General features: G+C 32.6%; 3 protein-coding genes across 5 annotated transcripts in view; all 3 read left to right on the top strand.

The window, feature by feature from the left end:
* Positions 1 to 33,609, top strand: part of LOC145304332 (protein tipE-like) — a 47,486-nt gene extending 13,877 nt beyond the window's left edge. The window contains exons 2-12 of one of the 2 annotated variants that reach the window (XM_080146197.1): positions 21,151 to 21,255; positions 21,659 to 21,713; positions 22,474 to 22,624; positions 23,802 to 23,899; positions 24,698 to 24,794; positions 25,338 to 25,418; positions 26,659 to 26,724; positions 27,590 to 27,657; positions 28,471 to 28,554; positions 30,128 to 30,199; positions 31,914 to 33,609. In XM_080146197.1, coding sequence (XP_080002323.1) covers positions 21,246 to 21,255; positions 21,659 to 21,713; positions 22,474 to 22,624; positions 23,802 to 23,899; positions 24,698 to 24,794; positions 25,338 to 25,418; positions 26,659 to 26,724; positions 27,590 to 27,657; positions 28,471 to 28,554; positions 30,128 to 30,199; positions 31,914 to 31,956 — 825 coding nt within the window. In that variant the 5' untranslated portion in view covers positions 21,151 to 21,245 and the 3' untranslated portion in view covers positions 31,957 to 33,609. The remainder of the gene's footprint in view (positions 1 to 21,150; positions 21,256 to 21,658; positions 21,714 to 22,473; positions 22,625 to 23,801; positions 23,900 to 24,697; positions 24,795 to 25,337; positions 25,419 to 26,658; positions 26,725 to 27,589; positions 27,658 to 28,470; positions 28,555 to 30,127; positions 30,200 to 31,913) is intronic. The other variant, XM_080146198.1, reaches the window with a different exon arrangement.
* Positions 5,896 to 19,832, top strand: LOC145304330 (uncharacterized). Its single transcript, XM_080146196.1, has 16 exons — positions 5,896 to 6,190; positions 6,560 to 6,625; positions 9,506 to 9,586; positions 10,242 to 10,349; positions 11,411 to 11,551; positions 12,774 to 12,889; positions 13,239 to 13,290; positions 13,668 to 13,738; positions 14,900 to 14,988; positions 15,521 to 15,618; positions 16,894 to 16,997; positions 17,688 to 17,769; positions 18,347 to 18,398; positions 18,667 to 18,713; positions 19,077 to 19,171; positions 19,703 to 19,832. The coding sequence occupies exons 1-16, from the start codon at positions 6,080 to 6,082 to the stop codon at positions 19,812 to 19,814; spliced, it is 1,425 nt and encodes a 474-aa protein (XP_080002322.1). The 5' UTR covers positions 5,896 to 6,079; the 3' UTR covers positions 19,815 to 19,832.
* Positions 33,610 to 50,641: 17,032 nt separating the features above from the next.
* LOC145335524 (uncharacterized) lies at positions 50,642 to 143,739 on the top strand. Of its 2 annotated transcripts, XM_080181311.1 has the most exons (20): positions 50,642 to 50,674; positions 51,295 to 51,360; positions 92,674 to 92,718; positions 100,827 to 100,924; positions 104,670 to 104,726; positions 107,239 to 107,294; positions 108,097 to 108,208; positions 111,619 to 111,695; positions 112,172 to 112,225; positions 113,420 to 113,447; positions 116,059 to 116,139; positions 116,445 to 116,551; positions 117,095 to 117,196; positions 125,698 to 125,841; positions 127,856 to 127,942; positions 134,462 to 134,541; positions 135,394 to 135,498; positions 139,889 to 140,083; positions 141,030 to 141,090; positions 143,417 to 143,736. In XM_080181311.1, the coding sequence occupies exons 2-20, from the start codon at positions 51,309 to 51,311 to the stop codon at positions 143,484 to 143,486; spliced, it is 1,611 nt and encodes a 536-aa protein (XP_080037437.1). In that variant the 5' UTR covers positions 50,642 to 50,674; positions 51,295 to 51,308; the 3' UTR covers positions 143,487 to 143,736. The 2 variants fall into 2 exon arrangements, with proteins under 2 accessions (XP_080037437.1, XP_080037436.1); XM_080181310.1 differs by lacking the exons at positions 50,642 to 50,674; positions 51,295 to 51,360 and adding an exon at positions 72,978 to 73,074 and having other exon boundaries at positions 143,417 to 143,739.
* Positions 143,740 to 144,179: the final 440 nt, after the last annotated feature.

Raw genomic sequence — 144,179 nt, 5'->3', positions numbered from 1 at the left:
AACGTCAAAGGATAAGCCAATAAGGATAAATTGATATACATCCCCAATGGATTAAAATTAATGGTTGACAAGTTTGGACTTCAAAATTAAATAGAAGTACTCAAAGATTTGCAATAATAACTTTTTTTTATAAAACTTTAGGTACCAGTCTAATTTACAGTTCAATGTCCCCTCCCTTTCAGGTTTTTATAAATGATTTTTTCTTTCTTTAAACTTATAACATTAAAATTTTCTTGGTAGTTTTTCCTTTTTTAAAGAATCTTAACTTCACCCCTAGCCTCAAGCTTAATATCCTCCTGTTTTCGGGATCTTAATGGACACACGTTACATAAACACACACACTCATAGACGTCCAAGGGGGGGGGTAATAGGGCGATTACCCCCCCCAAACGATTTTTTTTCATTTTACCCCCCCATTTAAAATTTACCCCTACTCTGGGGGTGCCGTAGGCACCCCCAACCATTTAGGAGGGGGTATTTACCCCCCCCAAACAATTTTGGGGGGGTAAATACCCCCCCCAAAAATAAAAAATCTCTAATAAAAAAAATTTTGCGCCCTTCGCGCGCAATTTTTAATACTATTTATTTGATAAAATTTAAATTACCCCCCCCAAAAATTTTACCCCGGGGGTAAATTTTGGGGTGGGGGGGTAAACTAAATTTACCCCTGTTAACAGATTTCAGGGAGGGTAATTACCCCCCCCCCCCAAGCAAATTTTACCCCCGGGGTAAAAATTTTAGAGGGGGTAAAAAAAATTTCCATTTTACCCCCCCAAAAGCGATTTACCCCCCCCTTCAAAAATTTTTACCCCCCCCAAAATAAAAAGCTTGGACGCCCCTGCACACACTCATACACACACACATACACACTTCCTGCTACTTAAGTGAATATTACATGATACATAGTATATATTGTGTTGAAAGTTTATGTAAAGTTTTGACTTCACCCCCACTTGACAATTTCTTGTCGTCAGGGAGATTTAGGGATAAGACAATGGGCGATTAATTAATAAATATTTCCAATAAAATTGCTCATTACGTAGTTTTTAATTATTGGTTGAAACGTTTGGACACTTAATTAATGAACCAAGTAATCAAGATCCCAAGTTGAAGTGAAAATGCCGAAAATACTTTTAAATCGGGGAAGGTGGGGCGATTGGACTGTAAATTATACTGGTACCCAAAGTTTCATAAACACATTCTCTTAATCGTTGACTTATTACATTAGGGTACTTTTATCAAACCTTGTTAGATGGTTTAAACTAGCAGTGTCCAAACTTTTCAACTTATAAATTTAATCTTCAGAGGGGAAATTTTGTTTAGCATAAAAGGGATTTACATCTATTTATCGTTTATTGTCTTATCCCTTAAGATCCCTGATCTAAGGTGTCCCCATTATTCCAGCAAAATGTTTGGCAAGCAATATTGCTGTATTGTAGTAACATCACTTTGCTTTTGTTGTATTGCAAATGACACGTTAATAATACCTTCAATATCAGTCATCTAAGGGGATAAGACAATGGCCGATAAATTGATGTACATACCTAATGATTATGCACAAAATTTCCCTTTCTGTAGTTTACATTTAGTGTGGTTGAAACGTCAGGACACTTAACTTAATGAACCAACCTATTAAAATTTAAAAGTCATCAAAAGTTGTTAAGCTAATGAATAAGAAAAGGTAATGATAAAACTTTGGGGACTATTGTAATTACCAGCCCAATGTCCCCTCCCTCCCTGCCATCAATATACCAGAATACAAATACAATAACAATGGATTTATGATTACTTGGATCTTACACCAGATTTTTATGTTCTTTAATAAAGTAAGACTTGCAGCGGGCCGAAATAACTATTCCCCTCCCCTTCCACCTTAAGTGCCACATCTCATTCCCTTCTACTGGAAGAACGAGCTGACCATAAAGCGAGTTCCATATTGACGACAATTTTTCTCCTGTCATAATATCCACGTATATTGTACATTGAATATAATGCCAAACTTGCATCATATCATTATGTGTATGATACAAAGTTTTCTTACAATTAAGAAAGGTCTGTACGTCCAATTGGGCATAACATACAGGTGTTGTCGTAAATTTAGGGATGTTAGAGTTGTTCTATTTAGGGTTGGGCCGGATACTTTTTTGGCCGGATATCGGATACCGGATATCCGGCTGATTTATAATGCCGGATATCTGGTTCTGGCCGGATATCTGGCCAACGTTCGATATCCGGCAAATTACCGGATATCCGGCCGGATAACCGGCGTCAAAAATCAGCCGGATATCCAGTAACCGGATAGTTTTAATATCCGGTAACCGGCCGGATATTGAAAATGGCCGGATATCCGGCCCAACCCTAGTTCTATTGATTTCAAACTTATTATGATGGTTCATGTAACAACAACTGTATAATTATCCGAATCACTTGATTTTTGCAAAACTGATTCCTAGGACCAACAGGCACAATGTTATAAGTGAAACCTCTCTAAAATCAAGTCTTTAAATTTTATTCGCGTTTTCATTCAGCACTTTGCTTCTCAAGCATTATTAGATATTTGCTATTTTTTGTGTGCCTAGCTTGTAGGTAAACGTTTCATGAAAGACCTTACTTCATATTTTAAAATTGGTCTGAAAAATTTTTTTTTTAATATTTTGATTTATAAACTTGATAAAAAAAGACAATTAGCGAAGCAAGAAAGAATTAGGATAAAATTAGAACAATTTTGGCAGTTATTGCATTATAAACCATAATTAAGAAAAAATAATATTTATTGTAATTATAGGATTAAAATGTTTAACAAACAAAAATGAAGTCAATTACATAAGCCAGACGGACGGACGAACAGACGATTGAAAGTTAGTACAGACAGTAAAAGTTATTTACAGCGTAGCTTTGCTAAACCAGCTGAATTTCAATATTTTGAAATACTCAATATACTTTAATAATTATCATTCTGTATGTACTTATTTGTGGAAGTTATAGAAAAATAACAAACAGACAGACAAACATAAAAAGTGTCCATATGTTTATAATATATATATATATATTTAAGCTTTGTTTTCTGTAATAAATTCATGATTGTTAGACAGTTTTGTCTTTCTTCTAATCTCTTTTATACATACACACATAATAATATATCAATAATATCCCATTGAGATTGAATGAGTCAAATTGTCCCCCCTCCCTCAATTCAATTCTTTATGGTCACTGTCATCCTTTTAAAAACAACAATAAAAATTAAAGCAAAGGTCACGCAAAATTTATTAAAATATGCAAAAATATTAAGTATTATTCTTGTGTTAAAGGACTTTTCTTTCATAATATAGGGTTAAAAATAGATTCTCAAGGGATAAGACACTGAACGAAAAAAAATACTTATATCCCTGATGATGATAAACTAAATTACCTTTTTTTGTAGACTATTGGTTGAATGGTTTAGACACTACTGGTTTTGAGCCAACGAATTAGGAAGTTGCAAAACTTTGGGTACTAGTGTAAAATACATCAAAAAACTTTTGCAACCCTATTTAAAAATTTTTTTTCCAAATTTAACCGAAGTTTTTTTTTCAAGTATTATTATGAAATAATAAATACACAAAAAAGTGGAAGTTTGGAGGAGAAGGATTACATAAATGTCCCTATTTAACCCTCCTAGTAAATTACTGATATATCTGCAGTGGTGATAGATTAGGATGTTTTAGCCTCCCTCCCATCTAGAGTGTTCATACGAAATAACACAAAAACTAAAATGGAATAAATGGGCTTTTTATTGCATGTTTAGTTAAACTAAAATCATGATCTTTCATCTTAAATAATCTACATCTCTCTTATCGCCTATTATGTTATGATAGAATTGACAATTATTTGTAAGGAATTGATTTTCTTGGATGATATTTAAGATAATTGTATAATTCTCTTGTAAAGATTTCTAAGATTCGTTTACTACTTTTTCCTCCTTTTCTACTCGTATAACTATAGAGCAGTTTATACAATACAGAGCTTCGCTACATTATGGATGTTGTCATCCTTGTTGTAAAAAGATTATGATTTTTACGTTATTGTTGCCACACCCCATAGAATCCAGTATATAACTCTCTCTCTTTGTCTTTTCTTTCATAGTCATACATTACAATATAGATTAAATAATAGTCATTTATATATACAATATACATACAATAGCGGCTACGCCCCCTACAGGCCTCATGGGGCATTTAAGGGATAGGGTGGAGAAGTGGAAGTCGACTCTTCACTTTCAGTTTTAGCATTGTAACAGAATATTTTTTCCAGATTTCTCTTGGGAAGGTAAAGTTACTCTCTCTTAAAATAGTTATAAACTTTCCATGGACCTATTAAGAATATTTACTATAAAAGAGAACCATTTCAGTCCGCGGCGTAAAGCGAGATCTTAAGGGACAGACATGAGGATAAACACAAGGATAATTTTGTCCATAAGTAGCGCAGCATCAGCAAATCTGACAAAGAAAAGTAAACTGTAATTCAGTAAATAAAATGAAAATCTTGTAACCAAACACTTATAAAACAATATGAATAATGTAATAAGCAATTCTTTCAAAATAAGATATCAAATATTTTTAAGAACCAAAAAACTGATGTTTATTATTGTTTGATATTGAGACCTCACGTTGAAAAATTTAACATACTCGTCACAAGTAGAGTTTAATATGAAAAATGATTTAAATTTCTGAATGAATCCCTATAACCCTGAAAGTAAGCCCCTTTCCATGAATATATTCCATTCTCTAAACTTTATCCATTTTACCCCTTAAACCCCCTTTTATTTATTTCCCCCCCTATTCTTTAATGTCCCCCCCATTTTGAGCTCCGGGGCCCTCCATGTACATATACTATTTTGGCCTCGAAAAGGTATTTTCACAATTTAGTTAAAAAGTTTTTTTAAGTTTTATAATTGTAGTATTTGTCATAAGTGTAAATCTATTACTAACAAAAGCTTCGGAAATTTAGTAAATTTGAATGAAGTTTAGAAAAACAAAACAAATATATACTTTAATTTTTTCAAAAAATCGTATTAAGGTTACAAGTTTTACTTTACACATACAAGTCTTACAGCATAATAGTAAAAATTTTATTACATTAAAAGAGGAAATTTTCTATTCAGGTAAATTTTTGGATCATGAGAAATAAAAACGAAGTTGTATTTTCACAGTAGCTCTTGATAGTTTTTTTTAGGTTAAATAAATATTAATAATTGCCCCGCAGGGGCTAGAAATATGAGAAGAACTACGGTAAAAATACGGCGAAACTTGCTACTTCGTTTTCTTTCCGAAAACCTAACTATTTCCTTTTACTAACTAAAATACTTTTTGGTGTGTAAGAACTGAACACCTATGCCAAAAAGAGATGTATATAAATCCGAGGCCCGTTGTGCTTCCTAGTATTGTTAAATCCACCAAAATTACAGTAGAATTAATCGCATAATTTTGCTGCTAACGTGATGTTATTTTAACAAAAATATGTCCAAAGTAACCAACTTTTGTCTTCAATGAGTATACAGCTGTTTTATGTAAAGTTTTTGTAAAAAAGCCAACAATTTTATAAAAAAAACTTTAGTTGAATTTTAGTAAACTTAATTATGATTAAACCAATAAAATTAATCTTTTAAAATAATGTATGTTATTTTTATACTAGAGTCATATATATTTGTAAATTCTTTTAAATGAATTTAATATTTTAAAATATAATTTTTATAAATGGGGATGGACGGTGGTATTTAAATTAATTCTAACCCCTTTTTTACATAAATTATAATTAGGGGAAGATTAATTTAATACCAATTGTCCTATCCCTAACCTTTTGGATGTGTGTAATATTTTTGTAAAATTTTTTGTTGTTTTATAGACCAACTTTTTTTGGACCATATACACGAAACTCTTAGTGTATATATGACACACACACAAATACATATTAATACCAGTAGTTCTTTACATGCCTCTGTACCAACTACAAATCTTTATTTGCAAGAAATAAATAAAAAGAAGAAAAAAACGCGGCAAGAATGAAATGATTTAATGTGAATTTGACTGCAGCAAAGTGTTTGATGTGGAGAAATAACACTGGTGATAATAACAAAATGGAGAAAGAAAGACCATTGGACAAAAAGTTGTGGCGGGGGGATAAGGCGATCTGTGGCACTCTTTGTATTTGCCAGGTATACCATTATTTTATAATAGTAGCGCAGCTACTTTGTCACTTACTTTTATATAAGTTTGTCTTTCGGTTTCAAAGTAAGAGAAAAGTATTAATCTTTAAACTCAAAGAAAATTGGAATAACTCTTAAATGACCTCTAAACTAAACCCGGCGATCCTCAATTTTCAATATCTTTAAAATTCTAAAACTTAGATTTATTTTAACATATATGATTTAAACTTTTTAAAATATTTTTTTTTGCTACAAAAAATCTTGTGTCTTTTGAATTCTTTAAATAAACAGATCTTCTATGAATAGTTTGAAAGTTTAAATATTTAAAAAGTCTTATAAATAATTATAATATTACAATTAATTATTATTTTAATTAAGGGTTTAGCAGTTTTAAGTGCTGTGTCAATCATCTACCTATCAGTTATCATATATCTTCCCTCAAAGGTGAGAATATTATCTATCTATATATATATTTGACATCTTAAGTGCTAAGTCTAAAATCAATCTGATATAATACATCTTTCTTGAAATAGTCTACATCTTAATGGGCATTCTTTTTTATATGGTCATTTCATATATTATATGCCTAATAAATTTTATTGATATATTTATTCCTGTCATTAATAGAATATGAGGTATTATAAACCTTTTTCTTATAAATCTGTAAAAAGATATGTTTCTCACATAAAACAAGGATGACAACATCCATAAGTAGAGAGCACCTAAACAATTCATCGTTGGACAAACGGACAAGTAAGTCAAAGAGTAGATATTGAGTGGTCATAAAAAAAGTAAAAAGAGATAAATAACTAGAAACTTACGAAACCTTTAGATTAGATGGATCAAAAAACTTATTTACTGTATACTCATTGCTATAAAGAATTGCTCATAAAAGTTTAGCCTCAATCTTATTTATTGGTTGAGAAAATCACCTTCCTCCAAATGTTTAAGGCAAACGGGCGGACAAACAGATGTAAAGACGGACATTTCGAATTAGAGAGTAGCTTCGCCACTAACCAAATAAGTGTGTATATATGTATATAATGTCCATATTGTTTATTGGACAAATGCCAATATAAAGTGCCAATGTAAATACCTATATAAAAGTGTATAGAGTACTTTGATATCTTAAAAATTATGATTTAGTCCACGAGTAAGGGAGCTTTGTGACGAATAAATTACCAAACATAAGAAGTTTAATGATTTATTGATAATACCAACTAAAAAATGGTTTGATTGTTTTTTACTGCGCTTCTAAAATAATTTTTTTAGAGCAATCTCATTTTTAATCTTCATATAATCTTATTATGATTTATTTCATATAACATACAAATTACATAAATAATAACCATCTATCTATCTATCCATCCATCTATATCTATCTATCTATCTAGAGAGAGCTAGAAAGTGGAATAGAAGAGTATCCAGTGATGTGTACTATCTATCTATCTATCTATCTATATATATCTAGAGAGAGCTAGAAAGTGGAATAGAAGAGTATCCAATGATGTGTACAATCTATCTATCTATCTATCTATATCTATCTAGAGAGAGCTAGAAAGTGGAATAGGAGAGTATCCAGTGATGTGTACTATCTATATATCTATCTATCTAGAGAGAGCTAGAAAGTGGAATAGGAGAGTATCCAGTGATGTGTATTATCTATCTATCTAACTATCTATCTATATCTATCTAGAGAGAGCTAGAAAGTGGAAAAGGAAAGTATCCAGTGACGTGTACTATCTATATATCTATCTATCTATCTAGAGAGAGCTAGAAAGTGGAATAGGAGAGTATCCAGTGATGTGTAATATCTATCTATCTAACTATCTATCTATATCTATCTAGAGAGAGCTAGAAAGTGGAAAAGGAGAGTATCCAGTGATGTGTACTATCTATCTATCTATATCTATCTAGAGAGAACTAGAAAGTGGAATAGGAGAGTATCCAGTGATGTGTATTATCTATCTATATCTATCTAGGGGAGCTAGAAAGTGGAATAGGAGAGTATCCAGTGATGTGTACTATCTATCTATCTATCTAGAGAGAGCTAGAAAGTGGAATAGGAGAGTATCCAGTGATGTGTACTATCTATCTATCTAACTATATATCTATCTATCTAGAGAGAGCTAGAAAGTTGAATAGGAGAGTATCCAGTGATGTGTACTATCTATCTAACTATCTATCTATCTATCTATCTATCTAGAGAGAGCTAGAAAGTGGAATAGGAGAGTATCCAGTGATGTGTACTATCTATCTATCTAACTATCTATCTAGAGAGAGCTAGAAAGTGGAATAGGAGAGTATCCAGTGATGTGTACTATCTATCTATCTATCTAGAGAGAGCTAGAAAGTGGAATAGGAGAGTATCCAGTGATGTGTACTATCTATCTATCTAACTATATATCTATCTATCTAGAGAGAGCTAGAAAGTTGAATAGGAGAGTATCCAGTGATGTGTACTATCTATCTATCTATATCTATCTAGAGAGAGCTAGAAAGTGGAATAGGAGTGTATCCAGTGATGTGTACTATCTATATATCTATTTATCTATCTAGAGAGAGCTAGAAAGTGGAATAGGAGAGTATCCAGTGATGTGTACTATCTATCTATCTAACTATCTATCTATATCTATCTAGAGAGAGCTAGAAAGTGGAATAGGAGTGTATCCAGTGATGTGTACTATCTATATATCTATTTATCTATCTAGAGAGAGCTAGAAAGTGGAAAAGGAGAGTATCCAGTGATGTGTACTATCTATCTATCTAGAGAGATCTAGAAAGTGGAATAGGAGAGTATCCAGTGATGTGTACTATCTATCTATCTAACTATCTATCTAGAGAGAGCTAGAAAGTGGAATAGGAGAGTATCCAGTGATGTGTACTATCTATCTATCTCTATCTATCTAGAGAGAGCTAGAAAGTGAAATAGGAGAGTATCCAGTGATGTGTACTATCTATCTATCTATATCTATCTAGAGAGAGCTAGAAAGTGGAATAGGAGAGTATCCAGTGATGTGTACTATCTATCTATCTCTATCTATCTAGAGAGAGCTAGAAAGTGAAATAGGAGAGTATCCAGTGATGTGTACTATCTATCTATCTATATCTATCTAGAGAGAGCTAGAAAGTGGAATAGGAGAGTATCCAGTGATGTGTACTATCTATCTATCTATATCTATCTAGAGAGAGCTAGAAAGTGGAATAGGAGAGTATCCAGTGATGTGTACTATCTATCTATCTATATCTATCTAGAGAGAGCTAGAAAGTGAAATAGGAGAGTATCCAGTGATGTGTACTATCTATCTATCTATATCTATCTAGAGAGAGCTAGAAAGTGGAATAGGAGAGTATCCAGTGATGTGTACTGCCATAGAGAGAAGAAAGATGGAGCAACATACAGAGGTGAAAATTATAGAGTAGATTTACTTCATCTGAAAAAAATTAGAAATTTTTCAACAGGTTTTATAATTCCTTTTTTTCATGGTTTTATATGACAATTATAACGAAACGAAATAATTGCGGTTTTCCTCTAAGTGCTTAGCCGAACACAGAAAGCCCTCCTACTTATTTTGATATGATTTGAAAGTAAGAAGGGGCAAAAAAGATCAAGCTAGAATGTATGGGATTGGGTATTCCCGCAGGGTTAAGGTCTTTGGAGGGGTTAGGTAAAGGAATAAAAAATTATATTTATTTTTAAAATAAAGGGCTTTGGGGGGCTTCAATATTCTATAGGTATTTTAGAGAAAGTATTAAAAAACATTAATGATTATGATAAAAGTTTCAGGATTATGTTGTGTCTTTAATCAAGAATCTAAAGAGATAAGACAATGGCCGATAAATTGATGATACACAAATTAACTCTTCTGTAGATCAAACTTATACTGTTGAAACGTTCAAAGACTCAGCTTATGAACTAACCAATCAAAATTCACTAATATCCCCAAAGTTGTTAGGCCTACAAAAAAGAAAACGTTATTGTAAAACTTTGGGGACTAGTGTAATAAACCGCCGATTGTCTCCTTTCTCTCTGGTCTTAAATTTAAATTGTATATTTTAGAATTGTCGAGTATCCAGCTGTACAGAATGGTGCCTGGGTAAAGGCGGAGGTCCCTGTGATCAGATTTATGTACAGGTCCGACAGAATGGGACTAACGCAGTTTTCCAGGTATTATACAGATTGATAGAATAGTCCTATGATACATATACAATCTTATTGTATAAACTATTAGAGTATTTTTATCTGTAGTTTAAGATTACAATAACTACTAAACTGATTGAGTCCTCTTTTTTTTTATTTTTAGACAATATTGTTTATAAAATCCTTATGAAAGAGTTGTAGAGTGTCTGTCTGACTGCTTTCCTGTAGCTTAAGATCTTAATAACCACTGAACCGAATTGGTTCACCTTTACGGTGAAGCTTTTTTAGGACCAGGAAAGGCAATATTTTTACTTTTTTATTTAAGAAAATCTTAATTGTATATTAAGATATATAAGTTGGAAAGAATTTTAATGTTAGAGGTAGATTTGAAATCTGCATCAAATTTTAAGCATTTTTTAAATAAAATTAATTTTTTCATTTTTGTATAATTCTTTATCTGAAAATATTTGTGCTTTTAAATAAAGAATTATACAAAAAAACGAATTTTATAAAAAAAAAAATTCTTAAAATTTAATGCACATTTCAAATCTACCTCTAACATTAAAATTCTTTATAAAAACTTAAAAACTTATATATATTATTGTATATCCTCCTTTTGTTATTAGCTTTTATATTCAATAGTAGATAGATATTTGTTGAACAAAAGTGTCATAAGATAATAGCAGTAAGGCATATTCCCAATGGCATAATTTATAGGAATAACAAAAAATAGGTATATTAGTATGGTAAGCATTAATATCGACTTTATCGCATGGTTTATAATCGTTTGATCTGAAATTAATCACCCGACCACAATATTTTTAAATCTTAGAATTTAGTGTTTTCATCTTTAAATTGATACAATTATCAATCTGATTCTATTCCAGTTGATGAAAGCTGTTTCTAAACCATATTTTAAAACATATATAGTATACATTTGAAGAATATATTCACAAAGAAGTGACCATCAAAACAGGAATAAGTCCGATACGATAAATTTATTAACAATAATTTAAATATGTGTATTTTAAAGAATTAATCCATATAGGTTCGATAAATAAATATTTTTAGATGATAATTTTTTTTAGGGTTGTAGTAGTTTATCAACGAAAGAGTGTCCCGTCATGGAGGAAGATGTCCAGCTGAAGAACTGTAAGAAGGATAACCAATGTACTCAGCTAAATGGGCTGTTTATCTGTTCGGAAGGAATTTGTACAGATATTTCAGAGGTGGGTATATACAGACAGACAGATAGACAGACAAACAGACAGACAGAAAGAAAGACAGACAGACAGACAGACAGAAAGACAGAAAGACAGACAGAAAGACAGACAGAAAGACAGACAGAAAGACAGACAGAAAGACAGACAGAAAGACAGACAGAAAGACAGACAGAAAGACAGACATAAAGACAGACAGAAAGACATACAGAAAGACAGACAGAAAGACAGACAGAAAGACAGACATAAAGACAGACAGAAAGACAGACAATTTGGGTTTATAAATGTAATTGTCAAGAGGGTATTGAAAAACCCGCTCTTAATTATTACTACAAGAGAAACTGCGTTACAGATAGATAGAAAGACAGATGGACAGACAGATAGACATATATACGGACAGACAGACAGACAGCTAGATAGATAAATAAAATTTACTAAACATTTAGGTATATGAATGTAATTGGCCGGAGGGGAGCGAAGAACCCGCCTTCAAATGTTATAATAAAAGACTGCGTTACAGACAGATAGAATGACAGATGGACAGACAGACAGACAGAAAGGAAAGAAAGATAGACTGATAAATAAAGTTAAACTAATATTTAGGTATATGAATGTAATTGGCCGGAGGGGAACTAAGAACCCGCCCTAAATTGTTATTACAAAAGAAACTGCGTTACAGACAGATAGAAAGAGAGATGGACAGACAGACAGACAGACAGAAAGGAAAGAAAGATAGACAGATAAATAAAGTTTACTAAATATTTAGGTATATGAATGTAATTGGCCTGAGGGGAGCGAAGAACCCGCCCTAAATTGTTATTACAAAAGAAACTTTGTTACAGACAGATAGAAAGAGAGATGGACAGACAGACAGACAGACCGATAATTAGTTAGACAGATAAATACTGTTTACCAAATATTTAGGTATATGAATGTAATTGGCCGGAGGGGAGTGAAGAACCCGCCCTAAATTGTTATTACAAAAAAACTTCGTTACAGACAGACAGAAAGACAGATGGACAGACAGACAGACAGATAATTAGTTAGACAGATAAATACAGTTAACCAAATATTTAGGTTTATGAATGTAATTGGCCGGAGGGGAGCGAAGAACACGCCCTCAATTGTTATTATAAACTTAGTTACAGACAGATAGAAAGACAGATGGACAGACAGACAGACAGAAAGGAAAGAAAGATAGCTAGATAAATAAAATTTACCAAAAATTTAGGTATATGAATGTAATTGGCCTGAGGGTAGTGAAGAACCCGCCCTAAATTGTTATTACAAAAGAAACTGTGTTACTTTGGACGGGGAGTATATTTGTAGAGACGCCCAGTGTTCTAGGTAATTTTGTTTAAATTTGGCAGCTATTGTCTATAAATCACTAATATTAAATTGCTCATATTAGATAATTATAATGAAAAAGAATTTTAACTTTCAAAAAACTTTATTAGAAAAAGATATTAGTTCCGATAAGTAGCGCATTAATAGTAAAATGGTATTTTCTCGAGTGATGATGTTTATAAATCACTGTAAATGACATTTCTTAAAATTCATACTAGTTTTTTACCACAGGCCTTCGGTCCCTCGGGGGAAAACAAAACTGGTTTTCATTTCAATATCCGCGGACAGCTGCCTATCATAAAATAAGACAAATAACTATTATTGGTTAATATTTTATCATATTGTTTAGATTAAAAGAAGGCTGGACTTGTAAACGAAAATGCGAAGACATTCAAGTGAAGGTAAAAATTATATTTACATTTATTAAAAGTCTTTTGTATACAGCAAAATGATAGGATGACTGTCTGTCTGTCTGCTAGGAAATCGCAAATAGCTGGACAGATCGTCCCGCAATTTAAATGGAAGTATTGGTCAAGGGCATGTTTCAAGCTATTCTACGGAGGTTAGGGGGAGGGGGATTGTACCCTCCTAAAATTCTTGATAGCTTTTTTGCTGGACCAGTTATTGACAAAATTGTCCTTTTCGCCAATAGCTTAAAGCTCCAAAAAATAAAACATGTTCTAAACATCTTCCCTTCCCTCATTCTGCATGTCAGAAATTATATTTCAATTATCAAAAGCAATTACAATTGCAATACTGATCCGTTTTCTATTTATAGGATGCTAATGTGCTGATAATGGCGGGAGATTATATTGTTAGCGGTTATTGTTCCAATGTTATCGACGCACAGTAAGTTATCTTCTTTCCAGTATGGCTTGGAAACCGATTGGTATCCACTGGATTAGTTCTGGTTCTCAGCCGTACTGAAATTTCATTTTTAGCATCGTATTACAGAGAATTTTCAACGAATATTAAAATAAAAACCAGTTTTGTTTGTCCAGGCCTACTGCCCATCGGGGCTAACAAAAATCGTTTTATTCTTACTAGCGGAACGCCCCTAGAAGCCTCTAGGGGCACTTAAGATGAGGGGAAAAGGTCGACCATTTCCATTTTCAATTTAAGTTTTAAAATAAAAAAAATATTTTTTTTGTGAGGAGGGGGTTCCTTTTTCATGCACATATAAGAAGCTTCACTGTGAAGGAGATCCATATCGGTTTAGCGGTTAGCGAGATCCTTCGCTACAGACAAAAAAAGCTTACTACTTTATATAATATAGAGTGATCAACACAGTTTAATTAAACATGTTATTTTTATTTGATAAGTCCAATACACAGTGTTTCATGTTAAAAAACAATCTTCAGTTGGTTATAAATAAAAAGACATGATGCTTTAATGAGCATAAGTTTTATACTGTTTATTAAAAAACAAAAGATGATTGTTTTCCTCAAGTGGAGGTAAGGAATATAATAGGATGATTATTCATAAGTGATTTGCTAAGTTGCAATATAAGATAAGCTTTTTAAATTTCTTGTCTTGACAAAATATATTTACGAATCTTGGCTAATTTTCTTCGAATCTATTTTTTTTGGGGTTGAAAGGGATAGAAATAATTTTCACTTGCTAATTTGATGTCTATCTGGTAAAGAAGTGGGTTAAATGTGTGTCTTTCCATATAAAGTTTTGGATCATGGAAAGAAAACGAAGTAGCAGGTTCCGTTGTATTTTCATAGGAGCTTTTCTCCAATTTCTAGCACCTATCTCTAACTCTGCATGGCAATCATTTACCTGACCTAAAATAATCAAAAGCTACTGTAAAAAAACGACGAAACCCGCTACTTCGTTTTCTCTCCATACTTCAAAGTTTTTAGTACTTTGGTAATGTTTTAGTATCAGAAAACAATTTTCAGACTTTCTAAGGGGTTTTTATGGCTGTACAACGAAAGGATATAATTTTTTCCATTAATAAAAGTCATAAGTTTTCATTTAAACTAATATTGTTTTTTTTTAAAGGACCCAAGCTGTAATATGGAGAAGTGATGCGTATAACAATTCAGTTCTATTTTCTTCATGTACAAAAGTACATCTACATCAGGACGAGGGTAATTTTAATATTGATCAAGGAGTGTAGCTACTCTATATGTTCGTTAGTCAATCTGTCACTTTTTATAGTAAACACAGCTACTCTATAATACTGGTTTACGTCTATAACTGTTTTTAAATGCTGTAATTGCCTTACCTTCCTTGAATATAAACTTTAATATAGTTGAGACACAAGAAATAACCTGAAATTTTCAGTGATAATTTTTTTTAAAAATACAAATCTATTCCATCTTTTTTTCTGCCAATTTATTTCATTTGATTATGTTGATTGCTTGTTAATTCTGTCCCTATTATTTAAATTTTCGATTATAATTCGCTTTTGCGTGCAATAAACGCATGTTATATTGTGTAGCTTGACAAAGTGTCTAAAAAATCAGCCATGTGACGTCATAAAAATGAGGGATAATAAATCTCTTTTTAGAGGTTTTTCTTTTCCACTTCTCATCTCATTTTGTGACGTCACATGGCTGATCTTTGAGACACTTTGTCGAGCTACAATATTGTTATATTTTAATTTTTGTTGTTGTTTAGATTCGTTCCTAGCGAGTGATTGTATAAATGGAACCCTGATGCCGAATACTGTGTATGGAGAAATCACAAATCTAACAACTCTAAAAGGCATACAAAAGGTGGGTTAAGTTGGATAATATTATCATTAAAAGTGTATATCCTATAATATAAAGTAGTAAGGTTTTTTTGTCTGTAGCTTAAGATTTCAGTAACTAATAACTAATCGATTGGGTTTTCTATTTTAGGGAAGCTTCACATAGGTCCTGGGACAGTTTTAGGCTGATTGTATTTCAGATTTAAGTCTTGGCATTGGTTTTAGGCTATTTTATTTAACCTTTCCATCTAAATGCTAGAGGCGAGTCTGTATATCTGTCTGTAGCTTAAGATTTCGATAACTTCTGAACAGATATGTTTCTCCTTTACAGTAAAGCTTTTTATAGGTTCAGTGAAAGTTTAATATATAATTTGTAGGAGTGTATATCCAAAAAATGACCCCCTTAAATTTTTTTACTTTTTGCTTTTCAAAACTGAAATGAAGTGGAGGTTTGACTTACCCTAGACTCTACCTTCCAACCCTCAAGTTCCTTTGGATGCCCCCAGGGGCGTAGACGCTAATATATTTTATATATTATTATCTTAATTATATTTAGGAGTATGGTTCAACAACAAGATATGATCATAATAATGAGAAAGAGGGGGTGTGGCTATATATATATTTATATATTATCTTAATTATATTTAGGAGTATGGTTCATCAACAAGATATGATCATAATAATGAGAAGGAGTGGGTGTGGCTATATATATATTTATATCATAATCTTAATTATATTTAGGAGTATGGTTCAACAACAAGATATGATCATAATAATGAGAAGGAGTGGGTGTGGCTATATATATATTTATATTATAATCTTAATTATATTTAGGAGTATGGTTCAACAACAAGATATGATCATAATAATGAGAAGGAGGGGGTGTGGCTATATATATATTTATATATATTATCTTAATTATATTTAGGAGTATGGTTCAACAACAAGATATGATCTTAAAAATGAGAAGGAGGGGGTGTGGCTATATATATATTTATATTATTATCTTAATTATATTTAGGAGTATGGTTCAACAACAAGATATGATCATAATAATGAGTAAGAGGGGGTGTGGCTATATATATATTTATATATTATCTTAATTATATTTAGGAGTATGGTTCAACAACAAGATATGATCATAATAATGAGAAGGAGGGGGTGTGGCTATATATATATTTATATATATTATCTTAATTATATTTAGGAGTATGGTTCAACAACAAGATATGATCATAATAATGAGAAGGAGGGGGTGTGGCTATATATATATTCATATTATCATCTTAATTATATCTAGGAGTATGGTTCAACAACAAGATATGATCATAATAATGAGAAGGAGGGAGGCGTTGCTAGGAAAACATATTTTCCATTCGACCATGATATCACTATTTATGACAGGTATATGTATATTTTTAATCGATACCTCACCCACTGTCCAGGGACATCCAAGCTTATTTTTGAGGGGAGTAAAATAAGGGGTTTTAAAGTTTTAAGGGGGGGTAAAAACCCTTTCCACCTACTTTTATATGTCTAAGTCGCTGTCCAACCGTTAATACAATTTTGTTTCTTATTATTTGGTTCAGTTTAGAATTTGACACCCCCAACCTCTATTGAAACTTTTTTCTCCTCAAAAATTAAGACAAGGATGATAACATCCACAATGAGCGATGCACTAAATATTCAATTATATAAAAAAGAGATATTATACATCCGAGCCTTGACTTGTAATACAACCTAAGGCTCGATAGTGAAAATCACAAAATCTTTTATTGGACTTTTGTACCATGATCGACAGATGAACGGACCAAGTAAATTATAAACTGGATGCTCATCATTATATAGAATCTTTTCAGTCGTCTATCTTGAATAGCAGCGGAGATAATTAGTACCCCTCTACGGTTTCCTACATACAGACGGATAGACAGATGGGCCAAAAGGCGAGAATACAGGTGGATAGATCGATGAACAGACGGACAGCCAGACGTTAATTTCATAGATTATGACTATTTGGGTAATTTGTGTAGTCTTGACATTACCAAAGCATTTAATTCAAATATTAATTAAATCAAAATTTTATTTTCATTTTAGGTCGTTATTGTATATAAATCACGAAGGCTGTGTTAATACTCTGAGCTATGAATGTTCATCATTCTATAGAGACATGGGAAAGGTAAGTAATTATATTAAACAAGTTTGAATATGTTCATAAGTGGCGCAGCAATAATAAGTTAACAAAATTATACCAACACGACATTTAATGGATAAATAGTAATCCAGTAATTTTTCTAACTAAACTAAACTAAAAATCTTACTAACCGCTGAATCGATATGGTTGTTTATTACAGTGAAGCTTCTTATATGTCCAGGGAAAGTTTTAACTACGTTTTAACCCTCCCCCCCCCAAAAAAAAAATGCTCCTAGAGTTTTTTAAGGGCGTAACTGCTAGTAATGTATAAACAAGGATGCTAACATCTATAGGTAGTTTGATAAAAGTATTGACAAACGGACAAAGTTTTTTATATTGAGATGTTCAGTTTTTATAAAAAGAGAGGGAGACAAAAAGAGAAAGATACTAAATACAAAGAAAAAAAACGAAACCTTTATTTCTTTCGTCGCAAATTATATTTGAAAAACAGACTGGCAGACAAACGGATATTTTGAATTAACGAGTAGCTCTACTACTAGTCCATGTAAAAAAATATGTAATTTTTTAGTTTTTTTTCATTAATATTAATTTTGTGATTAAGGATGGAAGAAATATGACAAGTCCATCTAGATTTCCTTGCTATTATGCAGCACGTAAGTAGTTTAATTCTTTAATGGTTTATATAATACAATTTAAAATTCAAAAAAGCCTTTTGGGAGGGTCCTGGTACCATTCCCCAAAAATAGTTACAATCCTTCCCTGGACCTATAAAAAACTACACTGTAAAGGAGAACCCTATCGGTTCAGTGGTTAGCGGGATCTTTCAGTACAAACACACACAGACAGACACAGATCATCTTACTTTTATATAAGGATGATTTAATTCTTCAAAAGGTTTATTTAACATTTTTTAATTTTTAGATAATTCTGAGTTTGTTGTGAGTAGATATGATCTGCTAAAAACAAAGGAAATTATTTTTAATGGATTCTGCTAAATCAACATTCAGAGTGATATATTCTTTGAATTTAAATTTCTTCTTTATTTATTGAAAAATTCAAGACATTAAAATAGATTTTTTTTTCTAAAATATAAGTATCAAAATAAATTATCCAGCTTCAAAATAAACTTTAACACAATTTTAATGTAAAAAGAATCTGTGTACAAGATTTGAAAAATGTAGAGCGATTTTTACATGCTTAGATATATGAGCTATACGTCTTAGACGAACAAACGTACAAACTTCTGGAAATGCTTAGTTTAGTCTTTAAAACGTGATTAAATTGGTCATCTTTTGTTGAGATCCATTAAAAACATGAAATGAAATGTGTAGTGGGTTTTTCTGATGTTCTTCACAGTTCCCTCAGTGGTGTTTCTTGTCTCGTGCTCCATCCTGTTCTTGTGCTCCAGGGTGGTTAAAGTTACAAGGTATATATAGATAGATTACTCCGACTCGAGGATCTAAAGGGATAAGACAATGACCGAAAAATTGATGTCTTTCCCAAATGATGATACTAAAAAATACCCCTTCTGTAAACTTTAATTAGCGTTTTAAACGTTTGGACACTCAACTTAATGATACAACCAAAATTCAATAAAAGTCCCCAATGTTGTTAAGCCACCCTACGGAAGCTCAAACCATGCGGAGCTCTTCTAAAGTTCTATCTCTTACTTAACCTAACCAAATCTAAAACAAATATTTGAAATTCGAAAAAAATTGAAACATTTACATAAACAGGCTGCTTGTAATACAAACAGACATTTACAGAGAGACTAATAGAAAAACAATTGGATTAACTAATCTTTTTTGGATATACGGACGTCATAAAAATACGCCTAGATCCATCTCTTTTATTTAGGGGTTTCCTTTCCTATTTCCCCTCTCATTCTTCCTTTTTAGACGTATTTTTATAACGTCACACATGACACTTTCCGTATCTCCATTTCATTTTATTTTAGTGAGGGAGCTATGGCCATAATAACCCGTTGTTGTTCAACAGCTACAAGAAAGTCCAAACCTGACGTCACAGAGTTACCACTCAATACTTTTAATGCAGAAGACGACGACTAATTTTGGAACACCTGCCATTAATAAACAGGCGGTTTTACCTCAAAATGCATAGTCGAGCACAAAACCCCATCCCATTTCTAAAACGACCAAGCTAATATTGCTTGATTCACTTCTACAAGAGACAAAATGAATTGAAAATGATTGCTAAAATCGAAATATATCTTCATGTCTTAGAATAGTGTATTTTTTTTAAAAATAGGTTGAAAAACATACTAACTTTAAAATAATTTATTTTGTATTACATTGAAAATAAGGGGCGTGGTACATTACTTTAGGTCTAATTAGGTTAGGTTATAATGGGTAATGGGTAAACCCTAGCAAGAGTTTGCGTAGGAAAAAAATACCCTCGCTTATTTTCAATTTATTTCAAACATAATTGGAGGGGGTGGTGTCATTGCTCGATATGCACTTTAAAGAAAAGCGCCAACAAACAAATTATTACAGTATGCATCCAAACATAAGAATTTCAAACAAAACAGAAGAAACTAAAAGATTCTTTAAGGGGTATTTGAAAATGACCTACAGAAAACAAAAATATACAAAATTGACAAAAAATACTTAAGGATTTTTAAAAAGTTATAAACAGTGTTCTTTAGAAACAATGAAAACAGATATTTAAATATTTTGTGCTTATTTTTTGTGGATTTAGGACAAAATCTTTTTTTTATAATATTGTACCTGAAATATTAATTAAAATTACTTTTATTCGCGGATTTCTTTTTTAATTTATTTTGTTTAAAATGTAAGACTATGCATAATTATCCATCCAGCTTATTTATAGTTTGTAATGATAAATATTATTTAATTTGTATTATAATTGTAGAAAAATATAGATTTATTTAATAAAATATTAATAATATTATCATATAACTTATAATGTACGTATAAATAACAATTTTATATAATTTTTGTGTGAGGTTGCGTGAATATAAGTTTTCAATTTTATAGAGTGTGACATAATCAAAGCGTTTGATCGAATGGTTTGTTAAAAAATATGTTTTTTGAATTTATTTTTTAAACAGTTTGACTTTATCAATGCGATTGATCGTTGATAAAATTATAGGTACGAAAATTCACTCATATATGTTTTTGTTTTTGAATAAAACATATAATTAGAAAGCCTTTACTTAACCTAACCTAACCTAAAATAGACATTGGTGACAAAAAATTTAATTTTTTCTATTTATTTTTAAATTTGAGATTATCTATTTGATTTGAATTTTCATATTTTTGAAAATTTAAATCTTTCCTTTCTTTTGTTTATGGATTATTCTATTATCTAATTTTGATTTTATTAATAACCTTTATTTTTATTTTATTTTTGTTATTACTGCAGGAAATCTCGCGTGTCACTTGGTGTGGCCAAACCCCCTGAAAATAATTAGGACTAGTGGCCAAACTCTCTGATAATAAGACTACCCAGTGCAAAGAATGGGTTTAGGTAACAAACTTTTGCCTATTTAGGTGAAAACAAAGAAAATATAAATAATTATTAAAACAGATTTTTACTTTGGGTAAAATTCCAAAATGTGGCGTAAGAAATGAGGATTAGGATAGATGTCACCACTTTTGGCCTACCTATTCTAATGAAATCATAGTAGAGGGAAAGAGGAAGGGAAGGGTGAAAGAAAACCCCTAGAAAAGAGATGGGATGGGGTATAGTATATTTCCTGACGCCAATGGAATAGGTAGGCCAAAAGTAGTGACATCTATCCCCATTTAGACAGCTTCCTCCCACCCCCCCCCAAAAAAAAACCCGAACAAATTTTCAAATTTTCTCCAATTAACTTTGAACAGTAGCACCCCCTGATTTACGGCATGAGATAATGAATTATTTGTTGCAGGTATGGCGGAGGTTGACCCCACCCTCGGGGTGGATCAGAAAGAGTCCAAGAGCAGGAAAGGATACTCAACTTAACCTAACCTAACTCAAACAAAAATGAATTTAATATTCCATAACAAGTCGTAATTTAAAGCACGTTAAAAAAGTCTTATCGTTTTCAAACTTTGCATAAGGATTTCTGTAACAATGACAGATAAAAACAAGTATGATATAAAAGCAAAGCTAAACAAAACATTCAGACAAACACACAAACAGAAAATATTCTTCTGAAATAGCTCAAATAATTTATATTGACATGCCAACTTGTATATAGAGGTGCTTTGCTTATTACCATGTGCCTCATGATAATTTTTTAAAATCTGGATCTAGGACATCAACATCAAGTATAAGATTAATTTGACTAATTCAAAAAAGTTCAACATGTTAAAAATGAACATACAAATGTTATGATAGAGTTTAAAATTGAACCTTACATTTACAAAGAATCATTATGAAAAGTTTGAAGTAAACATGACAATTCTAACATGCCTAAAGTTACAGTCAGAGCTACCCGTTATGGACCTATCTTAATTATAAAAAAGTTAAGATAAATAGATAGGATAATTATGTCACAATTTTTAAATGGACGCAATGACTTTTTAGGTAACTAATATAAAGTTGCTATGCTTTCTAAATAATACCTTTTTGAACTAGAAATCATTATAAAAAGTTTTAAGTAAATTTAACAATTCTAACATGCCTAAATTAACGATTAAAGCCAAAAAGCTACGCTGTAAAAAAATTGATAGCTGAGTATCTTTGTTGTGTGTATGACAGATTGGACGATATAAAGTACTACACAAGTCTCTTCCTTGGTACCCTGTGTATTGTTTGTGTGTTCGGCTTCCTATTCTTGGTTCCCTTCGTTCTTGATCCAGCCATCTCCACGCTCATGCATGATTTTGTCGAGAGCCCCGTCCACTGTCGGGTCAGTGACGTTTCATGAAGCGCTCGAAAGTAACATGTGTGACGTCATAAAAATATGTTTAAAATAAGAAAAATATAGGCGTATGTTCATTACGTCACACATGACACTTTCCAGCGCTTCAAGTTTCATTTTAGTTGTAAAACTTCTCTATGACGTATTATGTTCATCCGTTTGTATGCCGATTGAAAGGGATAAGACAATATGGACGATAAATTGATGTACATCCCCAATGATGTTACACACAATTACCATTTCTGTAGATTACAATGTGAAACGTTTGGATCCTCAACTTAATGAACCAACCAATCAAAATTCACTGAAGTCCCCAGAGTTGTTAACCCAACGAATAAGAAAACTTTATTTTAGAACTTTGGGGACTAGTGTAATAAACAGCTCAATGACCCCCTTCCCTCCATGTGTAAACTAATCTATAATGTGTTATGTTCATCCGTTTGTATGTCAGTACTTGGGAAATGAGAGGACAGCTGTATGGTTCTAACCATGCGGGGCTACCAGTACCTAATATAAACAAACCTAACTTAGCCTGAAGTAATGAAAAACTAAAAACTTCCCCTTACTTTTGACTTTATCAAAAAACAAAGGGTGGAGGGTTTTCAGTGCTTAAAGTGAAAATGTATAAAAAGCACCCGAAATTACTCTATGACTTGTTCTGTTTGTAAGTCAGTAACGCTATGGATAAATTGGGATTAACTCGGATGTTGTTGAAAATAGATGGCTTAGGTTTTTGCAAATGTAACTTGAAGAAAATAGGAAGGTAGTTTTTTAAGCCCCACCTCTATGGGACAGCCCTGAAGCCAATATAACCTAACCTAACCTGACCTTAAGAAATAAACAAACAAAAAACCACCTCCCTTTTTTTCTTATTTAAATCAGAATTAAGGGTACGGGGTTTGTATGCTCGACCAGTCACTGTTAGGTAAAACTCTCGAAATTATTGACCAATTTCCATCTACTACATAATTTTTTTTTGTAAGTCTGTCACTGATGCTAAGAAAAAATGTAATTTTCTCGGCTGTTACTTAAGATAGATTGTTTAAATTTGTTCAAATATCTAATCTTTTCTAATTAAAAATAGAAACAAAATCTTTTATTTTCCATCCACAGGAAACACTCTATCAAACCATAAAATAAATTTTATATTAAATAACATTTTAAGGTAACAAATTACGAGTTGAGATATGGCAAAAGTAATTGCAGCTGGGCAAGCTGTAGGGAGGGATGTACTGCAAGCATCTACAAGTGTCATCAAATCAGGTACAGCGCGTTACAGAGTGACAGACAGAGGGGCAGAGGGAGAAAATAGACAGATAGGCATAAGCCCCTTGCCCTTGCACGGCCCAAAAACTTTAAGTACCCCAACCACTTCTTATGGCTAATCTAACTAACTATGCTAAACCCCAAATGACCCAACTAAACCTAACCCATCAAAGACTCAAATAAAAATTTCTAAAAGATAGATAGATAATATAACTATATATTTAATTCAGGGTTGTATATACCCCAGAAATAGGGTATAAAGAGTATATAAATATGGAAAGATAGATAATATAACTATATATTTAATTCAGGGTTGTATATATTCCAAAAGTAGGGTATATAGAGAATATAAATATAGATAGAAAGATAATATACCTATATGTTTAATTCAGGGTTGTATATACCCCCGAAATAGGGTATAAAGAGAATATCAATATAGATAGAAAGATAATATAACTATATGTTTAATTCAGGGTTGTATATACCCCCGAAATAGGGTATAAAGAGGATATAAATATAGAGAGATAGATAATATAACTATATATTTAATTCAGGGTTGTATATACCCCAGAAATAGGGTATAAAGAGAATATAAATATAGATAGATAGATAATATAACTATATATTTAATTCAGGGTTGTATATATCCCAGAAATAGGGTATAAAGAGAATATTAATATAGATAGATAGATAATAAAGCTGTATATATTTCAGGGTTGTATATACCCCAGAAATAGGGTATATAGAGAATGTAAATATAGATAGATAGATAATATAACTATATATTCAATTCAGGGTTGTATATACCCCAGAAATAGGGTATAAAGAGGATATGAATGCGAATATGTTTGATCAAAACAAATGGGCAGATCTTTCAAGAATAGAAAGACCAGTAAGTTTATTTTTAAAAGCAAAGTATTTTTACATTTTGGGTCGGACCGTATGCCCGTCCGTTTTCAATAGCTCTTGTCGGCAATTTTGGCACATTCTGTTTTTTATAACTCAAAAACTGGATTAAGTCCGTACGTTCTATTGACCGACTGCGTTACGATATTTAAAAAAAAGTTTTCTTTATAATTTACTATTTCATGAACATTTACAAATGGCTTCTCCTTTAGCCTCTAGGAGAGAATGTCAAATTACCAGACAGACATATGGAATAGCGTATAGTGTCCAATAAATGACGTCATACAATACAAATGACCAATGATAGGCCTGTAGTCATTTAAAATGTATATTGGCCTAACATTGTTCAATTGTATTGTATTACGTCATTTTGTATTGGACATTATACGCTGATTCCAGACCTATATCTACTTTTGAATATCATTGTCTTAGCTTTCATTAGATATAAAAACCAGATATAATTGTCTGTTTATTTTTAAACTTTGTACGAGTCCTAACATAATAATTCTAACATAAATCTAAATTGTAGAAAGACCCCGAGACTGGTGAAACCTGTCATACTTGTCCAGAGTATATTGTAGAGGATACGCCGCTCCTTATCAATATCAAGGTAACTTACTGTCATACTTGTCCAGAGTATATTGTAGAGGATACGCCGCTCCTTATCAATATCAAGGTAACTTACTGTCATACTTGTCCAGAGTATATTGTAGAGGATACGCCGCTCCTTATCAATATCAAGGTAACTTACTGTCATACTTGTCCAGAGTATATTGTAGAGGATACGCCACTCCTTATCAATAGCAAGGTAACTTACTGTCCTACTTGTCCAGAGTATATTGTAGGGGATACGCCGCTCCTTATCAATATTAAGGTAACTTACTGTCATACTTGTTCAGAGTATATTGTAGAGAATACGCCGCTCCTTATCAATATCAAGGTAACTTAATGTCATACTTGTCCAGAGTATATTGTAGAGGATACGCCGCTCCTTATCAATATCAAGGTAATTATGTCATACTTGTCCAGAGTATATTGCAGAGGATACGCCGCTCCTTATCAATATCAAGGTAACTTACTGTCATACTTGTCCAGAGTATATTGTAGAGGATACGCCACTCCTTATCAATATCAAGGTAACTTACTGTCATACTTGTCCAGAGTATATTGTAGAGGATACGCCACTCCTTATCAATATCAAGGTAACTTACTGTCATACTTGTCCAGAGTATATTGTAGAGTTTACGCCGCTCCTTATCAATAGCAAGGTAACTTACTATCATACTTGTCCAGAGTATATTGTAGAGGATACGCCACTCCTTATCAATATCAAGGTAACTTACTGTCATACTTGTCCAGAGTATATTGTAGAGTTTACGCCGCTCCTTATCAATATCAAGGTAACTTACTGTCATACTTGTCCAGAGTATATTGTAGAGGATACGCCACTCCTTATCAATATCAAGGTAACTTACTGTCATACTTGTCCAGAGTATATTGTAGAGGATACGCCGCTCCTTATCAATATCAAGGTAACTTACTGTCATACTTGTCCAGAGTATATTGTAGAGTTTACGCCGCTCCTTATCAATATCAAGGTAACTTACTGTCATACTTGTCCAGAGTATATTGTAGAGGATACGCCGCTACTTATTAATATCAAGGTAACTTACTGGTCCCAAAAGTCTTTAAGTTCCCTCATTCGTTAGCTTAAAAACTTTTGGGACTTAAAATTTTATTAGATAAAATACATTAGATTCTCCCCTTAAACCATTGAAGCCTTCATTTTACCACCCTTAAAAAAGCTTGGACGTCATGGCTAGCGTCTTTATTGATTTTTACTTTTCTAGGGATGTGGTTACCCCCCAGAGGTGGACTGTGACAAATATGCTGACACTTACTATGAATTTGAAAATGTAAGTAGATAGATAGATAGATAGATAGATAGATGAGTAGACAGACAGACAGACAGACAGACAGACTGACAGATAGACATCTAGATGAACAACAGATAGACAGACAGACGGATGGATGGATAAATGAATAGATAGACAGATAGATAGAAAGACTGAAAGACAGTCATACAGACTGACAGACAGACAGACACAAAGACATATAATATAATGGCAACTATCCATAAAGACAAACAGACAGACAGAAAGACAGAAATACTGATGGATGAATGAATGGATGGATGCATATTTAGACATATAAATAAACAGATAGATAGCTAGAAAGACTGGAAGTCATGCAGACAGACAGACAAACAGACAGGCAGACAAACAGACAGATGGATGAATGGATGCATAGTTAGATAGATTAATAGACAGATAGATAACTGAAAGTCATGCAGACAAACAGACAGACAGACAGTCAAACAGACAGGCAGACAGACGGATAGACAAATCAATGGATGGATACATATTTAGACATATGAATAGACAGATAGATAGCTAGAAAGACTGGAAGTCATGCAGACAGACAGACAAACAGACAGGCAGACAAACAGACAGATTGATGAATGGATGCATATTTAGACATATGAATAGACAGATAGATAGCTAGAAAGACTGAAAGTCATGCAGACAGACAGGCAAACAGACAGGCAGACAAACAAACAGATGGATGAATGGTTGCATAGTTAGATTGAGAATATACAGATAGATAGCTATAAAGACTGAAAGACAGGCAGACGGACACAACGATGGATAAATGAATGGATGCATTTTTGTATACCATAGATGGATAGATAGATAGATGTAATTAATTTAATTATTTTAGTCTCAAGATACTTTCCCATGTTACTACTCAAGAGTAAACCCCTGGATTGTAATATCAGAATTCAAAAAGTAAGTTAAAATAACTCTATGATTTACATTGTCCGTATGTACAACAAATATTTCTATTGATTTTAGTTACTTCCTACAATATAACTCTGTTTGTTGACTAAGTTGAAATAAAATGAATATTGAACATTCAGGGAGGAAGGGTACATTGTAGGGTTGGGCCGGATATCCGGCCATTTTTAATATCCGGTCCGATACCAGATATTGAAACTATCCGGATATCGGATATCCGACTGATTTCTAATTAAAGATATTTGATTATCCGGTTGGATATCCGGTAATTTGCCGGATATCGAACATTGGCCAGATATCCGGCCGGCTTTTGGATATCCGGAATTAAAAATCAGTCGGATATCAAGTATCCGGCCCAACCCTAGTACATTGGACTATAAATTATACTGATATTCAAAGTTTTTTTTATTAATTAAATCGGTTGCACGAAAAGAAATAATCTTGGGTAATATAATGATTTTTGTTTAAAAGAGTACATATTTTATTTGAATGCCAATTTTTAAATGATAAAATTAAATGAAATGGTTAAAAATCGCAAGAATTAGATACATGATTATTAAAAGCTATTATAAAATTACGAGATCTATAAATTACGTTGATTACGAGATCTATACCACCGTCCCCCCCCCCCCCCCCTTAATAAAAATAATAACAAATAACATTTTCTAATTTTCAACATCATGTTTCAGAGAAGAGGAGATGAGCAATATAATTTTTTCAATTCTTGTTCCAAATATAATCTTCGTCCTCTCACTTATCGTCCTTGTTTATTGGTAAGCTTTTAAAATTTTTTAAAATTTGCAGGGATGAAGAGATGAGCAACGTCATCTTTTCAATTCTGGTTCCCAATCTAATCTTCATTCTATCCCTGATTGTACTTGTGTATTGGTGAGTTAGGATAGATACAGTATGACCCTAACAAAATTGGATTCTTGCTTTTAAAGTTGCTTTCAAGTACTGAACCCCATCCCCCCCCCACACTTTATGTTTTAAAGAAATGGGTTTATGGAAAGAAGACAAAGTTTTGGGTTTCGTCGTAATTTCACAGTAGATTTTGATAAGTTATTTTAGGTTAGGTAATATAATTGATTGCCCCGCAAGGTTAGAAATAGGAGAAAAGCTACTGTGTAAATACGATGAAACCTGCAACTTCGTTTTCTTTCCATGATCCAAAAATGTAATATAACGAGGAATTGTTTTTCCCCTATGGCTACCCCCTGCAGGGGGGGTGAGGGGTTAACCCTGTGAGACTACCAAGTACCCAATAAACCTAATCTAATCTGTCCTGAAATAAATTAATAAAAATCTAACGAAAACCACCCATGCTCCCTTATTTGCAAATTCTTCTAATTTATTCATTCAATTTGTTGAGGGTCTGTAGTGAAGAAGGCACAAATGCAGAAAGTTGTATATTCATAACAACAAAATTATTATATAAACTATAATTGAAAAAAAATCTCATAAATTTTTTTTCCTTTTTGAAAAAAAAATATGAAGCTCTTTATAGTGCCTAGAAAAAAGAGGTTAGATTTAAAAACTTTTGGCCAAACTATCCCGAATGACGTCATACAAGAGTGAATGATTATTCTAATATAACGTCATTTGGGAGATTTCAGCCAAAAGTTTGCAAAATTATCCCCTTTTTTTAAGGCAGCACTATAAATAGCTTTAAAAATTATTTCCTTCTGTTGGTACCAAATTTGTTTTTAATTTCTGGGCCATTTATATTTACTTTTAATATTTTATCTTAGACCTTGGTTGGGTTTCCTCAAAAATAAATTAAAAATGAGACAAAATACAAAATTACTTTCCTTTTTCTTTTTGTTAGGGTCATACTGTAGATAGTTAGTTAGACAGGTAATTAGTTAGGAATTTTTTTTTGTAAATTGTTTCTTTTTATTTCTTTATTTTGAACAAAATTAGATAATATTTGAGGTAATTTTAGAATCCTAATTTATCCTAGTTAAAACTGTATTTGTAGCTGTTATGTTGACAGCCATTTTTTCTTATTGCATCATGAAAAATAGAATATGTCCTTGTTCTCTGAACAATATTACACCATAAAAAGAAAAAAAACGGAGATTTTTAAGGCCAACGCCCTTAAGAAAAAGATTTGTCTTTGTTTTTGGAGTTTTTGGAGCCTTCAGCTTAAAAAAATATTTCATCCAAACTTTTTTTTGCTGTAATTGTTTTTAACACTAGGAAACAGGAGCTGTAAACCCTAAAAAAATACTTTTTTATTGGTCATGCTGTATGATCTATTCTATTGACGTCATAGTAGAGGAATAGAGGATAGAAAGGGGGGAAAGAAACCCTCTAGAAAAGAGACGGGGTAAAGGGTATTTTCTGACGTCAATAGAATAGGTAGGCCAAAAGCAGTGACATCTATCCCAATTTTGCTATGGCACTATAGAAAGCTATATTGACCAAAGATAAAGACCGCCATGTTGTTTTTGTGTAGGTATTGTCCGTACTGTCAGGCCAGGTGCCGCAAATATGAAGAACACACAGATCTTGGAGATCCCGAGGACGAGTAAGTATACACTTAGGCAGCGATGTGGAGCTGCCTTATTATTTTTAGTGGGGTTAATTTAAAATTTTCCCTTGGATCAATGATTAATTTACTAAAGAAAAATGCTGTCTTTTTTCAAAATTTTTTGAGTTATTTTCTATTTTTAGGGGTCCAGATTAGGTTATATTGGCAACTGGAAAGCCCCACAGATTTAGGGACCCCACAGGGATTAGGCATCAAATTTAATAAAAACATTGACCAAGAATGTCAAATTATACGTACATTTCTATTTTCATAAAATTTACACATAGTAAGAAACGTACAGAGATTGTTACTTTTGATAGGCTTTGCCATCGGCTTTATATATGTCACGAAACAGTATATTAAAGTTCCAATTCTTGAACAATATTATCTTTAATAGAGTTGCAAATGTATTAGAATGTCGTCGTACTTTGAAAAGAAATGTAAATTTGTTTATTGAATATATTTCTTAGAAAGTATTTTTTTTGTAATTTTCTGTCCAACTTGTATCAAATACTTACAGAGAGTGACTGCTTGTTGACGTGAAAGTCATGGGTTCGAGTCCCGGCAAAAAACGTCGCAATTGAAAATGGTTTCAGCTGATGTTATAAAATGTGCGACAGTGCTAGTAGAAGGGAATACCATAGCATAGGCGTCCAAGGGGGGGGGGGGGGGGGTAATGGGGCGATTACCTCCCCCATTTAAAATTTACCCCTACCCTGGGGGTGCCATAGGCACCCCCAACCATTTAGGAGGGGGTATTTAACCCCTCCAAACAATTTTGGGGGGGTAAATACCCCCCCCCCAAAATAAAAAATATCTAATAAAAAAAAATTTTGCGCGCTTCGCGCGCATTTTCAATACTATGTATTTAAATTTTAATTGGGGGGGGGGGGGTAAACTAAATTTACCCCTGCCAACAGATTTCAGGGGGGGGTAATTACCCCCCCCCCCCAAGCAAATTTTACCCCCGGGGTAAAAATTTTGGGGGGGGTAAAAAAAATTTGCGGCGCGCTTCGCGCGCCATTTTACCCCCCCAAAACCGAATTACCCCCCCCCCCCTAAAAAAATTTTACCCCCCCCCTAAAAATAAAAAGCTTGGACGCCCCTGTACCATAGGGCCGTTACATTTACATTGTAACAGTTGCAAGTGAAGTACATTATTAGGTGGGCCAACGTCCAACGCCTTGTTTTGGGCCAGAGCAATACCCCAAAATTTATATATTGATTTGGCGCATCTGAAATACTTTTTAAACATTCCCCTTTTCTGACGCGGTGTTAGGCCAAGATTCAAACCCATTACCTCACTGACAATACTGACAATAAGCGGGTCAATGATAATCATATATTACTCTGTAAAGTCTAAAGTAAATAGAGAAACTGAAAGTGTCATGTGTGACGTAATAAAAATACGTCTAAATCCATCTCTTTCTTAGGGGTTTCCTTTCCCACTTCTCCTCTCAATCTTTCTTTTTAGACGCATTTTTATAACGTCACACATGACTCTTTCCATTTTTCCAAGCAAAAGATTATCCGAAGATTCTATAGTTTTTTGTATATGTCTTTTGCATAGACGTCCAAGGGGGGGGGGGGGGTAATGGGGCGAAATTAAAAAAAAATTAAAGCTTGGACGTCTATGGTCTTTTGGTCGGTAAGTCCGTAATGTCCAGTTTCCAATTTTCATCGCAGATAATTCACTTTCCTTTAATTTTAGATCTGAAGCAGAAGATTACCCGAATGAAAATCCTCACCAGTAATTTCACAATCACAAGCAAATGACGTCGAAATCATAAAGAATACCTATTTATCTCATCGTATTATAGTTAGTTTCCCGCGGATATTAAAATAAAAAATATAAGATAGAACCAGTTTAATTAGCTCCAAGGAGCTAAAGGCACGGTCTAACAAAACTGGTATTAATTTTATTATTCTTTTTAAATATTCGTGGAAAATTGTCTGTAATACAATGCTAAACTAACATTAAATTATTTATTTAGAAATAATATCAAATTTGATTTTAAATCTAATTATAAAAATTATTTTAAAAATCTTTTAATTATATGTGATCTCAAATAATAGTTTGAAATGATATTAATTTAACATTTAATAGATACAAATTTAACAGTTTTAATTTTTAATTTCTTATTTGTTAATTAAGATTAGTTAATTATTGCATCGTATTATAGATAGCTTTCCAGATATTCAAGAAATTGAAATGAAAAATTATAAGATTAAAGCCAGTTATGTTAGCCACGGGGGGCCGAGGTCCCGGTCTAAAATAACTGTTATTATTATTATGATTTTTCTTTTTAGTATTCTTGGAAAATAGTCTACAATACGATGCTATACATAATTTTTCAGTATGGCTGAGAAACGGTTTTAATACAGAGGATATTAGTCGGTTTCGAAGCCATACTGGTAAAGATTTTACAAAAAAAAAGTGATATTTTTTTCCAATCAAATATTGTTTAGTTTTTTAAATGCACGAAACATAATCATAAAAATTATAAAATGCTGTTTTTATCATAAATCTAGTAATTAAGTTTTTGCTATTTTTAATTATTTTCAATTTATAAATGAAAATATATTTAGAAATCTTTAACAATGGAAAAATGATTTTATTTTAGAGTTATAAAGCACAATTAACTCTCATAAATATATTAGAATTTTAACAATTTTTAAATTTTTAATTATCATTAAATAGTGTTTTTAGTTTTAAAACCGCAAAAGTGCTTTAAATTTATAAAAAAAGGCTTTAAAATTTTAGCTTTTTTAGGATGTATGATAGATAGAAGAATAACTATACTTAAATATTTTTTTGGTTTAATTTTGATCTAACATTATAGATTATTCTTAAAGCTTTCTATTTTTGTGTAAATGCTGTGCTGAATTCTTAATAGATATTAATCGCATCGTATTATAGACAGCTTTCCCCGGATAGTAAAATATAAATCAAAAGATTAAACCAGTTTTGTTAGCCCCGAAGGACCGAAGAAGGCACAGGGAAACAAAACTGTTGTCAATTTTATGATTTTTAATTATTAGTGGAAAATTGTCCATAATACGATGCTATACATGATTTTTTTAGTATGGCTGAGAACCGGTTCTAATCCAGCGGATATTAATCGGATTCGAAGCCATACTGGAAAAATTATTATAAAACAGGGACTTTACATGTGCATAAGTAGCGAAGCAACAATGAGCTATCAATATTTTAGAGCCTCTTCTGACGGAGTGACTGATTAACGTATGAATGTACTGACTTGCCATAATTATAGAGTAGCAGCGCTAATATTTATAAAAAAAAACATCACTGTACCAATTAACTTTATATAAAGTAAAATAATGTAAAACTACTGTAAATATAAAATTATATGCTTTTGGGTGAAAGAAATATAAAGTATTATTTAAGATTGTGTTTTTTTGTTTGTTTTTTGAATAGAAAAGCTACTTTATAAATGTTCCATCAATCTGTCGGTATTGCAGTGTGTATGTATGTATGTAGCCTTGATTCTCTGAAGTTAGGATTCAGATGCACGAGGAGATTGGAGGTGAGAATCCTTTGACCAATCCTAGATTGGTAAGCTTCGCGCACAGCTGAGTGTATTCTATGTTACATTACAAGCTGACCCGCAATTCTCGTGGAAGCTACTCAATTATTACATCACCCTGGTCTAGAGTTTTGGCAGGTGTTTCATATTAAGCCACCCTAATTAATGGCACTCTCATATGAATGAGGAGCATGGACGAAGGAAAGCACGATTACAGTTGCTTGATAGGTAGGATCCTAACTTCCTACAAATCTCCCTCCTTACAACCTAAGGGCATCACAGGGAAGGTTGCGTGATTATATTATGACAAATTGCAACAGCATTTGTCATCCAAGTGCAATATCTATGAGGGGACTTGAACTCGGATTTTCCCAACCACAGCGTAGTGCGCTAACCACTACTCTATGGGACACCCTTGTCGCTATTGCAGTCGTGTAAGGTGACGTCAGAGGTAAAGGTATATGGAAGTTGTCGTTGAATTAATTATATTTGGATACCATTTATTAGTACACTACAAAGCAATCAATATTAAATCTACCCATCCCCTAAAGTTTTTATTCTAACAAATGACAGAACTTGAAAGACAGTTTCATATACAGTTCTTTTTTTCTCAAAAAAGCTAATTTGTATATTATTAGGATTTTATCATTATATTAATAGCGGCTGGGCCCCTAGCATCCAGAGGAGAGAATGGGCAATGGGGATATTAACGGAAAGACAAAAATCTTACTACTAGGTATATCAGATTCAAGCATGCTTTTTTGAAAGCGAAGCTTTTATATAATTAGGGTCGGTCCGTCCGTACGTCCGTCCGAGATAGATAGCTTTATTCGTTAATTAAGGCATGTTAAAATTGTCCTATCGATTTCAAACTTTGCATGATGATTCCTGTAGTAGTTGGGTACGATTTAGTAAGCGTAACAACTCTATAATAATTACCAGAATGTCCGTACGTCCATTTTAAACATGTTGATTTTTCTACTTTTTTAACAACAAATTTTTATGTGATCTAATTATCCGTTTGATCTGATTTTTGGTATATTTGTTCCTGGGACAACAAAGAACAATATTATAAGCGAAGCAACTCTATAATCCAGTCCTAAAAATGTAAATATGTCCATAAACATTATCCCATATTAAGCAGTTTTTCAACAAATTTACTTACAATTTTGCTTCGACTCTTATACTTTTATATTCTGATTATTCAGTTCAGACACTATACAAGTGTTAATGTCCGTTTGTCCTACCGTTTCAGTGCTTCGCTTTTATGGATGTTGTCATCCTTGTTTCGCATGCAATTTAATAAAAATTTGAATTACCTAAAACGTTTTGTTTCTTGATGTGTCTAACTCTACAGCATCAAACTAAAAGAAAGAGAATCACTAATAATTACAAATTTGTGATAATATAGTTTCTTAAATATTTTTGGACAACAATTTTGAACTAAAATTGAACTCGACCCTTCAAAGTTACATTTTTTTCTTCTTCACCTAACATTCATGTGTAATCAACCTTAAACACTGCAAAAAAAATTATACAGGGATACTTTGATAATACGAATTATTAGCGGCAACGCCCCTAGAGGCCTCTGGGTGAACTTGATGTTGGTCGAATTCCCAGTTTAAATTTTAGTTTTAAAAAAATAATAAATTTTTCTTTCATTTTTTCTATGGGCCATTTATCTTGTAAGTCTATAAACCACTTTGTAACTATGATGTAAGGTTCACCTTAAAGAAGAACCGTATCAGTTCAACAACTAGCAAGATCCTTCGGTACACACAGACAGAACGACAAACAACTTGTTATCCTTATAATAAAGTAACAGGATCTGGGTCTGTCTGTGTGTGTACTGAAGGATCTCGCTTACCACAAATCCGATATGTTTCTCCTTTACAGGGTAGGTGGCTTTTCATTGTCATGGGATGGTTTACAACTATTTTGGGAGAGGGTACCACCATCCTGCCAGGAGAAATCGCCTCTAGAAAAAATGATCCCCCTCTAAAAATATTTTTTTACTTTTTCTTTGTAAAGCTACAATTGAAAGTGGCGGAGTCGACTTTCCCAAACCCCTTAAAAATCTTATAGGCCTCTAGGGGCGTACCTGCTAGATTTATATAAAGGATAATTGTAAGAGTGTGTTGAAGGAAGGTGAGTTTACAAGATCCAAAGTTAGATTAGTTTAACATTTTTTACAACAACTTTCTCACACATATTCACACACAGAATCATATGTGAGTACACACACACACACATATTCACACACAGAATCATATGTGAGTACACACACACACACATATTCACACACAGAATCATATGTGAGTACACACACACACACATATTCACACACAGAATCATATGTGAGTACACACACACACATATTCACACACAGAATCATATGTGAGTACACACACACACACATATTCACACACAGAATCATATGTGAGTACACACACACACACATATTCACACACAGAATCATATGTGAGTACACACACACACACATATTCACACACAGAATCATATGTGAGTACACACACACACATATTCACACACAGAATCATATGTGAGTACACACACACACATATTCACACACAGAATCATATGTGAGTACACACACACACACATATTCACACACAGAATCATATGTGAGTACACACACACACACATATTCACACACAGAATCATATGTGAGTACACACACACACACATATTCACACACAGAATCATATGTGGCTACACACACACAAACACACATAGAATGATGGATCTTGGACAAAGTAGCTTCGGACAATGTAGCTTCGGACAAAGTAGCTTCAGACAAAGTAGCTTCAGACAAAGTAGCTTCAGGACAAAGTAGCTTCAGGACAAAGTAGCTTCAGGACAAAGTAGCTTCAGGACAAAGTAGCCTTCTAAGGAAATAATCCTCCACTGTTAATAAAGGTCATGGCCGCAGCGCTCGGCCCCCTAGCCTATAACCCAACCTAACCTAACCTAACCAAAAAATTGTAAAAACATTATTAAAACTTGTAAAAAAAATATTAAAAATCTATCAACCACTTTTTGAAAAATCCATGAAATTCTAAACCTCCTATGTATTATCAGTTTATGATATTTTTCTTAAATAAATGTTCTGAGGCTAACATAGGTTAAGTTAGGTTAGGTTATAGGCTAGGGGGGTCGAGCGCCCGCGGCTAGGCAGGCAAGGGGGCCGAGCGCTGCGGCCATATTGGAGACTATTTTTCTTAGGAATCTACTTTTCTTAAGTAAATGTCCTGAATCTACTTTGTCCTGAAGCAACTTTGTCTGAAGCTACTTTGTCTGAAGCTACTTTGTCCGAAGCTACTTTGACCAAGATCCAGAATGATGTGTGTACACACACACACACATATTCACACACACACAATGATATATTCCATACATGGATCTAAAGGGATAAGACAATTACTGATAAATTGCTGATAACCGAATGATGGATAAAATTCCCTGTACTATAGATTACAATTAATGTTTTAAACGTTAGGAAAATCAACTAATAAAGAACCAACTAATTAAAATCCAATAATAGTCCCCAAAGTTGTTAAGACAACGAATAAGAAAACGTTATAATAAAACTTTGGGGACTAGAAAACAGCCCATTGTCCCCTCCCTCCCTATATTTCACCTTTTTGTAAATTTGCCAAGAAAAAGATGTATAATTGACAATTTTGGATGTAAAATTGCCAGTGTTAGATGTATATTTGTTGGCATACCTACGATATTTAGCAAATTACCGTCAAATTTACATCCATACAAACAATTTTGACAAAAACATCCATTGAATCTGCCAGTTGTAGAAACGGAAACGTCCCAGTAGGACTAGAAGAAAATCTTGAAAATTCCATCCCTACATTAGCAGACAGAAAATCTTTCCTTTTCTTTATACAACGACATATTAAATTATCGAAGATACTTTATATCTACTTTGTCTGTCAGTCAGTTAGTCTGTAATACACTAGGAAAATATTATTTTCAAAGCTGATATTCAAGGGAGACCGCTCACGTTTTTTGCTTGAAGATTCCCTATACCAATGAGCATCCAGTATGTGATTTATTTTATCCATCGGTCTATCTCCTTTTCCGTTTTTCTATTTATGATTTTTTTGGATTTTATGGTTTCTATTTTTTGATAAACACATGGGAGCGGGAAGAAAACATGACCAATTACCCTCAGTTGTAGATAGGTATATTATTTACCATTTGGTAAAATCCTGAAATTGTAATCGAGTTAGAATATGCTATTTTATTCCATTGGTTTTTGCAGAACATGATATCAGATAAAATTAATTAAAAATAACAGGATGTCTGTACCTTAAGATAACTATGACCTACATGGTTCTCCTTTACAGTAAAGCTAATTACAAGTTTAGGAAAGATCGAAAATATGGGCCAAACTTTACAGTTGCTTTAATTTTAATAATATTTTCATCCTTGCTACAAACAAAGAATAAAAGTTTTATGTAAATAACAACAGAGATATAAAGGGATAAGACAAAGGACGATAAAATTATACACATCCCAAACGAAGTCAAACAACATTACCCCATCTGTAGATTAAAGTTTGGAACCAACGAATCGAAATTCAACAAAAGTACTCAAAGTTTTGGATCACCAAATAAGATAGGATATGAATTTGGGGTACCAGTGTAATTTACAGTCCCATGTCCCCTCCCTCCCTGGAATACCAGAGCTTTGTTTGAAATGTAATAACATAAATGCAAAGTTATCCAATAATTTCTATAATTTTCATTTCCTGTGCACGCCTTTGAATGGTTCCTCTCTGGTGCATTTCAGTTTACTCATTGGGGCGTGCAGAGATTTTTAATTAAAGGGTGGATATATATTTGGCATGGGCAAATAATTCTTCGGAAATATTTAAAATACTATTTTATTCCAGTATGTCTTCGAATCCGGTTAATATCCGCTGGATTAGAACCGGTTCTCGGACACACTGAAAATAATGTATAGCCTCGTATTATATCCTTCGAATATAAAAATGTAAAATTATTATATTAAAACCAGTTTTTTTTAGCCCAGAGATTCTGATGGCACGGGCTAAAAAATTGGTTTTAATCTTATGATTGTAAGTTTTTATATCCGCAGAAAGCTGTTTATAATACGATACGATAAATATCATGTTGTCGTTTAAACAGGGATCTAAAGGAATAATAAGAAAATGGCTGATAAATTGATGTACATCCCCGATAATGATACACAAAATTACCCCTTCTGTAGATTACACTTTGTGGTTGAAACTTAATGAATCACCAATCAAAAACCACTAAAGTCCCCAATGTTATTAAACCAACAAATATGAAAACGTTATTATAAAAGATTTTGGGACTAGTGTAATACACAGCTCATTATCCTCTCTATCTCTGTGTTTACATAAGATGCATAATTACAGCTAGTATCATGATGAAATCTTGAAATTAAATAGGATTTAAAAAAACTCCCCTTTTTTAACACATGTTATAGTTTTTAGAATAATTTCCTTATTGATTTAAAATAAGCCTTTTCTTTAAAATTATCTGTCCGTCTGTCAGTCGGCATGTAAGAAAGGCAATAAGGAAAACATGAATATCTCGGTTGCTATTCAAGAAAGACGTCTGAATTTTAGTGTGTAGATTCCCTTTATGAATAAAAATCCAGAATTTAATTTATTTGGTCGTTCTTACGTTCATGGTACAAAAGACATATACATTTTTAAAAGAGAAGCTTTTCCTTAACGATTTAGGAAGCATAGCAACTCTATAATCGTTACCAGAAAGTCCGTACATCCCTTTCAAACATAATAATTATCCTATTCATCTGATTTTTGGAATACTGATTCCTATTACTACAAGGTATTATGTTAAAACGAAGTATCTATAACACTTAATGGGGGGGAGGGGGGTGGTCATGATACAAAGATAGGAAAAATTATTTTTTTTCTGCAAGTTCAAAGTTCGATTAATTTAGGATTTCTTGGCAAAAAATTATGCGTTCAGAAATTTATTAAATAATCTATCCTAGATTTTACAAATACTAGGTTCACTTTATTAAATATACATTGATAGAACAATCTATGTCTTAAAGTAAGATAGTTATTTCTCGCATCATATTATAATAGTTATTTCTTGCATCATTTTATAATAGTTATTTCTCGCATCATATTATAATAGTTATTTCTCGCATCATATTATAATAGTTATTTCTCGCATCATATTATAATAGATATTTCTCGCATCATATTATAATATATAAATAATTCTCGCATCGTATTATAAACAGCTTTCCGCGTATATAAAATGTATAATTATAAGATTTAAACCAGTTTTTTAGCCCTAAAATGCTGAAGACACAGAACCAGTTTTAACCCTTACAGATCGGGCCCCAATTCCCACCTTAATAGATCGGGGGGGGGGGGGGGCTCAAAGAGCCCCCCCCCTCTATCTCGGCTTCTAGTACAGATAAAGACGTAAAATTTTTTTCTGGTGGTTCATGTGTATTTTTAGAGAAAATTACTTTTTCTAGTCATAGCGGTCAGACCGCTCCTTAGCCGCTTTTTAGCGGCCAGCCGCTAAATTTTAAAACAGCTGTAGAGCGGCAAATTTTGCAGCTAGGATGACCAAATTTTAGGACGAACTTTCATTTTTCATAACAAAAAAATTACTTTTTCTGATCATTGCCGAAAAACGGCAAATAACGGAAACCGCCATTTTCGGCGGTTACGGCGGTAAAACGGCGGTTGGCGGCGCAAATTAATATTTTTATCTGTTTATTATTGCTCAAGGATTTACCAAAAAAATTATAGGTCTCTAGCTGTAATAGAAGCCACGATATTCATGATATATGTCTGTAGTAAAAGCCGGACAAAAATTGGTCATAAAGTCGGTCAGGGAGCGGTCAAACGGTCATAACACCACTTTTCTCAGAAGGTCATTGATATCTAAGTATTCACCAAAAAATTTTTAGGTTTCTACCTTATACACAAAAGTCATAATGTAGAAATTAAGATTTATTTAGAATTTTTTCTATTTTTTTTTGCTACCCAACTTTCACGACTTTGACCGGACACCACGACCGACACAGACCAGATATCCTAATAAAATCAACTCTTGCCGACGTATAATTACTAAACTTAAAAAGTCATGAAGTTACAGCTCTCCATCTTACCTACAAAAAAAATGAGATTGAAAAAACTAGAGGGGGGGGGGCTCTTGGAGCCCCCCCCCCCCTCCCGATCTGTAAGGGTTAATACAGAAATTGGACTCGTATCCATTTTGGAAAACGTAAAATTTTCTAAATTATTATAATATGATTTAGTACAAAGAACAAGAACATAATATGTGTATTTCTCTATTTACTAATTTTACCAAAACAGTCGTTTGGCCATAATTGTAAAAAAGCATAACTATAGATTTCATAAATTCCATAAAATTGCTCTAAAAGATCAAAACGCAATTGTTGTTGTTTAAATGCTTTTTCTGTCTTTTAAAACAGCAAAAATATTGATCTCATAAGCATGATATTTTTTGCAAAAATATCTATATTAACTATTAGTATACTGTGGGAATTTTCTATTCCAGCTCAACCTAACCAAACCAAAAAAGTACTTTTTTTTCTAAAACTGTTTGTTTTTGTTCAAATAGCGATGGGTTGGAAATCGCCAAATTTTCTTTTCACCAGATTTATTTGTTAAAATGTATAAATGTTTATAGTTTTATTATGTATGTATGTATTATTGTGTTTCCTTATAATGTCCACGGAAATTAAAACTGGATTAGTATCAAAGTATTTCATTCGTTTCCTTATTTGATGACTAAAAAACTTTGGGGACTTTTAATGGATTTCGATTGGATGGTTTTTTAAGTCGTTTTAACCACTAATTGCAATCTACAGAAGGGGTAATTTTGTATTTGAACATTGGAGATGTACATAAATTTTTCGACCATAGTCTTATCCCTTTAGATCCCTGAGGTTTTAGATACCCCCAGAAAAAGAAGTTTATATATCCTCTCGCTTTTACACCATTTTAATCATACTTCCCCTGAAATCCTGTGGTGCCCTGCGGACTCAAGAAGATTTGGGTATTGTCGGTTTTGTGCCATTGCCTATTAAGGGGCGTTTCGTCGTATTTTCACAGTGGCTTCTCCCTTATTTCTAGTCCCTGCTGAGGGCTCTAACCCTGCGCAGCAACCATTAGCATGTGCCCAACCTAACCTAAAATAACCTATCAAAAGCTACTGTGAAAATACGACAAAACACCCCTTAAGAGGCGATGTCACGAAACTGACAATACCCGGAGATTCACTATTCAATATTGTACTCTAATTCTCATTACTTCAGCATGAATTGGATAATTTTTTTAATTTTTGACCAAAACTGGTTAATCCTATTTACAATTGTCTTCCATTAATAAAATATTTAAAAAATAACTTGTGTTTATATATATATATATTTTTATTAGTAAGGTTTTTTTTGTCTGTGGCAAAGAATCTCACTAACCATTGAACCGATTAGGTTCTCTGTTCAAAACAAGCTTCAAATAGGTCATGTGATGGTTTTAGACTATTTTTTTAAACTTTAGATGCTTGGGGCGTAGCTGCAAGTATTGAAAAATGTAAAGAGAATTTTTTTTAAAATATCTACATTCAATTTCCTATGCAACCGTGGAACAATTGTAAAACGCATACTTAGTATCTTTTTATTTAAATTGCTTATTTCACATGTCTTCAATTAAACATGGTTGTCAAAACTTATCCGCCAATCAAATCGAAATAATTTTAATAATATATGATAGCGTATGGAGAATGGGATACGCCATATCTTACTTAATAGTTGCATGATTAAATGGTAAAACGCCCATTAGCCAACCAACCCTTTGATTGCAAGTCCTTTGTCTAGAAGCCCTAACCGAACTGGAAATTTTGGCCAAGGCGTTCCCCCTACTCTGACTATTCATATCACACAACTGACATAGTAGCATATAAACCACTTTTAAGGAATTTATGGCGCAGTGTTGGGCCAAGATACGAACCTATTACCTCATTGACAACGAGTGGATGCCCAACGGGTTACAAACGTCTCAGTCGCGGGTTTATGTATAATATGTGTTCTTAATATCCCTAAAACGGCTTGAAAACTGAAATATAAAAAAACTACAGTATGTTTGTTTTTAAGCACTTTTCTTTTTTATGAAGTTTATATGTAATTTGCATCTTAAATGATTTTTTTTGCACAAAACCTAATTTTGATGCTTAGTTTAGGTTATATAAAGGTTAGAAGAGCCCCACAAGGATAGTACCCCCACTGGGTTGGACCTACCCTCAAAAAAGAGAAATAATTTTTTCTGTTTAAAAATTGAAGATAAAAAAAATTCTTTCTTTTACTTTAAATGTAAAATTTAAGATTAAAACTAAAATTCATATTAAAAATTTCAGATGAAATTCACTATTAAAATTTGACAACCCTTTGTTTATTATTATGCGATTTTTTCTCAAGCAACAGAACAACTTTTTTTTTATAAAATTCAACACAACAAGTTAACAACAGTCATTTATATGCGTTGTTATATAAAATTTTACTGTGAGATTTGTGACGTTTCTCTTAAATACAATAAATGCTTTCAAGTAGATAGTTTTTAATGGATAGAAAGTTGATTAGATGGATGGATAGATAGTTGGATAGAAAAATAGTCAGATTAATAGATATAATAGATACTGATAATGTAAAGATAACTAGCTAGATAGATACGTAAGTAGAGAGTAAATAATATACAGATTGATAGATGAAAAGACAGTCACAGATGGTACATGTACATTACCCCGTCCCGGATTTGAAAAATTTTGTTAAAATTTTTGCCCCCAGTCAAAATATGGTTGATTTATGCATAAAAAGGACCCATGCAAAATATTTTTTCTGTAATGCAAAAATTGCGACGGTACAAGCATTGCAAAGTTTTTAAAATCTGCAAAAAACCCTGTTTTTATGGCTTTTTTGGGGCTTTTGTACCATCCCAATTTTAAAGATTTTTACAAAATTTCAATTCAAGTGTGTTGATATATACCTGAAATTTACCAAGAAAAATGGGGGCAGTCTCAATTATAACATATGAAGGTGTAGCAAGTAATCTTCCAAATACAAAATTGTAAAATTGCATACATATATAATAGGATTGGGCCGGATACTTTTTTGGATGGATACTGGATATCTGGCTGATTTATGATGCCTGATATCCGGCTAATATATTTTATTTGGCCGGATATCCAGTTATTCGACCGGATATCCGGTTATTTGGCCGAATATCCGGTTTTTCAACCAGATATCCGGTTATTCGGCCAATGTTCTTTTATTCGGCCAGATATCCGGTAATTTGCCATATAACGATTATCTGTCATTAGAAATCAACCGGATATCCGGTATCCAGCCAAAAAAGTATCGGCCCAACCCTATTATATATGTATGCAATTGTTTCTTCTTTACAGTAAAGTTTCTGATAGATCCAGGGAATGTTTCAGTTATTACCACTTAAATAAAATTAGAGGATAGACCCTTCTCTCAGGTGCCCAAGAGTCCTTTAGGAGCGTTACCGCTAGAAAGTACTATGGAGAAGCTCTTCTTGTGAAAAATTTTTAACATTTTCTTTTTATGTGTCATTATTCATTGTTTATCTCTGTTAATTTTGTATTGACTTAATAGAAAAAGATGTCTTAGCTTATAAAAGATGTTCGGTGCTTTCCCTCAAAGTGTATTTTGATCACTGACAACCCCTCCTTCCTTATATTAACTTGCAAGGGTTCCTGGTACCCAATATAAACTATCCTAACCTGACCTTATATAATTAAGAAACAAACTAGAAAGTATCACTTCCTTTTTTCAAGGTCGGAAGATGGGGGGGGGGGGGTATGTGCTCGACTTGGCACTTGGGAAACTGGCAATAATTTGCCTTAAACTTACGTCTTCTATATATCAAAAACTAATGCTATAAAGCAGAAGTACCGATTGCAGAGTTGCTACACTTTCTAAACCCTTATTGTTACAGGAATCATCAACCAAAGTTTTCAATCAACAAATTTCAACTTGCTTAGATTAAATAAAAGAGCTAACCTTTACGGAGTTCGTTCAGACTCATATTATAGAAAAGATTTGCTTTTAATAAGTATCAGAAATAGATGGGACAAAAAAGACTGTTTAATACACTAGTCCTAAAAGTTTGAAAATAACCTTTCTTATTCGTTGACTTAATAACTTTGGGGACTTTCAATAAATTTTGATGGATTGGTTTATTAATTTGAGTGTTCAATCGTTTCTACCACTAATTTTAATCTACAGAAGGGTTAATTTTGTGTATTATTAATGGGGATGTACATCAATTCATTAGCTATATAGTCTCCTTGAGTAACATGTTATTTCTTGTTATGTAATAACAATAATAGTTATTATTAGACTTTGGGTACAGGAATCTAGATAGAGAAGACAATGGCTGATAAATGGACGTGTATACCCCATGATTATACACAAACTTACCCTTTCTGTTGATTACAATAGGTGGTTGGAACGTCTTATTAAACCAATTAAAATTTCAAACAATCTAAAAAGTTGTTGAGCAAACAAATGAAAAAGTTATTAAAACTTCGGGGACTAGTGTAATTAACAGCCCATTGTGCTCTGCCTCCCTAGTTATTATTAGATTTTTGGTACACTCTGGTATAATTCAGAGAGGGAGGGGAAATTGGACTGTTTATTTCACTTGTCCCCAAAGTTTTATAATTGTTTTTCTAATTCATTAGGTTAACAACTTTTGAGAATTTTATTGAATTTTGATTGGTTGGTTTATTAAATTAAGTGTATAAACGTTTCAACCGCTAAGTTTAATCTACAGAAGGGATTGTTTTGTGTATCAAACTAATTTCATACATATAAAAAACATAAAAAACATAAAAAACATTTATTCAGTGACAGATTACGCCCCGTCTTACGAAGCAGTACATACAATAGTACACCAAGCTACTGCTTAGTACCAGGTGTACTTTACAATTTTTCATAATATTTATAAATTTAAATTGCATGACTAACACTAGATGTTATGTGTGGCACTGATTAGGCTTCCCTAAAAGTAGGAATATGCGTATCCGAGATGTTTGCATTGCCTTTTTTAGGTTGGCATTAATTTAATAAGAAAAATAAGAAATAATAATGTCAAAATAAATGTAGGTAAAATTAAATGGACAGGGGAAAAAGAGAAGGAAAGAAGGGTTACAACAAATTTTAAGGCTAGTTTTTCTTAAATTTTAAAACCATTTCTGTAATCAATAATGTAAGGTTTTTAATAAATCCAGGCAAATCGATATATTTTAAGTACATTCATTACATTCTTCAATATTACATATAGATTTAAAAAGTTCATCTTTAAGATTTTGATAGAGGTAGGCCGGATACCGCATATCCGGATGATTTATAATGCAAGATATTTGGTATCCGGCAAATTACCGGATATCCGGCCAAATTGCCGGATATTTGCTAGATATCTGGCCAGATGCCGGATATCCGACATTATAAATCAGCCAGATATCCAATATCCGTCCAAAAAAGTATCCGGCCCAATTCTATTATATATGTATGCAATTTTACAATTTTGTATTTGGAAGATTACTTGCTACACCTTCATATGTTATAATTGAGACTGCCCCCATTTTTTTTGGTAAATTTCAGGTATATATCAACACACTTGAATTGAAATTTTGTAAAAATCTTTAAAATTGGGATGGTACAAAAGCCCCAAAAAAGCCATAAAAAAAAAAAGCCATAAAAACAGGGTTTTTTGCAGATTTTAAAAACTTTGCAATGCTTGTACCGTCGCAATTTTTGCATTACAGAAAAAATATTTTGCATGGGTCCTTTTTATGCATAAATCAACCATATTTTGACTGGGGGCAAAAATTTTAACAAAATTTTTCAAATCCGGGACAGGGTAATGTACATACAAGTCTTTTTATATAAAAAAGACCACTCTAACCTACTTATTTGTTATCTATTTGTTATTTATTTCTAATTTTTAAAAGCGAAGCTTTTCTATAATTAGGGTCGGTCCGTCCATACGTCCGTCCGTCCGTCACGGATAGCTTTTTTCGTTAATTTAGACATGTTAGAATTGTCCTATCGATTTCAAATTTTTGCATGGTGAATCCTGTAGTAGTTAGGTACGATTTAGAAAGCATAGCAACTCTATAATCATTACCAAAATGTCCGTACGTCCATTTTAAACATGTTGATTTTTTTACTTTTTTAGATAGCTTTTTTCGTTTATTTAGGCATGTTAGAATTGTCCTATCGATTTCAAATTTTGCATGGTGATTCCTGTAATAGTTAGGTACGAGTTAGAAAGCGTAGCAACTCTATAATCATTACCAGAATGTCCGTACGTCCTTTTTAAACATGTTGATTTTTTTACATTTTTAACAACAAATTTTTATGTGACCTAATTATCCGATTGGTCTGATTTTTGGTATACTGATTCCTGGGACAACAAAGTACAATATTATAATAATCAAGTCCTAAAAATGTAAGTATGTTCATAATCATTATCCTGTATCAAGCAGTTTTTCAACATATTTACTTACAATTTTGCTTTGACTCTTATACATTTGCATTCTGATTATTCAGTTCTGACATTATACAAGTGTTAATGGCCGTTTGTCCTACCGTTTCAGAGCTTCGCTTTTATGGATGTTGTCATCCTTGTTAAATAGATAAATAAAAAGACGGAAAGTTACAACCAAATTTTTTATAAAAATCCTACATACTAAGGTATTTGTCGCTTTTTTTTATGGATAGATAAATAGATAAACAGACAGATGAACAGATAGATAGATAGACAAACAGATGTACATATATACAGATAGATAGATGGGCTGAAAGTTTTTTTTTATAGAAATCCACTCTAATCTACGTACTTCTTATATTTCTCCCTACTTTTTGGATAGATAGATAGATATACATTATACATGTAGATAAACATTTAGATAGATAGACAGACATATAAATGAACTGAAAGTTTTTATAGAAAATCCACTCTAACCTACATACTTCTTATATGTCCCTACCTTATAGAGTGCAGTGTGTTCATATAATATAAGAGAATATAAATATATTAATCATGAACCCAGTATTAGTGTCGGACTGATTATGACGTAACAAAAAAAATTAGCCAATGAGACGCCACAATGAATTTTACCATTGGTCAATAATGTCCTCTCATTGGCTAATTTTTTTTTGTTCGTCATAATCAGTCCGACACTATAACTGGGTTCTTAATCATTAACAAAATTTTAATCAAAACTGCTTAAATAGAGGACACTGTTTGAGGACATATTTACATTTTTAGGACTTGATAATATAGAATCTTCATTGTACTATGTTTTTCTAGGAATCAGGAACACAGTAATAGTGTCTGACTGATTATGACGTAACAAAAAAAATTAGCCAATGAGAGGCCACTATAAATTTTACCATTGGTCAATAACGGCCTCTCATTGGCTAATTTTTTTTTGTTACGTCATAATCAGTCAGACACTATTACTGTGTTCAGGAATCAGTATTCCAAAAATTAGATGTTTAGGGTAATTACAACACATACATAATTGTTGTCAAAAAAGTAAAAATCAGCATGTTTAAATTGGACTTTCTGATAACGATTACAAAGTTGCTACGCTTTTAAAATTGTACCTAACTGTTAGGAATCACCGTGCAAAGTTTGAAATCGATAGAATAATTCTAACAGGTCTAAATTAACGAAAAGAGCTAACCCTTACAGATTGACGGACGGACAGACCGACCCTAATTATAGAAAAGCTTCGCTTTAAAAAATATCACTTCTACCTACTATTAGAATTGGGGTTCATCTCATTTGGCAGAGCCCCTATTTGCTAGGAGGAAGATAAGAAACTTTAAATGAACATATTTTTGGCTGAGAGTTACCCAAATTGATTTATCCCAAGCCTCTCTTACACACTTTTTCTTTATCCATACTACCAACTAGGATATATTATCTATCTATCTATCTATCTATCTATCTATCTATCTATCTATCTATCTATCTATCTATCTATCTATCTATCTATCTATCTATCTACTACCAACTAGGATATATTATCTATCTATCTATCTATCTATCTATCTATCTATCTATCTATCTATCTATCTATCTATCTATCTATCTATCTATCTATCTATCTATCTATCTATCTATCTATCTATCTATCTATCTATCTATCTATCTATCTATCTATCTATCTATCTATCTATCTATCTATCTATCTATCTATCTATCTATCTATCTATCTATCTATCTATCTATCTATCTATCTATCTATCTATCTATCTATCTATCTATCTATCTATCTATCTATCTATCTATCTATCTATCTATCTATCTATCTATCTATCTATCTATCTATCTATCTATCTATCTATCTATCTATCTATCTATCTATCTATCTATCTATCTATCTATCTATCTATCTATCTATCTATCTATCTATCTATCTATCTATCTATCTATCTATCTATCTATCTATCTATCTATCTATCTATCTATCTATCTATCTATCTATCTATCTATCTATCTATCTATCTATCTATCTATCTATCTATCTATCTATCTATCTATCTATCTATCTATCTATCTATCTATCTATCTATCTATCTATCTATCTATCTATCTATCTATCTATCTATCTATCTATCTATCTATCTATCTATCTATCTATCTATCTATCTATCTATCTATCTATCTATCTATCTATCTATCTATCTATCTATCTATCTATCTATCTATCTATCTATCTATCTATCTATCTATCTATCTATCTATCTATCTATCTATCTATCTATCTATCTATCTATCTATCTATCTATCTATCTATCTATCTATCTATCTATCTATCTATCTATCTATCTATCTATCTATCTATCTATCTATCTATCTATCTATCTATCTATCTATCTATCTATCTATCTATCTATCTATCTATCTATCTATCTATCTATCTATCTATCTATCTATCTATCTATCTATCTATCTATCTATCTATCTATCTATCTATCTATCTATCTATCTATCTATCTATCTATCTATCTATCTATCTATCTATCTATCTATCTATCTATCTATCTATCTATCTATCTATCTATCTATCTATCTATCTATCTATCTATCTATCTATCTATCTATCTATCTATCTATCTATCTATCTATCTATCTATCTATCTATCTATATATCTATCTATCTATCTATCTATCTATCTATCTATCTATCTATCTATCTATCTATCTATCTATCTATCTATCTATCTATATATCTATCTATTTATCTATCTATCTATCTATCTATCTATCTATCTATCTATCTATCTATCTATCTATCTATCTATCTATCTATCTATCTATCCCAAGCCTCACTAACACACTTTTTCTTACTACCCATACTACCAAACAAGTATGTAACAATCCATAAGGCATAAAAAGGAACGAAGGGAGGGATAACTAGACTGTAAAATATACTAGTACCCAAAAGTTTTTATAAACAAGATATCTCATATATTGCCATAAAAACTTTATTAAATCTTGATTAGTTAGTTCAAACTAGTGTGTGTATGTCTTTAATCGAGGGACAAATAGACAGACTATAGAGTTGTGGTTCTTCTAAGAAATTTATATAGCTTATGTCACTATTGTAGAATTTACTTTAAAACATTCAAAATAAAAACTCAAAACTAGATCTTAAAACTTTTATTTTTGTTTTCTTTTCATATTTATCATTTGATTGAAAGCATTTATTTAAGAAAGAAAATCTAACAGTAATTTTGGTGAAAATAACAGCATAAACTAACAGCATTTTTTTGTGTAAGTATTTTTTGTTATATTATTATTTGTATAGTCATCTCAGTATATATCCTTTTAAAAATCAACAGGAAGTCTCTTTGTTTGTGTTAAGATCTCACTAACCGCTAAACCAATACAGTTCTCCTTTACAGTGAAGCTTTTATTGGTCCATATTATGGAGTATCAACCGTGCCCTCCTTCCCATAAAATGCTTCTAAAGGCCTCTAAGATTTTTTCAAGAACGTTTAAACTTTAATTAGGAAGGGGTAAAACATATTAAAGGGGTATAATCTCAAATAACCCAAACCCCACTGTAGCTCGTTATTTTTTACTAGCGGCTACGCCCCTAGGGCCTCTGGGGGCACTTGAGGAGAGCGGAGTTGAATTTGATAACCTAATTTCTTATTTTAGATTTTAAAAGAAAAAATTTAAAAAAAATTTTGGTGGGTGGAATTTTTTTTTTTTTTTTGGGGGGGGGGAAACCCCCCCTCCTCATTTTGAATTTTAGTTAAAATATTTTTTTTTTTGGGGGGGGGGTTATTTTTCATTTTTTTTTTTTTTGGGGGGGGGTTAGCGAGATCCTTCGGTACAAACAGACAGATAGAAATCCTGTTACTTTAGTATAAGGATTATTGTTTTAGGATATAAATCTAAAATGACGAGTTTAATGAAAAGAATAAGAAACAACTCAATGACTAAACATACAAGTAAGTTCTTGATTCATAGATAGATAGGCAGGAAAGATTTATTAATCCAGGGATCTTAAGGGATAAGACAATGGGCGATAAATTTTCATACTTCTAGTTTGTACCAACTAAGCAAGAATTTAAAAAAGTATCCAATGTTTTTATGCCCACAATGGACAAACATGTTTATAAAACTTTGGGGACCTTTATGATTTTCATCCAATATCCCCTCCCCTCCCCCCCTGATTCATCTAAACAAGTTTCCACGGTGCTTTCCCTCAAAGTACCGGCCGAGCATTTAATCTCCTCCCCTTAATTTGAAAAAAAATAAGGGGAGGTTCTTATCCCTAACCCTTGCGGTGGGCCCCTGTCATCATTCGGGGTGTATTATATTAATTTATCGCCCATTATCTTATACCTGAAGATCATTGTGGAACCTAGTAAAAGTGTCTGACTCTGATTATGACGTAAAAAAACATTAGCCACTGAGAGGCCAGTATACACTGTACTTGACCAATGGTAAAATTTATAGTGGCCTCGTATTGGCTAATTTTTTTACGTCATAATCAGAGTCAGACACTTTTACTAGGTTTATCATTGTGTACATTTGAATAATCATGTATGTAAATATGAATAAGTGTATATATCTTTTATATGTTCTCTTAACATCTATCAGGGATAAAGAGAGGGAAGGGATATTAGATTATAAATTGCTCTTTAATCCAAAAGTTTTAAAACATACCCTAGCTCAAAACCTTTTTAAATATGTTACTGGACAAAATTGTTCTTCTATATACTATACTATCAGATTCGCCTCTAGTCTCTATAGGCTTTTCCCCAAGAGGTTTGAAAAAAATTTAATAAAATGTTGGGGAAGTTGGGGGTGTCCCACCCCCAAAGAAAATAGCCTAAAACCACCACAAGACCTGTAGGTATATTCCCTGAAGAGTAGACCCCGATCAGTCCAGAGGTTACCGAGATCTTAAGCTTCAGACGGACAGAAGCACAGACATTAAGCTACTTTGTATTTATTACTAGCGGCTTCGCCCCTAGCGTCTAGGGGCTTTGCCCCAAGAGGTGATCAAAAAAAATTTGTTGGCGAAATTCGTAAAAGGACCAAGGAAATCTTGTGCATAAAAAAAAGGACCAAGGAAATCTTCTGCAAAAAATAGGACCAAGGAAATCTTCTGCAAAAAAAAAATAAAATAAAGGGGGGAAAATTTCATTTTTGGGAGGGTTGGGGGTGTCCCTACCCCCAAGAAAATAGCTTAGAACCACCACAGGATCGATAGTTATATACCCTTAAGAGTAGAATCCAATCGGTTCAGTGGTTACCGAGATCTTAAGCTTCAGACGGACGGACGGACGGACAGACAGACAGACAGACATCAAGCTACTTTGTATTATAGATAGATATAAAATGTTTCTTAATGAAATGTAACAAAACCCATGGTTAACTTTGCCAAGATTTCTACACCTAATCTATCAGTCTCAAAAAGTTGGGTTCTCTAGTCATTTTCCAATAATAATCACAACAGAAAATCAAGTATTTCTACCTTCAAACTGTGATGTGAATATATATAAACTGTTTTCTTTAGAATTGGCTATAAGGAGACAAAACAATTTTTAGGCAAGCAAAAAATATGTCATTCTGAGAATGAATAAAAACTTTTTCTACTTTTTCTTTTCCTATAGGAATTTTACTTTACTTTTATAATAACGTCTAACTGTAAGTAAAAATCAAGCATCTGTTGGACCAAAGTAGCGAAGCTTTTCCACTGGTCCTATTGTGCCAATTGCGTGCTAGGCTTTTAAAAGATAAGAATGTAATTTTAAGGCAAACAAATAACTATAATACAGGTACGTGGCAGTGATCTAAAGGGATAAGACAATGGCCGATAAATTAATGTACATCTCGAATGATGATACACAAAATGACCCTTCTTGAGATTAAAATCATTTATTGAAACATTTGGACATCCAACTTAATAAACCAACCAATCAAATTCAATTAAAGTCCCCAAAGAAAACGTTATGATACATCTTTGGGGACTAAACATTGTCCACTCCCTCTCTCAGGGCAAACATTCAATCTCAAACATTCCTTAACAGTTTATCATATAACATTCTGATTTTCATCTTTCATACAGTTTTAGATAAAAGTTTTGACGGATTGATGATTTATAAAACTTTTTATCAGTCTTACTTTTGAGTAATGGATATCAAATATTGTACTTTTAAGATTATGAATAATTTCATTGTTAAGTTTTTATGGTTTTAAATCATTATAATAAAGTAACAGGATGTCTTTCCGTCTATATATTATTATCGAAGGTTCTCGCTAACCGCTGAACCGATATAGTTTACCTTTACAGCGTAGCTTCTCAGAGGTCCTGGGAAGGTTTATAACTATTTTGGGTGAAGGTACCACCACCATGCAAAGAATATCACCCCTTGAAAAAATCCCACACAAAAAAAATAGGCGTGTAGCTGCTAGTAGAGTATTAAATTAAAAAGCTATAGGTACTAGTTATTTATCCCAAAATGTGTCAAACTCCTTAGCATAGGCGTCCAAGGGGGGGGGTAATGGGCCATTTGGCACCCCCAAACGATTTTGGGGGTGCCGTAGGCACTCCCAAATTTTTTTGAACAATACCCCCCCTAAAAAAAAATTACCCCTACCTTGGGGGTGCCGTAGGCACCCCCAACGATTTTTGGGGGGGTATTTACCCCCCCCAAACCATTTTGGGGGGGGTAATATAAATAAATAAATGTTCTTTAAAAAATTTTTTTTTGGGGGGGGGGTATTTACCCCCCCCCAAATTGAATGTTCTTAAAAAAAAATTTTACTGAAAATTTTTTTTTGAGGGGGGGATCTATGATGTAATTGTAAAGCACTGAAGATTCCATAAAATAGATACCTAACTAAATTAAATATTTCATTAAATAATGAAAAAGAATTTGTATGGGCGATTTCTTTTGGGAGGATGTCAGGGTGTCTCAAAACTAGTTATAAAACTTACCAAGACCTATAAGACGCTTCACTTTAAAGTATAATCATATTGGTTCATTGGTTAGTGAGTTAATTATTGTATTTTTATGTTCTAAAGAATGAGATACTACTATATATTTGAATAGTAGTGGCGCCCTTAGCATCTAAGAACTCGTGTTTTCTAAAGGGTAAAAAGGGAGGAGAAAAATAGCCTAAAACCACTCAAAGGATTGACCTATAATAGTGTGGAACCATCATGGGATCTATGTGAAGCTTTCCTAAAAAGGAGAACTCAGTATTAAAAGTAATGAAATCTGAAGCTATAGTCAAATAAACCTTACTTACTACTTTATGTCATAGGATAGTACTTATTAACTTAATAGATTAGGTAGGTGCTTTTTTTACATAATTAAATTACCCCCCCCAAAAATTTTACCCCCGGGGTAAATTAGTTTGGGGGGGGTAATTACCCCCCCCAACAGATTTGGGGGGAGTATTTACCCCCCCCCCAACAGACTTTAGGGGGGGTAATTACCCCCCCCAATCAAATTTTACCCCCGGGGTAAAAATTTTGGGGGGGGTAAAAAAAAATTTCGGCGCGCTTCGCGCGCCATTTTACCCCCCTCAAACACGAATTACCCCCCCCCCTAAAATTTTTTACCCCCCCCCCAAAAAAAAAGCTTGGACGCCCCTGCTCCTTAGCTTAATATTGGTTCTTCAAGCATTAATACCTTTCTTCCTTATCCCAATGCAATTGATTGATTGATTGAGAAAAGACGACCTAAAAGTTTGTTTTGAGTCGGCCAAAAGGAAGTGCATTTGTATTGTGTTGTTTGCCGCTACTTATTCTGTGTCTCTCGGAGGTATGATCAAAACACTTTCATTGTTATTTTAGACATAATTTTGATAATCTGTTGACAGGCTGTTCAATAAAGTTTATACAAAAACCTGATGTTTGTTTGGTTCCTGGCTCTGGATGCGTGTGTCCATTAAGATCTCTGACTTTGAATTTGTCAAACACAACCCGTACTTTATATGGTCGTGACACATTGTATAAGCAACATCCAGTTGACAGAAAAATTAAAAATTTAATATTAAATTCAATTTTGTTGGCCCCAGGCAAAGTAAATTGGTATTGATTTTAGGTTTTTTATTTCATCATTCGTGGAACCAGTACTAATCATGCGGATCAATATTAAACTGTTTCGAAGCTTTACAGGAAAGATATTAATTTAAACTTTTAAAAAGTAAATATTTTCTTTAAGCTTGCATAAAAATTCCCATAACAATATTGTATAAATTAGGAAGCATAGCAGGTATATAAATTGCAGAGAGGGAAGGGACGCTGTCCCCAAAGTTTTATAATAACATTTTCTTCTTCGTTGGTTTATCAACTTTAGGGACTTTATTGAATTTTGATTGGTTGGTCCATTAAGTTGAGCATTCAAACATTTAAACCACAAATTGTAATCTACAGAAGGGGTATTATTTTATCATCATTGGTGATATAGGCCATATTATAGGTCATTGTCTTATCCATTTAGATCCCTGATAATTAGCAAAAAAAGTCATTTAGCATGGCAGTCTTCTATAAATGTTATCATCCTTGTTTAGCATATCTATAACATAACAAATTTAATAATTAACTGTTCATATTTTTGATGCATTTTTAATAAAACTTTTTCCTTTTAATAATGTTTTATATTGCTTTTATATTGTATGTAATCCAAGCTTTAAATGCTGTTTTTAAAAGCGAAGCTTTTCTATAATTAGGGTCGGTCCGTCAGTCCGTCCGTCCGAGATAGTTAGCTTTTATCCATTAATTTAGCCATGTTAGAATTGTCCTATCGATTTCAAACTTTGCATGGTGATTCCTGTAGTAGTTAGGTACGATTTAGAAAGCGTAGCAACTCTATAATCATTACCAAAATGTCCATACGTCCATTTTAAACATGTTGATTGTTTTACTTTTTGAACAACAAATTTTTATGTGATCAAATCATCGGATTGATCTGATTTTTGGTATATTGATTCGTGGGACAACAAAGTATAATGTAATAAGCGAAGCAACTCTATAATCAAGCCCTAAAAATGTAAGTATGTCCATAAAAATTATCCTGTATCAAGCAGTTTTACAACAAATTTACTTACAATTTTGCTTTGACTCTTATAAATTTATATTATGATAATTAAGTTCTAACACTATACAAGTGTTAATGTCCGTTTGTCCTACCGTTTCAGTGCTTCGCTTTTATGGATGTTGTCATCCTTGTTTTATATATGTAGGAATACAAAATATTTTGATAATTATGCTCTTTAAAAAGTTTAGTCCTATAGAAGTTGTTTCAAGAACTAATTTGAATAATATGCTCGTTGATGATATTATGAGCCTTAATACCAAGCACTTTTCTTGATGATATCTGGTTGAATCATTATTATAAAACAAAAGAAATAAAACTAGTAGTTATATTTACAAAAAATATAATTATCTGACTTTATTATGGCTGCCACCCGCAGATATGGCTCAGTGGTTTAACGTCCGCTTATCTGTTGGGGAGGTGTCGGGTTCGAGTCCCCAGACCGCATCAATACTAAAGATGTAAAAATTAGTACCTACTGCTGCTCTTTCAGGCGTTAGAGATTTGGAGTAAAAGTAGGGGGGAAGCCTTAGCCCTAAATCAGGTATGCATGGGTGGTCCTTGGCATGGTACACTAGTGATCGAAAAACTTTGCTCAGTCATAGGTTGACTGAAAAGTCCCTGTGGACTAGCATTGTGTAGTAGCTGGCTAGTGTGTTAGTGGCGTTTGTTAGTTCATCTACTGGGAGTCATCCTTGAATACTAGGTTGACTGAGAAGTCCCAAGGATTTGATGTGACTTCATTGTGTCGTTGTCAAAACAGCGCCACGTCCTGTGCCTTGGTTGCATTAAAAGTCGCAATAATATCGTGACAAAAAAAAATCACGAAACCTTAACTCACCATCCATAAGGTTGACGTGTAAATTACCCACAAGCCCTAATTAAAGTGTCAAGGGAAAATGATGGGAAGGATGCAAACTCGAATCCGCGTCATACCAAAGACGTTAAAAATGGTACCTACCTGCTCTGTTCGGCACAGGACATCAAAGAGTTGGAGTAGGGGGAATGCCTTGGCCCCAAACAGGCGCAACTCACTACCATGCACAGTTAGGATCTCCAGACAAAGATCGTGCAATCAAAGGGTTGGTTGTCTGTAATGTACTGTACCACGGGTATGAGGTGAAGGACCAAGAGTCTGGCCTTGAGTTGACAAGTTGACTGTTAGTCCAGGTGCAACTCACCCACACGACATTAACATTATTATGGCTGCTAAGTAGCAGTAGGTACTTTTTTTTATCGTATCTTGTATGATGCTGTGTGAACAAGACTCTAACTACTTAAATTTTCTCCTTAAATTGTCAATTTTTTGATAAGTTAAGTTTAACGGGGAAGGGTGGTGGTTTTCTTGGCTTGAGTGAAAAAATACAGGCGTTTTAAAGTTCTCTGTAAGTTCATCCTGACTTAAAAAATAGTCCTGGTGTATTATTTTTACATTAAAATAAGCTTTTAAGATTTTGTAATTTTTATCTTAATTTTTTCACAATTCTAATAAAACCTAAAACATCTATATCTGCAAAGAGGGAGGAGACAATGGACTGTAAATCAAACTAGTATCTTAAGTTTTATAACCATCTTATTTGTTGGTTTAAAACTTTTAGTACTTTTCAGTATTTGATTTGTTGATCCCAAACTAGAAGTGTCCAAAATTATAAGACAATTTTAATTTACGATAGAGGTAATTTTGTTTATCATAATAGGAGGTGAATATAGATTTATCGTATATTGTCTTAAGCCTGAAAATCTGCAGAATTAGTTTTAGGAAAACAAACAAGTTTTGTCTAGAAATATAAAAACTGAACACAAATAATATTTGCCCAAATAAGCAACAAATAATATTAAACAAAGCACAGTGGGACCGAGAACAAAATGAGCAACAAAAAAATAAAACAGGGTACAGTTGGCCCAAGATTCACAAAATAACCAACATATGATATTAAAAAGAGCACAGTTGGACTAAGGTGCCCAATATAACCACAACATAAAATGAGAAAGACCGCAGTGGGCCTGAGATGCATAAAAAAAGCTACATATGATATGAAATATTGCATATTTAGAAAAAAAAAATAAACTATTATTATTTATATACAGTACAAGGTGGAATCAGGACAAATAAAAATTTATTTCTAAAATAAATAATACATAATTCTAACAGTGCACATTGGGACTAAACTAGGTACCTAATAGTATCATGCAAAATGAGAACTTAATAGATCAAAATAATCAGATGAAAATGCCTAAATTTTGTCCCACACTATAATATGGAACCCTTTTTAAAAATTTGTAATAGTGCATTAGATCAAAATGTATTTTCTAAAAAAAAGTCCCAGAATATTAGGTATGTTTCAAATTAGCCCTTCTGGTATCTGATACTTTTGTTGGCTGGTATACCTATTAAGAATCATTAAAAAAATTACTATTGAACCATTGTGTATAAGAGAAGCAGAGTTTGTCTGGAAATAGGAAAGACAAAAGCATGAAGGGGGGCGGGGTTGGAGAGGGGTAAGCTAGCAAAATTACTGCAGATTATATTAGAAATATTTAGTACCAAGGGTAAACAACTTATAGCCTTAGTTGTAAATCCAGAATAGATTTGGTATTCTGAGAAATCATATTATTTTTTTAATTACAAATATACAATCTTTTTTATTTTATAATTTCTTTTTTACATTGATTTAGTTCAGCCCTATTACCTTAAGGGGCTACCCTAACGAAAGGAAATCCCCCCCCCCCCCCATAAAGTTTGTTTTCAAAAAAGAAGAAAAAACAAAAGTTAGTTTTTATTTTCTAGGGTCCTATCTTTCTTGAGGGTTGACTAATACTCATGCCAAATAGCCTTAAACCTACACTTCGAATAATATGACTTTCTGAAATATACAGAGCAATTTATTCAGCAGTTTGTGAGATCTTAATGAAAATAAATAAAGTTCTCGATTTTAAAGGCTTAATGTAATAGATTGAAGACTATTTCTGAACTAATTTTGAAGTATCATTAAACAAATTTTTGGGGTTTTGTAACTTTAACTGGATGTGTTGCTAAATATGTATGTATATAAAACCACTTTTTCGCATCAATGGCTTTATTCATCCTTGTGATTCGCCCAGGGAGACAGGGGGCATTTGGTTGTTAACTACACTAGCGCTAAAAGTTTTATAGTTACGTTTTCTAATTTGTTTACTAAAATATTTGGTAATTTTATTTTTGAATGATTCTCCATTAAACGCATTGTCGAAACTTTTCAACTACTGAATGTAATCTACAGAAGGGGTAATTTTATGTTTAATCATTAGAGATGTAAATAAATTTTGTCTTATCCCTAAAGATCCTTGAGATTTGCACCATATCGTCAGAGTGCCCCCAATGTTAACCTCAGCGTAAAGAATTCTCTCTGCGGAGAATGAGATAACTGTCACCGGCTTCCATAGTCATTTATTATGTTTAATCTTTGCATGTTAGATGACCTTCCAAGGCTTGTATTCTGGTGTGATTTTAATACATCCTTGTTTATTGACCCCTGTGAGGAAGAAGAGCAAACCACGGTGCATACTTCAGACTTTCGGAGATTTTACATTACAACAAAAAAACTAATGGGAAAATTTAATGAAATAATATTTATCGCAGCGTATTTAAGACAGCTTTACGCAGATAGTAAAATGAATAATTATAAGATTAATTATTCGTAAAAAATTGTCTATAATACTATACGATACATGATTTTTTAGTATGGTTCAGAAACAGTTCTAATCCGGCAGATATTAATTAGTTTCGAAGCCATCTCTAGGATCTTAGTAGATGGACTAGCGGATTTCTTAAAACCATCACCTTACTGGAAGACCAACAAAAAAAACTACTACTTTATATTATGGACTAGTTGCTTCGCCCCTATACTTTTGGAGATGGCGAGAGAGACCCAATAAAAAGCCAGAAACCACCCGTAGATATTTATAAAGAATACCTGAAAACTAAATTTTGCGTCTAAGGTGAGCAGATATAGATATGCAGAAAGGATTTTCAGTTGTCAGGAAAATCTTCTAAAAAGAAATACTCTTTCAATCTTGAAGAATGTAAGCCACATATACTGCGCATTCTGATTGTTTTTTAGGTAAATATCTTTGCTATAAATATCCCTTAAATAACACGACTTTGTCCGGAAGACCTAACTTTGCAGGATAATGTGCTATAACTGTTTTAAAGCCAAGACATTCCCGATGCTTTAGCAATTAACGTCACATGCCTAATAAAGTAGCAATATGAACTTTTTTTATTTAAAATAAACCCATTTTCCCCGTGAAACAGCGTATAATGTCCATTAAAAAATTACGTCATACAATAGAAATTACCAATGATAGGCCAGTATACAATTTACCATTGGTCAAATACAATATATACTGGGCTATTACTGGTCATTTATATTGTATGAGTATGACGTCATTTTTATTGGACACTATACGCTGTTTTTTCCCCGTCAACAAGCGGACGTAAAATTGGCGGATTATTTTTTCATGTTGGAATCCAAGAGGCCCAACAATAACCACTACTGTGGGTCGTAAATTTCTCCGTCCTCTTGTAAAGAGAATATTACAGGGGTCTACAACTGTACCACATCATAAAATCACAATTGATTTGCAGCAGATTCAAGTGTATTAATGTAATGTTATATTTCTAAGACCCTATGCCCCTTAGGAAGCATAATGTATATATGTATGGGATGAAATATATTTGGGATGTAGTATTATGGTACACTTTACAACTTTAGTTTACATTTGCTCGCATTACAAAGAATACCTATTATGTTATTCGAAAAAGTGAATTTAAAATCTTATATTATCAAGAAGGGAGGAGACATTGGACTTGAATAACAAAGTTGAATAACCATGTTTTCTAATTCGTTGGCTAAAAAACTTTGGGTACTTTTATTGACTTGTGGTTGGTTGTTTGGTTCCCAACCATTTAGAGTCCAAATTTTACAACTAATCATTTTGATTTAGGGGTACTTTTGTTATCATAATTGAGGATGTACAATGTACATTGTACATCAATTTATCGTCCATTGTCTTATCCCTTAAGATCCCTATTTAAAAAAAAAATATTATTGTTACATGTAGTAGATTAAGATTTATTAAAACATAACAATAATAAAAGAGAAAACTATTTTATTCTTACCTTTTTCCATAATAATTTTTTTCGTTTTTATCATCATTTATAAAACCCAAAGTTAAATCTGAAAAAGATATATTGATATTCCTTTACAGATAGCAAAGAATAATATAAGTAAATTTGTAAAAAAAATTATAATGTTGCATTATTTTTTTATTTAATTTTCTATGTCTTTGGCTTTCTGTGCATCGTAAAAAAGAAGTTTTTCTACATTTAAGGTTTGTCCGTTCAATCGTACTAACGTCCTTCCATTCCAAAAATAGCCTAGAACAATTCAAATGCTTAAATTTAATTACAATATAGTCAAAAACTTTCCTAGGACCTAATGTGAAACTTTATTAGATGGGGAACTCAATTGGTTCAGTGGTTTGCGAGATACTAACAGGCAAACAAAACCTTACTACTTTATATCAGGGATCTACAGGGATAAGACAATGGCCGATAAAATTATGAACATCCTCAATGATGACACACAAAATTACCCCTTATGTAGATTGAAATTAGTGCTTGAAACGTTGGAACACTCAACTTAATAAAACAAATAAATAATAATCAAATTCATAATCCCCTTAGTTGTTAAGCCAACAAATCAGAAAACATTTTTGTAAAACTTTGGGGACTAATGTAATAAACAGCCCATTGTCCTCTCTCTCTCTCTGACATTATATAATAGGATTGTTAATTTTCGTTTGTCTCTCTATGAACGATTTTTGATCTCCGCGTTTATGAATATTGAAATCCTTGTCTTTGTTAGTTGAAAGATTAAATTCTAATACTTAGAATAAATATAAGTATTAAGCACCACTTCAAATATTTTAACCTCCATAACGATGCTCTATTTAAGGATCTAAGGGTAGGGCCAACTGAAGAATAATTATTTTTCGCATCGCATTATAGACAGATTTCAACGGATATAAAATTAAAATAAAATATTATAATTTTGAAACTAGTCTTGTTAGCCCCGTGGGAAAATTGTCTGTAATACGATGCTATACATGATTTTTCAGTATGGCTAGAACCGGTTCTAATCCAGAGGTATTAATCGATGTTGCAACCATTTTTTGCCGGTCCAATATAATAGTTTCTATTTAATATACCATTTTTTTCTTGATGCTTTCCCTCAAAAGGTATATTAAGCACTAAAACCCCCTCTTAATTTTAGATAAAACAAAAATAGGGGTGACGGGGGATTTTTTTCCCCTTCACTATATTTTTTACCTTATGGAAAGCACAATTAGATTTGCAACTTAAATTGACGACAAACATTTCCCACAATATCCCCGTATTATACATCCAATGCTGCATTTAAAAATGCCACTTCCTCCTATTTCGTTAACTCAATCTTCTATTCGAATTCACACTACAAATTTTAAAATAAATTGGATGAAATTCAAACGAATGTTTTCAATTTATTTAGTTCAATTTGCTATGAGCTTGCTAGGTATATATATAACAGAACAGTTGGGCATTCAATTTGACTGCTTATTACTTTAGTAAACTAATTTTCAGTTTTAGATTGCATTTTATGTATTCTGTATGATTGCAAAGTGATTTATAAATTGACCATTATTGTTAATAGCAATTTTCAAAAGATAGAGGCATCCTAAAAAAATTTAGAATTGCATCCTAACTCAAAGTCCCTACTTTTAAAGGTGTGATTTTCAGTGATGTTAATAGATATTTTCTAATATTCGAAATTCAAATTTGTTTATCATGCAAATATTCTAATGGTACACAATCAAATGGTTATGATAAATCATAGAATTGTGTATCAAAGGTTAAATAACCTTTTGTACAAATATAAGTTTTTTTAGGAAGGAAATGGTGGAATCTCATATGTTTAATCATTCTTCTATAAAATGAAATATTTCGATCTGACACGATCTTCAATTTAAAAAAAAAAGAATACTTATGCGTCTTTGTGATAAAGTATAAAATGTCAAAAAGAAACTTTATAAAATAAATTATTCAAATATATAAAAAAAACAAGGAATTGTTTTCAAAAAGATGCGAAAATTCTAGTGGTTACGCCTCTAGTGGCCTATGAGGACATTAAGATAGCGAATGGGAAGAAAATATTAGTTTTAAAAGAAAGAAACAACAAATTAAGAAAGGGGGAAGGAGATATTATTTTCTTCTGCCGATATTTATTAGGTGAGGTTATCATATTTCCAAAATATTTAAAAACTATCTCCAGACCTATACAAAGCTTCACTGTAAAGAGAAAGCATATAGGATCAGCAATATCTTTCTATACAAACACACAGACAAACATCTATTAAATATAGGGATAGTAAAAATTTTCCTTAAATAAAACGATGTATCATTTGCTCTAATGATATTAACCCCTTTTCTCTGGTTTTAATGAACAAAAGTTTCAGCAGACAGACGGACAGAATAAATTATAGAGTTGCTGTGCTTATTAAAAAAGAACACTAAAAGGCACTTTTCACAGTTTCATAATGGAATTTCAAGTTGACATAACACGAAAAAGTCATTTGATGGGAGAAGAAAATAAATACTGAAAAACGTGGTTTTTTTCCATTCACATTCTATGCTTTTTGATGCACCATCCATCTTGAAGGTGGAAGCAAAAACTTAGATTTAAAAAGTATATGATATTTTACCTCATCATCCTAGGAAACACAATTTTTAAAATCATGAAAATTAGTTTAAAAATAATTAGAAGTTCTAGTCAAAAACACTTATTAGGTCAATTTGGTCTTAATTATGCGTTTAATCAGACTCGACAAAGTGATTGAAAAAAATAGCCGTGTAACGTCAATAGTTCCATCTTTTTTCAGGGTTTTCCTTTCCCACTTATACTCTCATCTCTCACTTTTATGGCGTCACACGGCTTGACCCAATAAGAGCATTTGACTAGAAGCTTGCGAAATTACGCGAAAAAGAATGACGCTCTTTATAGGACTGTGCACTAAAAAAAATCCCACTTGATCAAAAAATATTCAATCTACAAATACACAAAAATTGTGACATCTAAAGCTGATACAAATTGAAACTCAATTTATTGATTGCACATTTATTTAATTCCTACACCAAAACTTTAAAGGATGATAGTATCTCAAGGATAAGACAATGGCCGATAAATTTATGTACAATGTAGTTGTACATCCCCAATGATGATACACAAAAGTATCCCTTCTGTAGATAAAAATTAGTGGTTGAAACGTTTGAACACTCAAGTTAATGAACCAACCAATCAAAATTCACCATAGTCCCCAAAGTTGTTATGCCAACTAGTGTTAAAAACAGTTCTTTGTCCCCCTCTCTTCTTGTAAAATCTACAGTAAACTCAAAATAACAGTTCATATGACAGCATCCGTAAGTATAAAGCACGAAAAAATGGACAAACGGAAAAAGTATCTATAAGAGCACATGTATAGTGATTATAAGGAAGAAAAACTTAGAAGGAAATGACATATTATAGAATCAATATCTTTTGTATCATGACCGACATACCGACAGACCAAGAAATGGATACTAGATGATCTTTGATAAGGGGTACCCGTACCTTCACCAAATGAATCAGCTTTTTATCTTTAAAAGCACTAGGGAAAATCATATTTCCCACATAGCTTTATGGACGGACTGACGGACGAAAAAACAAAGTAAAGCATTGAGTAGCTTTGTTACTAAAACGAATATGACTAGAAGGAAGCTTCCCTTGAATCAAATGATTTACGTATCACTTTTCACAATAAGGCTTCGAAACCAATTAATATCCGCTGGATTAGAACCAGTTCTAAGTTATACTGAAAAATACTGTATAGTATCGTATTAGAAACAATTTTTTCGAGTTTTATCGGCCTCTCATGTCAAACTAAACTTTATTTTCATTTTACTCTCTACGAAAACCTGTCTATAATAGGATTCTAAAAATGCCTATTCCTAAATCCCTGTAATAAATTGCACAGCTCTGAACACAGTTTTATGAACCATCAATAAGAATTATTATTGAAAAAAACTTCACATTTTTATACACTCTGCAATAAGTGTTCTTATCAGGGAGGGAGGGAGGGGACATTGGACTGGTTTTATTACAACCACCTTATCTTGTTCGTTGGCTCAAAAACTCTGGGTACTTTTATTGGTCGGTTTCAAACTAGATGTGTCCAGACTTTTCAATCAATAATTTTAAGAAGCAATAATTTGGTTTATTATCATTGGGGATAGATATCAATTTATCCACCATTGTCATGTCCCTTAAGATCCCTGGTTTAAATACATTAGAGCTAATCTATCAAAGTACAATCAGGTTTGAAGGTATAATTCATATAAAAATAATCTTCAAATCTGCTTGATTTCGGCTGGTTTAAAACCATTTCTAAGCCATACTGAAATATTATGTATTACCATAGAGAAATTTTAAATTTAAATCATCCCTATTTAATCCCTATTTCTTTTAGCCCGGGCATTCGATTGTAGCACACCTACTTCTCTATGATTGTCTGTCCGTCTGTAATACTGACAAGAGATTTTATCTATATATAGAAAAAAAATCTTTCTTTGTGTGTATATTTTTATTTTTTAAAAGCGAAGCTTTTCTATAATTAGGGTCGGTCCGTCCGTACGTCCGTCCGTCCGTCCGTCCGTCACGGATAGCTTTTTTCGTTAATTTAGACATGTTAGAATTGTCCTATCGATTTCAAATTTTGCATGGTGATTCCTTTAGTAGTTAGGTACGATTTAGAAAGCGTAGCAACTCTATAATCATTACCAAAATGTCCGTACGTCCATTTTAAACATGTTGATTTTTTTACTTTTTTAAATAGCTTTTTTCGTTAATTTAGGCATGTTAGAATTGTCCTATCGATTTCAAATTTTGCATGGTGATTCCTGTAAAGGTTAGGTACGAGTTAGAAAGCGTAGCAACTCTATAATCATTACTAGAATGTCCGAACGTCCATTTTAAACATGTTGATTTTTTTACATTTTTAACAACAAATTTGTATGTGACCTAATTATCCGATTGGTCTGATTTTTGGTATACTGATTCCTGGGACAACAAAGTACAATATTATAAGCGAAGCAACTCTATAATCAAGTCCTAAAAATGTAAGTATGTCCATAATCATTATCCTGTATCAAGCAGTTTTTCAACAAATTTACTTACAATTTTGCTTTGACTCTTATACATTCGCATTCTAATTATTTAGTTCTGATATTATACAAATGTTAATGTCCGTTTGTCGTACCGTTTCAGAGCTTCGCTTTTATGGATGTTGTCATCCTTGTTAGTAGCGAAGCTACTCTATAATTCGAAATGTCCGTCCGTCCGTCCGTCCGTCCGTCTGTCCGTCCGTCCGTGTAAGACAGAATAGGGGAAACGTGATTTTCTCGGCTCCTATTAAAGATAGACAGCTGAAATTTTTTGACAACATTCCCATTATTAAGGAGCACAATTAACTATAAAACATCAAGGGCGGTCAGACCCCTTTTTAGCAGGTTTTAGGCTATTTTTGTATGTTTCACATTTTTCTCCATTTCTTCAGTGTTTATGGTCCGATTTTCAAAATTTTTTCAGTTATTGATATCAAAATTAAATTTCCTGTCGTTTACAGAAAACAACCATGACGGCCACACTGCCATTTTGCAGGTTTTAGGCTATTTTTGTATTTTTCACATTTCCACCATATCTTCAGTGTTTATGGTCCAATTTTCAAAATTTTTTCAGTTATAGATATGAGGATTAAATTTCCCGTCGTTTAAAGAAAACATCCATGACGGCCAGACTGCCTTTTTGCAGGTTTTAGGCTATTTTTGTATTTATGACATCATTCTCCATATCTTCAGTGTTTATGGTCCGATTTTCAAAATTTTTTCAGTTATAGATATCAAAATTAAATTTCCCGTCGTTTAAAGAAAACAACCATGGCGGTCAGACTGCCTTTTATCAGGTTTTTGGCTATTTTTATATGTTTTACATATTTCCCCATATATTTGGTGTTTTGGTCCAATTTTCAAACTTTTTTTGGGATAAATACACTTTAATTTTACTTTTACGCATTTCCATCCACGATTTTTGTGCTTCGCTACTTATGGATGTTGTCATCCTTGTTTATATATAAATATAATATATATTATAATTATCCCTATCTAAATTTTTGGATCATGGAAAGAAAACAAAGTCATTCCTTAATAAGGACAGAAGTCACCTTCCTAGGAAGGACATAAGTAGCCTTCCTTAAGTGAGAATTTGTTAGATGAAGGGCATAAATTGCCTCCCTTAACAAAGATTTTGCAAGATTGAGGACATAAGTAGCCTCCCTTCACCTAACAAAACCTAGCTTTTTGGTCCTTCACATAGCAAAATCTTGCATAAAATTGGTTTTTGGTCCATCACATAGCAAAATATTGCAAAACTTAGCTTTTCTTTCCTTATTATAGCAAAATATTGCAAAACATAGCTTTTTGGTCCTTCACATAGCAAAATCTTGCATAAAATAGCTTTTTGGTCCATCACATAGCAAAACATTGCAAAACTTAGCTTTTCTGTCCTTCCCATAGCAAATTCTTGCAAAACATAGCAAAATCTTGCAAAACTTAGCAAATTCTTGGAAAACATAGCAAATTCTTGCAAAACATAGCAAATTCTTGCAAAACATAGCAAATTCTTGCAAAACATAGCAAATTATTGGAAAACTTAGCTTTTTTGTCCTTCACATAGCAAATTCTTGCAAAACATAGCATTTATGTCCTTTACATAGCTAAATCTTTCAAAATGCAGCTTTTCTGTCCTAAACATAGCTAAATGTTGCAAAATGTAGCATATTCTTGCTATTTAGATTACCCATTCCTGGGATCTTAAGCTTCAAACAAGAAAACCTTACTGTTTGGTTATTGAATTGATAGGATTTCAGAACAATGATATTAATTTTGATGTTTTATAACTCTGAATTTTTTCATCCATTTAAAATAGCCAGCTTTTTGTTAATAAATGTGAAAACTAAAAATGCTTTTAAATTTAATGATCTACTAGCTGCTCTGCCCCTAGAGACCTTTTTTTTTGGGGGGGGGGGGTTGGTTAATTTTTACTAGGGGTGAATTCTCCTGGGAGGGTGGTACCTATACCTATAACCTATCCCAGAACTAATAAGAAGCTAAATTAAGTACAGAACCCTATTAGTTCAGAAGTTAACGAGATATACATACAGATAGACAGACACAGATCGTGTTACTTTTATTATAAGGATAGTAAAATATATGTTCTTGTGTAAAAGCTAGCTTTTCAAAATAAGAAGAAAAAACTTGACACATCATGCTGTCCGCTGTCGCGAAGTATGGTCTACGAAGATTAGAGTGGGTCAATTTTCAAAGTTTTTTTTTTAATTTTTAATTTATTACAATGGATTTATTATTACTTGGATCTTACACGAGATTTGCATGTTCTATAATAAAGTGAACTCTCTAGTGGGCTAAAAAAACGATCTCCCCCACCAAATTCTTTTAACCTATTCCCTTTTCTCTTACTGGATAAATGGCCCACAAAATAAAATCGAAGAGAAATTGCAACCAAAATTTTCTCCTGTTATAATATCAACGTGAATCAATACAGAACTTAGCAACTTAATTTGGCGACAACTTTTCTATGTAATTCTATGTCAATAAGATAGCGTGCTTATCAATTCCAAAATTGAGCCATCCTTATGACTTTTGACCCAACACGACCTGGGGTTGGTTAATTACCAATACTAAAATCTAATCACACAAAGTTTTGAAATTAAGAAATATTCTAATATATTTTTTTGGTATTAATTAATATTTATACTAAGAAAATTTATAATCCCTTATAACTTTTCAACATATATATTTAATCGTAAAAAATTCCGAAAATTAACATTTCTTTAGCTCTGTTATTGGTCATCCCCCCCATATAGTATTATAATGTCCATTTCGCAAAACGTACTATTTACAGGGATCTAAAGGGATAAGACAATTGCCGATAAGTTGATGTAAATCCTCAATGATTAAACATAAAATCATCCCTTCTGTAAGTTATAATTGGTGGTTGAATCGTTTACTATTACCAGGGATCTAAAATGATATTCAATTGCCAATAAGTTGATGTAAATCCTCAATGATTAAACATAAAGTTATCCCTTCTATAAGTTATGATTAGTGGTTGAATCGTTAATGGACAAGACACTCATTTTAATGTACCAACCAATAAAAATTCAATTATATTTCCCTAAGATTAAGCCAACGAATAAGAAAACGTTACTATAAAACTTTGGAGACCAGTGTAATAAGCAGCTCAATGTACACTCACTCCTTGGATTATTACACAGTACCCAAAGTTTTATCTTAACAATTTCTCATTTATGGGCTCAACATTTTGGAGACTTTTTATTTAATTAATTATGTAAATTGATTTATCATCCATTGTGTTATCCCTTTTAATTCCTGATTTTGGCGTGATTTTTATGTGACGGCATGGGTCAAAAATGTTTAACATCAAAGACAATTTATAAATATAGAATATCTATAATACAAAGTAGAACGATGTCCGTCTGTTTGTTTGTAGCGAAGGATCTCGCTAACCGCTGAACTGATCGGGTTCTCCTTTACAGGGTAGCTTCTCATAAGTCCCGGGAAGGTGTATAACTATTTTCTTAGTGGGTGGGACATCCTAAACCCCCCTAATTTTTTTTTTCTTTTTAAAACTAAAATTAAAATAGTGGGCTGGACTACCCCCCCAAGAAATTTTTTTTTACATTCTTTTTTTAAATCTTAAATACAAAATTTTGGTTTGATCAAACCTCTTGGTGCCCAAGCCCCTAGAGGCTAGGGGCGAAGCCGCTAGTTTAATATAAAAGATTTTAAGAAAAAAAATAATCAGGGACCGCTGAACCGATATGGTTCACTTTTATAGTGTAGCTTCTTACAGGACATGGGTAGGTTTATTGCTATTCTAGGGAAGGGTACCACCGTCCTCCTAAGATAAATCGTTCCTTGAAAAAATAACCCTTTAAAAAATCGAATGAAAAATGGGGGAGGAGTAATTTGTTTTTTACTTTTTCATTTTAAAAATAATATAAAAATGGAAGGGTTGAATCCAAACCACATCCACCTCAAGTACCCCTGGAGACCTCTAGGAGCGTAGCCGATAGTTTAAAATAAAACACCAACAGGCAACAATAAATCAAAATTCTTACAAATCTAAGCATACATAGTCTATGGTCTTTGTGTGTGTTCCGACCCATGCCTTAAACGCCCAACTGGCCACCTAGCCAAACAGTTTTTTTTTACTTATTTCTTTATTATAAAAAGCTATCTTTAAAAAAAAAATATTTTTTTACTATGCTATTATAGTAATTGTATGGTTCTTTTACAATTTATCTTCGTATGAGACCAATAAAGGTTTAAAGCTATTTGGGGGAAGAGTAATACCACATCTTTAAGAGAAATTGCCCTAGAAAAATGAAATAAAAATTAGGTTGGGGAGACTTTCCCTCTTTCCATTAATATGTCTCTAGCATAGCAGTTAGTTGATCATTAAATTTAAAAGCATTTTTAGTTTTCACATTTATTAACAAAAAGCTGGCTATTTTAAATGGATGAAAAAATTCAGAGTTATAAAACATCAAAATTAATATCATTGTTCTGAAATCCTATCAATTCAATAACCAAACAGAAAGGTTTTCCTGTCTGAAGCTTAAGATCCCAGGAATGGGTGGTATAAATAGCAAGAATATGCTACATTTTGCAACATTTAGCTATGTTTAGGACAGAAAAGCTGCATTTTGAAAGATTTAGCTATGTAAAGGACATAAATGCTATGTTTTGCAAGAATTTGCTATGTGAAGGACAAAAAAGCTAAGTTTTCCAATAATTTGCTATGTTTTGCAAGAATTTGCTATGTTTTGCAAGAATTTGCTATGTTTTGCAAGAATTTGCTATGTTTTGCAAGAATTTGCTATGTTTTGCAAGAATTTGCTATGTTTTGCAAGAATTTGCTATGTTTTGCAAGAATTTGCTATGTTTTGCAAGAATTTGCTATGTGAAGGACAGAAAAGCTAAGTTTTCCAAGAATTTGCTATGTTTTGCAAGAATTTGCTATGTAAAGGACATAAATGCTATGTTTTGCAAGAATTTGCTATGTGAAGGACAAAAAAGCTAAGTTTTCCAATAATTTGCTATGTTTTGCAAGAATTTGCTATGTGAAGAACCGAAAAACTAAGTTTTCCAAGAATTTGCTATGTTTTGCAAGAATTTGCTATGTTTTGCAAGAATTTGCTATGTTTTGCAAGAATTTGCTATGTTTTGCAAGAATTTGCTATGTTTTGCAAGAATTTGCTATGTGAAGGACAAAAATGCTATGTTTTGTGAGGTTTTGCTATGTGAAGGAAAGAGAAGCTATGTTTTGCAAGATGAAGGACATAAGCAGCCTTCCTAATGTAAGAATTTGTTAGACAAAGGACATAAGTCACCTCCCTTAAGTTAGATTTTGTTAGATGAAGGACATAAGTAGCCTTCCTTAGACCAATTTCCAGTGACTTCTGTCCTAATTAGGAATGACTTTGTTTTCTTTCCATGATCCAAATTTTTTATTAGATCTTTATAAATTTCTATGCTCATCTTTTTATGGATGTTGTCACTCTTGTTTTCTAAATAAATCTGATTTTAATGATTAATTAAAAATAGTTCTAATCTTAAATTGCAGAAATTAAAATGTTTGACAAATATTTACATTTCTACCTTCCTAATTAATACCATATATAATCAACAATGTAAATTTAAGGATCAAAACAAGTTCAAAAATAGTCAGAGTTTTAAAAATGTTAAAAAATCTAAAATTTTAAGTAGTTAAAAACACAAAATGTTGTATATAAAGAGTATATTTTGTGTACACGAGGTTTCAAAAAGTGATTTATACTGGATTTAGGTAAATAAAAAACATTCAAGTCATAAATCATAAACCTCACTCGAAAATTGTCATTTCCAAAATATGCTCTTGAAGAATTTTTCATTGAACAATGCATCTAAACAATTAAAAAATATTAGAAAGTAAAAAAAAAACATTTATAGTGATGGTATTATGAAAACAAGCTAAAGTGATTTACAAGAAATCCCACTAAAATTGTACTTTGGTGATATCTGTGTATATAAATGTGTACTTCGTAGCTGTCTTTAGAGCCCTAGCAAAATAGGGATAGATGTCACCGGTTTTTGGCCTACCTATTATATTTACGTCAGGAAATACCTTATACCCCGTCTCTTTTTCTAGGGGAGTTTTCTATCCCCCTTCTACTTTGACGTCTATTTTCTCTCTACTTTGACGTCAATAGAATAGGTAGGCAAAAAGCTGTGACATCTATCCCCATAATCCTTGGGCACTAAACACATCTACGTGTACTTCTAGTGATTTATTGAGATGCTCAGCTTGTTGAGAAAGTTACGCAGAACAAACAAAGTATCGAGACATACAAGTAAGTTCATGCCTTACTACATCACCTCTCCTTTTTGTATTTTTTACAAGAGTTGTTTATGTTAAGGAAAAATATGTTTTTTGAGAAACCTTGACAAAAAAGTATTGTTAATAGGGCAAGTTATTTTTCCCAAAAAAGGTTTTTTTAGTTAGTTAGTATCTAACCCACTTGAAGCAACCAACATCTATTCAATCAAAAATTTTTAAAATGTCATCCAAAAATGTAATGCTTCTTTCTAGATATTTTACGTGAGTTTTCATTAGTCACGCGTTATTTAGTGCAACAAACTGACATATAACTCAAATATCAACCTCATAAATTGAAAAATCATTAAAAGGGGGTTATGTGAATGTCCTATATATAAACACTTTTATGAGATTTTGTGTGTGTAAGTTTTCTACTCTACATATACAAATATTTTTCTTATAAGTTGTTGTTTAGAGAGACAGGATAGTCAGGGATGTAGGGACAAGTTTAGAGAGACAGGATAGTCAGGGATGTAGGGACAAGTTTAGAGAGACATGATAGTCAGGGATGTAGGGACATGTTTAGAGAGGAAGGATAGTCAGGGATGTAGGGACAAGTTTAGAGAGGCAGGATAGTCAGGGATGTAGGGACAAGTTTAGAGAGACAGGATAGTCAGGGATGTAGGGACATGCTCATAGTCAGGTTAGTCAGGGATCTAGAGACATGTTTAGAGGGACAGGAAAGTCAGGGATGTAGGGACATGTTTAGAGAGACAGGATAGTCAGGGATGTAGGGACAAGTTTAGAGAGACAGGATAGTCAGGGATGTAGGGACATGTTTAGAGAGACAGGATAGTCAGGGATGTAGGGACAAGTTTAGAGAGACAGGATAGTCAGGGATGTAGGGACAAGTTTAGAGAGACAGGATAGTCAGGTATGTATTGACAAGTTTAGAGAGACAGGATAGTCAGGTATGTATTGACAAGTTTAGAGAGACAGGATAGTCAGGGATGTAGGGACAAGTTTAGAGAGACAGGATTGTCAGGGATGTAGGGACAAGTTTAGAGAGACAGGATAGTCAGGGATGTAGGGACAAGTTTAGAGGAACAGGATAGTCAGGGATGTAGGGACAAGTTTAGAGAGACAGGATAGTCAGGGATGTAGGGACAAGTTTAGAGAGGCAAGATAGTCAGGGATGTAGGGACAAGTTTAGAGAGACAGAATAGTCAGGGATGCAGGGACAAGTTTAGAGAGACAGGATAGTCAGGGATGTAGGGACAAGTTTAGAAAGACAGGATAGTCAGGGATGTAGGGACAAGTTTAGAGAGGCAGGATAGTTAGGGATGTAGGGACAAGCTTAGAGAGGCAGGATAGTCAGGGATGTAGGGACAAGTTTAGAGAGACAGAATAGTCAGGGATGCAGGGACAAGTTTAGAGAGACAGGATAGTCAGGGATGTAGGGACAAGTTTAGAAAGACAGGATAGTCAGGGATGTAGGGACAAGTTTAGAGAGACAGGATAGTCAGGGATGTAGGGGCAAGTTTAGAGAAACAGGATAGTCAGGTATGTAGGGACATGTTTAGAGATACAGGATAGTCAGGGATGTAGGGACATGTTTAGAGAGACAGGGTAGTCAGGGATGTAGGGACAAGTTTAGAGAGACAGGATAGTCAGGTATGTAGGGACATGTTTAGAGAGACAGGATAGTCAGGGATGTAGGGACATGTTTAGAGAGACAGGATAGTCAGGGATGTAGGGACAAGTTTAGAGAGACAGGATAGTCAGGGATGTAGGGACAAGTTTAGAGAGGCAAGATAGTCAGGGATGTAGGGACAAGTTTAGAGAGACAGGATAGTCAGGGATGTAGGGACAAGTTTAGAGAGACAGGATAGTCAGGGATGTAGAGACAAGTTTAGAGAGGCAGGATAGTTAGGGATGTAGGGACAAGCTTAGAGAGGCAGGATAGTCAGGGATGTAGGGACAAGTTTATAGAGCCAGGATAGTCAGGGATGTAGGGACAAGTTTAGAGAGACAGGATAGTCAGGGATGTAGGGACAAGTTTAGAGAGGCAGGATAGTCAGGGATGTAGGGACAAGTTTAGAGAGACAGGATATTTAGGGATGTAGGGACAAGTTTAGAGAGGCAGGATAGTCAGGGATGTAGGGACAAGTTTAGAGAGACAGGATAGTCAGGGATGTAGGGACATGCTCATAGTCCGGTTAGTCAGGGATCTAGAGACATGTTTAGAGGGACAGGAAAGTCAGGGATGTAGGGACATGTTTAGAGAGACAGGATAGTCAGGGATGTATGGACAAGTTTAGAGAGACAGGATAGTCAGGGATGTAGGGACATGTTTAGAGAGACAGGATAGTCAGGGATGTAGGGACAAGTTTAGAGAGACAGGATAGTCAGGGATGTAGGGACAAGTTTAGAGAGACAGGATAGTCAGGTATGTATTGACAAGTTTAGAGAGACAGGATAGTCAGGTATGTATTGACAAGTTTAGAGAGACAGGATAGTCAGGGATGTAGGGACAAGTTTAGAGAGACAGGATAGTCAGGGATGTAGGGACAAGTTTAGAGAGACAGGATAGTCAGGTATGTATTGACAAGTTTAGAGAGACAGGATAGTCAGGTATGTATTGACAAGTTTAGAGAGACAGGATAGTCAGGTATGTAGGGACATGTTTAGAGATACAGGATAGTCAGGGATGTAGGGACATGTTTAGAGAGACAGGGTAGTCAGGGATGTAGGGACAAGTTTAGAGAGACAGGATAGTCAGGTATGTAGGGACATGTTTAGAGAGACAGGATAGTCAGGGATGTAGGGACAAGTTTAGAGAGGCAGGATAGTCAGGGATGTAGGGACAAGTTTAGAGAGACAGGATAGTCAGGGATGTAGGGACAAGTTTGGAGAGACAGGATAGTCAGGTATGTATTGACAAGTTTAGAGAGACAGGATAGCCAGGGATGTAGGGACATGTTTAGAGAGACAGGATAGTCAGGGATGTAGGGACATGTTTAGAGAGACAGAATAGTCAGGGATGTAGGGACAAGTTTAGAGAGACAGGATAGTCAGGTATGTAGGGACATGTTTAGAGATACAGGATAGTCAGGGATGTAGGGACAAGTTTAGAGAGACAGGATAGTCAGGAATGTAGGGACAAGTTTAGAGATACAGGATAGTCAGGGATGTAGGGACAAGTTTAGAGAGACAGGATAGTCAGGGATGTAGGGACAAGTTAAGAGAGACAGGATAGTCAGGTATGTAGACACAAGTTTAGAGAGGCAGGATAGTCAGGGATGCAGGGACAAGTTTAGAGAGACAGGATAGTCAGGGATGTAGGGGCAAGTTTAGAGAAACAGGATAGTCAGGTATGTATTGACAAGTTTAGAGAGACAGGATAGTCAGGTATGTATTGACAAGTTTAGAGAGACAGGATAGTCAGGTATGTATTGACAAGTTTAGAGAGTCAGGATAGTCAGGTATGTATTGACAAGTTTAGAGAGGCAGGATAGTCAGGGTATGTAGGGACAAGTTTAGAGAAACAGGTTAGTCAGGGATGTAGACACAAGTTTAGAGAGGCAGGATAGTCAGGGATGTAGGGACAAGTTTAGAGAGGCAGGATAGTCAGGGATGTAGGGACAAGTTTAGAGAGACAGGATAGTCAGGGATGTAGGGACAAGTTTAGAGAAACAGGATAGTCAGGGATGTAGGGACAAGTTTAGAGAGGCAGGATAGTCAGGGATGTAGGGACAAGTTTAAAGAGACAGGTTAGTCAGTCAGGGATGTAGGGACATATTAAAGAGACAGGATAGTCAGGGATATAGAGACAAATTTAGAGAGACAGGATAGTCAGTCAGGGATGTAGGGACATGTTTAGAGACATTTATAAAAGCTGATAATAACACATTTCTTAGTAAAAGTATTTATCCAAATCATAATTGACAAAATACAAACACATAAACTTACGGATATTAGGAGTCATAGAGTAGCTTTGCCACTAAACATTAAAACCATATATACCCCTGTCTTGGAGAACTTTTTCTTACATAGTTAACCTTATTAGTGGTTGGTATCTACATGTATAGCACTGATATTTAATTAACTCTATTCATCCCTTTAGGCAGTTTTTTGTTACACATTTCTACTCTAAAATTATAAGTATAAACCTTGTCTGTCCGTTTGTTTGTTTGTCCGTTCATGTACATATGTGAGCAACTATTTATCAGCTGCTATTAAAGATAAAGAACTAAACATCTTTTTATGAATTTTAATTAAACCAAATTTCTTTTTGTTAATATCATTGAATTAAAATGAGCATTACTCACTGAAATTCGAGATAGACTTTCTGAACATGTTTCTATATTTTTATTTTTGTTATTTGATTTATTGATGATTCTATGCCTAGCTACTTAGAGATGTTGTTATCCTTGTTTTGTTACATGTTATCAGAAAAAAAAAAGTTATAAAAGTCTGTAATTATGTGTATATCAATCAAGATGTAACATAAAAATCTTTTCATATCATTAAATGCATTAATTAAGAGAGAAAAATATATGATTTAATAATAATGATTACATAATAATATCAATTAATTTACTAATAATTTTCAGGGATCTTTGGGGATAAGACAATGGACGATAAATTAATGCGCATTCAATTTGACAATAAACCAAAAATTATCCCTTATGTGTATTTAGCTAGATTATTGGTTGAAAAGGGTGGACACTTTAAATTCATCCAATGAATCAAGATTTAATATAAGACCCAAATGTTTTCAGCCAACAAATGAGAGTGCAAGCTTTAAAAACTTTGGGTACAAGTATAATTTACAGTCAAATGCCCCCTCCTTTAATGAATAACATTGATTGATTGATTGATTGATTAGCCATAGTTTCTTAGGGTTTGGACCTAAGTAGTCATGGAGTAGGCTGAGACACTTTTGTATAGCCACTAGGGCTATCAAGCTCCACGTTCAAGCACTTTATGACTTGACCCGCTATCTCATGAGAGCTACTCATTATTACCTCACCCTCGCCGAGTATGGCAGGTGTCCCAAATTAAGTCACCGTAATGAATGACGCTCTCCGCAGAGGAGCTTTGGATAAGGGTAGTACTGATATTATGTACTGGACTATTAAGTATCCAAACTTACTCAATAATCCCCTTCTTACACAACCAGGGGAAGTTGCGTGAATGTATTCAACTGAGAAATTCGAGTTGTCACATGGGGACTAGAACTCGAACTCTCATCACCGTAACTCAGTGCGTTATCACTGAGCTACGACGCCCCTTTAATTAATGAATAACACGTCGTTATATGTAACAACTTTTCAAGAACTGGCTATTAATGGTTTGCCAAAAACTAGAATAAGAATGTGACCCGCGACCGTGGCCCAACACGTAGCGCATCTGCTCGTCGTCGGGAAGGTGATAGGTTCGAATCTCGGTCCGACACCGCGTCATAACTAAAGACGTTAAAATGGTTCCCACTGCTACTATGTCAGATGCGCGACGTAAATAGTTAGAGTGGGGGGAATGCCTTGGCCCAAAACAGGCGCAACTCGTTACCATGCACAGTTGGGACTTCTCAGACAAAGGTCGTGCATCTCAGAGAGTTGGTTGTCTGATGGGCGATTGGACGCTTTACACCGCATTCATAAGCGGAGTATGTTTCAAGGTGCGTGGAGAGAGGTCTAGTTACCTAATACCCGAAGCGACACCAAGCCCCCTAGAATAAGAATGTTCAAAAGTTGTAATCTCAAGAAAATATGGATAATGTAAACATCGGACTTGAATTACATTCAATGTATCCAAAGTTTTATAGAACCGTTATCTTATTCCTCGGTTTAAAATCTTTGAGAAAAATTATTGATCTATGATTGGTTGCTTTAATTAGGAGTGTTTAAACTTTTCAACCCATTATGTTAGTCTAAACAAGGTGTAATTCTGTCCAACACATTCAGATGTAAATAAGATTTGACAGTATTTATTTTGTGGGGGGGGGTATTCAACTGTCAACCACTATTTGCATGCCTGACTAAGTAATTCTACATAATATTAATAAATATAATTATAGAGTATCTTAAGTAATAATTATAATAAAAATATGTTTACTCATAATTATAGAATTTCTACTAATTGGTTTTTTTTTATTTACTTACAATTTATTATTATATAAATAATTTATGTATATTGTGTCAGGGATCTAATGGGATAAGGCAATGGCCGATAAATGATAAAAATCTCCAAATGATGACACACAAAATAACCTGTAGATTACAATAAGTGGAAAAAACTCCTCTACCAATCAGTATTCAAAAAGTCCCCAAAGTTGTTGAGTCAACAAATAAGAATCAAATAATTAATATAAAACTTTGGGGACTAGTGTAATAAACAGCCCAATGTCTCCTCCTTCCATGATATTGTATATAATTACAGAGCAGGTTCTATTAATCTTAATACATCCCTAATGTACACACCAGACAGATAATACCTGTAATAACTATAGATGAATTGTCATGTACCAATTTTTTTTGCTCTGGCTAGATTGGACAAAAAATACACAAAGCAATGATAAACACATATTATTACATTATTGAATCATGTTTTTATATACAATTTACTCCTTCTTAAATAAAAATAGATAATATTTTTAATAAATTTAAAATTCTATGTACAGGGTGGGGCAAATAAGACCGGACAAATTCTAACTTCTAAACAAATGAACATAAAATCGTCAATTTTAAAGATTTTATTGAATTTTAAAAACTTGCAAGCAAAATAGTTATATGACTATTAGATTATTCAATAAAATCGCCGCCAGCCTTAATCACCGCCTCTACCCGCCTTCTCAACCGCCGGCAGGTCCAGGTCAAAATATACCTGTCCAAGCTGGCGTAGTTCTCCTTGATAGTGGCAATGAGGGAGGTCTTTGTGGTATGGGCACGTCTATTAGTGCATGCTTTAAAGTAGCCCCAGGCCCAAAAGTTTATTGAATTAAGATCGGGCTGCTGGGAGGCCACATTTCCTTAGGAACGTGAGTAACCGCAGGATCCAAATACGCCCAACCTTCAAGCTACCCTTATACACAGAGGCTCTTATTTGGCCCACAGTTGAGCTAGAACGACGTTCTTTACCTTTTTAGAAATGGCATGAAGTCTCAGCTAGGGTTGTCAGCGCAACCCATAGTCTAAAGTGAGTTTTAAAGTTCAATGTGGGTCCCTGAAGTCAAGAATCGATAAATTTTCACGAATTTTCACGGTTTTGTGACGTTTTTAACATCTCAAAATCTGCCCCGTTTCACTTTGCTGGAGTACTGCGGCCAAGCCATTTCAGATAGAGAGCTCTAGTCTTTTTTAGTGTCTCACTTATGTATCTAACAGTATCCCCAGCAAGTTGCATAACTCTACCTCACCTACAGATGGGCTAAGGTCAGATTTAGTGGGCCCTAGTCGAGAATCCAGATTCAACCACCGCGGTGCACCGGCGCATTTGGAATATGCCTTGTTGAACATATACGCGGCCAGCTCGTTGTACACGTCCATCTTCGTCCAAAGATTTTTTTGTGCTAAAAGGTCATTACCTAAGCTTTTATTAGTGTGGTCAAACGTCCTGATTGGTCAAGTAGTTTTGGTGCTATGGCCGTTTAAAGTTTGTCCGGTCTTATTTGCCCCACCCTGTATATTTATCTATGTATAATATAAATATATTCCTATTATCATATAATTAGTATTCTATGTATATTTATCTATGTATAATGTATAATATAAATATATTCCTATTTATCATGTTATTAGTATTCTATGTAAATTTATCTATGTATAATATAAATATATTCCTATTATCATATTATTAGTATTCTATGTATATTTATCTATGTATAATATAAATATATTCCTATTATCATATTATTAGTATTCTATGTATATTTATCTATGTATAATATAAATATATTCCTATTATCATATTATTAGTATTCTATCTATATTTATCTATGTATAATATAAATATATTCCTATTATCATATTATTAGTATTCTATCTATATTTATCTATGTATAATATAAATATATTCCTATTATCATATTATTAGTATTCTATCTATATTTATCTATGTATAATATAAATATATTCCTATTATCATATTATTAGTATTCTATCTATATTTATCTATGTATAATATAAATATATTCCTATTATCATATTATTAGTATTCTATCTATATTTATCTATGTATAATATAAATATATTCCTATTATCATATTATTAGTATTCTATGTATATTTATCTATGTATAATATAAATATTTTCCTATTATCATATTATTAGTATTCTATGTATATTTATCTATGTATAATATAAATATATTCCTATTATCAAATTATTAGTATTCTATGTATATTTATCTATGTATAATATAAATATATTCCTATTATCAAATTATTAGTATTCTATCTATATTTATCTATGTATAATATAAATATATTCCTATTATCATATTATTAGCTAAGTGATAGTAATTGTTCTTTCTCTCGGTATATATTGTAGTTGGGAGCATCAAATATATTTCATTAAAAAAAACAGAAAATTAGATTCAGTTCAAAGTATTTGAAAAAAATGCCGGGACCTAAATGTACATTCCCGATAATGATACACAAAATCACCCTTTCTGTAGTGATAGTAATGTCAGGACTCTCAACTTAATTAACCAACCAATCAAAATTTAACAAAAAGTCATCAAAGGTGTTAAGCCAACAAATAAGAAAAGTGTACTTTATCTTGATTACAAGATCTATGCAAAAATCATCTACCAATGGATTAAACTATACCAAAAATACATTCCCGCCCCCTTTTTACTTTAACCCATTCTTTCCACTGACCATGGAGGAACGCAATAAATCAGCGTTGCGGAGCCGTTTGATTTTGGTGCGGCTCCGGCTCAAGTTCCGGCTCCGACCTAAAACCAAGAAAAACTTGACATATTTTTTTCCCCACATCTATTTTTGACTTTTGAAGGTTTTAAAAGTTCAATTTTTGATAAAAATGGACTTGAAAAACTTAAAAAGGGCATTTGCACATGACAAAACAGAGTTACCAAATTATAATTTATAATAAATCTCTTTATTTATTGAGTATGGCCCAGAGCCGTTTTTTAACAAAAATTACGGCTCCGGCTCCAGCAAAATATGGCGGCTCCACGGCTCCTGGCTCCGGCTCCACAACACTGCAATAAATAATAAATGAGTACTATTTTAGCAACATGAATTGACGACATAAAATTTCCTGTCACAATATCCACATATTCAATTTCCATACATATACCCCCTTTTTGTTTTCATTACATTACATTAACTGACGGCACAAATTTTATTTTTTTTTCAGTCACCTAACTGTCTATCAGTATGTATATATGTACATATAGTGTATTTATGATTTATTAGTCTTGTCTTTCAGAATGGAAAAATATCATTACATTGATAAGTTATATAGACAGACAAAACCATATGTAAAGCGAGATATCAATATTAATGATACTAGCGGATCATATATTAAAACGTGAATGACAACATCCATAAATGCAACGCTTTCAGTGGGACAAACAAACATTAACACTTGTAGGACTGATAAAAAGAAGATTTAAGTCTTGGTATTGGTTTTTAAGTCCTTCCCTTCCACTTCGAATAATGTAATGTTAGGGGCGCAGCCACTATCATAACACAAAGTGATTTGTTTATTTAGTCTAAAAAAATTTCTATTTTGATATTTCTTTTCATTATGATTATTTCATCTTTTCTACAGGTGTAAATAAGTTTTCATATCTTAAACTTTGTATATTTTTTTTTATCATGGTAGAGCTAGGCGTAGAGGATAAACTTTTATTATACATAAAGAGTAGAAATAAACAAGGATGACAATATCTATTAGAAGCGAAGCAAAGAGAGTCGTACAACCTAGGTTTTAAATAAATGCCTCTATTAGTTAGGATGGACCTATAGACAATTAATGTTGTTTAGTAAGAAGAAGAGGTGGGGGGAAGCAACCAATTCCACTCACCCTCTATTTTTTATTTTAGTTTTTAAAAAATAAAATAAAAATGGGATGGGGGAGTATTTTTTTTTTAAGGGTGATTTTTCTCTACCCTCCCCCAAAATGGATATAAACCTTCCCTCTCCCAGGACCTATGAGAAGCTACCCTGTAAAGGAGAACCATACTGGTTCGGTGGTTAGTGAGATCCTGTTATATATCCTGTTAAATTTCATAGTAACCCTTTAGCATGACCGACAGACATAAAAAGATTATTGGTTCCGTTTCCCCCAAAACATCTCAAGCCTTAGAACATACAAACATCTTCAATTATAGAGTAGCTTCACTACTACTATCCAGGGGGGAAAAGGAAACCAATTAGAGGTGTAACTGGCAGTGCTACACAGCCGCAGCCGCAGCTACAGTCATAGACAGCCGCTTTTATCTTAGTTTACTTGTAGCTAGCTGAACAACCCGCTATCACTGACGGTTCGTGGTTTGTGTCAAAGTTTTAAAAAAATTCACAAATTTTAAAATAATTCTCTTTTTTCATATTTGGTCAGTCACAACTCACAGCCACTTTTTAAGATTTTTAACCACTTCGTCCACCCTTATATTATAAAAATAAGAATGTCAACATCGTAAGTAGCGAAGCTTAAATTTATGAATGGATATCGGGAAAAAATTAAAAATAGAGCAGTGTCACAAAAATAAACATTAAACTTGATAAAAATCATGAAACCTTTAAAATCACAAAAACTTAAAAAACTAGGAATAGATCAGGCACCGCAATTAATAGACAAATTTTAATGAAACTATGCTAAAATTTGTAAAATGTGTACATGTTTAATCCCAAAACATTTCAGCTGTCTATCTTGAATAGTAGTAGAGAAAATCACGTTTCCCCCAAAGCTTTATCGACTGCCAGACGGACGGACAGCCAAAGTGTATTACAGTATGGCTACTAAAACGGCTTCATAACCCTGGTAAATCAGATAGAAAGATAGAGAAACTAAAAGTTGGAATAATCAAAAGTTCTTTTTTGCAAACAAATTAATCTTTGGTCAATCTAGATGTGCAACATAAAACCAACAATGCTTTTTATCATTAATATTCTTTCTAGCAGCACAGCTACTCTTTAACTTACTTTGTCTGTCTGTAAATTTAAATTGCAATAGGGTAAATATTCAAGATAGACGGCTATTTTTTTCGTGAAGATTTCCTATACCAATGACCATCTAGAATGTAATTTAATATGTCGATTTTCAGCCATGCTACAAAATATGAATAATAAAAAATATAAAAAATAAGTGAGAAAGAATTCATGATTCTTTATTTTAACAAATGATCTTTATTGTGGTAAATCCGTAATTCCATACATATTTTTTGTGAGCTATTCTGCATGTTGTCATCCTTGTTATGTTAAAGGGAGTGTGAACGTAAAAATTTCTCATCTTATTATCAAATCTTAACAATTACTAAGCACATTTCACTACACTGATCAACCAAAAATGTCCTATTCACAAAAATATCCAGAAATAATGCCTTGATTTTATGGTATTTTGAGAGGGAAAATGGAAAAAACAGGGAAAATCTGAACGTTTTTGTTTCTTATAATGTTTGTAGGGATATTTAACTTGTCATATATAGTTGAAACAATTTACTTACTGTTAAGGATTTATTTTATGCTATAAAATTGCCAATTCGTTTTTTTATAACGTAGTAATTAGGTAATAAAGACATATTTTAAATTCGTATTATTGACAAAAAAAATACCTCACTGTCTACAAAGGGTTGGATCTCATAGGTTATATAAAATAATAATATCCTTTTTTATTGTGTTGAACAATAAATAACCCACTTTGGAGAATTAGTTTACACTTTTATCAGACTGTTTATAAAGAAATATTGCGTCTTTATTATTTACAAATTTGTAATTAAAGGTGGGCGAGAGATGGGCCATTTAAAGTTAATTGGATACTAATAAAAAACCTGTTTCTGGCTTTGTTATTGTATTTGGTTTTCAATAAAAAAATATTGCTTATTTTATCAATTTCTAAGTAACTATACATTGGATTAAAGCAAGGATTATGTTAAAAGTCAGCTTAACTGTTAGGAAAAATCTAGAACTATGTGAAAAAGTTTAATTTTAGCTATAATGGGAGAAAAAATCAATTTAATGCACATTTTATATAATACGGAAAATTTCTTCCTTTCCCCGTACCTTATAAAAATCGTCGGAAAAAGCCGTTTTTTAAGCAAACAAAAGCGCGTTTTGCTCTATCTGTGAGATATTATGAATGAGATAATGTTAAGATTTGATATTAAGATGAGAAAAATTTACGTTCACAGTCCCTTTAACATTTGTAAAAGGAAACACTAAAACATATAAAAATTATATTTATTGAATAAGTACCAAGAAAAAAGTTTTTGGCATAAGTTGTACCATAAATAACTTTGTATTTTGATATTTCAAACAAATCCTGGAATTTTTACAAAATAACAAGCCATTTATATCAACCATAATTTAATCTTGTAGAAATAAAAAGGCTGATGTTTGTCTATTGTCTATTAGCATATTTTTTTTTAAAATTTAAGTCTTATACTGGTTTTAGGCTATTTTACTGCTTTCCATTCCCTTAATAATTCAATAGCTACTTAACTGATTAACTTCTCCTTTAAAAAGCTTCAAAATGTGTTCGAAAAGTAAACAAAACCGGCTTTAAAATTATAATTTTTCTTTAAATATCTGCGGAAAGCTGGCTAAAATACGATACAACACATTATTATTTTTTAGTATGGCTTGTAGCCGGTTCTAATCCAGTGGATATTAATCGGTTTTGAAGCCATACCGGAATTTATTTTGTCATAATTGCAGATACACTTGTACATGAGATTGTATTGGATGACTTTATGAGATAAGTTTAGAATTGTAATGGATATATAATTACTTGGATATTACATCAGATTTTCATGTTCTCCGTAATAAAGTGAACTCTGTAGCGGGCTAAAATAACGATCTCCCCCATCCCCCTCCTTTACCCCATCCTCTTTCCTCCTACTGAATAAACGGCCCTATCAAAAAATGCGGGGGAAAATTTCAACCTAAATGTACGACAATTTTTCCTGTTACATCATTCACGTATATTCTACATCCATTGTGGTAATGGATGTTTTATTACTTGGATCTTACACCAGATTTTTATATTATTTATGCTCGCAGCTGTATAACCTCCATCCACCCATTTTACTCCATTTCCTCCCATCATACTGGATAAATGAACTGACCAACAATTTAGGATCAATGTAGCAACCTAACTTGACGACAAATTTCCCTTTGTCAATATATCCACTTATACTATATCCATTAGAATTGTGTATGATTCCCAGTAGACAGAACATTACAATTTACTTTTATACAGGACCTTTCCCAAGAGGCATGTACATTGTACATTGTATCTACATCCAGAAAAAGATATATGATTTAAAGAAAGCAAAGAAGTGCTGGAAAGTAACATATTTGACGTCATACAAATAAGTCAATTATCTCATAAATAACTTCCACATGAAAAAAAAACACAAATTAATCTTAAGGAGTAGTAGTGTTTTTTAAAAAAAGCAATTTTTGTTCGCGAGATTGACCTAACTTCTCAAAAATATATTGCACTCCCTCCCCCCCCCCAAACCGGGGATCTTTAGGAGTTTACGATACAAATAACAATCCATCCGGTCCATTAGTTGCGATATATTGTACATTCATTTTATTTTGTAAGGATTACTTTAAGAAAAGATTTCTCTAACTTAATTACTTGAAAACACTTTCTTATCCTTGAGTTAATAATAAAACTTTATAAATTGTTTACATGAGTATATTTCAAAATTGTGACGTACTGTTCAGGGGAATTCTTTGGAATCAACAAATATAGAACATAGATTTGAGTGCTTTTCCTCAAAGTTCCTCGCGAGCAAAGATATCCCCCTCCCAATTTTAGTTATTTTGAAAATAAAAGAGAGGGAAAGCAAGTTTTTTTTTCTTAATACCTAACACCTGCATGGAGACCTACCCCTGCCCGTAAAGTAAAAAAAAGCAACCAATTATAAACTCCACCCCCCCTCCCCCAACCCTTACATTAAATTTATTTACAATTGTGAGGTTAATGTGCTTAAGTCGGCACTTTAATGGAAACCACCAAACTTTCATTTCTTTTTTCTCATTATTTAACTTTTATAATCAATACTAGGAATTTCTGCAAATTTCTTTTCTCTCAAAGTGCCTTCTTGATCAAAGAAACCCACCTTCCCCTTCTTATTTTGAAACAAAATTAGAGTGATGGGGTAGTTTTTCGTTTTTTTGTTTATTACTAAAGATCAGGTTATAATTGGTACTAGCCCTGTAGGGATTAGGAATGAGGAAAAACCTGTTATTTTCAATTTATATTACAAACATATAGAGAGAAGGGGGGGGGGGGAGTTCATCAACAGAAATTTTGAGAGAAAATATAACTTTGTATTTTTATTCTTTCAAAAGATTTGCTATAGTCAAAAGTACAGCATTACTTTAAATCTGCACCCTCCCTTAAAATAGTCATAAACCTTCCCTGGACCTATAGGAAGATTCTTTGTAATTGAGAACCATGTCGGTCCAGCGGTTAGCGAGATGTTCGCCACAAACAGACACACATGACATCTAAAATAAAATGAATTATTACAAAATTTATCTTTTTATTTCTTTGAAACAGAAAATAGTTTCCTCTAAAATTGAAAATTAATTCTTTCTCTAATTAATTTTTATTCTGAATTTGAAAAATTCTTCCTATTTGAATTAAATTTGTTTATTTTTGAAAATTTAGAATTTGATTTAAAACATGAAAGAAATGGTGAACTATCACTTCTGTACAAAACTTGTTGAATTGAATTGTCAAAAACTTTGGGTACTTTTTTATTGGTGTGTCCAAACTTTCAACCAAAATTATAACCTGTATATTGTGTTATTTTGTTTATCCTCAAAGGGGATGTATATAAATTTTTGCTAGATTGTCTACACTACAACAAGGATGACAACATCCATGTTTATAAACTTTGGACTTGATTGTGGATATGCTTCGCATAGAATATTGTAGCTTGTTGTCCCAGGAATCAGTGTTCCCAAAAAATCAGATGAATAGGATTATAAAAAGCATACGTACGGACTTTCTGGTAAAGTTGCTTTGCTTTCTAAATCGTACCTAACTGTTCCAGTAATCATGATACCAAGTTTGAAATTGATAGGACAATTTTAACATGCCTAAATTAGAGAAAATAGCTAAACGTTATGAACAGACGGTTATACGGACGGAGTTAAAGACCTAAATCATAAAAAAACTCGTTCAAGCTTAGATAAAATTCTTATAATAATACAATACATTATGAAGAATTTTCATATTCATGGGAAAGTTATGGAACACCTTCCAGAAATTTGCAGCATAGGTATGAATTTAGATAATTTCATTTACAGTCACAGCGGGGTACGGGGGACCAGGCATACACTATCACAAGAAAAAATATTCATCACATAAAAAATAATCATTAGTGAAACAAAATGTATTTCCATATTCAAAAAGGAAGAATATCTATATGTCTGTCTGTGGGTTTGTAACAAAAGATCTCATGGATCTCTTTCACAGTGAAGTACCAAATTTAATTCTGTTTGAGCAACAAAATATATCACCCATAGAAAGAAACCATCATTCCCCTGGAAAAAAAAAAAATAGACAGTATTTTGCTGTTCTTTTTAAAACAAAATTGTAATGTAATGGATTCAACTCAAAACCCCCCTCCTCCTATAAAGTACAGTGTAAAATATATTTATACTAATTTAAATCAACTGAAAACTTGGCGTTTTCCCTTAAAGTGCCTAGTCGGACATAAAAACACCAATAGTTATTTTGTGTATTGCTTTAGGTCAGGTTATGTTAGGTTATATTTGGTACAGGGTATCCTTGCAGGGGGGGGGGGGCGGGTTATTGCACTTTTTTAACTTTAAGGTAAAGCAAAAGAAAACAATACTATAGTTGGCAAAATAGTTAATTGAAATAAAATTAGGACAAATTACATGAAATAAAAAACCTCCCAATTGAGATTATGTCTTAAATCGTTATACTCACGAAACTATTATTCAGAGTAGATTATCTTAGATAAATAAAACAGTAAAAATGTAAGTAGCAAATGCAGGGATTTAAAGGGATAAGACAATGAAAGAAAAATTAATGTACATCCCCAATGATAACACACAAAATTAACTCTACTTCATATTAAAATTAGTGGTTGAAATGTTTTAACACTCAACTTAATAAACCAACCAATCAAAATTCAGCAAAAGTCCTTAAAGTTGTTAAGCCAACAAATAAGAAAACGTTATTGTAAAACTATGGGGACTGGTGTAATAATCAGACCATTGTCCCCTCTCTCTCAGAGCAAAAATATAAAAATAATATGATGTATATCTGTCAGCCTTTCTGTGTGTAGCCTAAGATCTCGCTAACAGCTGCACTGATATTGTTCTTATTAACAGTGAAGCTTCTTATAGGTCCAGGGAAAATCCAGAGCTATTTTAGGAGAGGGAACGGTACCTCCACCCTCCCAGGAGAAATTTTCCCTAGAAAAAAATTACCTCCCTCCAAAAAAATTTGTTTTAAAATTTTCTTTTTAAAACTAAAATTAAAACTGTAAGGGATGTATCCCCCTCAAGTGCCCCTAGAGGCGTAGCCGTTAGTAGATAGATAAATAGAAAGATCTAATTTTAGTAAATAGGATTGTCTTTGCGACAATCAATTTAGATATTTGGAGACAGACATTGTGTATAATTAGACAGCCATGTAAAACAACCAAAAATAGAAAATATCACCAACCGCTGAACCTATATGGTTCTCCTTTACAGTGAAGCTTCTCATAGGACCAGGGAAGGTTTATAGCTACTTTGAGGGAGACAAATAGAGATATGCGGAAAGCGACATGTATGACGTCATGAAAAAAAATCGTCTAAAGAGGAAGGATGAGAGTAGAAGTGGAAAAGGAAACCCCTAAAGAAGAGATGGGTAATATACGTATCTTTATGACGTCACACATAACACTTTCTGCAAATCCGACAAATAGCATCAGGTTAAAAGCAAGATTCTAATTAAAGATGCTGTGAGTATTGGTGCAAAAAATATGACGTAACAAAAAAAATAGCCAATGAGAGGCCGTTATTAACCAATGGTAAAATTTATAGTGGCCTCTCATTGGCTAATTTTTTGTTACGTCATATTTTTGCACCAATACTCACAGCATCCTAATTAAACATTATAAAAAAAGTTTTTAACTTCAAACTACGGTACTTAACAAAAATGTCTACATAAGTAGCAAAGCAAAAAATGAAATATTTATTAGCTTCGTTACTCAAAAAACATAACATAAATTATCTTTCCAGTATGGCTTCGAAACCGATTAATATCCACTGGATTAGAACCGGTTCTAAGTCATACTACAAAATAATGTATCGTATCCTATTATATCCAGTTTTATATCCGAATATATAAATGTACAATAATAATATTGATATTATTAGCCCGTACCTTCGGCATCTCTGGGCTAAAAAAACTGGTTTTAATCTTATAATTGTACATCTTTAAGACCACGGAAAGCTTTTTATAATACGATGTGATAAATAACTATTATTTGCTAATACACAATATTTACTGAAATGCATAACAACCATGTTAATTGCAATATCTATGTAATTGCTTCCATTATTTACTTGGATAAACTTGATATAACAAAAAAAGGGGGATCTACTGCAGTTCACGGTAACAATTATCTCCAAAAATCTACTAATTTTAGGGGCTGCTAGCTGCCAAACGGCTGAACGTATATGTCATGCCAGCACACCATGTTAAGTGGCATAACAAGGCCTACAAATAATCTAGAATAGCCAGGATCCAATGATGCACAGGGAAAGATGCATTGGAAAAAAACCGCGTAAAATATGTCTTATTCGCGCATTTTTGTGCACTGCGAGGTACATGCATTTTTATTATTGAATATTCCAGATTATTTGTAGGCCTTCTTTTGTCGGTTAAACTTCTGTGCGATCATAATATTAATTTGGCCTTGAAGTGCACTTGACTCAAAAAAAGTACTATTTGTGTGACATACAGACAGAGAAAGCTAGCCGGACTGAAACTTCCGGTAATAGTCCCTTTCGTAACATCGCCCCATATGGGGCGATTTGTCGTATTTGTAAAATGGCTTTTTATAGGTTATTTTAGGTTAGGTTAGGTTATATTGGGTTAGGTGATTGCCCCACATGGTTATGTAATTGGCCCCGCAGGGTTAGAGCCCCCCGCAGGGGCTAGAAATAGGAGAAAAGCTACTGTAAAAAATATGAAGAATCGCCACATAAGGTGCGATGTTACGAAAGGGACTATACCCAAACTCCCTTCCTTTTATCTTTTGCCATTTTCTATCCATGTGGAATCCGCTGATTTTCATACTCTTGCTCCAAACTTTTCAACCAATGAATTAATTCACTAAGATCCCTGTTTTCAAAGAGAGGAAAAATAAGGGATCTATAGGGATAAGACAATGGCCGAAAAATTGATGTACATCCCCAATGAAGATACACCAAATTACCCCTTCTGTAGATTAAATTTAGTGGTTAACGTATTTTAACACTAAACTTAATGAATCAACCAATCCAAGTTCACTAAAGTCCCCAAGGTTGTTTAGCCAACGAATAAGAAAGCGTAATCTTAAAACTTTTGGGACAAGTGTAATGAACAGCCATTGTCCCCTCTCTTTCTATATGGGAAAAAATTACTTTGTCTTTGAAAGAGTTTTTCTTGTTTACAATAAACACAAATGATTATGTTAGCTTTTTATTGCTGCACTACTTACTTTTTTTTACATAATTGAAAGAACCACTGTCTGTACCTAGCATGAACAAATTTTATGAGATCATTAATGTCCTAATTTGATGTTAATGTTACAATATATTTTCTACCCTTAAAAATAATTATTTTGAGAAATAACGAATCTAAACAATAAAACTGACTTTATCAATCAGAGAGAGGGGACAATGGGATGTTTATTACACTGGTCCCTAAAGTAATGTAATAACGTTTTCTTATTCGTTGGCTTAACATATTTCGGGACTTTTAATGAATTTTGATTGGTTGGTTAATTAAGTTGAGTGTCCAACGTTTCAACCACTTATTGTAATCTACAGAAGGTGTATATTGTGTATTAACATTGGAGATGTACATCAATTTATTGGTCATAGTCTTATTCCTTTAGATTCCTGGTTATCACTGCTGTCTTAAGCAATTACTAGCGGCTTCGTCCCAAGCATCTAGGGACATCTTATTCAAAGGTATTGAATGGGGTTGAAAAATAGCTTAAAACCATTTCAAGTCTTTAATGTAGAAATATAAAGTCCTGAAACCCTATAGTACATGGATACCTACATTGTTTAAGTTGATGAACAGAAAACCTTTCTATTTTATATAATTTGTAAAATCATATGATTTATTTTTATTAAAGGTTTTTTTCTAAAAATCCATAAATTTGACAGTAATTTTTATTTTAGAATTGTGTGAGGATTGGAACTTAAGCCAAGATACAACAGCAGACGGTAGGATTTAGTTTCATATTTAGTAGCTTCGCTTCCAATTATTTATTTTTTTTTTTTGAGGGAGAGGGGTATGGGAGGTCTAACTTTTAATAAAAGTTATATATTATGCAATTCGAAAATTGAAAAATTCTCTTCTCTTTTCACACAGCTAAAGTGCTATGCAAATACTTTATAGTTAGGGAGGGAGGGGGTGTCTGTATGAACCCCCTCCATGGATAACATATTTGTTTTTTTAATGATTATTTTTGGAATATAAAATTAACAAGATCTGAAAAATTAAGTTGGTTAAAGATTCAAATCCCCAAAAGTTAATTTTCTAAGACATCATTAATGATAGATGTAAATTATAAAAAGGCTATTATTTACAAAGATTCCCCTGACCAATGAAATTTATAAATCTTTTGTCTGGCCTTCTGTTTTTTAGTATATTTTTTTCCTGAGCTTTGCTGCTTACAAATTTTATTATCCTTGTTATATACCAAAATATACAGTGCAAGTCAGAAATTTTATGGGATCAGAAAGAATTAACCCTTTAGCAGATTTAAATCACCCGTTGAAATGTTTAGACACTACAAAATTAAAATAACTCAATCAAAATTTAGTAAAAATACCCAAAGTTTTTATTAAACAAACAATTATAACACTTTGGGTACCAGTGTAATTTACAGTCCAATGTCCCCTCCCTCCCTGAGTACAAGAAAAACATGAATGTAAACTGAGCAACATTATAATAAACTACCCCATTCGAAATGTCATAATAATTCAAAAGACTACTCCAAGCACAACTCAGGCTGAAAAATGTAAACATATCCAGAAATCTATAGGGATAAGGCAATGGCTGACTAATTGTATGTTAATACACAAAATTACCTTTCTGTAGATTGCAATTAGTGGTTGAAACGTATGGACATTCGATTTAATAAACCAACCTTATCAAAATACATTAAAAGTCCCTAAAGTTGTTAAGCCAGCGAATACGAAAACGTTATTATAAAACTTTGGGGACCTGTGTGATAAACAGCCCATTGTCCACTCTCTCTCTCTCTCTCTGAAGCATATCTGAGTATGGCAATCATTATTCTAAATGAAACTATTTCAAAAAAACTTCTGAGTTATCCAGTATATTTGATGTTTCAATCTTTTTATTTCACTGCTACTCTATAACTTGGACATTTTCGCATGTTTGTTACATCTTTACGTCCTGGCATGCTTATAAGTTATCTTGTAATGTCCATCACTTAATTTTTAAAGATTTTTTTTTTCAAAGTTGATAAAAATTTAATTTTGAGCCTGTATTATTAACATCAAGCCAAATCATATAAAATTTCATGGGCTAAACTAATGTTTTTATAAGCCTTACATAGATATGAATCATTGCATATGTTAGGCTTTACAAACATATTTTTTTTATATTGATTTGATACTAAAAAACAATCATACGAAGTTATCATTGATATGGTCATATTATAAGTTACCACAAAATAAATAAGAGTATTTCAGTATAAATTCTATTTAACAGAACATTTGCTTTACTATTCCAAAAATTGTCTCTTTATGAATAGAGATAGATAAATATTCTAGAAAACAAAACAATGTTTCATTGTTTCATCTATACCATAATCAAATATAAAATAAAATAAAAACAGATAGACATCATGTTACTTTTGTTAAAGGATTTGATTTTCAAAATTTACGATGGTATTTTTTATCTCTGTTTCTTTTCCCCCGAAGGTAACTATTTCACCCCATAACTGCTAGAAAGTGTATATTTATATAAAATATTTTCACAAGACTTAAGCTTTCCATACAAACCAACAAAAAGCGTTCATGCTCCTGATGAATAATAGGTTACCCAATACGTAACCAACCCTTTGATTACAGGACTTTTATCTTTTAGTTCCACCTTTTTGATAGCCAAGGCATAATCCCTATCAGCTGGTGCAGTGAAGTACAAACTCGAACCCGACACTTTTTTTTGAAAATTGAAAATGACTTTCAACCAACCTCTGTTTCTTTGGCCAAAAAGTTTCAAGTAAGTTTGTACAAACTGTTCGTGGCAATTTATTCGTATTATGGGCAAAGGCATTCTCCCTACTCCTTCTTTTGGTGTAACACGCCTGACATATCTGCAAAAGGTTTCATTTTTTTCAATTGCGATTTGAAAATTAATATTTTGTTATTTTGGCAAAAAAAAGTTTTTCAGTAAGCTTGTTGGAACACCCAAAAAGATGATATCCTATTTCAATGCAAGTAATGGCCATAAAATCTAGCCTCGCAGAATCTTCAAAGCTGAACTATGATGTTGGCATTTTACTTGTTGCTTCGCCCATATACTATAGAGGGGGGGGGGAGGTCATGTCAGAAATAATAACTGAAATCCCTCCACGACATTTAAAACCCCGTCGGACCAGCAATTTAGTTTTAGACAAAAGACCTTACTTCTTTATTGTATAGGATGTTTTAATTAATGCCAGTTTTGTTAACCCCTAGAGGCCAATGGCCCGGGCAAAAAATTAAGCCTTCTAATGGTCGAGAATATTACGTTTCTCCAATACCATTCATTACAGACGAACGTATGTGGGTATGGAGTAGCTTCGCTATTAAAAATGGATGTTAAGAACATAAAACTACTCAAAGTAAGAACATTTATATCAATTAAGGCAAGAACAAACGGTACTTTCCCTCAAAGTGCATTGTCGAACAATAACCCCCTCCCCTCCATTAGTTAAGGTGATGAGTCTTATTTCGTTTTTATATATTATTTTTATTCTAGTTAGGATAGTGCATAGTAAATAAAACTGCAACCTCCTCCCTTCTCATTTAAATTTAGTTTTATAAGCGCTTTGTTTGTCTTCTAATCACTAAACCAATTGGAAATCTTTGCATATGTCCCTGGACGGTTTTACTTTAAAGCTATTTTATCGAAAATTAAAGTATTGGTATGGTTTTAGGCTTTTTGATTGCCCTCCATACAGCCGCTCTTAAGAAATAACAAAAATACCAACTTTTAAAAGATTTTTAGTCACTTCTCTATAAGCAATGTTTGTAATACAATTCAAGTGTTCAATTAGAAAAAAATATTTAGTGCCTTTTTCCTGGTTTTTATGTTCCAAGACTGAAATGTGTCATCTACATTTTCAAATCTATAGCTATTCGGTTATACATAATTTTTTGCTTCGGATTTTCAGTTGTTGTCATTCTTGATTTGATTTTAGAATACACTAGAAGATAATTTAGATTCCCCCATCCAATAACAAAGATGTGTTTACTGGCTTGCTTTTTACATATACAGCGTTTTTTCAATTTTTATTGCACGAAGACTGTGCTGCTAACCAGGGCTGATCATCACACCAGTCACCAAAGTTTTATAATAACGTTCTCTTATTTGTTTACTTAACACCTTTGGGGACTTGATTCTGAATTAAATTTTGATTGGTTGATACATTAAGTTGAGAGTTCAAACGCTTCAGACACTAATCTTAATGTACAGAAAGGGTAATTTTGTGTATCATCATTGGGGATGTATGTACATCCTTTTATCGGCCATTGTCTTATCCCTTTAGCTTACTGCAAAACATTACATAGTTACTTTGTATATGTTTCCTATGATATCAACATAACTTTCTGTTATGAAATAAGTATATCTACTTGCAATATTTAATGAATTTTTTTTAAGGCAACCATTTCATTATTTTCTACCTATGAAATTTAATGTTTCACAAAGTATGTAGACAAGAATTTTGAGTGTACCATCGTTGCTACATGAATACAAACTACATTATATTACTGCAAAGGGTTAGGTTAGGTTATATTAGGTTATGGGTAGCCCCTTAGGAAAAAACATAAAAAAAACATTATAGGAAAAGTAATTATATAATATATAACTTATATGAAATGTGACTTCTAGGAAAAGTAATTATATCAATTAAAGTTATATGCATTGATATTAACCACGTTATTTTATTCATTGGCTTAAGCTGGTGAGTAATTTTATTGTATTTTGATATGTTAGCTCCGACTAGAAATGTCCAAACATCTTAACCAATAATTTGGGATAATCTGTGACACATTCTGATTAATGAAACTAGTTTTTCATGCGGAATTTATGACACATAAAATTTTATGTCTATGTGCTGTTTCTTAGACTTTTGATACTTTAGTAATCACAATAGAATATTTCATAATATTGGTGTAACTCTACTGTTTATATTTGATTATAGAACCTAATATTATCCATAGCAGAACATTAACAAAGAATTGTTGGATTTTGTAACAAATACAGACTGAAATTCTTAAAAATAAATAAAATCCTCAATGATCATATGCAAAGTTACCACTTCTATAGATTAAAATTGGTGGTTGAAAAGTTTGAACACTTAACTTAATCAAAATTTACTAAATTCCCCAAAGTTGTTAAGCCAACGAATAAGAAAACGTTGTTATAAATCTTTGGGGGCTAGTGTAAAACAGTCCATTGTCTCCTCTCTCTTTCTCTGTAAATATTTTTTTTTTTTTTTGGGGGGGGGAGAGGTTGATCAAAACTTTACCCCACCCGTCCCCATTGAAACACCTCGTAGCTGTCTATAGTGCCCTAGCAAAATGGGGATAGATATTACTGCTTTTGGCCTACGCATTCTAGGGAATAGGTAGACCAAAAGCGGTGACATCTATCCCCATTTTCCTAGGGCACTAAACACAGCTACCTTCACCTCCAAATAAAACTCTTGGATTAATTAACGTACTGTTATTCGCTAGCTTAAAATCTTAATTGTTTCTACATACTAGTAGTGTCTAAACTTTTACATTAATAATCAATTAATAAAATAGATTTAATCATGAGTCCTTTATCTTTCCTGCTTAAATATATTTTTTTTCTGGAATATATTTTCCTTCTTGGATTTGCCTTCTAGCCTAGGGCTTATTAGATAAAGATATATTTTTCGCCATTTCAGCTTTTCTTATCTTTTTCGTTTATGGCTTTAGAACTATTTTTTTGTGATTTATTTTATCAAATATCAAACAAGTTTTGTGATGTAATAAGGAAGGATCGTTAATCAAGAAAATAAAAAATCTTAAATTTAGAAATCTTAATAAAGGGTGTTAAAAAACCAATCACTTCACTTTTTTCAATATAAACCTTTCAGTTTTGGTCCAAAACTAATAAAAAATAATACAATTCATGCCCAAGCAATGACAATGAGAAAACAATATTGAATTTTAAATGTACTCACCCTTCCAGAGCACTAGAGCTTAAGACCTAGCACTTGCAGAGAAATTTGCCTTACGCCGAAAGTGCAAATTTTGTAACAAATTAAGACAAAAGTGTCTTTTTAAAAATTGCTATTTTTTCTAAATTATCAATCTAAACCAATCTCTCCTTAAAAGAAAAGTATAAGAGTTAAAAAAAGTTAAGTTAAACTTTTATAAACCAATCAGTTACTGTTTTTTTATTACTTTTCCTAACTAAAAGCAAAGCTTTATTTCCAATAAAATAGAAAATATTGTTCTATAAAAGCAATCCTATTTAAACCTTATGTCACCATTCTAACAAACAAAAGTAATCTTAAAAGTAAAAAGTAAAACAAGGATGTCTATTTCCTTGGCAGTGCAGAGGTGAATTCTTTAAAAAAAACTTTTGCCCCACTAAAATTTTAGTGGGGCAAAATTATCCCCTCTAAATTTTTAGTTTGCCTCACTGATTTTAGTGGGGCAAACTGATTTTAGTGGGGCGAAAGTTTTTTAAGAATTCACCTCAGCATAATTGTATAATTGTAAATAGTAGTAAAATGTAATTCATTAAAATAATCATTTTTAATGTTTTTTTTGAAATCTTTTTTTAATAAAAGCGGCTGCGCTCCTAGCATATGTATGGGTGTACTATACAAAGGGAAAGCCTAAAAAAACTATCCCAAGGCTAATATATATATAAAATGAAATAACCTAAAACCATCCTGAGACCTATGTGAAGCTTCCCTAAAAAGGAGAACTCAATCAGTTTAGTAGTTATTGAAATCTTAAGCTACAGTCAAAATACCTTACTAACTTATATAATAGAATTAAAAATCACCAAAATATATTAACACAATATTGTATAAAAATGCATTTTATGTTTAAGATTAAAATATCTTAAATCCCATTATGAAATAATCTTTTAAATCCCTTAAAATAATTTCAAACAATATGGTGTTGCTACAAAAGACCTAAATTACAAAATACATGTTCCTTAAAAAGTTCTATTCCTAAAAGACCTACTTCTACAAAAGACCTACTCCTACAAAAGATCTACTCCTGCAAAAGACCTAAATTACAAAATACATGTTCCTTAAAAAATTCTACTCCTAAAACACCTACTCCTACAAAATACCTATTCCTAAATAAGACCAACTCCTTTAAAAAGACCTACTCTTACAAAAGATTTACTCCTGCAAAAGACCTAAATTACAAAATACCTGTTCCTTAAAAAGTTCTATTACTAAAAGACCTACTCCTAAAAAAGACCTACTCCTACAAAAGATCTACTCCTGCAAAAGATCTACTCCTACAAAAGATTTACAAAAGACCTAAATTAGAAAAGAATAGTTCCTTAAAAAGTTCTACTCCTAAAAGACCTACTCCTACAAAAGACCTACTCATAAATAGGACCAACTTCCTTAAAAAGATCTACTCCTGCAAAAGATTTACTCCTGCAAAAGACCTAAATTACAAAAGACCTAAATTACAAAAGACCTGTTCCTTAAAAAGTTCTACTCCTAAAAGACCTACTCCTACAAAAGACCTATTCCTAAAAAAGACCAACTCCTATAAAAAGAGCTACTCCTACAAACGGCCTTATTCTACAAATTTTGTAATCTTTGTGTTTTGTAAAAAGGTCTTTTGCAGCAACACCAAACAATATTGCAGAAAATTAAAGATATATAAGATATTTGATCTACTAGAGACGACTTAGAATATTTGGAAACAAGGATGACAACATTCTTATAAGCGAAGCTCAACAAAATTTACAAAACACGAACATTGACAAATATATATTAAATCAGATACCACAACCCTTTATTTTTTAAATGAATTCAAAAAAAACCTAAACTGTTTACAAACAAACATTCCCGAAACCACCTCCCCTTATTATTTTTAGTTATCATTAAGATGAATACAATGATGAAAGACAAAATTGTCCATTCAGAAGCCTAAAAGTAGTGGTTGAAACGTTTGAACACTCAACTTAACAAACCAACCAATCAAAATTCACTAAAGTTCCCAAAGTCCTTAAGTTAACGAATAACAAAACGTTATTATAATACTTTGGGGACTAATGTAATAAACAGCCCATAGTCCCCTCTCTCTCTATCTCTGACAATATATACTTTATTAATCTATTCCCTGGCCTATTGAGAACTATTAAATGTTGGTAATTGCAATAAATAATTATATAGAAATGTTCGTTCAAGCATTTAATTTTACTCTACATTCCTACTCTATAATTCACTTTGTCTGTCCGTCAGTAAGTCAGTGAAGATTACTATGACAAATTCGTATTAAGTCTGTACAGTGTTTTGTCTGTCTGTCTGTCGGTCATTTCCCACTTCTCTCATCTCCCTCATTTTTATGACGTCAAATGGCTGATTTTTGAGACATTTTGTCCCCCAACTTTTTACTGTGCTTCGCTACTTATGTATGATGTCATCCATAATTTTCGCTTTCTCTAATTTATTTTAAAATATCAAATACTTTGTTAAATTCAAAGTGTCTCAAATTACCAAATAATTCATTTCTCTGTTATAGAAATTTAAGTTTCTTAGATTAATGTGTATTCAATATTCATTATAGCAAATTAAATTATAGCGTACCTGTTCACTGTCCAAGAGGTGTTGTAATTTTTGTCATTGACAAAAAAGTTAAAGATGTTAACACTGCTATATTTGACACTAATAGTCAGAGTAGTGGGAATACCTTGGCCCGTAAACAGGCGTAACTTATTACCATGCACAGTTAGGACTTAGAAACAGAGGTCGTGCAATCGAAGGGATATAAGTGGATGCTTCCCATTAGGTTTTTTTAGAAGATGCCTTGAAATCAAAGGTGAACGTAACAATTTTTTTTTTTTTTTTTAGGTATTACTTTCCACATAAAATATCTGGGATGTACAGAAGTTCATAATAGTAGCGGGGAGGAGGTCACTTCACATGCTGTCAAGAAAATTATTTCAATGGTAAGCTGTCTATCTATATATCTGTCTTTCTGTCTATTTGTCTGTCTATCTGTCGGTCTATTATTGTGTCTATCCATCATAGACGTGGGGAGGAAGTCACGTCACATGATGTCAAGAAAATTATTTCAATGGTAAGTCTATCTATCTATCTGTCCATTTGTCTATCTGTCTATCTGTCCGTAATAGTATTAATTAGGAGGTCACTTCACATGCTGTCAAGAAAATCATTTCAATGGTAAGTCTATCTATCTATCTATCTGTCGTTCATTACTCTGTCTGTCCAAAAAAAAAGTGGGGAGGAAGTTACGTCACATGCTGTCAAGAAAATCATTTCAATGGTAAGCTGTCTATCTATCTATTTATCTGTCTATAAGTCTATCTGTCTGTTTATCTGCCTGTCTATCTGTCTGTCTATTATTCTGTCTATCCATCTTAGTAGTGGGGAGGAAGTCACTTCACATGCTGTCAAGAAAATCATTTCAATGGTAAGTCTATCTATCTATCTGTCCATTTGTCTATCTGTCTATCTGTCCGTAATAGTATTAATTAGGAGGTCACTTCACATGCTGTCAAGAAAATCATTTCAATGGTAAGTCTATCTATCTATCTATCTGTCGTTCATTACTCTGTCTGTCCAAAAAAAAAAGTGGGGAGGAAGTTACGTCACATGCTGTCAAGAAAATCATTTCAATGGTAAGCTGTCTATCTATCTATCTGTCTATCCGTTTATCTAAATATCTATCTGTTGGTATGTATATCTGTCGTTCATCTGTCTATCTGTCCATCATAGTAGTGGGGAGGAAGTCACGTCACATGCTGTCAAGAAAATTATTTTAATGGTAAGTCTATCTATTTATCCGTCTATCTTTCTGTTTCTTTGTCTATCTATCTTTCTATATATCAGTCTTTCTGCCTGTCTATTATTCTCTCTGTCCATAAGAACAATAAAAGGAAGGATGTCACGTCACATGCTGTCAAGAAAATAATTTTAATGGTCTATTAAGTCTATCTATCTGTTTAACTGTCTATTTATCCGTCTATCTGTCTGTTTATCCATCTGTCTATCTGTCTGTCTATTATTCTGTTTGTCCGTAACAGGAGGAGGTAACTTTACTGTTAAGAAATTCATTTCAATAGTAAGTCTATGTCTATCTATCTGTCTAGTTGTAGGTCTGTCTGTCTGTCTATTTGAAGGTCCCTCTGTCTGATGTCTATTTGTAGGTATGTCTGTCTGTTCATAACAGTAATGGGGAGGGGGTCACTTCACTGTTAAGAAAATCATTTCAATAGTAAGTCTTTCTATCTATCTGTATGTTTGGCTGTCCATCTATCCATCTGTATGTTTGTCTATCTATCTGTCTGTCTATTTGTAGGTCTGTCTGTCTGTTCATAACAGTAATGGGGAGGGGGTCACTTCACTTTTAAGAAAATCATTTCAATAGTAAGTCTTTCTATCTATCTGTATGTTTGGCTGTCCATCTATCCATCTGTATGTTTGTCTATCTATCTGTCTGTCTATTTGTAGGTATGTCTGTCTGTTCATAACAGTAATGGGGAGGGGGTCACTTCACTTTTAAGAAAATCATTTCAATAGTAAGTCTTTCTATCTATCTGTATGTTTGGCTGTCCATCTATCCATCTGTATGTTTGTCTATCTATCTGTCTGTCTATTTGTAGGTCTGTCTGTCTGTTCATAACAGTAATGGGGAGGGGGTCACTTCACTTTTAAGAAAATCATTTCAATAGTAAGTCTTTCTATCTATCTGTATGTTTGGCTGTCCATCTATCCATCTGTATGTTTGTCTATCTATCTGTCTGTCTATTTGTAGGTCTGTCTGTCTGTTCATAACAGTAATGGGGAGGGGGTCACTTCACTGTTAAGAAAATCATTTCAATAGTAAGTCTTTCTATCTATCTGTATGTTTGGCTGTCCATCTATCCATCTGTATGTTTGTCTATCTATCTGTCTGTCTATTTGTAGGTCTGTCTGTCTGTTCATAACAGTAATGGGGAGGGGGTCACTTCACTGTTAAGAAAATCATTTCAATAGTAAGTCTTTCTATCTATCTGTATGTTTGGCTGTCCATCTATCCATCTGTATGTTTGTCTATCTATCTGTCTGTCTATTTGTAGGTCTGTCTGTCTGTTCATAACAGTAATGGGGAGGGGGTCACTTCACTGTTAAGAAAATCATTTCAATAGTAAGTCTTTCTATCTATCTGTATGTTTGGCTGTCCATCTATCCATCTGTATGTTTGTCTATCTATCTGTCTGTCTATTTGTAGGTCTGTCTGTCTGTTCATAACAGTAATGGGGAGGGGGTCACTTCACTGTTAAGAAAATCATTTCAATAGTAAGTCTTTCTATCTATCTGTATGTTTGGCTGTCCATCTATCCATCTGTATGTTTGTCTATCTATCTGTCTGTCTATTTGTAGGTCTGTCTGTCTGTTCATAACAGTAATGGGGAGGGGGTCACTTCACTGTTAAGAAAATCATTTCAATAGTAAGTCTTTCTATCTATCTGTATGTTTGGCTGTCCATCTATCCATCTGTATGTTTGTCTATCTATCTGTCTGTCTATTTGTAGGTCTGTCTGTCTGTTCATAACAGTAATGGGGAGGGGGTCACTTCACTGTTGAGAAAATCATTTCAATAGTAAGTCTTTCTATCTATCTGTATGTTTGGCTGTCCATCTATCCATCTGTATGTTTGTCTATCTATCTGTCTGTCTATTTGTAGGTCTGTCTGTCTGTTCATAACAGTAATGGGGAGGGGGTCACTTCACTGTTAAGAAAATCATTTCAATAGTAAGTCTTTCTATCTATCTGTATGTTTGGCTGTCCATCTATCCATCTGTATGTTTGTCTATCTATCTGTCTGTCTATTTGTAGGTCTGTCTGTCTGTTCATAACAGTAATGGGGAGGGGGTCACTTCACTGTTAAGAAAATCATTTCAATAGTAAGTCTTTCTATCTATCTGTATGTTTGGCTGTCCATCTATCCATCTGTATGTTTGTCTATCTATCTGTCTGTCTATTTGTAGGTCTGTCTGTCTGTTCATAACAGTAATGGGGAGGGGGTCACTTCACTGTTAAGAAAATCATTTCAATAGTAAGTCTTTCTATCTATCTGTATGTTTGGCTGTCCATCTATCCATCTGTATGTTTGTCTATCTATCTGTCTGTCTATTTGTAGGTCTGTCTGTCTGTTCATAACAGTAATGGGGAGGGGGTCACTTCACTGTTGAGAAAATCATTTCAATAGTAAGTCTTTCTATATATCTGTCCCTATGGCTATCTATCTATCCAGCCACAAACTATTTATCCAACCATCTTTTGGTCTATCTATCTATGTATCTATTCAACTCTCTATCTATCTAAATAACTATCTATCTATCTAGGCTAAGAAGCAGGACAAGAAGCTGACCAGAGTGTCCCTGGCAATTTATTTATCTATCTAACTAACTAACTAGCTATCTATCTATCCTAGGTTAAGAAGCAGGAAAAGAAGCTGAGTGTCCCTGTCTATTCATATATCAATCTATACAAATATCTATCTATCTATCAAACTAACTAACTATCTATTTATCTAGGCTAAGAAGCAGGACAAAAAACTAAACCGAGTGTCTCTGGCAATTAATCTATCCAACTATGAAACTTTATATCTATCTAACTATCTATCTTTTAATACAACTATCTATCTATCCATCTAAATAACTATCTATCTATATTCTATATATCTAGGCTAAGAAGCAGGACAAGAAGCTGACCCGAGTGTCTCTGGCAATTGGTCTCCGAGGAATCAATGCCCGCCCCCCTCTTTTTTTATACAAGATTATATTAATAGAATATACTTAAAAGTGGCGCCTATTAGTTTCAGCGACTTAAAAGTAGAAGGGTGACAGTTTACATATTAAAATTTTTCATAGTTCTAAGGGGGGTTCTATGGTCAACGAGGTACTTTTAGGAATAATGTCGGTTAAGTTTTAACCTATTTTCAAAAAGGTATATTTTCTAACTAGCTTATAAAATATCATCATAAAAATAGAATAGTTATTTCTTGCATCGTATTATAAACAGCTTTCCGCGGATATGCGGATATGGAATGTACAATTATAAGATAAAAACCAGTTTTTTAGAACCGAGGTGCCGAAAAAAAACTGGCTTTAATCTTATGATTGTACATTTTTATAAAGCTGGATGTAATACGATGCTATACATAGTTTTTTTCGTATGGATGAGAACCGGTTCTTTTCCACCGGATTCGAATGAATACGAGAAAAAAACATATTTTATTTGTCTTTAGACTTAAAATATTATCAAAATAACAACACTAAACTATCACAAATATTATTTTGATGCCATAAATAATGTTCGCCAACCATAAGAAAACCTATCTTATACATCTGTCCACCCTTCCTATTTGTATAATAGATATTACTGTCTAGCAACATTTTATATTAGATTTCTAGCTTTTCTATCTAGAATTTCGATTTATGCTAGAACTCTATCTATTTTTTCTGTCTATCAAATTCTACATTTTTTCTATCTATCTATAATTCTAAATACCTAATTCTCTAATTTGAATTAGCTTTCTATCTCTTTTATCTATCAATTTTTTTATTTAGCCTATTTAGCGAATATCCAATCTATCTATCTATCTATTTATCTACTTATCTCTCTATCTATCTACCTATATATCTATCTAACTTGGGTATATACAGTAAGAGATATAAGTTTTCCGGAATTGTAATGTAGGGAGTAGATTTGAAATCTGCATCAAATTTTAAGGTTTTTTTTATAAAATTCGTTTTTTGTATAATTCTTTATCTAAAAGCGGAAATACAAATTAAGTTAATTAATTTTGGCATCCGTGATTGGTGGATTTAAAAAATCTGCGCTCTGATTGGATGTCGTACATCATTCAACCAATTAGAGCGCAGGTAGTATAAAATCCACCTATCCTATTGGTCAAAATTAATTAACTTAAAATGTATTTCCGCTTTTAGATAAAGAATTTTACAAAAAACGAATTTTATAAAAAAATCCTTAAAATTTGATGCAGATTTCAAATCTACTCCCTACATTAAAATTCCGGAAAACTTATATCTCTTAATATATAGATATCCCCTATAGAAGTGTATAACGAACACAGTAATAGTGTCTGATTGATTATGACGTAACAAAAAAAATTGGCCGATGAGAGGTCACTATAAATTTTACCATTGGTCAATAACAGTCTCTCATTGGCTAATTTTTTTTGTTACGTCATAATCAGTCAGACACTATTACTGTGTTCGTGTATAACTATATTACTCTAGGCCTATATAGATAATATCCAATCCATCTGTCTATCTATTTATCTATTTATTTATCTATCTATCTCAATAGGGCATATAGACTATATAGGTATCCCCTATAGAGTTGTATAACTATATTACTCTAGGCCTATCTAGAAAATATCCAATCCATCTGTCTATTTATCTATCTATTTACTTATCTATCTATCTCAATAGGGCATATATACTATATAGGTATCCCCTATAGAATTCTATAGTTCTATATTACTCTAGGCCTATCTATCTATCTATTTATTTATCTATCTATCTCAATAGGGCATATATACTATATAGGTATCCCCTATAGAATTGTATAACTATATTACTCTAGGCCTATCTAGATAATATCCAATCAATTTGTCTATCTATCTATCTATTTACTTATCTATCTATCTCACCAGGGCATATATACTATATAGGTATCCCCTATAGAATTGTATAACTATATTACTCTAGGACTATCTAGAGAATATCCAATCCACCTGTCTATCTATCTATCTATCTATCTATCTATCTATCTAAATATCTATCTATCTAATTGTCTATATATCTTAATTGAGTGTATAGGTATCCCCTATAGAGTTGTATCATTATATTATCAAGAGAATACATCACTATGATATCTCTATCTATATCTAAAAGCTGACATAGAAAATGTACTTTCAAATATGTGTGAGCAAACAAGGATGACAACATCTGTAAAAATGAAGCTCTAAAATCAGAATCAAAGGAATATCTGTCTTTTGTAAATTTCTTTAAAAATTGCCTAAATACTGGAATCCTAGAAATCATTGTTCCAAAAATCAGATATTGGATAATTATAAGAAAAAGTTAAAATTCATCATATTTCTATAGACTTGGTAACGATTATAGAGTTGCTACCCATTCTGTTCCGCTCCGGATGGACGGACGAACCGACCCTTATTATAGAAAAGCTTTGCTACTAATAAAAATGGGTGTTGATAATGGCAGGAGTAACTATGGTGGATTCAGCTACCAGTGAAATATTGTTAGAAGTGTCCATTTACAGGTAATATAGGGGAAATGATAGGTTCGAATCTCGGCTTAGTATCGCGTCATAACTAAAGATGTTAAAAATAGTTCCTACTGCTACTGTATAAGGTGCGCGAGATTAATAGTTACAGTAGGGGTAAAGTCATGGCCCAAAACAGGTGAAACTCATTAACATGCACAGTTAGGACTTCTCAGACAAAGGTCGTGCAATCAAAGAGTTGTTTGTTAATGTTCGTTTGTCCCACCAATTCAGAGCTTCCCTTTTATGGATGTTGTAATCCTTGTTATTATAGCATTCAATATTGAGCATTGCATTGGCTTAATTACTTTGCTATCAAAGGTCAATTGAAACAATAAAATTGAATGCTGCCTTCTATATTTTTTGAAGCCATAGGCCAGTGTAAATAGTAATTGGCCAAAGTAAAATGTATACTGCGCTGGATCTTTAAATGTGTAGCCGTTGCCGTAGCCGTAGCAGTGGCCGTAGTCGTGGCCGTAGTCGTTGCCGTCGCCACTGCCAGTGCTGCCAATAAAACATTGATTTTTAAATATTTGAAGTTTTTACGTATTATTATTATTATTTTTTCTTCATATTTTTACTGAAAATTCAAAAAGTGGTTGTGATTTAAAGATCGCATATAGCCGTGGCCACGCGTAGCCAATTTGATTTAAAGATCGGTATTAAGTTAGTGGCTGTACCTCTGGCCACGGCTACGGCAACGGCTACACATTTAAAGATCCAGCTCTGGTTTTTCATTGGTCATCCGTTTTGTACGACGTCATTTTTTATCATGTACTATAAGCTGATTCTTTTTTAGGATATCATATTGTTCAGCTGACCCAACCTATGACCATGTATTTGCCTTTATATCAACCACACCTGCCGAAACATTGGAGTGTCACGCGTTTATTTGTCCAAAACGAAAAATGGTAAGTTGATTTTCTATCTATCTTTTTCTTTTTATCTTTAAATATCTATTTATTTCAATAAATAATCTTCCATAGATCTATCTGTCCTTCTAATCTATCTATCTATCTATATATAAGCACAAGCAGCTACCCTAACTATAGCTCAAGCATTTAACCTAGCCTATGAATACTATATAACTATCTATCTAACTAGGCACAAGCTGCTACTATAACTATAGCTCAATCCTTTAAACTAGCCTATGCATACTATATAACTATCTATGTAAGCACAAGCTGCTACTCTAACTATAGCCCAAGCCTTTAACCTAGCCTATGAATGCTATATAACTATATATCTATGTAGGCACAAGCTGCTACTTTAACTATAGCTCAAGCCTTCAACCTAGCCTATGAATACTATATAACTATCTATCTATGTAGGCACAAGCTGCTACTTTAACTATAGCTCAAGCATTTAACCTAGCCTATGAATACTATATAACTATCTATCTATGTAGGCACAAGCTGCTACTTTAACTATAGCTCAAGCATTTAACCTAGCCTATGAATACTATATAACTATCTATCTATGTAGGCACAAGCTGCTACTTTAACTATAGCCCAAGCCTTCAACCTAGCCTATGAATACTATATAACTATCTATCTATATAGGCACAAGCTGCTACTTTAACTATAGCCCAAGCCTTCAACCTAGCCTATGAATACTATATAACTATCTATCTATATAGGCACAAGCTGCTACTTTAACTATAGCCCAAGCCTTCAACCTAGCCTATGAATACTATATAACTATCTATCTATGTAGGCACAAGCTGCTACTTTAACTATAGCCCAAGCCTTCAACCTAGCCTATGAATACTATATAACTATCTATCTATGTAGGCACAAGCTGCTACTTTAACTATAGCCCAAGCCTTCAACCTAGCCTATGAATACTATATAACTATCTATCTATATAGGCACAAGCTGCTACTTTAACTATAGCCCAAGCCTTCAACCTAGCCTATGAATACTATATAACTATCTATCTATGTAGGCACAAGCTGCTACTTTAACTATAGCCCAAGCCTTCAACCTAGCCTATGAATACTATATAACTATCTATCTATGTAGGCACAAGCTGCTACTTTAACTATAGCTCAAGCATTTAACCTAGCCTATGAATACTATATAACTATCTATCTATGTAGGCACAAGCTGCTACTTTAACTATAGCCCAAGCCTTCAACCTAGCCTATGAATACTATATAACTATCTATCTATATAGGCACAAGCTGCTACTTTAACTATAGCCCAAGCCTTCAACCTAGCCTATGAATACTATATAACTATCTATCTATGTAGGCACAAGCTGCTACTTTAACTATAGCCCAAGCCTTCAACCTAGCCTATGAATACTATATAACTATCTATCTATGTAGGCACAAGCTGCTACTTTAACTATAGCCCAAGCCTTCAACCTAGCCTATGAATACTATATAACTATCTATCTATGTAGGCACAAGCTGCTACTTTAACTATAGCCCAAGCCTTCAACCTAGCCTATGAATACTATATAACTATCTATCTATGTAGGCACAAGCTGCTACTTTAACTATAGCCCAAGCCTTCAACCTAGCCTATGAATACTATATAACTATCTATCTATGTAGGCACAAGCTGCTACTTTAACTATAGCCCAAGCCTTCAACCTAGCCTATGAATACTATATAACTATCTATCTATGTAGGCACAAGCTGCTACTCTAACTATAGCCCAAGCCTTCAACCTAGCTTATGAATACAATATCAATCTATCTATCTATATAGGCACAAGCTGCTACTGTAACTATAACCCAAGCCTTCAACCTGGCCTATGAATACAATATCTATTTATCTATCTAAGCACAAGCTGCTACTCTAACTATAGCCCAAGCCTTCAACCTAGCCTATGAATACTATATAATTATCTATCTATCTAGGCACAAGCTGCTACTCAAACTATAGCCCAAGCCTTCAACCTATAGCCTATGAATACTATATATCTATCTATCTATATAGGCACAAGCTGCTACTCTAACTATAGCCCAAGCCTTAAACCTAGCCTATGAATACTATATAACTATCTATCTATTTAGGCACAAGCTGCTACTCTAACTATAGCCCAAGCCTTCAACCTAGCCTATGAATACTATAAAACTATCTATTTATCTAGGCACAAGCTGCTACTCTAACTATATCTCAATCCTTCAAACTAGCCTATGAATACTATATATCTATCTATCTATATAGGCACAAGCTGCTACTCTAACTATAGCCCAAGCCTTCAACCTAGCCTATGAATACTATATAATTATCTATCTATATTGGAACAAGCAGCTACTCTAACTATAGCCCAAGCCTTCAACCTGGCCTATGAACACTATCAATCTATCTATCTAGGCACAAGCAGCTACTCTAGCAATAGCTCAAGCCTTCAACCTAGCCCATGAATACTATATAACTATCTATCTAACTAGACACAAGCTGCTACTATAACTATAGCTCAATCCTTTAAACTGGCCTATGCATACTATATAACTATCTATGTAGGCACAAGCTGCTACTCTAACTATAGCCCAAGCCTTCAACCTAGCCAATGAATACTATATAACTATCTATCTATAAAGGCACAAGCTGCTACTCTAACTATAGCCCAAGCCTTCAACCTAGCCAATGAATACTATATAATTATCTATCTATGTAGGCACAAGCAGCTACTCTAACTATAGCCCAAGCCTTCAACCTAGCCAATGAATACTATATAACTATCTATCTGTAAAGGCACAAGCTGCTACTCTAACTATAGCCCAAGCCTTCAACCTAGCCAATGAATACTATATAACTATCTATCTATCTAGGCACAAGCAGCTACTCTAACTATAGCCCAAGCCTTCAACCTAGCCAATGAATACTATATAACTATCTATCTATAAAGGCACAAGCTGCTACTCTAACTATAGCTCAAGCCTTTAACCTAGTCTATGAATACTATATAACTATCTATCTATCTAGGCACAAGCTGCTACTCTAACTATAGCCCAAGCCTTCAACCTAGCCTATGAATACTATATAATTATCTATCTATATAGGCACAAGCTGATACTCTAACAATAGCTCAAGCCTTTAACCTAGTCTATGAATATATATATAACTATCTATCTATATAGGCACAAGCTGCTACTCTAACTATAGCTCAAGCCTTCAATCTAGCCTATGAATACTATATATCTATGTAGGCACAAGCTGCTACTCTAACTACAGCTCAAGCCTTTAACCTAGCCTATGAATACTATATAACTATCTATCTATCTAGGCACAAGCTGCTACTTTAACTATAGCTCAAGCCTTCAACCTAGCCTATGAATACTATATAACTATCTATCTATGTAGGCACAAGCTGCTACTCTAACTATAGCCCAAGCCTTCAACCTAGCCTATGAATACTGGCAGCAAGCGAATACTGACAGGTAGAGTTATTTTTTTTGTAGCTAAGCTACGCCGCCATTTTATGTCTGTTCGTGGGTTTGCGAAATTATCAGCTACTAATGGGAAGTGGGCTATTTACGGAAGCTTTATAAAGTGTCTAAAAAAATAAGCAATGTGACGCCATAAAAATGAGGAATTATCCATCTCTTTTTTAAGGTTTTCTTTCCCTTTTCTCCTCTTATACCTTGTTTTTATGACGTCATGCGGCTGATTTTTGACACTGTGTAAAGCTTCTGTATACGACATATGAGTATCTCTTCTATACTTTTTTGTCCGTCAGTCCGTTTGTAATTCTATGGGATGCCATATTAAATAGCTTGGAATTCCTTTTTTGATAAATTCATATATTAAAGTGAAATTAATAATTAGATGCATTACATTTATAAAAGTTCTGATGGACGTACTTACTACCCTAGAAAGAGGCATAGAGTAACTTTGCTACTTGTTTTTAATTTAGAAAGAGACAAGTGTATAGAAAAGAGGATAGAAGGCGGGGAGGAAGAGAAAGCAGGTGATTTTATTATTTTATATTTGACAGTTCATATAAACAAGGATTACAGCATCTAGAAAGGCCAAGCCCAATTTTTTTTAAATAGAAAGAACAACCTAGCAAACGGGAGGAAAAAGTGATCAAAACAAACAGATAGAAGAAAACAATGAATTGTAGAGTAGATGATCATTGGTCTTCTATATAGAATTGGTCAAAAGGATTTTTTAAATTGATTTAGCCTTCTATCTAAAATGACAAACTAGATTAGTTATTTATCGCATCGTATTTTAGACAGCTTTCCGCGAATATTAAAAATAGATAAGATTAGAACTAGTTTTGTTAGCCCAAAGGAACCGAAGGCCCGGGCGAACAAAACTATTTTACTATATTTATTATTATATTCGTGAAAATATTGTCTCTAATACGATACGTTAGCTAAAGAGATAGATGGACAGAAGTTTGGAATATTAGAGTATACTCTGTTTATTAATAACTAATATATAGGGGCTCTGTAATAAAAGTCAGAAAAAAGCCTAAAATCACCAAAAGGCTTAAATGTAAAAATAAAATAACCAAAAACCATCCTGGAACCTATGTGAAGCTTCCCTTAAATGGAGAACCCTATAAGCTCAGTGTTTAACGAAAACATTTTTAAAAACCTAGTACTTTATACTTGTGGCTTCGCCCCTAGCCTCCAGGGGCTTCGCCCTATAAGGTAATGGAAAGTCAACCCTCTTATATAGATTTTTTTTAGAGCTATAGATATTTTCAAAAAAGTTATTCTTTGACGAATTACTCTTTGGTAAATCAAAACCAGGTTGTGCACCGTATCACAAAAAATTCAATTCGTAAAAATTAAACCAAGGTTGTTTGCCGTATACACAAAAATTTTAATTTGTAAAAATTAAACCCAGGTTAATTGATGTATAGAGAAAAATTTCAATTAGTTAAAAAAAATTTGTATCTACATAAAAAATTGGGGGTGTCAAACGCCCCAAGAAAATAGCTCAAAACCGCCACACAACCAGTAGATATATTCTCTGAAGAGTAGAATCCAATCGGTTCAGTGGTTACCCAGATCTTCAGGGACAGACGGATGGAAGGACAGACAGACAGACAGACACCATACTACTTTGTATTATGGAAGATTACATTTTGATTATTAATCGGCATATTATGATGAAATGCTATTATTAAAATATTTTCATTTTTTAGGAGTTCATCGTCAAGCAATAGAAGAAAGGTAATTTTTTAATACTCAGTAAGGGAGAGGACATTGAATTTATGTCCATCCCCAATGTTGATACACAAAATTACCCCTTCGTGGAGATTTCAATTAGTGGTTGAAACGTTTGAACATTCAACTTAGTTTAACTAACCAATCAAAATTCATAAATAGTTCCCAAAGTTATTAAGCCAACGAATAAGAAACATTGTTATAAAATTTTGGGGACTAGTATAATAAACAGCACAATGACCCCTCCCTCCCTGAATCTTTTCATGCTCGGTGAGAGGGGGGGGGGTGTTTAGTCGAGAACAGAACCCACTAGATATTTTGAAATGACCTAATATTAAATAAAGGGAATAATTTTTCCAGTATGGCTTCGAAACCTAATTATATCCGCTGGATTAGAACCGGTTTTCAGTCATAGTGAAAATCATGTATAGCATTGTATTACAAACAATTTTCCACGAATCTTAAAATAAAATCATGACATTAGCCCGGGCTAACAAAACTGGTTCTAATCTTAAACTCTTTCATTTTAATATCCGCGGAAAGCTGTCTATAATACGATTCAATTAATAAATTATTTGTTTGTGTTTCACTTTGAGTCAATTTATATTGGCTACATGTGAGCCCCGCAGAATTATTTTGCATACCGTAGGGTTTTGACTTAAATAAATCCCCCCCCTTTCTATTTACTGAAGGGGTAGAGTTCTATGCTCGATAAGCACTTGGGGGAAACCACCAGCAACACATGAACCATTACATTTCTACTCAAAGCTGTAGAAAAAATGTATCAGAGTTGTAATACAGTAATTACTTAAACAATTGTATTTTTAGCATGTTATGGACATTATATTTTTATGTTTTTGATTACATAATTATTTTTGTACATTGTATGTGTATTTAGTAATGTTGCTGACAAATAATAATATTTTTTTATGTACAGTGTACAGCGAAAATATTGTCCAAACCGATTAATATCCGATGGATTAGAGCTGGTTCTCGGCCATAATGAAAAATTGTGTATAGCATCGTATTATATCCAGTTTTCTACGAATATAAAAATGAATAATCAGTTAGCTCTATGCCTTCGGCATCTCGTGTCTATCAAAGCTGGTTTTAATCTTAGAGTTGTACATTTTTATATCCACATTAAGATATATAAGTTTTCCGAAATTTTAATGTTAGGGGGAGATTTGAAATCTGCATCAAATTTTAAGGATTTTTAATAAAATTCGTTTTTTGTATAATTCTTTATCTAAAAGCGGAAATGCATTTTAAGTTAATTAATTTTGACCAATAGGATAGGTGGATTTTAAACTACCTGCGCTCTAATTGGTTGAATGATGTACGCCATCCAATCAGAGCGCAGATTTTTTAAATCCACCAATCACAGATGTCAAAATTTATTAACTTAAATTGCATTTCCGCTTTTAGATAAAGAATTATAGAAAAAACTAATTTTATAAAAAATCCTCAAAATTTGATGCAGATTTCAAATCTCCCCCTAACTTTAAAATTCCGGAAAACTTATATATCTTAATCCACATACATAATATTTCAGAGAGATAGGGGACAATCTGTTAATTGTCTGATGTCTTCTAAGTTTTCTAATAAAGTTTTCTTATTTTAACAATTTTGGGGACTTTTAATGAATTTTGATTGGTTGGTTTTTTGAGTTGAGTGTACAAACGTTCCAACAACTAATTTTAATCTCCTGAAAGGGTAATTTTGTGTATTAATATTGGATATCTACATCAATTTATCGGCCATTGTCTTATCCCTTTAGACCCCTGACTTATTTAGTCAATATTTTATTGTAATTAACAATTACAATTTAAATTTCCATCAATGACTCATTGTTTAATCAAGTCTAATAAAAAATAATACACAAAAGTATAATGATCAAAAAAGGTAGAGTTTTTTTAGTCACACTGTTTTTGTCTTTTTATATAACATTAATGTACATTGTTATACTTTTTCTTATTCAATTGATAAATCTTAGCAAATAAAGAAAAAATAATAGCCATTTTTTTTTTAACAAAGAATTTTCCTCAGATTTAATAGAAAAAATGTTTCGATTATATTATTGTATGTATATCAATCAAAAACAGACTTTAGATTATGTCTTTCATTATAATTATTTCTATTTTTTCTATTAATATCAAATAATTTATCTATTTATCTGTCTATCCACATATTTTTTCAATATACTTTATTCATTTATCTGTCTATCTAACTATCAATTATTCTGTCAATCAATCTATCAATCAACATATTTTTAATGTATAAATTTATATATCAATCTATCAATCTATTTGTCTATTATTCTGTGTTTCACACTATCTATCTATATTTTACCTTGTCAAATCTCTATTTATCTATTTTTTTTTGTATATTTGAAATATCCAAATATCTAATTAATTATTCAATTATTAATAAACTATCTATCTCTATGTGTTTTGAAGGCCATGAAGAACTAACATGAACCAGGATCTTAAACCTATATAAATATCTATCTATCTATATATATATCTATGTATCTATCTATTTATCTATCTATCTACCTATTTATCTATCTTATATCTATCCATCTATCTATATATCTACATATCTATCTATCTAGGATTGTGATGACCATGAGGAACTGACATGTACCTGCCCACCTGGGTCCAGAAACATACGGAAAACTGACTCTCAAATCCAGGTTTCAAATTTATGTTCATCAGATAAAGACATTTTTGCAACAATGCGTATTGAGAATTTAGATTTTTTAAAAGCAAACAAATAAAATAGCTGTTTTTTTGTGACGGACTGATATAAAGACAAAAGGACGGACAAATACTTTTGATTTAAAGTAGCTTCGCTACTAAAAGATTGTATTGTGTTTAAGACAAGGACGTCCGAGCTCTTTTTTGTGATGGGGGTAAATTGAGGAGGTCAAGGGGGGAGGGGGAGTCGTCGTTTAGAAATCTTTAAACATGTACACAATTTTAATAAACTAAAATTTAGGTTGTCCAGGTAGAGTGCCATGAGAGTCCTGTAGATACTGCAGGAAATGTAGTTGACCCTGCAACATCAAGGGGCGAGGGTGTGGTCACCCCCACAAACACGTCAGGAAAGGATACCTTGAATTATGACGGGGGGGGGGGGGGGTATTTTCCAATTAATTATTATTAGATTAAAATATACGAGTTGCTTTGCTCTTAGCCAATAAAGAAAGGCAATGGAGGTAAGAAAAATAGCCTCAAACCAGCAATTTCCCAGATCTTTAGCTTTAAACAAAAAACCATAATACTTAACTTTATAGGATAATCATGCAGGGATCTAAAGGGATAAGACAATGGCCGATCCCCACTGATGGTAAACAAGATTACCCCCTCTGTATTGTAAATTAAGTGGTTGAAACGTTTGAACGCTTAACTTAAAAAAATCAACCAATCAAAACTTACTAAAGTCCCCAAAGTAAATTATAACGTTCGTCTAAAATTTTGGGGACTATTGTAAAAAAAACAGACCATTGCCCCCCCCCCCTCTCTAATAATGCCAGTTTGAATTCAAGGAATGAATAATGAACATGATTTTATTATCTGTCGGCTAACACCGCGACATAAGAAAAGGTATAGAAAAGTCGATTTAAGTATCTTTTAAACCTTAACAGGCGAAGGGGATAAAAATGTTCCGGGTGACGCAGAGAGGTCCCCAAGCAGTGGGTACAACTCTTGGCAGGGGGATAATGAGACACTACTCATTGATCTTAGCAGGTAGATAGATAGATAGATAGATAGATAGATAGATAGATAGATAGATAGATAGATAGATATATAGGTAGATAGATAGATAGATAGATAGATAGATAGATAGATAGATAGATAGATAGATAGATAGATAGATAGATAGATAGATAGATAGATAGATAGATAGATAGATAGATAGATAGATAGATAGATAGATAGATAGATAGATAGATAGATAGATAGATAGATAGATAGATAGATAGATAGATAGATAGATAGATAGATAGATAGATAGATAGATAGATAGATAGATAGATAGATAGATAGATAGATAGATAGATAGAAAGATAGATAGATAGACAGATAGATAGATAGATAGATAGATAGATAGATAGATAGATAGATAGATAGATAGATAGATATATAGGTAGATAGATAGATAGATAGATAGATAGATAGATAGATAGATAGATAGATAGATAGATAGATAGATAGATAGATAGATAGATAGATAGATAGATAGATAGATAGATAGATAGATAGATAGATAGATAGATAGATAGATAGATAGATATATAGGTAGATAGATAGATAGATAGATAGATAGATAGATAGATAGATAGATAGATAGATAGATAGATAGATAGATAGATAGATAGATAGATAGATAGATAGATAGATAGATAGATATATAGATAGATTAGTATTAAACAATTTTATAATGCATAGATTAATATTTTAATATCAAAGAAAATTGAATGAAAATTTAATTAAAGGAATTTAAAAATTCTAATTAAACTTTTGTATAAAATATTTAAAAAGCTGTTAAGTAATCTGATTATGGAGATTATGTAAAAGTAAATGATAAAATTTAACTGAAATTTTAAAGTTTTAGAAAATTTTGATTCTTAAAATTTGATATTATATTTTTTCAATAAAAATTGGTTAATTTGATTAATTTATAAGAATGAAATTATGTAAGAAACAATAAAACAATTATGTTCATAATTATTACATCATAAATGACTAATAATTTAAACCCACGCCCGTGGCTCAACACGTAGCGCATCTGCTCGTCGTCGAGAAGGTGATAGGTTTGAATCTCGGTCCGACACAGCGTCATAACTAAACCGTTAAAAATGGTTTCCACAGCTGCTAAGTCACAAGCGCGACGTAAATAGTTAAAGTTGGGGAAAGCCTTGGCCCAAAACAGGCGCAACACGTTACCAGTTAGAACTTCTCAGACAAAGGTCGTGCATCTCAGAGAGTTGGTTGTCTGATGGGCGAAACATACACCGCAATCATAAGCGGAGTATGTTTCAAGGAGTGTGGAGAGGTCTAATACCCGAAGCGACACCAAGCCCCTAGAGTCTTAACTAATGACTAATAATTTTAATAGAAAAAAAAACAATAACACCAATCATGGGCGTCCAAGCTTTTTTATGGGGGGGGGGGGTAATTCGTTTTTTTTTTTGGGGGGGGGGGTAAAATTTTTTTGTCACGGATTTTTATTTTCCTAAAATGGTTCAGGGTGCCAACGGCAACCCCAGGGTAGGGGTGAATTTTAAATGTGGGGGGTAAAATGAAAAATTTTTGGCACCCCCAAATTCGTTGGAGGGGGGGGGGGGTAATCCCCACTTTACCCCCCCCCCCCCATTGGACGTCTTTGGCACCAATCATGACAGTTATGTTGACTTTTCAAATGCTAATAAATTGACATTAAAAAAGGTAGTTATAGGCCAATTTTAAATTTTTGAAATCTATCAAAAATTTTAAAGAATTAATGAATGTAATGAATTTTGTTCTATTCTATAATTAGCAAATTGCTTTTTACTTTTACAATTTCTTAATGTCAGGGGGAGGGATAATGTAAACTCCCTCCAATATCAAGGTTTTTAACTCACTCCCTCCCTCCGAAAAAAGCTTGGACGTCCTTACTATTAGATTACTGTCCTACTTATAGCATAATTGTCCTTGTATTTAATAATGAAAGTTTCTCAATCTATTACAATTTCTGTCATCTTAAGATAATAGAAATTTTATATTTCTAAATGTTTTCTTTATAGTAGGAAATCTACTCTATGTATTACTTTGTCAGTCTGTCCGTCTGTCAGTTATGAAGTAATGTGAATTTCTCGGCTGTTATCTAGGATAGATTGCTGATAATTTTGTATTATTTATTGAGATACAAAAAATTGCTCCTTACCTGTATTAACCTTCCAGAGTTGCTGTTATATTATGCCTACCATGCAGGACGGTGATATTATAATAGTTATTTCTCGTATCGTATTATAAACAGCTTCTCGCAGATATAAAATGTACCATTATAAGAGTAAACCAGTTTTTTTGAGCCCCGAGATTCCGAAGGCTTGGAAATATTATTGACTTCTACCATTCACACTAAGAAAAACCCCTCCACCCCCTTTGTTGACCATTATGAGTTATCTTGTCGACTTTTAGTTAAATTGTGTGCGGGGTCTCTTTCATATATTCTATTGTGACCAATACACTTAAATATCCCTAGGAACCAGCCTTTTAATGAAACTATCTCAATCCATTACCAAATATGTCACAACTATCATATGAAGTAAACCAACACATTATTTTCAATCTATCTATCTTTATACAATTCTAGATGTTTATCTATCTATTACTTACTATATGTTCTACTAACGACTAAGCCCCTAGAGGCTTCTAGGTGAACTTGAGGTAGAAGGTGGTGAAGTCGGCCTAACCCTATGTTCAGTTTTAGTCATAAAATGAAAAAGTTAAATATAAATTGGAGAGGGAGATTTTTTTAGGGGTGATTTCTCTCAGGAGGGTGGAGGTACCCCCCCCCCCCCCCAAAAAAAAAAAAAATAGTTATAAACCTTCCAAGAGGCCTACGAGGAGCGACATTGTAAAGGAGAATCATATGCGTTCAGCGGTTACCGATAACACTCTATACACATAGACAGACAAACAACATGTTACTTTTATAGAAGGTTTTCTATATCTCTTAAATGTTGTTTACTTTCTATCTATTCTAATCTTTTATTTTCTATCCTTCTCATACTTTGACTGTTTGTCTATCTATCTATCGAACTTTCCTTTCTATTAATTATAAATATTTATATATATTTTATGTTTATATCCATTTATCTTACTATAATCTCTCTATTTTTCTATCCACTCATTTGTTTATTATGTATTTATCTATTTTTAAATCTCTCTATTTTCTATCTACTCATCTGCTTTCTTATCTATTTATCTATCTATAATCTCAATTACTTCTTATCTATTTATCTATCTATAATCTCTGTATTTTTATCTTTATTTTGTTTACAAGTACTCACCTATATTTATACAATAGCTACTCCAATTTCTCAATTACTTACAGTCTTTTTAGGGGGTTAACTCTTGAGAAGAAACATTGGACATTTCACTTTAAATCTCTCTATTTTTCTACCTTCTCGTCTGCTTTCTCATCTATTTATCTATCTATAATCTCAATTACTTCTTATCTATTTATCTATCTATAATCTCTGTATTTTTATCTTTATTTTGTTTACAAGTACTCACCTATATTTATACAATAGCTACTCCAATTTCTCAATTACTTACAGTCTTTTTAGGGGGTTAACTCTTGAGAAAAAAAAACAGTGGACATTTCACTTTAAATCCTTCTTTTTTTTCTATCTACTCTCTGCTTTCTTATCTATTTATCTATCCATAATCTCTCTATTTTTATCTTTATTTTGTTTACAAGTACTCACCTATATTTATACAATAGCTACTCCAATTCCTCAATTACTTACAGTCTTTTTAGGGGGGCTAACTCTTGAAAGAAAAAAAACAGTGGACATTTCACTTTAGATTACACTGGTATCCAAAGTTAAAAAACACGATCTCTCATTGGGTACTCCTATTAAATCTTTTTATGCTGGTAAAAACCACTAGTGTTCAAAATTTTTCATTGACAATTCTATAATAGAGGTAATATTGTTTTTAACATTGAAGGTATAAATTTATTGTCCATTGTCCTATCCCTTAAGATTCTGATATCTTGATTAAAGCTTATTTCTTACACTATAACCTATGTACAGTTCAAAGTGTTCTAATGGTTATACTAGCGGTTACGCCCTATTCCCAAATCACATTTTATTATTTTATATTTATTTGGAGGGGGGGAAGGTAATTTTTTTTCGAGGGGTGGTACAACCATTCAGACAAAAACAGAGACAAACACACAGACAAAAATACAGACAAACACACAGACAAAGATACAGACAAACACACAGACAAAAATACAGACAAACACACAGACAAACACACAGACAAAAACACAGACAAAACACAGACAAACACACAGACAAAAACACAGACAAACACACAGACAAAAATACAGACAAACACACAGGCAAACACACAGACAAAAATACAGACAAAAACACAGACAAACACACAGACAAATACAAGACAAACACAGAGACAGACAGACAAACATCCTGTTACTTTATTATAAGGATTTTAGAATTTTCATCCTGGGCGGGTTAGATAGACAAACACTAGAAAATTTCACGGCCTTAAAGACAGTTAAAATAAAACAAAATAAAAATAACTTCATAAATAAATATATAGCTTAACATTTATAAAAGTATCTGGATGACTGGCTGTCTATATGCTGTAAAGAATATCACTAACCCTTGAACTGATATATTTCTTCTTTTCAGTGCAGCTTTTCAAAGGTCCAGTAAAGTAAAAACATCTATTTATTGCACGTCCTTTTAAATGATAAATTGTACCAAAACATATACAATTGATTTCATGCACCTGAAATAACAGCTGTTGGTTCTATCACAATTATGACTTTTATTCAGCCGGGGTTTGAACAGTGGCGTGCGAAGCACTTTGGCTAGGGGGGGGCATTTTGATTATATATACTAATTTTAAATAAGGGCGTTTTAAGGGGTGGGATTATTTAATTATGGGCCTTCTAGTCCTTATCCCTTCTTCCCCATCCCTTCCCCCATCCCTATTTCCCGTTTATATCCCCTATCTCTTCCCCCCCCCCATCTCTTCTCCCCCATCCCTTCTCCCCACCCTGCAATGACCGAAGGGAAGGGAGCTAGAAAGCATCTTCGAAAAAAAAGTACAGAATATAATTTAACCTCCCCCCCCCCCACCACAAAACATTTTTATGGGTGGAAGGGGATGTTATAAAATCTCAGCAGGAAGGATGAATAACCCCATTAAAAAAATTTGGGGGGGGGGGAGGAGATAAAAACACTCATTTTGGAAATAATTTACCAAAAATTAACCTAATATGTAAAACTGATTTTAAATATTTCTTTATTGTATGACAACAAGGATGACAACATCTTTAAGTAGCAAAGCACAAAAAATCATTAATAAGAATACAGACAAGTAGATTTAAAGAGCATCTGTTGAAATAAATATATATTTTAGGTAGAAAAAGTCACAAATCCTTTTTCCTGCATATTGTGTGATGACAGTCAAAGTAAATTACATACTGGATGCTCGAAACAGCAAGAAATTTTATTTTTTTTAATATTATAATCCACAAAAAAATTTATCGTACCATAAAAACCAAAGATATAAAGAACTATGTAAAAAATAAAAAAATTACTTGTCCTTTCATCTACAGATATAAAAATCTCTTAGAAATATGGAAACTTTGGGGTATAGTCTCTTTTGTGGCAATGCCTCTTAAGGGGCATTTCGTCGTATTTTCATAGTAGCTTTTAATAGGTTTTTCTAGGTTAAGTTAGGTCAGGTGATTTCCCCGCAGGGTTAGGCAATTGGCCCCGCAGGAGCTATAAATAGGGGAAAAGCTACTGTGAAAATACAACGAAATGCACCTTAAGAGGCAATGTCACAAAAGGGACTATACCCAAAATTTAAAAGATTCAAAAATAGCCAAAAACGTCCTGAAAAGCATTCCGTCATCCATGAATTTTTAATAGTTAATTATACTTCATAATGATGGGAATGTTAACATTAAGTTTTAGCCTTCTATCTTTAATTGCAGTAGAAAAAACCACATTTCCCCCTTAGCATTACGCACTGACAGCCATAGTGAATTATAGAGAAGCTAAAAAGTTATATCAAGATATCCTACCCTCTTTAAATGGCACTTTAAAACTCTGTTATTTTTCATTAAGTGGTGTTTCCAAGGATTTATAAGGGCGGTGCGTGAAGCGCACCTAAAAATATTTACTCCCCCTTTGAACTAAAATCAATTAAAGACAACAAGAGTGGTGTATTTTATCAAGTTAGAAATATAGAGTGTAGTTAGTTTTAAGGGTTTTTAATGAAAATTGCCATAAAAAACATGTCTTTTTGTAAGGGTATGTAAACAAAAAAAATGATAAACTTATCCTGAAAATAATATGACTTCATATATAGTTATTCATTTAGACAGACATACAGTGTTGAGAAAAAGGCTTAGATAAATATCAACGCTGTTTCTTTTTTATATAAAATAACTTTTTGATTAAATATTTTTTGTTTACAAATGTTTTTATAGAAATAAAAACAAAATATACAATGCAAGTGATAAAAAGCAGAAACCATTTGGAAGTGCGCGAAGCACAATTTTTTTTCTTCAAATATGCAGGGAAGGAGGGGTTTTGGGGCTATTTATTACACTAATCCCAAATAATTCATATAAAATTTTCTTATTCGTTGGCTCAACAACTTTGGGGACTTTAATGGAATTTTGATTGGTTGGTTAATTAAGTCGAGATTCCATACATTTCATCCACTAATTGTAATCTATATAAGGGGTAATTTTGTGTATCATCATTGGGGATGTACAAAATTTCTTTGGTAAAAAGTTTATATCATACCAAATAAAATACTTCCTATTACCTGGTTTGTTATGTTCAGTGAAAAAAGATTTTAACCTAATTTCTACACTAATTAGAAAATTTGGTAAGGTTAAATGAATAGTAACTGTCTGTTTGGCGCGAAGCGCCAAAAAATTTTTTGTTGTTGAGTATTTCTTGATCTTTGATTTGGAAACTGGGATAGTTTTGTTTTTTGTAGGGTAGGGGGCAAAAAGGGGCTTTTTTGTTGACCAGGGGGGGGCAAAATGGGGCATTTTTCAACATTTAGGGGGGGGGCAGGGGGGCGGTGGCTAGGGGGAGGCAGGGGAGGGCGTTTTGGTCGCTAGGGGGGGGGGCGATTGCCCCAAATGCCCCCTTCGGTTCGCACGCCACTGGGTTTGAACCTACTACCCTGTTGACTTAAAGAAAAAATCACATTGTTTTATTGTTTCTTATATCCAAGATAAATTTGTTATTTACTCATCCCCTCTCTTTCTCTCTTTTCTTACATGGGTATTTAGTTGTTTAACACCTTGTTTTACAGTAGAATATTTAACCTAGAGAGGGTTTATAAAATGATGTTATTTTATTGTAAAATTGGTTTAGTAAACCACACATAAACTCAAACATTTGGGGCTCAATAACAACATTAATTTAGACAAACATCTTTTATACTAACAATATTGAACCATATCTGACTCTTTTTATTTATTTTTCTTATTTTCTAAAATATTGCTTTTTATAAAAACATACAAAGTTTCCTTTTAAAAAGCGGAAGCTTTTCTATAATTAGGGTCGGTGCGTCTGTCCGTCCGTGACGGATAGCTTTTTTCGTCAATTTAGGCATGTTATAATTGTCCTATCGATTTCAAACTTTACATGGTGATTCTTGTAATAGTTAGGTACGATTTTGAAAGCGTAGCAACTCTATAATCATTACCAGAATGTACGTACGTCTATTTTTAACATGTTGATTTTTTTACTTTTTTAACAACAAATTTTTATGTGATCTAATTATCCGATTGATTTGATTTTTGGTATATTGATTCCTGGGACAACAAAGTACAATATTATAAACGAAGCAACTCTATAATCAAGTCCTAAAACTGTAAGTATGTCCATAAACATTATCCTGCATCAAGCAGTTTTTCAACAAATTTACTTAAAATTTTACTTGGACTCTTATACATTTATATTCTGATCTGACACTATACAAGTGTTATTGTCCGTTTTTCATACCGGTTCAGTGCTTCGCTTTTATGGATGTTGTCATACTTGTTCTTCTTACATAAAAGTCTTAATTTTATTACTTTTAAATATTACCTAGGTTAATGCAATAAACTTGAAGATTTATTACTTACACTGTTTACTTCATACTTTATGTTAAGCTATAAAAATTCATAAAATATTATATAATAATCTTATAATTGTTATTATGTAAAAAAGAATATAGAATACATTACACGTAATACAAAAAATCTTATCCAAAATCAAAAATGTATAATATTTAAGTATAGAGTTTAGATAGGTCCTGGTATGGTTTTAGCTATATTTAATTTTGCCATTTGTTTGCCCCATTCGAATGTAGAATAAGTTGATAGCCTTGCATAAAGATCTCGCAACCATAAAACTGATAGTTCTTCTAATTAGGATCAATTTGTCTAGAATATGGGCAGGGTTTGACCTATTTTATTTCAGTCCAGGTGACCCGACGAGTAACCCAAGCATAAAAATGTCCACGTCAATCTCGCAGAGCCTGGACCCGCTGGGTATGGCAGGACAACAGGATCAGGATCAGCATGCAGGATCAAGTACAAATCAACAGGATGATAAGGATACTAGGTAAATTTTTCAACGCATTTCGCAAAAAATATAAAGTGTCATGTGTGACGTCATAATAATACTTCAGAATCCATCTCTTTTTTGGGGGGGAGTTTACTTTCCCACTTTTCCTCTCATCCTTTCTTTTTAGAAGTATTTTTATGACGTCACACATGACACTTTCAGTATCTCCAACCTTTTCTATTATAAGGATCTGCCTGTTCATACGTCCGTACCGGATAGCTCCTATTGTTATAATAGAATTTTGACAAGATATTTTTCCTATTCATCAGATTTTTATCCCAAGACAACAAGTTACAATGCTATAAGCAAATCATCTCTATAATTAAGTATTAAAATGGATTTCCCGAAACGGTATCCTGTATTTAACTAATTTAGCAATAAATTTACAAATAATTTTGCTTATCTATACAATATATGATTCTATGTTCTGATACTAGTAATCATGTTTGTTTGTCCTACCATCTCATTTTAGATCTTCGGTTTTATGAATGTTGTCATACTTGTAACTTGTAAAGAGGATTAAAACATGTCTAATGATTTTCGAGAAATTATTTACTTTTACTTCCAAATAAAACTTTTTCAAAAAAGGTGTTTAATAGTGTACTAATGAAGATTTGTTTTTTTCGAAAGTTTTTGAAAATATATATCTTACAGTAATGACTTTTTATACAAATAAAATTTAAATTCGTAATAGCAAAGCTAAACAAATTGAGACAAATGTAAACAGACATTTTCAAGGCTCAACGATACATATTTTGCCTAATTGTATAAGAAATCGCCATAAATAATGTTGATTTTACAATCAATCAATTTACAATCAGTGTTATCCATGGATCAAAAGGGATAAGACAATGGCTGATAAATTTATGCACATCCCCAATGATGATGTACAAAATCATCCCTTCTTTAGATTATAATATATGCTTTAATCGTCTGAACACTCAACCTAATGAACCTTTAAATCAAAATTCAATATAAGTTGTTAAGTGAAACAATACGAAAACGTTATTATAATTCTTTGGGAACTAGTGTAACATAAAGCTCAATGTCCCCTTCTTTCCTGAGTGTTATCAGTCACCAACTTACTTACTCACATGCTAGTGACTGACGGAAATTGTATTTGATTATTGATTAGCTTTGCTATAGACAAAATACGCATGCGTATTAGTAAATTAAATATCTATTTTTTCTGTCTGTTTAATAATAACTAAGAAAGTCTGCTTTTACCAAGATTTTTAGGGGATCAGACAGTGGGCGATATATTTCTTTTTAGATTACAACTATTTTTAGAAAAGATTGAGGACAAAGAAAGTTCCTCAATAAAGTCATAAAAATGAGGGATGAGGACCAAAAAAGAGATGGATAATCCCTCGTTTTTAAGACGTAAAATGCTGATTTTTTTATGGACTTTTTTCGTCCTCAAAAGATTTGTCACTGTTAGTTTGTTTAACTAAAATTAGATTAAAAATTGCCAAATTTTAAATTTAAAGTCAATGAATGAGCTACCTTATAATGTGCGGACAATAACTAAATGAAATTATTTTCTTACAGTTACTTTAAACTTGACATGATGATTCATGCAACAATTAGGTAAAGCTAAGAAAGCTAAACATAGTTATCCTATTTTATAAAGCAGTGAGCTTTTTTAGTCTGTAGCGAAGAAAATCGCGAACTTATATGGTTCTCCTGTACAGTGAATCTTCTTATAGTTCTCCGGAAAGTTTATAACTATTTTGGGGGATAGCATATCCACCCTCCCAAGATAAATCGCCAATAAAAAATTACTTTCTCCCAAATTTTAAAATTAGAACTATAAAATTGGAAATTACCTTTGGGAAAGTGGTTCGACTTCCCCCACCCCACCATAAGTTAAGGTTTATAGGGGCGTAGCCGCTAGTAATATTTATAAAAAGTTAAATTTTAAAATTTTTAATTGATCTATCCATTTAATTTTTGGAATAATGATTTCTATAACAATTAGGCACAATTTTAAGCATAATATTCTTTTTAGTTCTAGCGAAGGTGGAGACAAAACCAGAGGATCTACCCTGAAAAACTGGGTCCAATTTGACGATGAATTAGACAGGACATTTGCACAGTAAGTTTTTTATTTTTGAACAAACTAACGGCTTCGCCCCTAGCCTCTAGGTAATTAAATTAATTAAGTATTTCTGGTGCTGCCATTTATTTTGAAATAACTGCCTAAAAAATGGTGAGGGGAATTTTTTGTTTTGAGGGTGGTTGTGGGTGTCCCACCCCCAAGAAAATGGCCTAAAACAAACACAGAACCAGTAGGTATATTCCCTAAAGAGTAGAATCCGATCGGTTCAGTGGTTACCGAGATCTTTAGGGATGGACGGACAGACATCAAGCTACTTTAAATTATAGATAAGGATTTCAACATCCATAAGTACCAAATCATATAAAAATTGAAGATGGACCAACGGACAGAGTTAGTTTTAGAGCAGATAGTCAGCGCCATAAAAATAAATATGTAACTGAAAAGGTTTAAATATTACATTTATTTGCATAAAATATGTATTGGTCTTTTGTAGCATTATTAACATACAAAAGGACCAAGAAAATTATTTACTACTGGGATAATTCACAAAAAATCAGTTGTATATCTTGAATACCAGATGAGAAACGAGAAGGATAAAAATTAGTACGGTTACCGAATGTTGAATTATTGATTCAGAAATCTCCATATCAAGTTGAAAATATCAAGTTTTTGCGGTATAAGTTTTAAAATTTTGAAAATTATTCAATGTTATATAAAAAAAGAAATTTAGAAATAATGTAAAAAAAATTCCTTTCATGCAAAGTTTTTATAATTTTTGTTGTAATATATTTTATAAATTCATGAAAGCATACAAGAGTTCGTACATTAAAATTTAATATAATAAAACAGCTATTTAAAAAAAAAGATTATGACTATGAGAACGTTAATGTGAAGGGGATATAGTAAATGAAAATAACTAATTTATCCGTCATTCAAAATTAAGTGTTATAAATGAGAATAATTATTTTCATTATGCTCTATGAATTCAATTTAGGGTGTGGGAGGGGGGGGGGGGAAGTCGACTCCACCCCCCCCCCCCATTTTCAATTTTAGTTTTTTCAATAAGAGGGTGGGATTCGGGAGCGATTACTCTTGGATGGGTGGAGGTACCCTCCTCCAAAATAGTAATGAACTATCATTTTACTTTATATACCAGGATTATTTTATATTGTTGCACAGCTATTCCGACGATCTTCATGAACAGGGCGTGGTCCACACATTATAAAAACAAGGATGACAACAACCATAATCAGGCGGACAAACCACATTACAATCTGTAGAGTATAAGCACTTTTAGAAATTTTGTTTAAAAGTTTTAACAAAATTGTAATTCTTTTATAGAAAAATATTAGATTGTAGGATTGCTACGCATTCTAAATTGTTCCTTATTGTTATAAGAATCATCCTTCAGAGTTTGACCCAAATATGGATATTCCAACATGCCTAAAGTAGTAATCAAAACTATATCTGGTATGGAATGACTTACTAGTAATAAACATGAGAAAGCTTCCCCTTCAAAAATAATTCTCAGTTTTGCAACAAAAAAATGTAGTATAGTACAGTATTGGGGATATTTTAACATGCCCAAATTAGTAATAAGAACTATTCAATACGTACTGACAAACAGATCATACAATAAAACAAGGATGACAACATCCATAAGTAGCGAAGCACAAAAATTATGTATAAGATTTTAAAGATTAGTTGTCAAAAACATGTATATTAGGGAAAAATCACGAAACCTTTTCAATATTTGTTTTTAATTTTTTAATACTTATATATCAGTACTATGACTAACAGACTGACGGTCAAAGTAAATTGGATGATCAAAACAACGGGAAATTTAATTTTGATATTTTTAACTAAAAAAATTTGGAAATTGGACCATAAATACCAAAGATATCAGGAAAAATGAGAAAAATATGAAAATAGCCAAAAACCTGCAAAAAGGCAGTCTGACCGCCATTGATGTTTTCTTGAAAAGACAGGAAATTTAATTTTGATATCTATAACTGACAAAATTTTGGAAATCGGACCATAAACACCAAAAGTATGGATAAAAATGTGAAAAATACAAAAATAGCCTAAAACCTGCTTAAAGGCAGTCTGACCGTCATTTTTTTATGAAAAGACAGGAAATTTTATTTTAATATCAAAAACTGAAAAAATTTTGGAAATTGGACCATAAACACCAAAGATATGGAGAAAAATGTGAAAAATACAAAAATAGCCTAAAACCTGCTAAAAAGCGGTCCAACCGCCATCGATGTTTTATAGTTAATTGGGCTCCTTAATAATGGGAATGTTGTCAAAAAATTTCAGCCTTTTATCTTTTATAGGAGCCGAGAAAATCACGTTTCCCCCAAACCAAGACAGACGGACAGACGGACATACGGACAGACGGACATACGGACATACAGACAGACGGACATTTCAAATTATAGAGTAGCTTCGCTACTAAAAATACGGGGGACAATACTACCCATCATACTGGTAGTATATCTCTTAATATACTACAGCTTGGTTCCCTGACCAATCTGCTTACACACCCAATGTTTTAAAGTATATTAGTGATTTTAAAGTACTGGCTAATTTCGTATTCCAAAATTTTTACAGTTTTGTACGCACTCTAGTATAGTATCTATTGTTTCCTTTTTCTTTTCAAAAACTTTTAGCTAAGAAAAATTTGGCAATTTCCTTTCTTTTAAATCTCAGAGCCATGAAGGGAGGGGAAATTGGACTGTTTATTACACTTGTCCCAAAAGTTTTATAATAACTTTTTATTAAGATTTTTGAGGACCTTATTAAATTTTGATTGGTTGGATATTAAGTTGCAGAGTGTCCAAATGTTTTAAAATTTAAGCGTTACGGACTGACTGATTGACGGACTGACTGACGGACAGACTGACTAACGGACTGACTGAAGGACTGACCGACGGACTGACTGACGGACAGACAAAGTTAATTATAGAGTAGCTTCGCTACTAAAAAGGTGTAATTGGAGAGGTTTTACTATGTCATTCACTATTGACTACGCCCCTAGAGGCCTAACCTCCGTCTCCCAAAATATGAGTCATTCTTCTAGTCATATTGGAGATGGGGGGGGGGGGGGGGGATGGTCCTATAATAATATCAAGAAAATACCAAAAATTATAGCATAAAGTTTATTATTATATTCAAAATATTTTGTATTCAATGTATTCTTCTCTTTAAAACACACAAAGAGTGATCTTCGAAGCTTAGTTTCCATCACTGTGTCTGTTGACTGTATGTATGTCTGTAATGATCTATTTAACCAATTGATTTTTTCAGCATTTGAATGCATTTTGTACTAATAAAACTGTTCAATTAATTTTTTAAAAGCAAAAAAGCCCATTTAGGCGCGAAAAATGATATAATTTTAACAATCTTCTGTAGGGTAACATGGTAGTCTGGTTGTCCCTGTAAGTTTGTACCGAAAGACCTCACTAACCGCTGAACCAATATGGCTCTCTCCAAGTTAATCCACTTTTTAAAAAGTATTTTAATAATTTCTTTATAAGGGTTCAAACATCCTATACCTTTGGTATAAAAGTGCCCTTTACACGGGCGTATAAAAGCACAAAATAAAGATTACATTACATATTTAACATATAGATCTACAGAGTAAAACACTAGAGGAGGAAGTGGTTGAATAACTGTATATTCCCATCCCATGGCCCTTAGGACAACTCTCAATTGGGTCTTAGAAAATCAACCAATACTGTCGGGAATATTATTCAACTAGCCAAGTAGCAGAAACAATTTGCTAGCAGACGAGAAGGTCCTTAGAAAAAAGGGGAAGGTAGCCATCTGTATATACATATGTACTATAGATATGTCCATAGATCTACAGAGCAAGTAGAACGAAGCTTTTTATAATGTATATTATGTATCTATGTGCATTGTTCATTAACCTTTGAAGAGTTTGTGTGCTAAGCCACGTGACAAAGCCCATGTTGTCCTGTTGTGACGTCATACATTTCGGAAAAGGGAAAGGAGAACCCCATTTCTCCCATCTCCTTTGAAGAGATTTTCTTCCCCCCTACCCTTCTCCTAACCAAAAATTTATGACGTCACAACAGGACAATATTGGCTTTGTCAGCCAAGTGAAAAATTATTTTCACTTTAGGGATGAGAAAATGGATGATAAAATGTTATGTGTACAACCACATTATGATCTATAGATCAAAATTATAGGTTGAAAAGTTTAGACACTAGATTGGAACAAAACAATCAAAATTCAAGAAAAGAATTACACAGTTATAAAACTTTGGGTACCTCTATAAAATACACTCCAATGTCCTCTCCCTGCCCTATTTTCACCCCCAAAATAGCAGTTATTGTATCTAAAACTATTTTATTCATTTCCCAAAGTATGTAATGCTAGAAAAGACAGAAAAAGCTGATAAGCCGCCAATTTTCTTCGTAGGTCAATACCAATGTCTTTTATTTTTTGCACTGAAACATCTTAGTATTAATAGATACAGAGTCAAAACTGTACTGTGCTAATATTGTATCGCATCATCATAGGAATCACCGTTAAGTCTTGACAACTATTAATCAAAGGATTCTTTTCTTATACATTTTTATTTTGGGTTACAATAGAACAGAAAAAAATATTAATTATAGTTGGCATATTTATAAAAGTTGAATGAGATCTGTTTGTCCGTCCGTCTCATAATATTACACTAGTATATTCTTCTTTTTAACTAATGAACTTGGTTTAAATCTATTCTCGTGAGAGGTGGAACACTTCACTTTCTAAAAAATTACATCCAAGATCAAAACGGTTTTGGTATATTTTTGTAGTTTTGAAAAAAAGTATTTTTTTTATTTCTAATGATATCAAATAAAATTTATGCACATCAATTAAGTAATAGCCATTCTAACTAAAATACTAAATTTGTTCGTAATGACGGAATATCTTATAAATATAAATAAAATGGCCTTAAACCTACCAAATGTATTTAAACAAGGAAGGTCATATCTATAATTATTGAAGCACACAATAGTCATGGTAGGACAAACGAACAACTATAGCTTTTAAACAGATGTTCAGTGTCATAAAAATTTATCTATAAAATAGAAATTCACGAATCTTTTTTCATATGAAAAAATATTATAGGCCTTTAACTTTTGATGAATGCCGGATCAAGGATTCTTGTTTTTACAAGGCATCTTAACATATAAAAATCAGCCCTCTTTCTTAAATAGCAGCAGAGAAATTCACGTTTTCATATACCGTTTCTATAGACAGACATTTTACATTACAGAGAAGGATCTCTAATAATTATAGAATTTTATATTGTTAAATAAGGCCATTGAGACACAAATCCAACTGCTTTAACACTGCTTATTTTATATAGCTTATTTTTCATTATAAGATGGTTAAAATTCAGAGCACATAGAACTGTTTTATAAATCTTACTTGCTACATTTTTACTCATGTTATGTAACAGGGTACAAAAAGTGTTGAAATATAGGATCAAGTTAAAAAGCGATCTATGAGATTTTTAGATAGTGAGACAAAGTGACTAAAAAATCAGCCATGTGACGTCATAAAAATGAGGGAGATGACAGGAGAAGTGTTAAAGAAAACCCTTTTAAAAAAAGATGGATAATTCCTCATTTTTTATGATGTCACATGGCTGATTTTTAAGTCAATTTGTCCTAATACGATTTTTAGGAAGCGAGAGCAAAAATACACTTCATGGACATTGTTAGGATCTTAATAATCAATCAAAACAAATAAAAATCCGATGACTGAAGTTAAAGATACTAATATTTTTTCCCATTAAGTAAAATCCTGAAATTGTCATAGGAATAGAATATACTATCCCTCTTACTTCTGACATGATCCAAAAAATGATGTAAAAATGTTGTAACTTTAAATTACTTTTCAAAGTATTATTGCTTGTGTGTCTATAATCTTGTTACGTTGAGATTGCACCTACTCTAAAATCTCGGTTAATGACTTATTTGCTTCTAATTTACATGAAGTTTTCTTATTATATTGTAATTACTAATTTCCTGATTTAATTTTCAAGTTTATCCTTGTAAAGGAACACAGTAATAGTGTCTGACTGATTATGACGTAACAAAAAAAATTAGCCAATGAGAGGCCACTATAAATTTTACCATTGGTCAATAACGGCCTCTCATTGGCTAATTTTTTTTTGTTACGTTATAATCAGTCAGACACTATTACTGTGTTCCTTGTAAAGTGTTTGTGTTTGTCCCAAATGATCTTGTTAACTGTCGGACTCATACAGCTATTCTTTTCCGTGAAACTAGTTATAGGACATGAAAAGTTTTCTATGGCAATCGAGGGAGGGTAGGTAGCTCTACACTCAGGATAGAAACCGCCCCCAAGAAAAAATACTTTTCAGAAGTTTGGTTAACATTTAAACAACCAACCTTTAGGTGTCAAACCTTCTGTAAAGTGTTACCAAGAGATGAATATAGAATTGAAAATAAAAGAAAGATATTTTTTAATAATTTTTTACCTTGACTAAGATGATACTTCCTTTTTAGGTTATCTGAAACGAGATCCCCTGCCATGTTGAGAAAACTGCCTCCGTCTGCCCACGGCCTACAGTTCGGTGCCCTTGCAGGTAGAAGAATACATATTTATTGTATCGTATTATAAACAGCAGTCAGCGGATATAAAAATGTAAAATGTTAAGATTAAAACAGTATTGTTTAGCCCCAAGATGCCGAAGGTACGGGCTAAAAAACTGGTTTTAATCTTATGATTATAGATTTTTATATTCGTAGAAAACTGGATATAATATGATGATAGACATAATGTTTTCGTATGGATGAGAACCCATTCTAATCTACCGGATATTAATCGGTTTCGAATGAATACAAGAAAAAATATTATTTGAGACACCTATTGAAATATCTTGAATTAAAATTATTTTCTTCACATTGAGTTATAAGTTTTGATTAGTAAATTATATAGGACTATTTCCAGTATGGCTCGAATCTGATTGATATCCGCTTGATTATAATTGGTTCTCAGCCATACCTACTGAAAAAACATTTATAGCATCATATTACGGTTAATTTTCTATGAATGTTAAAATAGAAATTATAAAATTAATACCAGTTTTGTTAGGCCAGACCTTCGGCCACAATTGGCTAACAAAACTGGATTAAATCTCAAAATTTCTTATTGTTATGATTTTGACCGGACAGAAAATACTTACAAAATATCCGCTCTTTTAAAGTTAATAATAAAATATATAGTTTGAAATATATATGATAGAATGAATAACAAAAGTTTATAAGTAATACAATGTGTTTCGTAATGATACTGTTCAGTTACAATAACATTTTGATACTAACAATAGAATTAAAAACAAAAATTCAAAGATTTTTACAAAAAAAACATTAGAGGATTTTTCAAGACATACTTTAAATTTTATAAATTATTTATTTATTTTGAAAAATATAAATAGGAAGTCCCAGCATGTTCGAGTCTCCCATGGGAAGTCCCCTGCGGGGCTCTGACCTAACCCATAGCAAGCTGAATACCCCGTATGGTTCTCCTCTGCATATGCCAGGTATGCATTAATAAAGCTTTATAAAAAGCAAAAATACTACAGTAAAAAATCATAAACAAATTTAATGCAAATTCTTTAAGATATTATTATAATGTTTTGAATCTTTGATCCATCTCTGAATTATCATTTGTATAGCTATGATATTGTTTTTGTTTATTTATATGCAGTTTGACTTAATCAAAGCGTTTGCTAATATAATTCAGTGAGGGAGGGGACATAAGACTGTAAATTACACTGGTACTCAAAGTTTTATAATTACGTTATCTTATTCGTTGGCTCAAAAACTTTGTGTACTTTTATTGAATTTCTATTAATTGATTTATTAAACACTGTCCAAACTTTTCAACTATTTAATCTAGTAAAGTGGTAATTTTGTTTAACATAATTGGGGATGTATATTAATTTGTCGTCCATTGTCTTATCCCTTAAGATCCCTGTTTGGATTATTGTTACAAACATTTAAATATTGAAATTTAAACTTTTATTTCAAACGTGTTTTTAGCTTATTATACATGTAAAAAAAATGTCTAGCATATCTACTAAGATATATAAGTTGGAAGGAATTTTAATGTTAGAGGGAGATTTAAAATCTGCATAAAATTGTAAGGATTTTTTTTATAAAATTCGTTTTTTTGTATAATTCTTTATCTAAAAGCGGAAATACAATTTAAGTTAATTAATTTTGACATCTGTGATTGGTGGGTTGAAAATTATCTGCGCTCAGATTGGAGAAGCTTAAATGTCGCACATCATTCAACCAATTAGAGCGCAGGTAGTTTCCAATCCACCTATCCTATTGGTCAAAATTTATGAACTTAAATTGTATTTCCGCTTTTATATAAAGAATTATAAAAAAACGAATTTTATAAAAAATCCTTAAAATTTGATGCAGATTTCAAATCTACTCCCTAACATTAAAATTCCTTCCAACTTATATATCCTAATATCTACCCCTGTTTGTAATATCATGTTATATGCAGGACTGTTGCTGACATTGGAGTGTTTATTACACTTGTACCCAAAGTTTCTTATTCGTTGACTTAAAAATTTTGGGTATTTATGATGTATTTTGAATGGTTGGTTCATTAACTTGCAGTGTTCAATCGTTTCAACCAACAATTTAAATCATCAGTAGGAATATTTTTGTTGTTTAAAATTGGGGAAGTACTTAAATTTGACGTCCATTGTCTTATCCCTAAATATCCCTGGGTAAATATTTGTATGCATAAGCTGTTAGCATATAAAGGATCTTATTCATAATATTAAATCTTCTAAACTAAACTAATATAGTCAGGAGTTTGAATATATTTCTAAAAATTTAGGGGGGGGGTTAACCCGTTTTTTATAGGAACGATAAACAGCTTCGAGCATTTCAAGATACCTACATTTCAATTTATGTGTATTGCTTTTTGAATTTGACAAAGAGACCGACAGACTAGGTATACCTATAGAGTAGCTCCCCCCCTTGAATAGGAAAATTATATGTGCCTTTTAAATGTAATCAAATCTACGAAGAAAAAAATCACAGAAAAGAAGCTTTTATTAACAGAAGTATATTTTAAAATCCCTACTTTAATATACAATAAAATATTTTACACAGAGATACTTATTTATAAAAGAGGTCTAAAGTTACAAATTTTATTTCTATTACAGTAAGGTTGCCATCAAGAATATGGATAAATTGTTGTGTTATTTCATAGAATATATATGCCTTTAATACGACTACGTAGCTGTAGCATAATACAGGGATCTAAAGGGATAAGACAATGACCGATAAATTGATGTACATTCCCAATGATAATAGACAAAATTACCTCTTCTATAGATCACAATTTCTGGTTGAAACGTTTGAACACTCAACTTAATGAAACAACCAATCAAAATTCAATAAAAGTCCCAAAAATTGTTAAGCCAACGAATAAGAAAACATTATTATAAAACTTTGGGGACTGGTGTAATAGACAGTTCAATGTCCCCTCCCTCCCTGAGCATATAATAGGTACTAAGTATGTATATGGGTGTGTATAAAACAGGATTACAGATCTTAAAATTAAAAATGACGTCACACAATACAAATGACAAAAAATAGGCCAGTAATACATTGCAATTGACCAATGTTAAAATGTATACTGGCCTATCATTGGTCATTTCTATTGTATGCCATCATTTTTTATAAAGCACTTTAAGCTGCTTACTCAAAGTTTGGAAGACTGTTTACTGTCTGTTTATCTATCTCCTGGCTACTATGCCCCTAGAGGCCTTTACGGGAACCTTTTCAATGTCAACTTTAATAGACAGACAGACATCCTGTAACTTTTATATGAGAAGATAGCTTGATCCTCACCTCTGGATTACAGTACATAAGGGAGTAATAAAAGATATTGAACTTTTCAAGTAGATCATCAAACAATGAAAGGAGGAGGTCTCTAAATATCTATCCATCTATTTAGTTTTAAATCTTTATCTTAGTTGAACTAAATTCTTAAAGCAAAATAAATGCAGAAATGACATAAAAGTGTAGAAATAGATAAAAAAAAATTAAGAAAAGCTTTTCTTAAATTTTATGATAACAAAACATATATTTAGACTTGCAGCTACAATCCTGTTATATATAGTAGCTAGTAGCTACGCCTCTATAGGCCTCCAGGGGCCCTTGAGGTGGGAGAAGAGTCACCTTTCCCCTAATTTCAATTGAAGTATTAAAAAAGGCACCTTTATAGAAAGGAAAAAATAGTAAGTCATAAAACCTTGCGGGGGGACTTTTTTGGTATTTTTAACGATTTCTTTTAGGAAGCTGGTGGTTCCCTCCCTCAAAAAGCCATAAACCTTTCCAAGACCTATGATAACCTAAACTGAAAAGGAGAACCGTATCGGCTCAGCGGTTAGCAAAATCTTTCAGTACAGACACACACACCCAGATAACCACTAATGAAATAAAATAAAACACTTTTTGCTCGTTTGGTGATTTGTGAATAAGGCCTCAGAAAGGCAAATATGCACTTTTCCTAATATTCATAACATTTACATATTTATACCTCATGTATAATACAGGCAGCTGTGCCCCTAGCATCTAGGGGCATCTCAAAAAATGAATTTTTTGTGAAAATATAATCAAAGGGGTCTTTAATTTTCCAGGGAGGGTAAAGCTTCCCTATATAGATATACTAGCGGTTTCGCCCCGCCCCTATACTAGCCTTTAGAGGCTTTGCCCCAAGAGGTAATTTTAAAAAAAATTCTGGTGCTGCCAATTTATGTGAAGTAACTGCCTAAAAAAATTTTTTTTGGGGGGTATGGGGGTGTCCCACCCCCCAAGAAAATTGCTTAAAACCACCACAGGACCAATAGGTATATACCCCAAAGAGTATAATCCAATCGGTTCAGTGGTTACCGATAAAAAGATAAAAATATACTTTGGAGAAATGTGATTTTCTCGTCTGCTATTGAAAACAGATAGCTTAGCTGGATCTTTAAATCATTTTAGTGGTGAGCCAGATCGGGGTGAGCCGAATTTCAGCCAATCACAGCGCGGCATTTCATAATATGCTGTGCTCTCATTGCATTGGTGGAAAGTTGGCTCACCCTGATCTAGCTCACCACTAAAATGATTTAAAGATCCAGCTCTGAAATATTTGTTGAGGATTCCTATACAAAATGCGCATCTAGTCTATATATTATTTTTTGTCCGTCTGTTTTTTTAAAGATTCCTTTGGGTTTTTGCATATTCTCTCTCTTTCTTTTATTTTTCATGACAACTGTGCTACTTATAAACATACTTGTCCAAGTCATAGCTTGGCTCGTCTAGATGTTATCATCCTTGTTTATAATTTAAATATTAAAAGCCTCATGTTAATCCTGAGATGTCAGAACTGACACAATGATTGATATATAAATCCTTATATTTTCATGTCTATACGTATATACATGTAGTGTAGATACAAATAGTTATATATTAGTTATTTATCGCATCGTATTACAAAGAGCTTTCTGCGTATTTAAAAATGTACAATTATAAGATTAAACTAGTTTTTTTATCCCCGAGATGCCGAATGGATATAATATGATGCTATAATTTTTCAGTATGGCAGAGAACCGGTTCTAATCCACCGGATATTAATTGGTTTCTAAGCAATACTGGAAAGATATGTTATCCTCTCTGCATTAAATAATATAGATACGAAAAAAAAATCTTTTTAGTATTAATTTGTTTGTTTAAAATTTACTTCGCCCTTAGTCTCTAGAGTTGGCAAAGTAAGTAGTGTGAAGAGCTTTAAGCTGCTCTAAAAAGTACAATAGATTAGAACCAGCATTTTCTGAGATCTTAAGCCTCAGATGAAATCCATTCTTCAATATTGTAACCTCTAAAAATTTATTAACACAAATTATTTTATAGGTATGATGGGAAGTTCACCCCAAAACATCCCCTACAACAGCCCCGGAATGGGGGGCGTTAGAAACACACCCCCGCCGTCCACAGGCACCCCTGTTGGGAGCCCCCAATATTGGAGCATCCCCCAGAGGACCCAGGTATGGATGTCAACCTCGCCCAGACAAAATTTTGACAGTCTTCAAACAAGAGACATGACAGGTGAGTAAATATTTAACAAAAATTAAATTTTGAACAGGTATAAGAATGCAGGAAGGAAGGAATGGGACAATTGGCTTTTTATTACCAAGTCCCCAAAGTTTCTAATGACGTTTCCTTATCCGTTGACTTTAAAGACTTTTGGAATTTTGGTTGGTTGATTCATTATTTAGTTAAGTGACCAAACGTTTCAACCAAAAATTGTTATCTACAGAAGAGAGAATTTTGTGTATCATCAATGGGGATGTACATCAATTTATCGGCCATTGTAATGTTCTAATTGTAATGTTGTAATTTCTCATTTAATGTTATATTTTCTGATGGCAGACCGACGGATAAAGTAAATTACATGCTGGATGCTCATTAGGATAGGGAATCTTCACAAAAAATCCGACTGTCTGAATGAATGACAGATGGACAGACAAAGCAAATTATAGAGTAGCTGCGCTACTAAAAAATAAAGGGAAAAAGATAGATAAATGAAATATTTATATATAAATCTTACATTTAGATTTCACAGAGTAGCTGGAGGCTGGACAAAGTGTCTTAAAAAATCAGCCTTGTGACGTCATAAAATGAGGATTTATCCATTACTTTTTTAGAGGTTTTCTTTCCCACTTCTCCTTTTATCTCCCTCATTTTTATGACATCACATGGCTGATTTTTGAGACACTTTGTCCAGCTACTTCCAAGACATAAAACAAAACTTTTTTTTTTTTTAATTGGAAGGAACCTAATTCTTTTTAATTGAAATTTTCTTGAAAACAAAAAAGAAAAATTGTTTATTTTCCCTGATTAATGAAACAAGGATGACAACTTCCATTAAATTAAAACAAATGAACATCAACAATTATAGAATGACAGAGAATTTTTTATCAAAAAATCTTATTTATATTTGTTCTTAAATTGTAAAAATGCTTGATACTTAATATCTTAAAATTGTTTTCAGGGACAAGTCCATTGATGGTAAATAAATACAGCAGTGTACCTTCACCTTTAGCTATACAAAGGTAAATAAATACAGCAGTGTAACAAAATTATATTTGTTTAAGTTATTAATTCATTATAATGTTATTCCAACACAAAAGACGACATTTGACTTTACATTTATGTATGCACACCACATTTTTCTATCAGCTGATCTTTGCTTACATTGACGTACATTCAATTGACATCTGAGTTCCAATGTGAAAGGTCTATAGCTGAATTGTAATGATTATAAATATGTTGTTCTTATTGTGATTAATAATTTACTTTGTGATTTTTTATGCTTTTAAGGATTGTTTGATTTAATTATGACTGACTTTAATATTTTCAGACACCTTAAAGCATTCTTTTAGAACAATCTTAATGTCGAATTAGCTAAAGTTAATGTTCAAATTGTTAGCTAAACTTAATGTTTGTCATAACCTAACTAAATTAACATATAAAACGTATCTAAATAATCTAAATCGTGGTCTCTTTATTTTCTATTCTAAAGGTAAGAATCCTTTTTCAAGCAGTGTACCTTCACCTTTAGCTCTACAAAGGTAAAAGAATACAGCAGTGTACCTTCACCTTTAGCTATACAAAGGTAAATAAATACAGCAGTGTACCTTCACCATTAGCTGTACAAAAATAAATAAATACAGCAGTGTACCTTCACCTTTAGCTATACAAAGGTAAATAAATACAGCAGTGTACCTTCACCTTTAGCTCTACAAAGGTAAATAAATACAGCAGTGTACCTTCACCTTTAGCTCTACAAAGGTAAATAAATACAGCAGTGTACCTTCACCTTTAGCTCTACAAAGGTAAATAAATACAGCAGTGTACCTTCACCTTTAGCTATACAAAGGTAAATAAATACAGCAGTGTACCTTCACTTTTAGCTCTACAAAGGTAAATAAATACAGCAGTGTACCTTCACCTTTAGCTATACAAAGGTAAATAAATACAGCAGTGTACCTTCACTTTTAGCTCTACAAAGGTAAATAAATACAGCATTGTACCTTCATCTTTAGCTCTACAAAGGTAAATAAATACAGCAGTGTACCTTCACCTTTAGCTCTACAAAGGTAAATAGATACAGCAGTGTACCTTCACCTTTAGCTTCACAAAGGTAAGACTTATGGTGCTTTCCCTCAAAGTGCTTGGCGAGTAGAGACTCTCCCCTCATGTTTTAATTAAATATCTCTACTGGTTACCTAGCGCCAGGCCTCTTAAAAAGGCCATTTTTGGGAATCCATTTAATTCATACAAAAATTTCAAATGCTTACGAGAATGGCTTGGAGATTAATTTAGGTGTTCTTAATATTTTTAATAGCGAAGCTACTCTATAATTTGAAATGTCCGTCTGTCCGTATGTCCGTCTGTCCGTCTTAGTTTGGGGGAAACGTGATTTTCTCGGCGCCTATAAAAGATAAAAAACTGAAATTTTTTGACAACATTCCCATTATTAAGGAGCACAATTAACTATAAAACATCAATGGCGATAGGACCGCTTTTTAGCAGGTTTTAGGCTATTTTTGTATTTTTCTCCATATCTTTGGTGTTTATGGTCCGATTTCCAAAATTTTTCAGTTATAGAATCAAAATTGAATTTCCTGTCGTTTCAAGAAAACAACTATGACGGTCAGACTTGCCTTTAAGCAGGTTTTAGGCTGTTTTTGTATTTTTCACATTTTTCTCCATACCTTTGGTGTTTATGGCCCAATTTCCAAAGTTTTTCAGTTATAGATATCAAAATTAAGTTTCCTTTCGTTTCAAGAACACATCAATGGCGGTCAGACTGCCTTTTTGCAGGTTTTTGGCTATTTTTATATTTTTCACATTTTTCTTCATATCTTTGGTGTTTATGGTCCGTTTTTTTTTAATTTTTGTAGTTAAAAATATCAAAATTAAATTTCCCGTTGTTCTGAGCATCCAGTATATATATGTAATTTACTTTGACCAGTCTGTTAGTCATAGTACTGAAATATAAATAAATATTAAGAAATTAAAAACAAATGTTGAAAAGGTTTCGTGATTTTTTCCTAGTATACATGTTTTTGTCAACTAATATCTAAATTCTTATTTAATTGTTTATGCTTCGCTACTTATGGATGTTGTCATCCTTGTTTAAATTATAAATTGCGATTAAAATTGTCATATGAATGAAACGTGTACGAGGAAAAGTTATTTTCTCTGGTCCTATTCAAGATAGACGGTTGAAACTTTAAGTCCATATTCCCATTATTGTATAGCATATTTAAGCATAAAGCATTAACACTTTCATATAAATCATTAAATATTTTTAGGTTTAGCTACTTATGAATAGTATAAACCTTTATATTTTATTAACATTGTAACTTTTAGGAATCTTCCAGCGACGGAAAGAGAAAGAGTTATCCAACGAGGAGCTCAGTTTTCAAATCAAAATAGCTAAGATTCATGTATATATTATAGTTGGTTATTGTATCGTATTATAGACAGCTTTCCGTTGATATTAAAATTAAGTTTTCGCTGAGGGTGTCTATGAAGAAAGGATTATTCCAACGAATTTAAAATTTTCTATTATACGATATAATACATGATTTTTTTCGAATGGTTCAGAACTGGTTCTAATCCATCGGATAATAATCGGTTTAGGAGCCATACCAAAAATATATTTTATCATAAAATGAACAATTAAAAGCAATAGCTTAAAATAAGAAAGAACACATATATAAAAATCATTAAAAATGTTTAAAAGAAATTTGAAAACTTCAGAATTAATAATATTATATTATGATAATTGTAAAAATTGTCTATAAATAACAGATATGTAAGATATTTAATTAGAATTTTTTACTTAGAATTTATAAACAAATATATTCTTATTAATTAAACAAAAATGTTTCCTTTTATTTTTACTTATAAAATATTTTCTCGTATTTATTCGAATCCGGTGGATAGGAACCGGTTCTCATCCATACGAAAAAACTATGTCTAGTATCGTATTATATCCAGCTTTCTACGAATATAAAAATTTACAATCATAAGATTAAAACCAGTTTTTTTAGCCCATGCCTACGGCACCTAGGGGCTACAAAACTGGTTTTATTCTTATAATTGTACATTCTTTATCCGCGGAAAGCCG

The sequence above is a fragment of the Acartia tonsa genome, chromosome 13 (genome assembly GCF_053477335.1).
Source record: "Acartia tonsa isolate MP-2025a chromosome 13, ASM5347733v1, whole genome shotgun sequence".
NCBI lineage: Eukaryota > Metazoa > Arthropoda > Copepoda > Calanoida > Acartiidae > Acartia > Acartia tonsa.
The sequence above is the reverse complement of the archived record's forward strand: the minus strand, read 5'-3'. Positions and strand labels throughout refer to the sequence as shown.

Bases quoted from the DNA above. Each gene is read 5' to 3' on its own strand.
- LOC145335524 (XM_080181310.1), top strand. From the start codon at position 73,020: ATGCTCAGCTTGTTGAGAAAGTTACGCAGAACAAACAAAGTATCGAGA. The intron at 108,209-111,618 runs GTAAGTTGATTT...CTATCTATGTAG, and splicing joins TTTGTCCAAAACGAAAAATG to GCACAAGCTGCTACTCTAAC. The intron at 113,448-116,058 runs GTAATTTTTTAA...CTATCTATCTAG, and splicing joins CGTCAAGCAATAGAAGAAAG to GATTGTGATGACCATGAGGA.
- LOC145304330 (XM_080146196.1), top strand. From the start codon at position 6,080: ATGTGGAGAAATAACACTGGTGATAATAACAAAATGGAGAAAGAAAGA. The intron at 13,739-14,899 runs GTAAGTTATCTT...TTTTTTTTAAAG, and splicing joins TCCAATGTTATCGACGCACA to GACCCAAGCTGTAATATGGA. The intron at 16,998-17,687 runs GTATATGTATAT...TTTTCATTTTAG, and splicing joins GATATCACTATTTATGACAG to GTCGTTATTGTATATAAATC.